This window comes from Coffea arabica, chromosome 3e, assembly GCF_036785885.1.
Source record: "Coffea arabica cultivar ET-39 chromosome 3e, Coffea Arabica ET-39 HiFi, whole genome shotgun sequence".
NCBI classification, from domain to species: Eukaryota; Viridiplantae; Streptophyta; class Magnoliopsida; order Gentianales; family Rubiaceae; genus Coffea; species Coffea arabica.
In genome coordinates, this window is record NC_092315.1 from 14099137 (window position 1) to 14243315 (window position 144179).

A 144179-nucleotide genomic window follows, 5' to 3' on the forward strand; every position below is an offset into this window, starting at 1 on the left:
TCGAGCCAACTTGTCCATGGAATCCTTCATATTCATATGTAAGAAATGGGTCGATTTGGTTAACCGATCAACGATCATCCAAACGGCATCATGTTCTTTCTGAGTCTTTGGTAATTCAGAGACAAAATCCATCGTAATATTTTCCCACTTCCATTCAGGTATCTCCAGAGGTTGTAACAGTCCAGAGAATTTTTGGTGTTCAGTCTTGACTTGCTGGCAAACCAGACATGTTTGTATCTATTGAGCAATCTCCCTCTTCATCTTATCCCACCAGTACAACCGTCGTAAGTCATGATACATCTTATTATTACCAGGATAGATCGTGTGTTTCAATCGATGGATTTCATCTAGAATCTCCCTTTTCAAATTTTCATCATTAGGCACCACTACCCGATTCCGATACTTCAAAATTCCTTTAAGACTTACACTGAATCAGGCAGTTCTCCTTTTTCCCCCTTATCCCTTCACTTTTGCAACATTGGATCCTCAGTCTGGGCCTCTTTGATTCTGTCTAATATAGTGGATGTCACTCGGATATTTTCAAAAGTTACTTTTTGACGTCCCAATTTAGGGTTCCACTCACTAACTGCTCCTAACATCTCCCATTCCTTGACCATCAACCCCGCTACTTGAGCCTTCCGACTTAGAGCGTCGGCTACTACATTAGCCTTATCCGGGTGGTAGTTGATCGTACAGTCATAATCTTCTAAGAGTTTCATCCACCGGCGTTGCCTCATATTCAACTCTTTTTAGGAAAAGAGGTACTTAAAACTCTTATGGTCTGAATAAATCTCAAAGATAATCCCGTATAAATAGTGTCTTCACTTTTTCAGAGCAAAGACCACTACAGCTAGCTTCAAGTCATGGGTGGGATAGTTTTGTTCATGAATTTTCAATTTCCTAGAGGCAAAACAATCACGTTTTTATTTTGCATTAACACACACCCCAATTTTTCTCTCGAAACATAAGTATAGACAGTCAAACTATCCTTACCATCAGGCAAGGTTAGAATAGGAGTCATGGTTAACTTTCGCTTCAACTCTTGAAAACTTTTCTCACACTTAGCATCCCACAGAAAACGGCCATTTTTATTTGTTAAATCAGTTAAAGGACCGACAAGTTTCGAGAAATCCTGAATGAACCGACGGTAGTAACCTGCCAACCCTAAGAAACTTCAAATTTCAATGGGACTTTCAGGTCTTTTCCAATTAGTTACTACCTCTACCTTCGTAGGATCCATAGTGATACCCTCTTTCGAAATCACATGTCCCAAGAAAAAAATTTTCTCCACCCAAAATTCACATTTACTAAATTTAACATATAGTTGGTGATCTCTTAAGATTTATAAAACTAATTTTAAATGCTGCTCATGTTCCTCACGAATTTTTGAATAGACCAAAATGTCATCAATAAATACTACAATAAATGGTCCAGGTAGGGTTTGAAAACCCGATGCATCAAATTCATAAAGGCGGCAGGGACATTGGTCAACTCAAAAGGCATGACCGCAAATTCAAAATGCTCATATTTAGAATTAAAGGCAGTTTTGGGTACATTTTCCTTCTTAATTAGCAACTGATAATACCCCTGTCGGAGACCTAACTTTGAAAAAACCACTGCACCTTACAACTGGTCAAACAACTCATCGATATGGGGTAGTGGGTATTTATTCTTAATGGTCATATTGTTTAATCCCCGATAGTCGATACACAATCTCAAAATTCCATCTTTCTTCTTAACAAATAGCATAGGTGCCCCCCAAGAAGATCAACTCTCACGAATAAACCCACGCTTCAACAGGTCTTGCAACTGTAACTTCAATTCCTTGAATTCGGCAGGTGCCATTCGATAGGGGGTCTTAGAGATAGGTGATCTCCCCGGTAATAAGTCAATTTTAAACTCTATCTCTCTCTCCGAAAGTAAAGTTACTAATTTATCAGAAAATACATCCGGATATTCACTCACTATCGATACATCTTTTACCTTCAACTTATCAGTGAGGGTGTTTATAAGAAAAGTTAGGAACCCTTGTACCCCTTTATTCAGTAGTTTCCTAACCCGAATACCCGAAATTAATGCAAATGAGGCTAAATTACCCCTTACATCTAGTCTTAAAGTCGCCTTTCCCGATATACGAAATTTCACTACTTTCTTCTTACAGTCAAGTTGTGCATCGTATTTAGCTAATCAGTCCATACCCAATATAACGTCGTACCCTTTAATAGTTAGGTTTATAAAATTTTCCAAAAGTTTCCTCTCTCCTACCCAAATTTCACAATTAGCATACATTATACCAGTAATCAAACATTGATCCCCCATAGGAATACTAACTTCCAAGTCATAAGGCAAGCTATCAGGTTTTATATCACTTCCGCACAAAAAATCGGGATTAACAAAGGAATGGGTAGAACCAGGGTCAATCAAAATCCTTGCTAGACAATGGAAGACATGAATCGTACCTTCTACGACCCCAGATGAATCAGGGACTTGATGTTGCTCAAGGGAGTATACCCGAATTGGTACCTTCGGCTTGTCCCTTCCACCTTGGACTGCCCCGAGTTGGTCTTCGATGATTGGGTAGTCACTCTTGCCTCCCGAGGTAACACCGGGCAGTTGGCTATTTGATGCTCTATACTCCCACAGCATAAACATTTTCTTTCCTTCCTCCAACAGTTGTCCTCGATGTGGTTTAGTTTCCAACAAAATCCACAAGGTCCACGAGAAATCGAGGCCGAACTTCCTTGTGAGGCATTTCTCTGTAGCCCCCGTCCATTTTGATCACCTCTAGGCGGAGTCTCTCGTGCCATTTCCGGTAGCCTTCCTCCTCTGGTTCCCCTTCCAAATTTGAGAGGGGTACTTTTATCCCATTGAGTCGAACTACTCGCAGAAAATTTTCATTTTTTCACCTGAAAATTCCTAACTTAAAACCTTGCAATTTCAACTAGCAAAGTTTTCTCCACGATTTCACTAAGGTATTGATTTGGACTACCACCAGATCCTTTTGAATTTTCACATTTAGCCCCTGAATAAAAGTGTCGAACTCTCATTTGCTCTGTCAGAATGAGTTCAGGGGTGAATGTGGATAATCGAGTAAATTGGCTCTTGTACTCAACCACCATTTGAGTCCCCTGACGAAGCTAATGAACTCGTCCTCCTTCTTTTCCTGGACTAGAGGTGGAAAGTATTTCGCGTTGAAATCCCTCATGAAGGTTACCCAAATTCTTGGTATTTGCTCCCGGTCGCACTTCATCCGTATCACGTTCCACTAAGAATGGGCGGCCCCTTCCAACTGGAAGACAGCGAAAGTAACCTGTCTTTCCTCTGAATAGTGTAGGGCGGCAAAAATGTCTATCATTTTCTCCAACCACCTTTCGGCCACGTTTGGATCTGGCCCTCCCAGAAATTTTGGTGGAGAGAACTTTTGAAATCTCTCGAGGGCCCGATCTTCACCCTCTACTGGATTGCCAGGGTTCCCAGGTTGCTGGACAGGATGTTGGTCCTGGTGTTGCACTATGTGGGCTAACAAGTCAGTCATTTGTTACATAGTAGCAGCTATTTGGACATTAAGATCAATCCTAGGTTCAGGGTTTGGTTCAGACGTGGTTTCCCTAATACCCCCTTCAGTTGTGGGTTGCCTAATACCGCGCCCACGGTCTCGTCCACTACAAGTGCCCTCCCTTGATTTAAGTCAATCTAAAGTCGAGACACAAATATAATATTAAAGGGGCATATAAACATAGTCATGTAAGCATGAACAAATAATCAAGAGTAAACACCACATAAGGCATGTATACACATATAACATTTATACATAGAACACATAACTATTTCAAACAGTCATACAAGAGCGGTCAAGCAAGTATATACAAAAGTAATTCCATGAAACTAAAAGAGGATCTTCCAAAATACAATATACAACTTAGGTCCCAAAAGTGTAAAACAACTAACCAAAAACTTTTTCTAGGTATCCCTCACACGGGATCAAAACATGGCCCAAAAAATTCTAACCTAGTTCTCAACTGAGTCAACCGACTCCTCCTCAGAGCTAAAGCTAGGGGCGCCTCCCTCGCCTGGAGCTCCGTCACCCAAAACTCCCCCCGGCACATTAGTGCCAATCACACCCTAGATTAATGCCTCACACTCGTTTATAATACCTCCGGACCGGTCCCTAACCTCCCGGACCACCCTAGTGAAACGGCCGTTGACTACATGTAACTGCTCTCTAAGACCGTTCGTCCGCTCTTGCTCCATGGCTATGTCCCCCTGGAGCTCCCGAACTCGATCCGCCTACATCCTCATAATACTCCTCATACGTTGCAGCTCAGTGTGATATCTGGCGACGGCACATTTGAGTCTCCTCCTCTCATCTAACACGGCCACGACTATATGGTCAGCGTAGAAGTAATGCTGGCAACGATCACAACGCCTAATCCGACTGGCCGTGCTCCAGGGTCGAATCAGTCCTCCGGATCTCTCCTCGTAATCGACGACGCGAAAACGCCTCCGAGGTGGCCCACCTCCGCTCCCACTAGTTCCGTCCATGACCTATAAGGATAGCCACAGTTTACAACTTAGACAGAGTAATCATACTTAAACACACCCAACACAATGCCCAAATGTTCTAAGATTCAGGTTTCGGGTTCGCCCAACTTATTTCTAACCTAGACCCTGATACCACCTTTGACAGTCCCATCTTCCTCTAAAGCGTACCAAAGGGGTTATCGAACTGCCTGTCCAACTCTCGCCAAGACTACTAAGACGGTAATACACAAATTAAAACGTTATGAAATATAGATATTAGTGCTCCTAAACGATTCAACAATCACAAAGCAGAAAAATGCAAATCGAAACTGAAAGTGAATAGTGACTGTCACGTCACAATCCAGTCGGAACCCAATCGAAGACAGATAACGTTATATAACTCTAGAGAATGAACATTTGTAAACCAAATATAATGCATGAACATGATTAAATAGTTTTATATACATACGTTGGTAATTTACAAATCAAAAGAAAAATATTGGGATCAAGGTACATTTGAGGTTTTCTAACTCCTGATGAGCTATACAAAAGAGTATTTATACTAGCTCTATTCATTCTTCAAAATGGTCATTGGTCCAAAAGATGGGTTCCTGTAAGGAAAATAAAGTTAACGGGGTGAGTTTTCGTCCAATAAAGTACCGTCACTCAAGCATTCAAGGATCACCAAAATACAATGCTACTTATGTCAAATACATTCATCAAATAAGCAGGAACAACCATCATACATCATTTAGAGAGTAAAAGGATACGGACGGCTCTCAAGAACCCTCTTGCTCTTTTGTCGTACTTGAGCTCACCCCGTTAACTTTGTTTTTCTTACAGGAACCCATCTTTTGGACCAATGACCATTTTGAAGAATGAATAGAACTAGTATAAATACTTTTTTGTATAGCTCATCGGGAGTTGGAAAATCCCAAATGTACCTTGATCCCAATATTTACCTTTTGATTTGTAAATTACCAACGTATGTATATAAAACTGTTTAATCATGTCCATGCATTATATTTGGTTTGGAAATATTCATTCTTTAGAGTTATATAACGTTATCTGTCTTCGATTGGGTTCCGACTAGATTGTGACGTGGCAGTCACTATTCACTTTCAGTTTCGATTTGCGTTTTTCTGCTTTGTGATTGTTGAATCGTTTAGGAGCACTAATATCTATATTTCAGAACGTTTTAGTTTGTGTATTACCGTCTTAGTAGTTGTGGCAAGAGTTGGGCAAGCAGTTCGCTAACCCCTTTGGTACGCCTTAGGGGAAGGTGGGACTATCACAACTTTGATGAGTGAGTGCATGCGCCGTTTTTTCTATTTGAGATTTGGTGTGCCTTTTTATTTTCTTTTACTCAGAAAATAGTATTTAAAGTTGAGATTTTGTGGTTATTTTTCAGGGCATATTTAGAAAAATGTTTATTATTGTAATATTTTTAATCAATGCATATGTGCGGGGAAAAAGTGATTTGAGAATGTTATTTGAATTTTGGAGTTTTGTTTTTTATGGAATATTGGTTAAAGTTGGGATTGCATAGTTATTTTTTTGGGTGGGATGATTTTAGAAAAATATTTATTATTGTAATATTTTTAATCAATGTGCTTGTGTGAGGAAAAATGATTTTTTAAATTTTTTGATGAAAAAATAATTCGAGAATGTGTTTGAATTTTTTTCAGAAAAAACATCCAAACACATTCTCAAATCATTTTTTTCAATTTGAAAAAACGTTTGAAATGTGCTAGCAAGGTTAGTATAACTAAAAATTTCCAAAAATTTGGTCAAAAAATTCAGTATATGGTTGTGACAAGACATTTTGTTAATTCTGATTGGATATATTGCAAATACATGTGTTGACTTTTGTAATATTCCATCTCCTCATATAGAGATAATTATTCCTGATACTATAAATAAATGTTTTATAGATTGGGTTATTGAGAATAAAATTTCTATATATAACTGTAGATAATACTTTTTACAATGATATTTGTATTAAGAGGTTCAGAGAGAATTTTTCCCCAAGGAAAAGATTAAATATTGGTATAAAAATTTTGCATGTAAGATTTTGTGCACATACACTTAATCTTTTAGTGTAAGATGATCTTAATCAACTTGGTGATGTGATTGATATTATTAGAGATGAAATCAATTACTTGAACAATTCAGAATCTCACCTCGTTCAATTTGCCAAAATTGCAAAACAACTGCAATTGCCCTGTAAAGAATTGATTCTAGTTTGTCCAACTAGGTGGAAATAGCACATATCTTATGTTGGTTTTGGCATTAGAGTTTAGGCATGTTTTTTTAGAATGCAAGGACATTGACCCCGGGTTTCACCATATTCCAAATGAATATTAGTGATTAAAAGTGGAAAAAGTATACAAATTTTTGGGTATCTTTCATGAAATCACTAATATGATTTTTGGATCCAACTATTCAACTTCTAATATTTTTCTTGTGGAGTTTTATAGAATTCAAAAGCTTTTAAATGAAAAAACTCTTGATATTTCTGATCATATCAAGTCTATGGTTTCAAATATGACAGCAAAATTTGACAAATGTTGAGGAGAAAGTAATGTACTACTATCATTAAGTACCATTCTTGATCCGAAATATAAAATGATTCTCGTTCATCATGTTTTTTCAATTATTTACAGTGAGGATGAACCTCTTAGGTTTATTGTTGAGATTAAAGAGTTTTCTTTACGAACTTTACAATGAATATGTTAATGTTTATATCTCATCTCATGCTAAAAAACCAACAACGCATCCAGTAAAATGGAAACATAAGGGAATTTATAGTTATTCCACTTAAAAGAATGTTAAGAAACTTGGAGTTAATATTTTTACTAGTAAGGAAAAATTTTAGATGCATGTTAGTGAAATTGATAAGGCTCTACTGAAAAATCAGATTTAGATGTTAATATAGTAAAAAGTAGGTATGCTTGTGATACATCTACCAATTTTGATGTTTTGGCTTCGTGGAAAGGGGAAAGGTAGAGGTTTCCCATATTGTCAAAGTTGGCAAGTAATATACTTTCCATTCTGGTTATAACTGTAACCTCCAATTCTATCTTCAGTGCTGGTAGTAAAGTAATGGGTAAACAACAAAAAAGTCCCCTGTGGTATAGTTATCATACAAAAAAACTCTCTCTAGTTTCATATCATACGCGTCGATACCCCATGATTTGAATTATTGTGAAAATTCGACGAAAATCGTCAAATGTACCGCGTTTGACTTAAACGCACTGGAAATGGGCGTGCTTCTTGCGGAAAAGAGATTTCTACCACAAACTTTCAGCTGATATGCCTTCTTTACCCTTCAGTGACTTTAATAAAAAAAGGGAGACATCAAAATTGAAGGCTCGGCCTTCATTGACTTGAATACTTTCAGCTGATATGCTCGGCTTCAGCCAAAATTGAACAATTTCCATACATCGAGAGTAATCAATCAAGCAGAGGTTGCAAACCAGCAAAGGAATTGCTGGAAAGTGGAGAATCGGTGTCTTCCTCAAGCTCTCGAATAACCAGCGGCGGAAACGGAGCTAGAGGTCTGCGATACCAGTACAAGATATGTAATTGTGGAAGGAAGACGAAGCTAAAGATTGTTGAGTCGGAAAAGCCATCGAAAGGAATGTTGTATTTTGTGTGTGAAAAAGATGAATGTCGGTTCTTTTCATGGTGTAGTCCAATCTACAGAGACGAGCCAGATCGAGATGCACATGTCCCCATAGTGAGCCAGCATGTTCAAGAAAATTCGTATTTGGGTGGTGTGCTCTCAAAACTGGAAAATTTGGACAATGAAATGAAGAACTTGAAATTGTTAGTTGGAGGTTGTGTTATGGTATCTATTTTTTTCTATTTTATTGTTGTTGATGTCTACCAGATAAGATAATGGTAGGCTGTTGTTGATGATGTAGTTCTTCATCTATCGAATTGCTAGTTGGTAGGCTGTTGTTGATGTATGGCGTTTTGTTGCAGGAAAAAGGAACGAAATTGGTAATCTGTATTTTGGAGTTTTGTTCTGGCAATCTGCATTTTGAAAACCCCCAAAAATGAACGAAATAAGCAATTTGGAGTTTTGTTTGGTAATCTGCATTTGAGCAAGTGTTTTGAAAATGAATGGAATTGCAGCAAGTACTAGTTGGAGTTTTGCGTTATGGTATCTTTCCCTGTGGTGTTTTGTTTGATGTTTACCAACCGAATAATGGTCAGTATTGGACAGCAAGTTATATAGATGACAAAAAAAGAAGACAAAAATAAATGTAGTCTATTTCCAGAAGAGATATACTGTGAGAACCCGTAAATTTCTCATTTTCTAGGGTTTATTCTCTTTACTGGCATGTTTTCTGCATTTTCTTTATTAGAAAAATTTTTTCGATAATTTTTATGACTAAAAATAGGTTTTAGATGATTTTTCTAGTATCGATTAATTTTTGAGAAATTAAGAGCGTACACCGGACGTGGGACCCGCTAGTGCGAAAAGTTCAGAAAAATTCGGCCAACTAGGTTAAGTTTTGGATACTGGGTTTAAAGTATCGGGTGTTAAGAGATAAGTAGAGATTACCAAGTGGATTGGTGTGAGAGGAAACAAAGTGATATGCATGCATTAAATAGGGTGACAAGTGTCACAATATGATTAAACCTTACATTTTGACTACTATTCACTTTTTTACCAATTGACCAAATAAACCAAAAAATTACCAAAATCATCTCCATTTCAAGCACCTTGAAGCCGGCTCTCTCCAAGGAAGAAAGAAAGGAAAACTCTCCACTTCAACTATCAATGAAGTCCGATCAAGAGTACGAGCGAGGAAAGGGGATCTTGAGAGCCGTCCGTATCCTTTTACCCATCTTGTTAATGTGTGATCTTGGTTTTTTTCTTTCTTGACCGCTTTATGCCTATATAACTTGGTTGCTTGAGTGATAGTATACCACTGGGCGTAAGCTCACTCTGTCCCTTTTGTTTTCCTTATAGGAAAATAAATACTTTTGGACTGGATTTGATAGTTGGTTGCCGAATTGAGCTAGATTGACATATCTTTTGTATAGCTCATTGATTGAAACCCTAAATGTAGTTTTGGGTCCGTTTTCTCTTTCGATTTGACAAACCGTACATGTATCAACTTTTGAATAACTTTTGTATGCCATTTTGGATTGTATATGCTTAATTTCAACGTATAAATGTTTGATTGATGTTGGGTGAGAATTCGGACAGATTCGGATTTCAAACGACGAAACAAAATTATTTTTTTTTTGCTGCCGGATTCTGACGTGGCAGTTACTGTCCATGACCGGCTCCGATTTCGTTTTTTTTTATTTTGTGATTTTGACTTGTTTACGCGCGTTTGTATGTTCGAGAACGTATTAGATCGCTCTAAACTGAACCGTTAGTCCTGACGAGAGTTGGGCAGACAGTCCGCTAACCCCTTTGGTTCACCTTAGGGGAAGGTGGGGCTATCATATATACAACAAATGTTTCCAGATTCATTCAGCAACTACAACCTATATAGATGACAGAAAAATAAGACAAAAATAAATGTAGTTGCCATTTCACATAACAGACACCAAAATTTGTTCACAGAATCTGTTCCCAGAAGAGATATACAACAAATGATTCCAGATTCATTCAGCAACTACAACATCACATCAGCCATATCACATAACATTAATTTAGTGGTTGCCAAGAACTTCAACCCAAAATCTGTTCCCAGAACATAGATTCACCAAATGTTCAATTTCATTCAGCAACTACAAATATTCCAAAAGCTATTCTAACTACGGCTAGGCCACTATTCTGGCAGGTAATTAAGCCTTCATAGGCTTTTGATCTCTTTGGCCTTAACTTTCGCAGGACATCAGTAACAGTTGGAGCTCTGGCTCTTTTTACTGTTGCAGTGGGGCCATCAGCCCTGTTACCTCCATTCATATTTGTACCATCCACAGGCTGCAATTAAAATAAAAAGAGAACTTAGATGTATACCAGTACAATTATGTTTTTATGTAACTCATGAAATGTAAAAGCTTGGTTGAGTGTACACCTTCATATCCTTTTTGCTGGACTTTGTAGTACTTCAAGTACCAACAGCTCCTTCACTAATTGGCTGTGGTTGAATGGACGACTCAGCAATTGGTTGTGATTGAATGGATTCAGCTGTGCTTGCTTCAGGTGCCTATAAATGCCATTTAACATTGTTAAAACATACAGATCCTATAACAATGAAATTTAAGCGTATAAGGAAAATTACCTTATAAAATTTGGAGTTAGGGTGAATGGGATTCTTGCACGTCCGTGAGTTATGCCGTGGCTGAAAACATCTCTTGCAATGTACCACAAAACCCTTTCTAGTTGATACTTGACCCTTCTTAGGCTCATCTTGCGCTTCGGTGCAGTTTCTTTGGTCTATTAGGCATTCTCCTAACCACAGAGGGGTTTATGGTCTCTTCTTCGCAAGTTCTCCAATAAATATCACTTGGAACAGGTGTGATAGTATGTGCATATGTTTTCAGATATTCAGCTCTAGTGTAGCAAGTATGCACATAATTTTTTATAGGTAATCTACACACTCCTATCGCAGTACATGCATGGGCACAAGGATAACCTGTTAATTGAAAATACCCACAGGTACATGTCCAATTTTTCAAGTTTACTGCTACACATTTTCTCACACCACAGTCAACCTCATACTTGTGACCCCCGTCCCAGGTCGCAACAAATGTCCTACTCAACCTCTGATTCTTGTCAATTTTTTCTGCTATATTAGGACAGATTTCTCCTTGAAACTTTTGCATTCCAGATCTCTTTGTTTGAATTCTCTGCATCAATCTCCTCCTTATCCATTCAAGCATCCCAATGATAGGTAACTCTCTTGCTTCTAATATGTAGTTGTTGAATGACTCATTTAGATTGTTTACCAGAATGTCATATTTACTACTTCTAGTAAAATGTGATCTACTCCAAAGAGTTGATGGAATTCTGCTCAACCAGTCAGCAGCTTCTTTGTTTGCATTTTCTAGTTCAATCATTGCCACTTTCCATTCCTTTTCATTGCCAGCACTTGCAGAAGCGCAAAACATGTCTTTCATTTCCTTTCCTTTGAACATTTGGTTAAAATTCTGGTACATATGTCTCAAACAAAATCTATGTTTTGAATATGGAAACACTTCATTGACGGCATGCACAAGCCCTTTCTGTCTATCTGAGATAAAGGTCTAAGGAATGTTATCTCTTCCCATGCCTAAATCAGCCATTAGCAACTCCAAAAATCATTTCCAGGAGTCATACCGCTCTACCTCTACCACTGTAATTGCTATTAGCACCATGTTATCGTTGCCATCTCTGCCAAGTGCTGACAATAATTGTCCACCAAATGTTGTCTTAAGAAAACAGCCATCTAGACCAATTATTGGTCTACAACCATCAAGAAAACCCTTCTTGCAGGCATGCAAGCAATAATATAACCTTTGAAATATACCCGTTGAACCATCAGGTGGTTTGTCAATCTGAATTTTTATAGTACTTCCAACATTTGTGTCTCGAACGGTGATGGCATAACTCCAGAGTTTTTGATACTGCTCCATTTCTGTGCCAAGCATCATATCCTTTGCCTTACGCTTAGCTCTACCAACCTTAGCAATTGACACATTGATCATTAAATTTCTTCTTATGTCATTCTTCAACCCCATCAAATCAACTTTTGGATTATCCCTGATCTTATCTTGATATTTGCTGCTCAGATATGTGGCTGTTGCATGCTTATTTTGATATTCTCGAGCACACACATGCTCACCCTTCAGTGACTTTATTTTGAAGGTTGATTCATCTTGAATTGGTGTTGCCCGAATCCTCCAACTACAACCTTTTGCACAGTTGACAATAATTTTCTTGGAATAGTTTTTCACCCAAGTAACTTCATAACTCTCTTTTACGAGCCATTCACACAACACAGATCTAAACACTCTAAAATTAGTAAACTTCTGCCCCACTTTTAGCTCAAAGTGTGGCTTCCTAAACTCAACTTCAAGATTAAGGCCAAGGCAGTCATCTTCTTCTCCACTACCAGATCTAAATTTGTCCAGCAACTCTTCATCCGGAACCACAGGTTCTTGCTAATCCTCTTCAGTCACCTCAACATTCCCTAACATTTCGTCTTCTTCTCTCCAATCTGATTCTCTAAATATTGCAGGTGATTTTTCAATGTTTATAGCTTCATCTTCTGATGGCCCTTGAGATGAAACTGGTCCCTTTTCAATGCTTACATCTTCAACTTCTGATGGCCTTTGAAATGAAACAAGTGGTGTAATTTCCTGAATCACATCAGACCCTCTATATTGTGAAGTTTTATTAGCTCTTTTCTTTCTCACAGAACCCCTTTTAGGAGAACTTTTTTCATCTGACTTTCCAGCAAATGAGAATACATGCACTGGCAATTTTGAAAAAGCACTGGTGCCATCACCTTTTTTTATGTCTCCATCTGCCCCTGCCCCACCTTTTTTGTTGTAGTTGCTGTCTCCAACAGCATCTTTCTTCGGGCTAAAGATGTCTCCAATATGATTAAACCTTACATTTTGACTACTATTCACTTTTTTACCAATTGACCAAATAAACCAAAAAATTACCAAAATCATCTCCATTTCAAGCACCTTGAAGCCGGCTCTCTCCAAGGAAGAAAGAAAGGAAAACTCTCCACTTCAACTATCAATGAAGTCCGATCAAGAGTACGAGCGAGGAAAGGGGATCTTGAGAGCCGTCCGTATCCTTTTACCCATCTTGTTAATGTGTGATCTTGGTTTTTTTCTTTCTTGACCGCTTTATGCCTATATAACTTGGTTGCTTGAGTGATAGTATACCACTGGGCGTAAGCTCACTCTGTCCCTTTTGTTTTCCTTATAGGAAAATAAATACTTTTGGACTGGATTTGATAGTTGGTTGCCGAATTGAGCTAGATTGACATATCTTTTGTATAGCTCATTGATTGAAACCCTAAATGTAGTTTTGGGTCCGTTTTCTCTTTCGATTTGACAAACCGTACATGTATCAACTTTTGAATAACTTTTGTATGCCATTTTGGATTGTATATGCTTAATTTCAACGTATAAATGTTTGATTGATGTTGGGTGAGAATTCGGACAGATTCGGATTTCAAACGACGAAACAAAATTATTTTTTTTTTGCTGCCGGATTCTGACGTGGCAGTTACTGTCCATGACCGGCTCCGATTTCGTTTTTTTTTATTTTGTGATTTTGACTTGTTTACGCGCGTTTGTATGTTCGAGAACGTATTAGATCGCTCTAAACTGAACCGTTAGTCCTGACGAGAGTTGGGCAGACAGTCCGCTAACCCCTTTGGTTCACCTTAGGGGAAGGTGGGGCTATCATATATACAACAAATGTTTCCAGATTCATTCAGCAACTACAACCTATATAGATGACAGAAAAATAAGACAAAAATAAATGTAGTTGCCATTTCACATAACAGACACCAAAATTTGTTCACAGAATCTGTTCCCAGAAGAGATATACAACAAATGATTCCAGATTCATTCAGCAACTACAACATCACATCAGCCATATCACATAACATTAATTTAGTGGTTGCCAAGAACTTCAACCCAAAATCTGTTCCCAGAACATAGATTCACCAAATGTTCAATTTCATTCAGCAACTACAAATATTCCAAAAGCTATTCTAACTACGGCTAGGCCACTATTCTGGCAGGTAATTAAGCCTTCATAGGCTTTTGATCTCTTTGGCCTTAACTTTCGCAGGACATCAGTAACAGTTGGAGCTCTGGCTCTTTTTACTGTTGCAGTGGGGCCATCAGCCCTGTTACCTCCATTCATATTTGTACCATCCACAGGCTGCAATTAAAATAAAAAGAGAACTTAGATGTATACCAGTACAATTATGTTTTTATGTAACTCATGAAATGTAAAAGCTTGGTTGAGTGTACACCTTCATATCCTTTTTGCTGGACTTTGTAGTACTTCAAGTACCAACAGCTCCTTCACTAATTGGCTGTGGTTGAATGGACGACTCAGCAATTGGTTGTGATTGAATGGATTCAGCTGTGCTTGCTTCAGGTGCCTATAAATGCCATTTAACATTGTTAAAACATACAGATCCTATAACAATGAAATTTAAGCGTATAAGGAAAATTACCTTATAAAATTTGGAGTTAGGGTGAATGGGATTCTTGCACGTCCGTGAGTTATGCCGTGGCTGAAAACATCTCTTGCAATGTACCACAAAACCCTTTCTAGTTGATACTTGACCCTTCTTAGGCTCATCTTGCGCTTCGGTGCAGTTTCTTTGGTCTATTAGGCATTCTCCTAACCACAGAGGGGTTTATGGTCTCTTCTTCGCAAGTTCTCCAATAAATATCACTTGGAACAGGTGTGATAGTATGTGCATATGTTTTCAGATATTCAGCTCTAGTGTAGCAAGTATGCACATAATTTTTTATAGGTAATCTACACACTCCTATCGCAGTACATGCATGGGCACAAGGATAACCTGTTAATTGAAAATACCCACAGGTACATGTCCAATTTTTCAAGTTTACTGCTACACATTTTCTCACACCACAGTCAACCTCATACTTGTGACCCCCGTCCCAGGTCGCAACAAATGTCCTACTCAACCTCTGATTCTTGTCAATTTTTTCTGCTATATTAGGACAGATTTCTCCTTGAAACTTTTGCATTCCAGATCTCTTTGTTTGAATTCTCTGCATCAATCTCCTCCTTATCCATTCAAGCATCCCAATGATAGGTAACTCTCTTGCTTCTAATATGTAGTTGTTGAATGACTCATTTAGATTGTTTACCAGAATGTCATATTTACTACTTCTAGTAAAATGTGATCTACTCCAAAGAGTTGATGGAATTCTGCTCAACCAGTCAGCAGCTTCTTTGTTTGCATTTTCTAGTTCAATCATTGCCACTTTCCATTCCTTTTCATTGCCAGCACTTGCAGAAGCGCAAAACATGTCTTTCATTTCCTTTCCTTTGAACATTTGGTTAAAATTCTGGTACATATGTCTCAAACAAAATCTATGTTTTGAATATGGAAACACTTCATTGACGGCATGCACAAGCCCTTTCTGTCTATCTGAGATAAAGGTCTAAGGAATGTTATCTCTTCCCATGCCTAAATCAGCCATTAGCAACTCCAAAAATCATTTCCAGGAGTCATACCGCTCTACCTCTACCACTGTAATTGCTATTAGCACCATGTTATCGTTGCCATCTCTGCCAAGTGCTGACAATAATTGTCCACCAAATGTTGTCTTAAGAAAACAGCCATCTAGACCAATTATTGGTCTACAACCATCAAGAAAACCCTTCTTGCAGGCATGCAAGCAATAATATAACCTTTGAAATATACCCGTTGAACCATCAGGTGGTTTGTCAATCTGAATTTTTATAGTACTTCCAACATTTGTGTCTCGAACGGTGATGGCATAACTCCAGAGTTTTTGATACTGCTCCATTTCTGTGCCAAGCATCATATCCTTTGCCTTACGCTTAGCTCTACCAACCTTAGCAATTGACACATTGATCATTAAATTTCTTCTTATGTCATTCTTCAACCCCATCAAATCAACTTTTGGATTATCCCTGATCTTATCTTGATATTTGCTGCTCAGATATGTGGCTGTTGCATGCTTATTTTGATATTCTCGAGCACACACATGCTCACCCTTCAGTGACTTTATTTTGAAGGTTGATTCATCTTGAATTGGTGTTGCCCGAATCCTCCAACTACAACCTTTTGCACAGTTGACAATAATTTTCTTGGAATAGTTTTTCACCCAAGTAACTTCATAACTCTCTTTTACGAGCCATTCACACAACACAGATCTAAACACTCTAAAATTAGTAAACTTCTGCCCCACTTTTAGCTCAAAGTGTGGCTTCCTAAACTCAACTTCAAGATTAAGGCCAAGGCAGTCATCTTCTTCTCCACTACCAGATCTAAATTTGTCCAGCAACTCTTCATCCGGAACCACAGGTTCTTGCTAATCCTCTTCAGTCACCTCAACATTCCCTAACATTTCGTCTTCTTCTCTCCAATCTGATTCTCTAAATATTGCAGGTGATTTTTCAATGTTTATAGCTTCATCTTCTGATGGCCCTTGAGATGAAACTGGTCCCTTTTCAATGCTTACATCTTCAACTTCTGATGGCCTTTGAAATGAAACAAGTGGTGTAATTTCCTGAATCACATCAGACCCTCTATATTGTGAAGTTTTATTAGCTCTTTTCTTTCTCACAGAACCCCTTTTAGGAGAACTTTTTTCATCTGACTTTCCAGCAAATGAGAATACATGCACTGGCAATTTTGAAAAAGCACTGGTGCCATCACCTTTTTTTATGTCTCCATCTGCCCCTGCCCCACCTTTTTTGTTGTAGTTGCTGTCTCCAACAGCATCTTTCTTCGGGCTAAAGATGTCTCCAATATGATTAAACCTTACATTTTGACTACTATTCACTTTTTTACCAATTGACCAAATAAACCAAAAAATTACCAAAATCATCTCCATTTCAAGCACCTTGAAGCCGGCTCTCTCCAAGGAAGAAAGAAAGGAAAACTCTCCACTTCAACTATCAATGAAGTCCGATCAAGAGTACGAGCGAGGAAAGGGGATCTTGAGAGCCGTCCGTATCCTTTTACCCATCTTGTTAATGTGTGATCTTGGTTTTTTTCTTTCTTGACCGCTTTATGCCTATATAACTTGGTTGCTTGAGTGATAGTATACCACTGGGCGTAAGCTCACTCTGTCCCTTTTGTTTTCCTTATAGGAAAATAAATACTTTTGGACTGGATTTGATAGTTGGTTGCCGAATTGAGCTAGATTGACATATCTTTTGTATAGCTCATTGATTGAAACCCTAAATGTAGTTTTGGGTCCGTTTTCTCTTTCGATTTGACAAACCGTACATGTATCAACTTTTGAATAACTTTTGTATGCCATTTTGGATTGTATATGCTTAATTTCAACGTATAAATGTTTGATTGATGTTGGGTGAGAATTCGGACAGATTCGGATTTCAAACGACGAAACAAAATTATTTTTTTTTTGCTGCCGGATTCTGACGTGGCAGTTACTGTCCATGACCGGCTCCGATTTCGTTTTTTTTTATTTTGTGATTTTGACTTGTTTACGCGCGTTTGTATGTTCGAGAACGTATTAGATCGCTCTAAACTGAACCGTTAGTCCTGACGAGAGTTGGGCAGACAGTCCGCTAACCCCTTTGGTTCACCTTAGGGGAAGGTGGGGCTATCATATATACAACAAATGTTTCCAGATTCATTCAGCAACTACAACCTATATAGATGACAGAAAAATAAGACAAAAATAAATGTAGTTGCCATTTCACATAACAGACACCAAAATTTGTTCACAGAATCTGTTCCCAGAAGAGATATACAACAAATGATTCCAGATTCATTCAGCAACTACAACATCACATCAGCCATATCACATAACATTAATTTAGTGGTTGCCAAGAACTTCAACCCAAAATCTGTTCCCAGAACATAGATTCACCAAATGTTCAATTTCATTCAGCAACTACAAATATTCCAAAAGCTATTCTAACTACGGCTAGGCCACTATTCTGGCAGGTAATTAAGCCTTCATAGGCTTTTGATCTCTTTGGCCTTAACTTTCGCAGGACATCAGTAACAGTTGGAGCTCTGGCTCTTTTTACTGTTGCAGTGGGGCCATCAGCCCTGTTACCTCCATTCATATTTGTACCATCCACAGGCTGCAATTAAAATAAAAAGAGAACTTAGATGTATACCAGTACAATTATGTTTTTATGTAACTCATGAAATGTAAAAGCTTGGTTGAGTGTACACCTTCATATCCTTTTTGCTGGACTTTGTAGTACTTCAAGTACCAACAGCTCCTTCACTAATTGGCTGTGGTTGAATGGACGACTCAGCAATTGGTTGTGATTGAATGGATTCAGCTGTGCTTGCTTCAGGTGCCTATAAATGCCATTTAACATTGTTAAAACATACAGATCCTATAACAATGAAATTTAAGCGTATAAGGAAAATTACCTTATAAAATTTGGAGTTAGGGTGAATGGGATTCTTGCACGTCCGTGAGTTATGCCGTGGCTGAAAACATCTCTTGCAATGTACCACAAAACCCTTTCTAGTTGATACTTGACCCTTCTTAGGCTCATCTTGCGCTTCGGTGCAGTTTCTTTGGTCTATTAGGCATTCTCCTAACCACAGAGGGGTTTATGGTCTCTTCTTCGCAAGTTCTCCAATAAATATCACTTGGAACAGGTGTGATAGTATGTGCATATGTTTTCAGATATTCAGCTCTAGTGTAGCAAGTATGCACATAATTTTTTATAGGTAATCTACACACTCCTATCGCAGTACATGCATGGGCACAAGGATAACCTGTTAATTGAAAATACCCACAGGTACATGTCCAATTTTTCAAGTTTACTGCTACACATTTTCTCACACCACAGTCAACCTCATACTTGTGACCCCCGTCCCAGGTCGCAACAAATGTCCTACTCAACCTCTGATTCTTGTCAATTTTTTCTGCTATATTAGGACAGATTTCTCCTTGAAACTTTTGCATTCCAGATCTCTTTGTTTGAATTCTCTGCATCAATCTCCTCCTTATCCATTCAAGCATCCCAATGATAGGTAACTCTCTTGCTTCTAATATGTAGTTGTTGAATGACTCATTTAGATTGTTTACCAGAATGTCATATTTACTACTTCTAGTAAAATGTGATCTACTCCAAAGAGTTGATGGAATTCTGCTCAACCAGTCAGCAGCTTCTTTGTTTGCATTTTCTAGTTCAATCATTGCCACTTTCCATTCCTTTTCATTGCCAGCACTTGCAGAAGCGCAAAACATGTCTTTCATTTCCTTTCCTTTGAACATTTGGTTAAAATTCTGGTACATATGTCTCAAACAAAATCTATGTTTTGAATATGGAAACACTTCATTGACGGCATGCACAAGCCCTTTCTGTCTATCTGAGATAAAGGTCTAAGGAATGTTATCTCTTCCCATGCCTAAATCAGCCATTAGCAACTCCAAAAATCATTTCCAGGAGTCATACCGCTCTACCTCTACCACTGTAATTGCTATTAGCACCATGTTATCGTTGCCATCTCTGCCAAGTGCTGACAATAATTGTCCACCAAATGTTGTCTTAAGAAAACAGCCATCTAGACCAATTATTGGTCTACAACCATCAAGAAAACCCTTCTTGCAGGCATGCAAGCAATAATATAACCTTTGAAATATACCCGTTGAACCATCAGGTGGTTTGTCAATCTGAATTTTTATAGTACTTCCAACATTTGTGTCTCGAACGGTGATGGCATAACTCCAGAGTTTTTGATACTGCTCCATTTCTGTGCCAAGCATCATATCCTTTGCCTTACGCTTAGCTCTACCAACCTTAGCAATTGACACATTGATCATTAAATTTCTTCTTATGTCATTCTTCAACCCCATCAAATCAACTTTTGGATTATCCCTGATCTTATCTTGATATTTGCTGCTCAGATATGTGGCTGTTGCATGCTTATTTTGATATTCTCGAGCACACACATGCTCACCCTTCAGTGACTTTATTTTGAAGGTTGATTCATCTTGAATTGGTGTTGCCCGAATCCTCCAACTACAACCTTTTGCACAGTTGACAATAATTTTCTTGGAATAGTTTTTCACCCAAGTAACTTCATAACTCTCTTTTACGAGCCATTCACACAACACAGATCTAAACACTCTAAAATTAGTAAACTTCTGCCCCACTTTTAGCTCAAAGTGTGGCTTCCTAAACTCAACTTCAAGATTAAGGCCAAGGCAGTCATCTTCTTCTCCACTACCAGATCTAAATTTGTCCAGCAACTCTTCATCCGGAACCACAGGTTCTTGCTAATCCTCTTCAGTCACCTCAACATTCCCTAACATTTCGTCTTCTTCTCTCCAATCTGATTCTCTAAATATTGCAGGTGATTTTTCAATGTTTATAGCTTCATCTTCTGATGGCCCTTGAGATGAAACTGGTCCCTTTTCAATGCTTACATCTTCAACTTCTGATGGCCTTTGAAATGAAACAAGTGGTGTAATTTCCTGAATCACATCAGACCCTCTATATTGTGAAGTTTTATTAGCTCTTTTCTTTCTCACAGAACCCCTTTTAGGAGAACTTTTTTCATCTGACTTTCCAGCAAATGAGAATACATGCACTGGCAATTTTGAAAAAGCACTGGTGCCATCACCTTTTTTTATGTCTCCATCTGCCCCTGCCCCACCTTTTTTGTTGTAGTTGCTGTCTCCAACAGCATCTTTCTTCGGGCTAAAGATGTCTCCAATATGATTAAACCTTACATTTTGACTACTATTCACTTTTTTACCAATTGACCAAATAAACCAAAAAATTACCAAAATCATCTCCATTTCAAGCACCTTGAAGCCGGCTCTCTCCAAGGAAGAAAGAAAGGAAAACTCTCCACTTCAACTATCAATGAAGTCCGATCAAGAGTACGAGCGAGGAAAGGGGATCTTGAGAGCCGTCCGTATCCTTTTACCCATCTTGTTAATGTGTGATCTTGGTTTTTTTCTTTCTTGACCGCTTTATGCCTATATAACTTGGTTGCTTGAGTGATAGTATACCACTGGGCGTAAGCTCACTCTGTCCCTTTTGTTTTCCTTATAGGAAAATAAATACTTTTGGACTGGATTTGATAGTTGGTTGCCGAATTGAGCTAGATTGACATATCTTTTGTATAGCTCATTGATTGAAACCCTAAATGTAGTTTTGGGTCCGTTTTCTCTTTCGATTTGACAAACCGTACATGTATCAACTTTTGAATAACTTTTGTATGCCATTTTGGATTGTATATGCTTAATTTCAACGTATAAATGTTTGATTGATGTTGGGTGAGAATTCGGACAGATTCGGATTTCAAACGACGAAACAAAATTATTTTTTTTTTGCTGCCGGATTCTGACGTGGCAGTTACTGTCCATGACCGGCTCCGATTTCGTTTTTTTTTATTTTGTGATTTTGACTTGTTTACGCGCGTTTGTATGTTCGAGAACGTATTAGATCGCTCTAAACTGAACCGTTAGTCCTGACGAGAGTTGGGCAGACAGTCCGCTAACCCCTTTGGTTCACCTTAGGGGAAGGTGGGGCTATCATATATACAACAAATGTTTCCAGATTCATTCAGCAACTACAACCTATATAGATGACAGAAAAATAAGACAAAAATAAATGTAGTTGCCATTTCACATAACAGACACCAAAATTTGTTCACAGAATCTGTTCCCAGAAGAGATATACAACAAATGATTCCAGATTCATTCAGCAACTACAACATCACATCAGCCATATCACATAACATTAATTTAGTGGTTGCCAAGAACTTCAACCCAAAATCTGTTCCCAGAACATAGATTCACCAAATGTTCAATTTCATTCAGCAACTACAAATATTCCAAAAGCTATTCTAACTACGGCTAGGCCACTATTCTGGCAGGTAATTAAGCCTTCATAGGCTTTTGATCTCTTTGGCCTTAACTTTCGCAGGACATCAGTAACAGTTGGAGCTCTGGCTCTTTTTACTGTTGCAGTGGGGCCATCAGCCCTGTTACCTCCATTCATATTTGTACCATCCACAGGCTGCAATTAAAATAAAAAGAGAACTTAGATGTATACCAGTACAATTATGTTTTTATGTAACTCATGAAATGTAAAAGCTTGGTTGAGTGTACACCTTCATATCCTTTTTGCTGGACTTTGTAGTACTTCAAGTACCAACAGCTCCTTCACTAATTGGCTGTGGTTGAATGGACGACTCAGCAATTGGTTGTGATTGAATGGATTCAGCTGTGCTTGCTTCAGGTGCCTATAAATGCCATTTAACATTGTTAAAACATACAGATCCTATAACAATGAAATTTAAGCGTATAAGGAAAATTACCTTATAAAATTTGGAGTTAGGGTGAATGGGATTCTTGCACGTCCGTGAGTTATGCCGTGGCTGAAAACATCTCTTGCAATGTACCACAAAACCCTTTCTAGTTGATACTTGACCCTTCTTAGGCTCATCTTGCGCTTCGGTGCAGTTTCTTTGGTCTATTAGGCATTCTCCTAACCACAGAGGGGTTTATGGTCTCTTCTTCGCAAGTTCTCCAATAAATATCACTTGGAACAGGTGTGATAGTATGTGCATATGTTTTCAGATATTCAGCTCTAGTGTAGCAAGTATGCACATAATTTTTTATAGGTAATCTACACACTCCTATCGCAGTACATGCATGGGCACAAGGATAACCTGTTAATTGAAAATACCCACAGGTACATGTCCAATTTTTCAAGTTTACTGCTACACATTTTCTCACACCACAGTCAACCTCATACTTGTGACCCCCGTCCCAGGTCGCAACAAATGTCCTACTCAACCTCTGATTCTTGTCAATTTTTTCTGCTATATTAGGACAGATTTCTCCTTGAAACTTTTGCATTCCAGATCTCTTTGTTTGAATTCTCTGCATCAATCTCCTCCTTATCCATTCAAGCATCCCAATGATAGGTAACTCTCTTGCTTCTAATATGTAGTTGTTGAATGACTCATTTAGATTGTTTACCAGAATGTCATATTTACTACTTCTAGTAAAATGTGATCTACTCCAAAGAGTTGATGGAATTCTGCTCAACCAGTCAGCAGCTTCTTTGTTTGCATTTTCTAGTTCAATCATTGCCACTTTCCATTCCTTTTCATTGCCAGCACTTGCAGAAGCGCAAAACATGTCTTTCATTTCCTTTCCTTTGAACATTTGGTTAAAATTCTGGTACATATGTCTCAAACAAAATCTATGTTTTGAATATGGAAACACTTCATTGACGGCATGCACAAGCCCTTTCTGTCTATCTGAGATAAAGGTCTAAGGAATGTTATCTCTTCCCATGCCTAAATCAGCCATTAGCAACTCCAAAAATCATTTCCAGGAGTCATACCGCTCTACCTCTACCACTGTAATTGCTATTAGCACCATGTTATCGTTGCCATCTCTGCCAAGTGCTGACAATAATTGTCCACCAAATGTTGTCTTAAGAAAACAGCCATCTAGACCAATTATTGGTCTACAACCATCAAGAAAACCCTTCTTGCAGGCATGCAAGCAATAATATAACCTTTGAAATATACCCGTTGAACCATCAGGTGGTTTGTCAATCTGAATTTTTATAGTACTTCCAACATTTGTGTCTCGAACGGTGATGGCATAACTCCAGAGTTTTTGATACTGCTCCATTTCTGTGCCAAGCATCATATCCTTTGCCTTACGCTTAGCTCTACCAACCTTAGCAATTGACACATTGATCATTAAATTTCTTCTTATGTCATTCTTCAACCCCATCAAATCAACTTTTGGATTATCCCTGATCTTATCTTGATATTTGCTGCTCAGATATGTGGCTGTTGCATGCTTATTTTGATATTCTCGAGCACACACATGCTCACCCTTCAGTGACTTTATTTTGAAGGTTGATTCATCTTGAATTGGTGTTGCCCGAATCCTCCAACTACAACCTTTTGCACAGTTGACAATAATTTTCTTGGAATAGTTTTTCACCCAAGTAACTTCATAACTCTCTTTTACGAGCCATTCACACAACACAGATCTAAACACTCTAAAATTAGTAAACTTCTGCCCCACTTTTAGCTCAAAGTGTGGCTTCCTAAACTCAACTTCAAGATTAAGGCCAAGGCAGTCATCTTCTTCTCCACTACCAGATCTAAATTTGTCCAGCAACTCTTCATCCGGAACCACAGGTTCTTGCTAATCCTCTTCAGTCACCTCAACATTCCCTAACATTTCGTCTTCTTCTCTCCAATCTGATTCTCTAAATATTGCAGGTGATTTTTCAATGTTTATAGCTTCATCTTCTGATGGCCCTTGAGATGAAACTGGTCCCTTTTCAATGCTTACATCTTCAACTTCTGATGGCCTTTGAAATGAAACAAGTGGTGTAATTTCCTGAATCACATCAGACCCTCTATATTGTGAAGTTTTATTAGCTCTTTTCTTTCTCACAGAACCCCTTTTAGGAGAACTTTTTTCATCTGACTTTCCAGCAAATGAGAATACATGCACTGGCAATTTTGAAAAAGCACTGGTGCCATCACCTTTTTTTATGTCTCCATCTGCCCCTGCCCCACCTTTTTTGTTGTAGTTGCTGTCTCCAACAGCATCTTTCTTCGGGCTAAAGATGTCTCCAATATGATTAAACCTTACATTTTGACTACTATTCACTTTTTTACCAATTGACCAAATAAACCAAAAAATTACCAAAATCATCTCCATTTCAAGCACCTTGAAGCCGGCTCTCTCCAAGGAAGAAAGAAAGGAAAACTCTCCACTTCAACTATCAATGAAGTCCGATCAAGAGTACGAGCGAGGAAAGGGGATCTTGAGAGCCGTCCGTATCCTTTTACCCATCTTGTTAATGTGTGATCTTGGTTTTTTTCTTTCTTGACCGCTTTATGCCTATATAACTTGGTTGCTTGAGTGATAGTATACCACTGGGCGTAAGCTCACTCTGTCCCTTTTGTTTTCCTTATAGGAAAATAAATACTTTTGGACTGGATTTGATAGTTGGTTGCCGAATTGAGCTAGATTGACATATCTTTTGTATAGCTCATTGATTGAAACCCTAAATGTAGTTTTGGGTCCGTTTTCTCTTTCGATTTGACAAACCGTACATGTATCAACTTTTGAATAACTTTTGTATGCCATTTTGGATTGTATATGCTTAATTTCAACGTATAAATGTTTGATTGATGTTGGGTGAGAATTCGGACAGATTCGGATTTCAAACGACGAAACAAAATTATTTTTTTTTTGCTGCCGGATTCTGACGTGGCAGTTACTGTCCATGACCGGCTCCGATTTCGTTTTTTTTTATTTTGTGATTTTGACTTGTTTACGCGCGTTTGTATGTTCGAGAACGTATTAGATCGCTCTAAACTGAACCGTTAGTCCTGACGAGAGTTGGGCAGACAGTCCGCTAACCCCTTTGGTTCACCTTAGGGGAAGGTGGGGCTATCATATATACAACAAATGTTTCCAGATTCATTCAGCAACTACAACCTATATAGATGACAGAAAAATAAGACAAAAATAAATGTAGTTGCCATTTCACATAACAGACACCAAAATTTGTTCACAGAATCTGTTCCCAGAAGAGATATACAACAAATGATTCCAGATTCATTCAGCAACTACAACATCACATCAGCCATATCACATAACATTAATTTAGTGGTTGCCAAGAACTTCAACCCAAAATCTGTTCCCAGAACATAGATTCACCAAATGTTCAATTTCATTCAGCAACTACAAATATTCCAAAAGCTATTCTAACTACGGCTAGGCCACTATTCTGGCAGGTAATTAAGCCTTCATAGGCTTTTGATCTCTTTGGCCTTAACTTTCGCAGGACATCAGTAACAGTTGGAGCTCTGGCTCTTTTTACTGTTGCAGTGGGGCCATCAGCCCTGTTACCTCCATTCATATTTGTACCATCCACAGGCTGCAATTAAAATAAAAAGAGAACTTAGATGTATACCAGTACAATTATGTTTTTATGTAACTCATGAAATGTAAAAGCTTGGTTGAGTGTACACCTTCATATCCTTTTTGCTGGACTTTGTAGTACTTCAAGTACCAACAGCTCCTTCACTAATTGGCTGTGGTTGAATGGACGACTCAGCAATTGGTTGTGATTGAATGGATTCAGCTGTGCTTGCTTCAGGTGCCTATAAATGCCATTTAACATTGTTAAAACATACAGATCCTATAACAATGAAATTTAAGCGTATAAGGAAAATTACCTTATAAAATTTGGAGTTAGGGTGAATGGGATTCTTGCACGTCCGTGAGTTATGCCGTGGCTGAAAACATCTCTTGCAATGTACCACAAAACCCTTTCTAGTTGATACTTGACCCTTCTTAGGCTCATCTTGCGCTTCGGTGCAGTTTCTTTGGTCTATTAGGCATTCTCCTAACCACAGAGGGGTTTATGGTCTCTTCTTCGCAAGTTCTCCAATAAATATCACTTGGAACAGGTGTGATAGTATGTGCATATGTTTTCAGATATTCAGCTCTAGTGTAGCAAGTATGCACATAATTTTTTATAGGTAATCTACACACTCCTATCGCAGTACATGCATGGGCACAAGGATAACCTGTTAATTGAAAATACCCACAGGTACATGTCCAATTTTTCAAGTTTACTGCTACACATTTTCTCACACCACAGTCAACCTCATACTTGTGACCCCCGTCCCAGGTCGCAACAAATGTCCTACTCAACCTCTGATTCTTGTCAATTTTTTCTGCTATATTAGGACAGATTTCTCCTTGAAACTTTTGCATTCCAGATCTCTTTGTTTGAATTCTCTGCATCAATCTCCTCCTTATCCATTCAAGCATCCCAATGATAGGTAACTCTCTTGCTTCTAATATGTAGTTGTTGAATGACTCATTTAGATTGTTTACCAGAATGTCATATTTACTACTTCTAGTAAAATGTGATCTACTCCAAAGAGTTGATGGAATTCTGCTCAACCAGTCAGCAGCTTCTTTGTTTGCATTTTCTAGTTCAATCATTGCCACTTTCCATTCCTTTTCATTGCCAGCACTTGCAGAAGCGCAAAACATGTCTTTCATTTCCTTTCCTTTGAACATTTGGTTAAAATTCTGGTACATATGTCTCAAACAAAATCTATGTTTTGAATATGGAAACACTTCATTGACGGCATGCACAAGCCCTTTCTGTCTATCTGAGATAAAGGTCTAAGGAATGTTATCTCTTCCCATGCCTAAATCAGCCATTAGCAACTCCAAAAATCATTTCCAGGAGTCATACCGCTCTACCTCTACCACTGTAATTGCTATTAGCACCATGTTATCGTTGCCATCTCTGCCAAGTGCTGACAATAATTGTCCACCAAATGTTGTCTTAAGAAAACAGCCATCTAGACCAATTATTGGTCTACAACCATCAAGAAAACCCTTCTTGCAGGCATGCAAGCAATAATATAACCTTTGAAATATACCCGTTGAACCATCAGGTGGTTTGTCAATCTGAATTTTTATAGTACTTCCAACATTTGTGTCTCGAACGGTGATGGCATAACTCCAGAGTTTTTGATACTGCTCCATTTCTGTGCCAAGCATCATATCCTTTGCCTTACGCTTAGCTCTACCAACCTTAGCAATTGACACATTGATCATTAAATTTCTTCTTATGTCATTCTTCAACCCCATCAAATCAACTTTTGGATTATCCCTGATCTTATCTTGATATTTGCTGCTCAGATATGTGGCTGTTGCATGCTTATTTTGATATTCTCGAGCACACACATGCTCACCCTTCAGTGACTTTATTTTGAAGGTTGATTCATCTTGAATTGGTGTTGCCCGAATCCTCCAACTACAACCTTTTGCACAGTTGACAATAATTTTCTTGGAATAGTTTTTCACCCAAGTAACTTCATAACTCTCTTTTACGAGCCATTCACACAACACAGATCTAAACACTCTAAAATTAGTAAACTTCTGCCCCACTTTTAGCTCAAAGTGTGGCTTCCTAAACTCAACTTCAAGATTAAGGCCAAGGCAGTCATCTTCTTCTCCACTACCAGATCTAAATTTGTCCAGCAACTCTTCATCCGGAACCACAGGTTCTTGCTAATCCTCTTCAGTCACCTCAACATTCCCTAACATTTCGTCTTCTTCTCTCCAATCTGATTCTCTAAATATTGCAGGTGATTTTTCAATGTTTATAGCTTCATCTTCTGATGGCCCTTGAGATGAAACTGGTCCCTTTTCAATGCTTACATCTTCAACTTCTGATGGCCTTTGAAATGAAACAAGTGGTGTAATTTCCTGAATCACATCAGACCCTCTATATTGTGAAGTTTTATTAGCTCTTTTCTTTCTCACAGAACCCCTTTTAGGAGAACTTTTTTCATCTGACTTTCCAGCAAATGAGAATACATGCACTGGCAATTTTGAAAAAGCACTGGTGCCATCACCTTTTTTTATGTCTCCATCTGCCCCTGCCCCACCTTTTTTGTTGTAGTTGCTGTCTCCAACAGCATCTTTCTTCGGGCTAAAGATGTCTCCAATATGATTAAACCTTACATTTTGACTACTATTCACTTTTTTACCAATTGACCAAATAAACCAAAAAATTACCAAAATCATCTCCATTTCAAGCACCTTGAAGCCGGCTCTCTCCAAGGAAGAAAGAAAGGAAAACTCTCCACTTCAACTATCAATGAAGTCCGATCAAGAGTACGAGCGAGGAAAGGGGATCTTGAGAGCCGTCCGTATCCTTTTACCCATCTTGTTAATGTGTGATCTTGGTTTTTTTCTTTCTTGACCGCTTTATGCCTATATAACTTGGTTGCTTGAGTGATAGTATACCACTGGGCGTAAGCTCACTCTGTCCCTTTTGTTTTCCTTATAGGAAAATAAATACTTTTGGACTGGATTTGATAGTTGGTTGCCGAATTGAGCTAGATTGACATATCTTTTGTATAGCTCATTGATTGAAACCCTAAATGTAGTTTTGGGTCCGTTTTCTCTTTCGATTTGACAAACCGTACATGTATCAACTTTTGAATAACTTTTGTATGCCATTTTGGATTGTATATGCTTAATTTCAACGTATAAATGTTTGATTGATGTTGGGTGAGAATTCGGACAGATTCGGATTTCAAACGACGAAACAAAATTATTTTTTTTTTGCTGCCGGATTCTGACGTGGCAGTTACTGTCCATGACCGGCTCCGATTTCGTTTTTTTTTATTTTGTGATTTTGACTTGTTTACGCGCGTTTGTATGTTCGAGAACGTATTAGATCGCTCTAAACTGAATCGTTAGTCCTGACGAGAGTTGGGCAGACAGTCCGCTAACCCCTTTGGTTCACCTTAGGGGAAGGTGGGGCTATCATATATACAACAAATGTTTCCAGATTCATTCAGCAACTACAACCTATATAGATGACAGAAAAATAAGACAAAAATAAATGTAGTTGCCATTTCACATAACAGACACCAAAATTTGTTCACAGAATCTGTTCCCAGAAGAGATATACAACAAATGATTCCAGATTCATTCAGCAACTACAACATCACATCAGCCATATCACATAACATTAATTTAGTGGTTGCCAAGAACTTCAACCCAAAATCTGTTCCCAGAACATAGATTCACCAAATGTTCAATTTCATTCAGCAACTACAAATATTCCAAAAGCTATTCTAACTACGGCTAGGCCACTATTCTGGCAGGTAATTAAGCCTTCATAGGCTTTTGATCTCTTTGGCCTTAACTTTCGCAGGACATCAGTAACAGTTGGAGCTCTGGCTCTTTTTACTGTTGCAGTGGGGCCATCAGCCCTGTTACCTCCATTCATATTTGTACCATCCACAGGCTGCAATTAAAATAAAAAGAGAACTTAGATGTATACCAGTACAATTATGTTTTTATGTAACTCATGAAATGTAAAAGCTTGGTTGAGTGTACACCTTCATATCCTTTTTGCTGGACTTTGTAGTACTTCAAGTACCAACAGCTCCTTCACTAATTGGCTGTGGTTGAATGGACGACTCAGCAATTGGTTGTGATTGAATGGATTCAGCTGTGCTTGCTTCAGGTGCCTATAAATGCCATTTAACATTGTTAAAACATACAGATCCTATAACAATGAAATTTAAGCGTATAAGGAAAATTACCTTATAAAATTTGGAGTTAGGGTGAATGGGATTCTTGCACGTCCGTGAGTTATGCCGTGGCTGAAAACATCTCTTGCAATGTACCACAAAACCCTTTCTAGTTGATACTTGACCCTTCTTAGGCTCATCTTGCGCTTCGGTGCAGTTTCTTTGGTCTATTAGGCATTCTCCTAACCACAGAGGGGTTTATGGTCTCTTCTTCGCAAGTTCTCCAATAAATATCACTTGGAACAGGTGTGATAGTATGTGCATATGTTTTCAGATATTCAGCTCTAGTGTAGCAAGTATGCACATAATTTTTTATAGGTAATCTACACACTCCTATCGCAGTACATGCATGGGCACAAGGATAACCTGTTAATTGAAAATACCCACAGGTACATGTCCAATTTTTCAAGTTTACTGCTACACATTTTCTCACACCACAGTCAACCTCATACTTGTGACCCCCGTCCCAGGTCGCAACAAATGTCCTACTCAACCTCTGATTCTTGTCAATTTTTTCTGCTATATTAGGACAGATTTCTCCTTGAAACTTTTGCATTCCAGATCTCTTTGTTTGAATTCTCTGCATCAATCTCCTCCTTATCCATTCAAGCATCCCAATGATAGGTAACTCTCTTGCTTCTAATATGTAGTTGTTGAATGACTCATTTAGATTGTTTACCAGAATGTCATATTTACTACTTCTAGTAAAATGTGATCTACTCCAAAGAGTTGATGGAATTCTGCTCAACCAGTCAGCAGCTTCTTTGTTTGCATTTTCTAGTTCAATCATTGCCACTTTCCATTCCTTTTCATTGCCAGCACTTGCAGAAGCGCAAAACATGTCTTTCATTTCCTTTCCTTTGAACATTTGGTTAAAATTCTGGTACATATGTCTCAAACAAAATCTATGTTTTGAATATGGAAACACTTCATTGACGGCATGCACAAGCCCTTTCTGTCTATCTGAGATAAAGGTCTAAGGAATGTTATCTCTTCCCATGCCTAAATCAGCCATTAGCAACTCCAAAAATCATTTCCAGGAGTCATACCGCTCTACCTCTACCACTGTAATTGCTATTAGCACCATGTTATCGTTGCCATCTCTGCCAAGTGCTGACAATAATTGTCCACCAAATGTTGTCTTAAGAAAACAGCCATCTAGACCAATTATTGGTCTACAACCATCAAGAAAACCCTTCTTGCAGGCATGCAAGCAATAATATAACCTTTGAAATATACCCGTTGAACCATCAGGTGGTTTGTCAATCTGAATTTTTATAGTACTTCCAACATTTGTGTCTCGAACGGTGATGGCATAACTCCAGAGTTTTTGATACTGCTCCATTTCTGTGCCAAGCATCATATCCTTTGCCTTACGCTTAGCTCTACCAACCTTAGCAATTGACACATTGATCATTAAATTTCTTCTTATGTCATTCTTCAACCCCATCAAATCAACTTTTGGATTATCCCTGATCTTATCTTGATATTTGCTGCTCAGATATGTGGCTGTTGCATGCTTATTTTGATATTCTCGAGCACACACATGCTCACCCTTCAGTGACTTTATTTTGAAGGTTGATTCATCTTGAATTGGTGTTGCCCGAATCCTCCAACTACAACCTTTTGCACAGTTGACAATAATTTTCTTGGAATAGTTTTTCACCCAAGTAACTTCATAACTCTCTTTTACGAGCCATTCACACAACACAGATCTAAACACTCTAAAATTAGTAAACTTCTGCCCCACTTTTAGCTCAAAGTGTGGCTTCCTAAACTCAACTTCAAGATTAAGGCCAAGGCAGTCATCTTCTTCTCCACTACCAGATCTAAATTTGTCCAGCAACTCTTCATCCGGAACCACAGGTTCTTGCTAATCCTCTTCAGTCACCTCAACATTCCCTAACATTTCGTCTTCTTCTCTCCAATCTGATTCTCTAAATATTGCAGGTGATTTTTCAATGTTTATAGCTTCATCTTCTGATGGCCCTTGAGATGAAACTGGTCCCTTTTCAATGCTTACATCTTCAACTTCTGATGGCCTTTGAAATGAAACAAGTGGTGTAATTTCCTGAATCACATCAGACCCTCTATATTGTGAAGTTTTATTAGCTCTTTTCTTTCTCACAGAACCCCTTTTAGGAGAACTTTTTTCATCTGACTTTCCAGCAAATGAGAATACATGCACTGGCAATTTTGAAAAAGCACTGGTGCCATCACCTTTTTTTATGTCTCCATCTGCCCCTGCCCCACCTTTTTTGTTGTAGTTGCTGTCTCCAACAGCATCTTTCTTCGGGCTAAAGATGTCTAGATTAGCACATAAAACGCGTAGCCTTATCTTTGCCAAACAATTGAGGATTTGGAACCAAAGCAAGTAAACGAGGGACCTCTTCTATAAAGCTATCCCTTTTTAAGCTTTCAATAATTATCACAACTTTAGCAATTTGAAAGGGACGCTTAAGCTGTCTATCTATGCAGCTAGGTTTGCTAGGCATACATGAACAACCTTCATCTTCATTACGTAAATATATCAAAAATATTATCTTTGTTAAATAATGGCCTCCCAATTTAATCTGAAATCAGTACATAACATTTTTCCTTCCACATCATACCCTAAAACCCGAATGGAAATAGATGAGAGATGATATACTAACCCATTTTTCTTCGATTTTTCAACGCAATCTTCACTTCCTCCTATTTTCCGTCGATCTTGATATTTGATTGAAATATTTTGCTGAAAATTGGCTACAAAAGGGGCTGCTTTTTCTTCGATTTTTCACCGCAGATCTTCACTTCCTCGTATTTTCTGTCGATCTTGATATTTGATTGAAATAACAATCGAAATTTTTGCTGAAATTTGGCTACAAAAGGGGCTGCTCCATCTTCTCTCTAGGGTTTTTTATTTCTTTCTCTCTCTCTTCGTTGGTTTTGATAGAATGAAGAGCAAAATTGCTTCTGCAATTGTCGCTTATATCAAAAGGGTATTTTCATCTTTTCACTCAACTCCGTCTGTTTTAACGATTTTCGTCGAATTTTCACAATAATTCAAACCATGGGGTATCGACGCGTATGATATGAAACCAGATGGGGCTTTTTTTGTATGATAGCTATACCACAGGGGGCTTTTTTGTTGTTTACCCTAAAGTAATTGATGATCAGTAAGTTTCTATGACAATTGAAACAGTGCAAATGTTATTTTGTGGCAATGATTAGATCCGCAATCTTCATAACTTAAACATTAAGTCACATGTAACTGTAATACACCTTTTAGTACTAGTTTATTTGGTTAGATATTTTACTTCATTTGTAAGTTCAATAGGTTTTATTTTTAGAGAATACAATGACTTTGTTGTTTTTATTTTCTAGGAACCATTGGATGTTGCTGCATTATCTATATATCATGAAATCGAACCACTTGAAAATTGAATGAAAGCTGAATTTTGGTGGCTGATACTACTGTCATTTGATGGTTGCTATCATTTAATGGCTAGTGCTACTTATTTGGAGGTTGGAACTTGGAGGCTAATTTGTCATTTAGGGCTAGAATTTGGAGACTAATTTGCCTAATTTGCTGCAATGTTCTTGTTTTAGAATTACATTAAGACTTGTTTCAGATTCGTACTTAAATTGAAGTTTACACTTTGTATGAACTAATCTAATCACTTGAATGCTTTGTTTTCTTTCAAACTTCTACATTTACTTTGGAGGCTTGGATTGACTGTTTAACATTTAGAATTGTTGAAATTTCTTGGAGTTTCATGTTTGTGAATTGAAATGTTGGCATTTATTTGGTAGGCATTTTGGTTATTACTTGTAAACTGGCCTGTGAAAATTGATCATAAGATTTTCAAGCTCGAGCTTGAGCTCTAATGAGCTTGACTTGTTAATGTTAAATGAGTCAAGCTGAAGTTTGACATCAAATTTGACGAATCGATCTTGGACCTAGTTCTCAGCTGATTAATGTTATCAAGCGAAGGCAAGCCTAACTCGAAATATGCACAAATCGAGTTTGAACTTCAAGTACTCGAACTCAACTCGACTCAAGTAATAGTACTATAAAAATGACAAGTAAGAGGTTATATGTTGCTACCAAATCATATAAAAGAAATACTTTGTCTTTAATCATAATACTAGTGAAGGTGGTCACTATTTTCTTAATAAGTAGAACTAGAACAACTACTAAGTAGTAGGATAAAGTAAATTTATAATATATTGCCTCTTCATATATGCTGGAAGTTTGGTAAGTGCAACGACTAAAATATCCATTGCTCTTAAGCATTTTCTATTTAAAATGTCAAGTTTCATAAAACTTTGCAAGTTACTTGGATCAAATGCTAGTTCTTTTTTAGTCTTTATCGGTCATAGTTTTAGCTTTGTTAGCAAAATGAGAATAAATTACATCAATCAAAATAACAAATTTATTTGTTATCATTTCAAATTATGCTTCCACATGTAAGGATGTTAGGAAGAAACATTTTAAGAGAACCCACTAAAGAACCCAATATGTAAGTCAAGAACCCAACTCTGACTTAAGCTATTAGGTCTCGAGTCCTTACTTACATATTAACCGCTCTTTCTCTATCTCTCGAACCAATGTGAGACATAAATCTTTACTCATGAACCTAACAAATCTCCCCCTTTGTGAGTAAGCCCTCACATTAAACCCAAGTTTACAAGTTCTTCTTCGAATCCACTTTAATACTCAATGCAAGCTCACCTTAATGCCTAAGGTCATCTATTCTTCCAATCATGGATTCACTCTTCTTCAACATCCAAACTGAATTTTTGGACCCTTGCCAACCCTTGGCGTCTAACACCAACTGGACTCTCTGCCAAATCCATGGTGCACCTGATCCAACACTAGCTAAACTTCTTAGCAATTTGTCACTTTGGTCTACTATCAAGAAGAGAATTTTTACCGGTCCAATTTTAAGAAAAATTCACTTGCCCGTGATTAATCTAGTCTCGTAACCTAAAACTCTGATACCACCTGTTAGAGAAGAAACACCTCAAGAAAGCTCACAAAAGAGTCCAACTGTGACTTAAACTATTAGGCCTCAGGCTCTTATTTATATATTAACCACTCTTTCTTTATTTCTCGGACCAATATGGGAGATAATTCTTTAGTCATGAATCTAACAAAGGATATAGATGTTTTCAACTTCTTGGCTTTCTTTCTTACATTAAGTCCATGTTTCTTTCACTTTTTTAATGTCACATTAATTTTTTATCATTTTCAATGTTGACATAATTAGTTTTAGATTTTTTTCTCAACTTTCAAATTATTAATAACATCTACAAAGTCCTCCAATGCTTCTCCAATTACTTTACCTATTTTCATAAATATTTTTCAAATCATCGAAATAGGGAAACCTCATGTTCCAAAACCCCGTTGCTTCCTTCATCTTTATAACAATTGCAGTTAAAAACAATCAGTAACTCAACAAAATCTGATTTGAAGATCAAAGAAAATTAAGTATTAGTATCTTGATCTAACTGCCATACCATTGCCTCTCACATCTAATTGTTTTTTTATGTCTTAGCATTTCCAATTACATTCTCTAAATATTTCATAGATTGTGTGGTACTTACTTTTTGTTCATTTTAATTTTGAATCAATGTGAGGATCAACTTATTTTGTGAAGTTAAAAATCTTTTGTTGAATAATCTTTGTGCAACTCAATCATGTACTCATTCTTAAAGCCACCATTAGTCTTATACAAAGGGTTTGAAGCCATCTTTTATAGCACTTGAATAAGGGCACGAGCTCGTCGTTAGTTCAAAAATACTTATTTTTATTTTCACCACTTGTGTTGCACTTAATTCATCATTCTATCCATCTTCAAACACAAATTAATAATTGCTTGCATAATTAGATTCTAGAATTGATCAAGCATAATCATATGAAATTAAGCACTTTTGATACACTAAAATTAGATGTAGTCTCCAATTATTGCAAAATGTTAGATGTAACGAAAATAATATAGATTAATGTATCATAGGAGAGCACTTTCAATGGAAATTAAACCACGGAAGAATCAGTAAGTCTTAACAACGCAAATAAATTGACATATAAATACATACATTCATATACATATGCATGTATATATATAACACGTACTGAACAGACATCAAAGAAACACCACTTAAGCTGTAAAAAGTGTATGAACCAAGTAGGCTTATCCATAAACTAGTCTCCAATAAAAATTAGTCATTGCAAGATCTTGAAAATCTAAATAGAAATTACTCTATTTGGAATCAAAGTTATCCAAAGTTGATAGCGAATACTGAACTATTAACAAACTTTCAAATAGCCTTAAGTAAACTAGATTTCCAGCAAAAATGACCAAAAAATATGAGCAAAATAAGTTCATTTTAGTCTAATTTTCTGAAAACAGGAAACTCTCAATTTATAACTAGTAAAAGGGGTTCCTTAGGGCACCCATTAGACAGACCGTTTAATTTTTTATTTCGTATACATCATATTATAAAAAAATGATTTAATGATTATTCCAAATAATATTTCAAATAATCTCCTATCCAAACACACTCATTATTAATGACACTCATTGTCCCCTAAATCCACTAAACCAAACATCTCCATAGTTTACCTATAAAAGTTGGATTATACCTTTAATGAGCTGATTAGACTAAATATAGGTTTTGAGTTACATTTCTTATAACATCTATAGTTTTGTGGACTACAATTGCCATCTGATTCCTAACCAATTTCTCTTTGACATGATTATTTAGTGAAAATTCAAGCAAATATGCCTATTATTTCTAACTAATTAAGAATTTATCTTTATAGAAATAAGAGTAAATCAAAAACTTGCAGTGTAATTAAAATTAAGCAAGGCAAACAGTTATTTTACTTTAGATTTCTTTCTTCCAATTGCGCCTTTTTTGTTTTTTTTATGACTACTATGGGATTTCCTTTTTCGGTCATTAAATAGCTTATAATAATTACATTTAAGAATATATAATAGGGTTAATTACATTTATCTCCCCTCAAGTTTGTCCATATTACCAAACAAACCTTGTGATTTTACCAAATAACATTTACCCCCAATTAATGACGATTTTTAAACTCCGTTAGTGGATGTGGTGAAATGATGAAAATATTCTGGGTTCAAAAGATTTGAAAAGTCAATTATACATGTTATAAAAAAGCTTTTTTAAACAAAGAATTAAAAAAGGAGAATTTTTTAAACAAAAAAATTAAAAAAAGATAATGGAGTGAGACCAAGTACAAAGGATATAACAAATATAAAGTCAAAATGAGAAGAAATATTAAGAGACAAAGAAAAAAGAAACAAATGTTGAAAGGCACAGAATATACACTAAAGAAAGAAAAGAAAAAATCAAGCAAACTAGTTTTACCATTATAGAAGAATAAAGGAAAGGAACAGGTCAAACAAAATGATAAAAAAAAAAAAAGAGAACAGAGAAAAGAGTGAACGAAACTTACTATTTCCATAGCCTCAAACCAGTCTCCTACTTCACCATGACCACTATCAATTCCTCTTGTACTTCTCTTTACCATCGGTCAGTCAACAATTCCATTCCATACAAGATACAAGTAACCGCATGCATGTTTAAAAAAGAAAAAGAAGAAGAAGATAGAAAGCCCAACAACTTTTTGTTTTCTGGCTATGGTTTCTCTGCCTCACCAACCGCCGTCACCATTCCTCACCTCTGCAATTTTCTTTAGTTTTCTTTGCTAGAGACCTTATAACGGTGATCAGAATAGGAATATAACTTCCTGCAAGTTCGTCATGTTCTATCATCTTTGTTTCTCCAACTATTTTGTTGTCTCTCATAGTCATATGGTACAAAAAGATGGACAGGCCTAATAAAATTTTCTATTGGAATTTGACAGACCATGAGATTGGGGAAGTCATCACCGGGAAGTACTGACTTTTTACAAAATTGGGTGTGTTTATTTTTTTTGAGATTTCTTCATAATCAAATCTAGCCTAAGGTTGTGGGCATTTGTTTCGAGGAATTGGTATTTGTGGAAGAAGAAAGAAGAGGGATAGGGTTTTGGTGGGCATATTAGGACTTTCATTCTAATTTTGTGTTGACATCAAGGAAAGTTATGCAGTGAACGTTAGTTGGCTAACGCCAGGGATGGTTTTGTTATGTAGTTTTGGTTTTGAGGGACCTTTTCATAGTTTGGTCAAATTTGAGGGACTGATTAGTAATTTGGCACAATCTTAGGGGAGGTAAATGTAATTAACCCTATATAATATATTGCCTCATACTAACCAGTGAGGTCAACCAAATGGTCGGGGGAGAACTCTTAGCGTCTTTTTTGCTGTCAAATTTAAAATTCAAATCTTGTGCCTGACAGTTGGGTGTGGAGAGAGGTGGGGGGTATATATGTGCAAGTGTATCTATGTGTGTGTATTGCCTTATACTACATTCATAGGTGTCTCATTTTACTCAAGCCTTCACATATTTATTCTTTTGTTGAATTCAAATGACAATATCTCTCTAAACCATACCTTTTGTTTAGGGGAACTTTAGCAATATGGTAGTTAGGGATTCCAAATTACACCCAATGTTAAAGTTACCAATTTTTTCGTTGATATTTTATAGTATAAGTAATATCACAATCTTTAACTTCACATTCTGATCCACTAGCATAAAGCACGGTGCACCTAGGGATGGCAATGGGGGTGGGTGCCCGCGGGCAATGGGGACGGGTGACCACGGGCACCCGCCCCGCGGGGGGCTAATGGGGAACACTCCCCCATCCCCCGCCCCGCCACCCGCTTTAAAAAAATAAATATATAAAATATATATGTATATAATTATATATATAATATATAATTTAATTAATTACAAACTTATGATAATGATATTATTAGTTATTATATGCATTATATAATGTCTATTAGTATATATAATATAATTGATATTATTAATTATACTAATAATTATATATGGGTACTAATACAAATTATTAATTGGTTATACTAAATTTACTAATACATTTATACTAAATCCCTAATTACACTTAATACAATAACATTTTTTTCTTAAAAAAAGCACAAGCACAATAATGAATTAGTGATTGTATTTGTGCCAAAAGTGAAAACTTGACTACTTTAGTTATATTTATTTTATCATGTTGGATTGTATTCAAATAATTTTTATTTGATTATTTTTATAAGTTTCAATTGTAAAATTACAATAAATAATAATTTGATGATGTGTTGATATTTTAGTACTTAATTATTTGCTAAAATTTAACCATAATAAAATTATATAACAAATTTTTATCAGCCCCGCGCGGGGGAAGCGGGGCGGGCAGGCACTGGGCGGGGGGAGCGGGGGACGGGGGATGGGGCGGGAGGAGTTTGTAGGCAGTGAGGCGGGGGATGGGGGAGGGGTCCCCCGCCCCAACCCCGCCCCGTTGTCATCCCTAGGTGCACCTCCTACTAGTATTAATAATTTTGTTTTACTTATTTTTACTAATAAGTCCTACTTTGTTTTATAATCGCATCCTTTTTTAAATCTTTTCTAGAGTCTATGTTATATAACAAAACTTAGACTGAGTTTTTCCCAAAGATACCTTATAGAATTGTTAAAAAATCTTACTTGTAATGTGATCATTTATAAATATAATAGGAAAATATAACCTATAGATGAATTGGATCTTGCAAAGCCATTTATGAGTACTTAATTTTTTTACAATGCTTTCTAAATTTTTATTGAGTGCAAGATTTTACGATCATCTAAAATAGCTTCCTCAATATTATATTAGGATATTTGATTTTGAATTTGTTATATATGCTTACAGTGTTTTCTGTTTCTAACATGAGATATTTTTTCACTTGTGACCTCTATTAAACTTAACCACTAGTTGTGGAGGTAAGTGGTCAGAGAGTTGAATTCCCACCTAATAGACCGGAGTTCAAATCCTAACTGGTAAGTTTGGGGCAAGAAAGGAACTGGGGAGTGGGAGAGGTAAAAAAAAAAGTAAAAAAAGGACCTCTATTAAACTCTGTACCCAAAAGACAAGGTATTGTTAAAGAAATAATCGAATAACAATAGCTTGCTAACAAACTCAAAAAATAAAATAGAAATTACCATTCGCATACAAGCCAACAGAATCCACAGCATGTGTCTTAGAAACTTATTGAGCATTTTGGATAGGCACTCAAAGTAGAACATCAAACTATCTTTTTTATTGCTCTCAACACCGTCAATTTCAATTTCCAAGTCCAATCAAATCTGCTACAGCTTTCGATCCTTCAAATTCAATAATTCCAATTTATTTCCTTTCTCTAAATCTGTCCCTTTTCTTCGTCTTCATTGTGATCGCGGGAGAGTGGAGTAGGGTAGAAGAGCAAGGGAAGAGATGGGACAAGAGAATAAGATAAAAGAAGTGGGAAGAGAAGAGAGAAGGATGAGGTGGTAGGCAAGGAAAGGTGGTAGGGAAAGCGGCTAGCATTTGGCGAAAAGGAGAGGATGGTAGGGGTGAGAGGTGATGGTGGAGGGAGAAGGTGGCAAGTGGGCGATGGGCGGTGGAGAAAGAAAATTTTTAAATATTTTTTGGTTAGATTATTTTGATAATTTTGATTTATTTATAAGGTGTAATTGGAGTGTTTTTTGATGTGCCTTTTTTTGGGATGTGTTACTCTAAACTTGAATTTGATATATTGATATTTTTGGAAACCTTCTTTGAAGTTTATGATAGTATCATTGGGTTCCCCTGAAATTTAAAAATATCATTTACCTCCCATATTAACTAAGTGGAATCTAATAGTGGACATATAAGTGATTAATTGACAATTCTATCCTCATTTTTCATGGTTGTCATTAAAATATTTTTAGAAAAAGTATTACCTTATTTTTACAATTTGAAAATAAAAAAAATCTAGCACCATTATTAAGAAACACACTTCATCACAAATTTAGTGCTATTTAAGCACCGAGTATTATCAAAATACTTTACAAAAGTTATATTTGACCTTATTTTTACAATCTAAAAACAAAAAAGATAATTCTAGCATCATTGTGAACAAAACTGCCATACAAATTTGGTGCCAATTTAGACAAAAATTTCTAACCATGATATGTGAGAAACAAAGATGATATAGATAATTCTCTGATCATTATATATGTAGTTTTCTAATCAAGATATGTAAGAATTTTAAGTTTTCTCCTTTTTCACTGCAAATATATGCTTACACACCTTGTTGAGGAAGTTTTGGTTTTAATGACTAAGGTTGATCCTCCAAGAACTAGAAGTCTTAGGCTCAAATCTCCCTTTCCCCTTCTCGCTTCTTAAATCTCACACTGCCTCTCTGCTAAAAAAAAAAATGCTTAAACACCTTGAAATAAAAATAGTTTTGCAACTTGATAAAACAAGAATTGATATTCTTATTGAATAAATTAATATTTTAGCAGCAATATTTTGGGAGCATTTAGTAGTAGCTTGTCTTTGTTTTTCAACCTTTTTATTTTTACACAAATTTGCAATAAATTGACAATTAGGACTATAGAAGGGCACTGTGGGATGATTTTTTCCCTCATTTTGAACTCATCTTCTAATCTTACTTTTTGTTAGACGAATATAAATGTTACAAAAAATAGAATTAGGGGAGGTAGGTGATATATTTAAAAGTTTAGGGGAGTTCAGTGATACAATAAAAAAATAGGGGAGATTTATGAAATTATCTCATTGAAAAACTATTTTTAAAAAACTTGAATCCATACAAAGTTGTATATTTTAAGTACACATCTACAATAATACTCCTCAAAACATCGAAAATATCTTGTAAATACACTAAAAAATAACTCCAAAACAACCCAATACTACATATCTCTTTTCCTTCCACTATTGGCCTCCACCGTTCTTATCTCTATCTCAACCACCTACTGCCTCATTCCTCTAAATCCTGACCATCCCTTCCATTGTCTTCTTTTAACTCTTTCCTAGCTATCTCCTCTCTATTCCATATCCTTCCTCCTCTCTTCCCACTTCTTTTCACTCAATAGGCCGACACCTTTTTCCTTCTCTTCCCACCCTTCCCTCCTACCATTCTTTCTCCCTCTCTATGTTTTCTTCATCTTCTAGATTAGAAGCAGAGAGGGGAGGGAGCGAAATAAATGGGAAATGATGAAAAAGTGAGGGAAGTGAAAAGGAGAGATAACACAAATAAGGCGAAATGGCAAGTAAAATATGTATCAAGGGGATAGTTTGGAAGGAAGAAGATGGTAGGGAGATGTTAGGCATTGTGAAGAAAGGTAGAGATAAGGGTAAAAATTTAAAAAATATCCCAAAATAAGTCTACAATAAAATTTGTACCATTACTCCTAATCTCCCAATTGTTATCTATCCAAGATTGCATGGGGTATAAAAACAAAACAGCAAAACTATAAAGCAAGTTGTTTTAACATTCAAAATTGATAGTCTATGTTGGATTAACATTTGGAATAGTCATTTTTAAAGGTTCACCCTATAAAAATACCACTACAAGCCCTTAATAGTTAAAGAATTACTTTCTCAATCTTTACCCAATAAAGCCATAACGACTTTAATGCTAACTTCTATTGGGGTTGATAACCTTATATCTAATAATATGATTTTTGGGTTTGCTTGGATGCCATGTTTTTTGCTTATTTTTAATAGACAAACTTTTTTTTACCACTTTATCTATAGGGGTCCCTTAAAAACACTACAAAGGTTTTAAAATACACACCCATTTCTCTTATTTACCACTACCTTCCTGCCGCCACTACCACCCCTCACTCCTCCTATTGTCGTCAGTGCTACCTCTGGTACTAGCACATCTTCCCCTTTTCTCCCATTTTTTTTCCTTGTATTCCCTCTTTCCTTCTCTCTTTCTCTTTCTCCTCTATCCCTTCCTCTTCCTTCTCTCCTCTCCCGCCTCCTCCTTTTTCCGGGCACCCCATCCCCCCTCTCTCTTCACCGACTCCTCCCCCTTCTCTCTCTCACTGATCACCCAATCAAAACTATCACCTGTTTTAGACAAATCATATAGTTGTACGATCTCATCTATTGAAAAAAAACTTTCTATTCTGAATTTTAGAAAAGAGGTAAAAATAATTGGACGTATTGTGTCATTAGGTCCGAAGCATAAACTCAACAAGTTTGACTCTTAGTGAAATTTTTAATTAAGAAGTCCCACTTTGGTAGCTCTATTCTTAGGGTCTAACAAGACTAGTCATTTCGAAATTTGGGTCAAAAGAAAATGTCATTTTAAAATCTTGCTCAAGTATCTTTCAATTGTGAAAAGGGACCAGCATTGTTGTTGAGAACTTCCTTGATTCTAAGCCGCATAGCATCGTAGAAGCAGATCTTTCAAAAATCATCATAAAAAATCTAGAAATTGCCCTATTATCTGGATATTTCAAGAAAAATAGAAAAACTCACACTGAATTTAAGGATAGTTAGGCTCGAACTGATGACTTCCACATCGAGTCAAATTTGGTTGCTCGACTAGCAAGAGAGGGGAAGGGGGAGGGGTAAGGAGGGTTGGCAGGGGGAAGGGAGAATAGAAGGAAGGGGAGGGGAGAGGAGAGGAGAGGGTGGAGAGAAAGGAAGGGAATGACAAAAAAAGGTGGGAAGGGAGGTTTTTTAAAACTACACAAAAGTTTTTTTTTTTTCAAATTTTACAATAAATTACATAAAATTTTATAAAAAGTTCCCAAAGAACACATAGGCTTTAGGAGCCGAACAAAGACATCATATTGTCACCTGGTAAAGTCTATCCCAACTAAAATTGCCTAAAGGAGTTTTTTTTTTCCTTTTTTGCATACCTAAAGAGGGATCATGTCATTTCTTGCATTAAATTAATTTCCAAGCAAATATTCCTATTTCCTTACTTTCCTCTTGGGGCAATTTTTCAAAGATATCATCGTCTCTTGCTAAAGTCTCTACCAACTAAAATTGTTTGAAGAGAGTTTTTTCTTTTCTTTTTCTTTTTTTAGGTTGTCGCTAAAATCACTACATCCATTCGACTACATAAAGGAAATTTCTTGCCTCAATATTTCTTATTTTGCCAAAATATCAGATATGGTATGTCTAAAACCTCTTGGAAAAACAGAGAGATGCATTCAACTCCTATTTGTTTTATTTATTTATATATTTATGCATAATTTTATTGCAAGGTGAAGTGTTGACTGCTCGGGCGCTCCACATCAGATCCTCTAACTTTTACTTACACGGGGCGGGAAATCCCCAAAACCCTCCCTCCAAATTTCATCCTTTTTCTCTTTATTTCTCTTAAAACCCTAATAATCTCCTCATTTCCCCCAAATTCCCCAAATTCCATTCATCGATAGACGAACAGACGACGAACAACGTAAAACCCGAAAGGAATTCCGATATCTTCACCGGAATTTCCTTTCTTTCTCTGATAAATTCTTCAATTTCTATGGCATTTCCGTCCACCGCCTTAATTAGGTTCGATAACAACGAGGCAGGCAAAGAGGAAGGGAAAGAATTAGAGACAGAAAACGAGCCTGTGGAATTATTGAATTTGGGCGATCACGAGCCGCTGCAGGGTAGAAAGGGCTCGGAAATTGAAATCGCCGGGGCCGAGGAAGAAGAGGATGGGGGGAATACTCCGCTGCGGTATGTTCCATTGTGCGATGTGTACTCTGCCACTTCTCCGTGCGTAAGTTCAGCTAGTGGGGGGTCAAAGAAAGTGAAACCCCCGCGGAAATCAATGAGTCATTTCAACGGACATGATCCTGCGGCTAAACCACCTCATCAGATTTTGTCGTCGATGGAAGGAGTGAGGGGTGGTGATGGTAGTGATAACAGTAGGGTTAATGTGGCTGGTGATGGAAAGGGGAAGCCGCCAATAACTAAGGTTTATACGCGACGAAATAAGGGCAAGCGAAAGGAAAGAGAAGACGGGTGGCAGAATTCGCGATCAAGGGGTGTAAATTTGGGAAATTCGAAGGAAAAGGGAGAAGAAAATGAGGGGATTGATGTGGAGAATGGTGAATTGATTCCAAAGAAGGGGAAAAGGAGGAAAGTTGGTGGGTATGAGCTGGCAAATTTGGGGTTGGATTCGATTGCATTAAGTACTTTAGATAGGTTGCAACTTAGAGAATCTAGACATGGTAATGATGTTAATAGTGGTAATAGGAGTAGGAATCCTAGTGTTCAGGTTAGTCCTAATAAAATTAGGAAGCGGAAGCCTAAGGGTGAGATGGGGGACGAGATTAGGGATTTTGGAGCTCTTCGAACAAAGAGATGGGTTTGGTAACTTTTCCAATTTTGACTTTCCCTGTATTGGTTATGTTGAATCCCTTGCTATTTTATGATCTTTTATAATTGATATTGTGAATGCAGGTTGAGTTTTGATGGAACAGACCCATATAAATTTGTTGGTTTATTATGCAAGGTTGGAACTTCTACCGAACTATGCCTTTTCATGTGATTATTAACTGGAATTGGGATAAAAACTAGCTGCCTTGTTGTGTATGTGCGTATGTGTTTGCACACATTGCTTTTATGCTGTTAAAGTAATTGGAATAAAAGGGAACCATCTCGGCGAAATGTATGTGCTTTTTGGGTTGTAATGTGGCTCAACATAACATGGGATCCCATGTGAACAGGTGTTTTGGCCCTTGGATGCTGATTGGTACAAGGGTCGTGTTGTTGCATATGACTTGGAGATGGGGCGGCACAGTGTAATTTCCTTTTCCTCCTCTTACACGCGAATTCTAACACGTGTGCGGTCCACTTGTTGTTATGATCTTTTCTTTTTCTTACGGCATTAAGGTCGTAAAAGGCATATCTTTAAGCTTGTACCACGAAAAGATATAAAAAATAGAGAAAAAAGGAAACACTGCACTTTCGCATGTGACATTTATGTATTGAACGTCGGTCTAAAATGGAAGATAATATAGTGACATAACGGTCAAATTTTAGGTTGAGTATGAGGACGGTGATGAAGAGAAATTGATTTTATCAAATGAAAGAATCAAATTTCACATTTCTCCTGAGGAGATGCAACGTCTAAAGTTGAGGGCCAGTGATAAGTGCCCAGAGGGTGATGCAATTGATGTCAATGAGATGGTGGTGTTGGCTGCTAGTTTGGATGACTGTGAAGAGCTGGAGCCAGCAGATATAATTTGGGCCAAGCTTACTGGTATCTGTCCTCGTGTTTTACATCACATTTTACTTTACCCTGTTACTCATTTGATCTGCACAGTAGGTTCTTTTAGCATTAATCTGTCTTTTGTCATTAGTATTCTGTGATGGAGCTCATGACATAAGTGTATGAGATTGTCAACAAGAACGATGTGAATGAATGAAAGGAAACTTGTACATTGTTTCTATGTTGGAAAAAGATACACTGTGAAAATCAAGTTTGTCTGAAGCAAGCATATCAGCCATTATCACTGTCTTATTATGCGATTATATCCTTTTTTGTGCAATTATATCCTTGTTAAGTTAATCGCCTTAAAAATGTACTTGTAGTGGCTTGTTCCAGCATTAGGTCTGAAGCACATATTAGTTGTATACTAGAACACAGAGTAGGATTTTGTAGTTGATGATATTTGGTTGTCCTTTATCGTCTGAACTAAATTAAGGAGGAAGCTGAAGATTTATGAAATTGGAATCGGTTCTATATCGTTACTGATGTTATTTGAAAGGGAAAAAAATGGATTATTGGACGTTGAGGCTTTCGTTCCTACTGGATCTTCTGTTCTATGATATGATTTTGTTGTCTATAGCCATCCATGGGAACAAAAAATTCTATGATCATTTCAATCTGGAGGATGTTGAAATCAGTTTCCTTTTTAGCTCTTTTAAAACTTATTTGTTTCTTGCTTGCAGGTCATGCCATGTGGCCTGCGTTAGTTTTGGACGGCTCTCTTTTTGGTGAGCATAAGGGCCTGAACAGAAATTCAGGAGAAAAATCAGTACTTGTTCAGTTTTTCGGCACTCATGATTTTGCAAGGTGTGATATTAGGATGTGTGATAATTGACTTTTTTTTGGGTAGTCTAACCGTCATCATCTTCTCAAATTGTTGCATTCCCTTTTTCTCAGGGTTAAGAGAAAACAAGTTATGTCATTTCTTAGAGGGCTTCTTTCTTCTTTCCACCTAAAGTGCAAGAAACCAAATTTTGTACGGAGCTTGGAGGAAGCTAAAATGTGAGTCTCCTTATCCTCATTTCCTTTTTGTGGAAAACCCCTGCAACTATACGAAAGTGGTGAAGGGTTCTCCATCCAGGCATGTTGTTGGTCTTGGTAGACTTTTTATCATGATAGAGGAGCTGGGAAACATAGGGAAAGCACCTTTAGTTAAAGAAAAAAAAATGGTGTTGCATGGAACTGAAAGGTGATGATTTTTGCCTTTTCCCTATCAGGATAAGAATGGTGCTGACAGATGGACAACCTCTTCCTTATGCTGAAAACTTTCTTATGGGACAGTCTAGTTTTTTACACAACTTGTCTTTATTCGGACAGTTTTGTCCTTAACTTCCTTGAAGTGATATCTATGTCACTAATATAGACTCTCCAGGAACAATGGTGTTTATTTTTCCCCCCTTTGGTTTCACTGATCCAAGCATTATCACATTGAGTTGCTTTTTGCATAAGTTTGTTGTGTTGTGGCTTAATTAAGCTCTTTCTGTTTGTTCATACATAATAAAATTTGCTAGATTTATAAGATAAAAAATGAAACTGGAAACTGCTGAGTTGGTTTACTAAAAGTCAAATCGAAGTGTTTGGATAGCTACTGGCCTAATTTCTTCAGGATATGGCCCAAATATCACACTTCATATTGCCCTGGGATTGCAATTGCTTGCGTTGCGAATTCCTTTTCTCGTTAAACAGCTTTAGCATTTTGAAGTAAAGATACAATTTTCTTGTAATGCTCTCTGGGGCATTATTAAGTAGGTACCTTGAGCATATTGCTGTTTTTTAGTTTTAACACCCTAACTATTAATCTTTGTGGTAAGACTGAACAAGAATTTTGGCCAGGAGATGCTAGTGTTAATTTGTTGTTTGGAAAATGTGCTGTGGAATTGAAGTAATAATAAGGTTTGTGTCCCTGTGCTTTTTTGGCAACTCTTTTTATGATTTACTGCTGTTGTTTGCTTGTCTACTTCACTCCCTATGGGAGAACAACCATATTTTTGTGGGTTCGTATATGGCATCTGTGAATTATTGCTCCCGGTGATTGGGTGCGGAACAAAATTTATCTGTGAACAGTATGAATTTGATAAACTTTACAGACAGCTACTTATTAATTGTAGATTTGGAATGTGATACTTATGTTGGTAGTTACCTTTTCCATCAGGTATCTTAGTGCACAAAAGCTTCCAAAGAGAATGGTACGGCTGAGGAATGGCTTTGAGGCTAATGCTTACAATGTTGAAAGTGGGGAGGATGAAGGCAGTGATGATTCAGGTAAGGAGGGCATGGCGGATGAAGACATACAGAGAAGAATTGAAGCAGTCAAAAGCTTTCCGTTTGAAGTTGGGGACCTGCAAATAATAACTCTTGGTAATTTTCCATGCGGGTCCAAACTGCCTTGCAAGCTAGATAAGTGGTTCACATGATGAAAATGCATTTTGATTATGGGGATTGATGAAGAGATGCCACCTTTCTAAATTGAATGTTGTTAAACTAGATGTACTCAATAAATTGTTATTCTTCTAGTCAGGGCTATATTAAATCTAGGTTTGCAGTTTAATACTATGCTATATATCTAATTCAGGAAAGGTTGTCAGAGACTCGGAAAATTTTCAGGATGAGAGATACATCTGGCCGGAAGGATATACTGCTTTGAGGAGGTTTCCTTCTATAACAGGTTGATTATTTTAGACTCTTTCATTGAAGTTTTTGTAATATAATTCCATTGGAACTACATGGGCTTTTTCTTGATTTCAGCTGTATTCTTGTGGAGAAATTTCACCCTTAGTAGCATCTTATGTGTTTTTGCCTTTTGTATTGATGACTTCAGAGCCAAATGTTCATACAACATATAAGATGGAAGTACTCAGAGATGATGGATTAAGGAATCGACCACTTTTCAGAGTTACATCGGAGAATGGAGAGCAGGTAAGTCATAGTGTGACATTCGTTAGTCGACAAACAGTTGCTAGCTTTGATTAATGTGAGCTTTTGTATGCTTATTCAGTTATTCCTTTTGGTTTGCCTCTTGGCTTTCACATCCTGTCTCTCCTTGTCCTTGTCTTCTCCTTCCTATTACCTTTTTGAATGGCTGCGTTATTAGATTTTACGTCTGAAATCAGGATTAAGCAACAAATCCCAGCTTGTAATTTTTCTGTTTCTGAAGAATCTTTTAAATTGAATGTGCTCAACCAATGAAGTTATTCTCTGCTTTAACTATTGCTGCATATAGGCACATCAATTCCATGCGATTTCTCTTTAATGCTACTCTTCCTTTACAGTTTAGTGGAACCACTCCATCTGCCTGTTGGAACAAAATTTACAGAAGAATGAGGAAAATTCAGTCAGAAGGTTTACAACCAAGTGTATCTGAGAAGTTTTGCGAATCTGGTGCAGACATGTTTGGTTTTTCCCATCCTGAAATTTCAAAACTGATACAGGTAATAACTTCAGTTTTCTCCTCTATGATTTCAGTAGTACTAAGCTCGCCTTTCTATTTAACATATGATGTAGCACCAGACTGGTCTTGTTGTTGATCGACTTGTTTGATAGCTTTTTGAGGCTTTTGGTATGTAATCAAGGGCAGGAGTTAGGTAAATTTGCAGTAGACTTGAGAAAAGAGGAAAAGAATGAAGCCAAAATTATAGAATGAAAACCTTCAATTAGACAAAAAAGTGCGTGGGTAATTTGGTTAACCAATATCTGCGTCTTTGGTGAGAAAGATTAATGCTTACGTATTGAAGCGATGTTCTCTCGCTTCTGAAAATGTTCCATATCCTTGAGTTGCTTGATTGTCAAATTCAGTGAAACTTGCATTAAATTTTTTGTTGAACTTGCTGATTTCTGTCAAATTCTGTTGTATTGGAATTGGATGGTATGTTTTTGACTTTGCTCATGATTCTTCATATACTTTCACTGTGGAACTATGAATTCTTGGGGCTGTTTGGTAACATTTATGTTTCTTGTTTTCCTGTTTAAGTTGTAGTATTTAATGAACTGGAACAAAAAAAAAATTGTTTGACTAAATTGTTTATGCTTTTAAAAAAGAATAATGTCTATAAAATTGAGCCCGTTCCAAAACACCTAAAAAGATGTTTTGTACTTGTTTAAAGAACATGAAAATTGGCAATCACACATGAATAGTGATTTTTAACAAGACCAAAATTCGATTTTCCCCGTTCCTTCTTTTCTTAATCTCCTCTCTTTTATGTGAATCTCTTTACCCCTAGATTTGCATGGCTTCCAGCTTCTATCGGTACCCACCATCTCCTCATCCTACTAGCCCCAACCTCTCTCTCCTCCTCGTTAAGGCAGCCGCCTCAGCCTGCCAGCCCACCAAGATGTCTCGTCATTCTCCGCCAATCTAGCTGAGAATTTATCTGCCACCCCTAGCCACCAAACTTTTCCTTTCAAGGTAGCCAATTTCCCCCAGCCCTCAATCTCGCTATCAGCCCATCATCATCTCACCCCAACCTTTGATCTCCTCCATCACAGCCACCTCCTTCCTCCCCTGGTTCTCCTACTCTCCATTTCCTTTGGTTCTTTGGTTGTGCTCTTCCTCTCTGCTTATAACAGTTTGAAAGCTTCAGGCCTTTAGCAATTGGGTTTATTGGAGTAATTTCGGTAATAGTTGAATTTTGGGTAACTTCTGTATGATTTTTGATAATTTTATTAATCATATAGCTCTTGGTTATTTTGAACCTAATTTGCTAAATTTGGGGTTGATTTAATAAAATAAATTTGTTAGTAACTTGGAGCTCATCTTAACGTATATTAACTCTGATTTGGTGGATTCAAAGAAGAGCATAGTAATTTGTTGCCTTTATTTAGAAAAAGTAACAACAATTAATCAACATATTCAAACAACAAAGAAAGAAATTATTTTACTAAGAAAACAATTTTTTTGGGGCTTAATCCTTTTGATAACAAGCTAAATTCCTTTGAGGTGGCTCTACTGATCTGGTGTTGGTGATTAATTATATTTTCAAGGTTGGTTTATTATTAGTAGTTTTTTGGGAAGGCAATTTTGGATTGATTAAACTGATTGACGTAGGTAAACTTTTTGGAGGTATCAGCCTTAATCATTATTTATATATTTAATTAATATATTTTACTGGAATATAATATATGGAAAAGGAAGTGGTCAGTGTTTGGATAAATTGGAATAAATAAGAAGGATATCCAACCAACATTTTTTTCTCCAAACAGTTTTGCCAACCAAACATGTTTGCGTTCTATCTTTACTTAAAACAACAAAAAGAACAGGTGTTCTGTTCTGTTCTTATGAAAGAACACAAACAGAAACACAGGAACATTATGAGACGGTCCCTAACTGGCTGTAGTTATTGCATTTGAATAGACATGCATTATTTACAATCACTTTCTTACAGTGTGATTCAGATGATTTTGCCATATGTTTATACAATATATGCTTGTTGTGACATGTTGAAGGGGTGGGAAGAAAGAAAATCCTATTTTTGACTGGCAAGCCATGACCTATATATCTCACCAGTAGTCTAAGTAGCTCAAGCAACCTTCTGATGCTCTTTATGGAACAGTGGTTTGAGAAGGTTGGTTCATTAAAAAGTGCAAAAGCTAGGAATAATACACGTGCAATTTGTTACATTAATTGTCTCTAGGGAATAGTGAAGCGAGCTGTTCCGGCTGTCAAGTCCATAATTTTAGAACCAGTATACTTGACATACTGGTCAAATTTGTCTATCAATCTTTTAATGGTTGAGTTAGTCATGATCTGGTTCTTTTGGAAAGTTATAAATATTTCTTTATTAGTGGTTGCACTTTATGGGCATAGCAACCACCAAAAACTTTTCAAGTTTACTTCATGAAATTAGGGGTGATTACTATTTTGTTGGTTTTACTGGCTGTTAGTTGGTCCACTTAAATTCTTAGTTTCCTTGGTTGCTGAGCTAGTGCTGTAGTTGGCTGACTTATCGGATGTATGTGCATATGATTAGGATAAAACAATGAACTAATTTGAGACCTTTTACTGCTTGGGCTGTTTTCTCCAAGTATCTTTTATCTCAGCTAGCACATCTAGGTCCTCGTCATCTGCTGTTTCATTTTCCAAATCTATTGCATTAATGGGCCAGATACCAGAGCGATTGTTCCTGTGGACTGTAGAACGGTCTTGAGAGGTGTCTGCAAGAACTTGTATCCTGGTCTGTATCCTTTTGCCGCTTGTAGTACTAGTTAAAACTGTAGATAGGTTAAAGAAATCCAAATGGAGTTGTGCATCTAATCGAATACCTGCTTTTGAAGGCTGGTAAAGTTTTCGAATTTAACTTTCGGGGTGTGTTGCTATTTCAGATGTTAGTATTGTATATAGGGATCTACAGGCTTAAGTTCCTTCCCTTTCATTTTTTCTTCAAGATAAAGGTGGACATATAATCTTTGGGACAATTGCTAGGCACTTAAAAAAGTTGTACATTTGGTTGAAATTCCCTCATCTGACAGTCTCTTAATAACTTGCTCTAAGTTGGTTGCATTTTTGTGACACTGTCAATTGACTTCTTGTTCTGGGAGATTCTATAAGAAGAATTACTTCACTAATTGTAGGCAGCAATTGTTGTTGTCATTGTTTATTATTCTTAGGGATGCTAAATTTTGTCACATCTCTACAAATAGTGCTGTGGTATAGCCTTTTTAGTACTGTGGCAAAATTCTGATTGTTAATGCTGTAGAAGTGTGTTAGCTCTCTTCAAAAATTTTAAAGGAAATTTTGTCTTATTAATTGCGGGTCAGGCCCACATCTTCTCTCTCTGCATGCATGAGGATAAGGAAATGGAGATGAACATTAAAATAATATGGTGAGTGGAAGACTGTTAAATGGGTATGACTTCACAATTGGAGAGAAATAAGGCACATTTGGATGGCATGGTCCATGCAGCCTAATAAGTAATTGATCCACCTCAAAGATGGATTACAATATCAATTTTCGATGTCCTTTAGTGTTTTAAAAACTGAAGCTTTTGTTTAGGCGATTCATGTCTGATGGCCAAGAACCTACCCTGTGATCAAATTATTTTTGATAAATGAAAAGAGAATAATACTTCAAATGTCTTAAGCTGGGGTAGAAATATTGATTACCTAGCTACGTGCTTTATGGATGCTAGATTAGATGGAAGGCTAAAATTAGAAGATTACATCATTATTATATATTGAGTGTGTTTGAATAGTAGATTATTTGGGAGATTTTTTTTGAAAAAATATTGTAGCATTTTTTTAATGTGATGTATGTGAGATAAAAAGGTGGTTGAAAAATATGTTGGTGATGATGCAAATAAATTTTGACAAATAATCTACTACCCAAACAAACCAATTATTTGGCACATCTGATGGTAGCTTCAACACATCATATTCCGACACTAGATAGGAGTCGCATGCAATTTAAGGAAGATTTTTCTTTCTTAAAATTTCTAAGTTAAATGCCATACCTTTGAAGCTAACTGCAATGGGACCTAAAGTATTTCAGTTCAGAAGTGATTATACTTGCTTGCTTTCCCCCCATCCCAATTTCCCAATGTCTGCCCCTGCTGACATTGAGAATTAATAAAAAACCCTCTGTCCTTGAAAGTCTTCATACCATTCTGTTAGTCGTTGATACAGATCTGGATATTCAACCGGTTGATTTACTTGAAGGGATTAAGTTCTGTTTTTGTTTCCATTCTGATGTTACCTTTCTTAGCTTCCATTGCCATTGTTTCCCTGTTTGTTATCACTTACAACCAGTAATTTTTGTTTGATTTGTTACATTAAATCTTGTGTTAGTCCTATTGCAACATTAATCGAACTGTGTTTAATGATGGTAGGAACTGCAACTGCCAATGCCCTGCTTCTCCCTTGCTATATCCTACCTCAAGGGAGGAGATACTCCCTTTGAGGCACTGTTGCTTCATGAGGCATTTCTTTCTTAAAGGATTTGGGGCTGGATGATGGGTTAGATAATAGGACGCTTTCTTACTCTGGGAAAGGAGAAAGGAGAATAGTTTTTTTTTGAACTAGGCAACTTGAGACCCCTTTAATCTTTTCAGGGGTTAGTTTTAGGGGGTAAAAGATCCATTCAAGCTGACTTTATTAACTTTTCTTCTCTAATGTAGTTATTTTTCTTTAACTTTCATGGATATCTTTGCTTTTAGTTTCTATGAACTATAATTCGTCTTGTTATTTAATTTGCTTAATCAATGTTGCTCTTATTTTATACTTCTTGATATCTTTCTTTAACTAGCTTAAGTTGTTGATTGTGCTATTGACAGGAGCTATCAACTTCGTCTTCCAGGATGCCCTCAAAAGCCTCCAAGATCGCACGTGCAAGATATCAAGACTTTCCTGTTGGTTACAGACCTGTTGATGTGAAGTGGAAGGACCTTGATAAGTGCAATGTCTGCCATATGGATGAGGTGAAAATCTGGATTCTTCTTTTAACATTCTTCCTATTAATTTTCACACCTGTTGCCAAGTTTTATAGTTTTCTTTTGCATGCACAAAATTATTCTTTTCCTGCTTCATCTGTGGGGATGCCTATGGACATTGTTGCTGAAATAGGGAAATTTCTTTGACAAATTGCTGTGCTTTTTTTCTCAATTTATTTTATGTTCTTGATCATGCCAACAGCATTCTCGATTATGATTTTCTCATTGATCTTGTCATTTACTTTTGTGGTGTACTACAGATTAGAGAGGTTGCATCAAGTGGCTTGACAGTTCTTTTTTTCCCCTACCCCCTTTGATTTTCAGGAATATGAGAACAATCTGTTCTTGCAGTGTGACAAATGCCGAATTATGGTAAGTCATCATGCAGCTCCTCAGTCTCCACTATTACTGGACATTCATTATCTGTGATTCGTCAACCTGGGATTATGTTACACTTCAGCAGAGATATTAGGAGTATACCAAGGACAGTATAGAGTTGTATTATTTCAAGTGTTTTTCGCACTGATAGCAAAAGTAAAGCATTTCCTGCACTTCTTCTAAAAGTTACGTCAGCATCCTGAATTTCAATTTTGTTGGACTAGTTTTGTAGTTGTAAATTACTTAATTGAGGTTAGATTTACATTTTATGGGCTTCACATATTTGCAGTTATAATTTGCTAATCATGCGTATAATATCAAGACCATGTTTATGGTCTATTTCTTTTACATTCTGTTTACCATTTGAAAGGTGGGAGTGAAAAGGATGAAGTTTGAACCCTGTGCCATAGTTGTGGCAACCAGAGCCTGTAACTTGAGCTACACAGTTGTTTCTACGTTAAAGGGCTTTCTTTCTCTTTTAAACTTGTTTAGCTTGTCAACCATACCTTTCAACCTTATAGTTACCTTATCTATCAGCTGGTTTGTTACCTTAACAATGAGTGAGGTGATCATGTATGAATTTGTCTGGACAAAATAACTTAAATCATTCAAGAGGTGCAGCTTACTTAACAGATGATTTTTTTTTTTTTAATTAGAGAGAGGATAGAAGTCAATCTCACGCTGTGCTATGAAATTCAGTGTTGTCACATCAACAACCACATTGATGAAGGATCCAACTGGGGAAACTTACAATCTTATTATCTGATTGATTGCCTGTATATGTTTCTTGAGATATCAAATATTTTTGGACCCATTGGTTAAGTATTTATCGGTCTTTGTTTTTCCATTACCTGTCTTTGTTACATCCAATGTTAGCTATTGCTTAGGTTTTATTGAAAAGATTTTATGTATCTTTCTACTCCCCAAGTCACCTGAATGATTTTAGCTTCACAAATTTTTCTTCTTCAGGTTCATGCTAGGTGCTACGGAGAATTAGAGCCTCTGGATGGTGTTCTTTGGTTATGCAACTTGTGTCGTCCAGGGGCTCCTGAACAACCTCCTCCTTGCTGTCTATGTCCTGTTACAGGTGCTTTTTTTCTGTATTTTATTACTGGTTAGTGCTTTAGCATGTTTAGTATTAGAAGAATGTTTGGTCACTATTATGACCATTATTGACCTTTTCTTTTAGGAGGTGCCATGAAGCCTACAACAGATGGCCGGTGGGCTCATCTGGCTTGTGCCATCTGGATACCAGGTGTTCTGCTGTGTATGGATGTCACTCTGTTTTTTGCATCATCAACTTAATTAAATGGTCATGTTTATGAGTTTGCTTTTTCCTCCAGAAACTTGCTTATCTGACATCACAAAAATGGAACCCATTGATGGGCTGAGTAGAATCAACAAGGTATGCTAACTCTAACGTGTTTCTGTTGTTTAGTCGAAGAACTATTTTCTGCTTATTTCTGAGTTTTCTTCTATTTTCAAGAGGTAACTCCCATGAATTGAATGACATTCCTAAAGAAAACTTATACACCAGGCAAAATGCTCACTTATTTTTAGGCAATTCATAATCTGCAATCTATTCTACTTATGTACTGATTCATATATACTTTCATGTTGCTTGTTCATGAAGGACCGCTGGAAACTTTTATGTAGCATATGTGGTGTTTCTTATGGAGCTTGTATACAGGTTAGACTGTCCTTGATTATATTTAACTTTTTCATTTTTTCCCTATTTCTTGATGTTGTCTTTACACTTGTATTTTAGTCCTGAGTATTTTATAAATTGTTTTATGTAAGTACTTGTTTCTGAAATGAATACAAAATTGGAGAAAGGTTTTATCTGAAATTCAGCTGTAATGGATGAGTAATATATACTTAACCAAAAAAAAAAAAAAGAAAAGAGAGGGGGGAGGTTGGGTGGGTAGAGCGAGAGAGAGAGAGAGGTGTTATGTGCTTGTGCTTTGTCTCTTACAAAGGCTTGTATCGCAAAATTAGCCTATACCATCAATTTTCATGTTTTGAACTTCTCTGTCTGATAAAAAACGAAGTGTAAGTACCAATTTCTGCTTAATCATCAATGCTTTGGGCTTTCTACTTTAGTATTTCATATCCTTCTTTATCTTAAGTAGTATCTAGATGAATAAAGTTGTTTTCCTTAAGCTTTTTGATGAGGTGTTGATTCAACTATTAAATGCATTAGTTTCGGTTAATATTAAGTTCAATTTGGATATTTTATCTTACAATTTTTAGCCTTTCATGGTAATCTATCACAAAGAATGGTTAGCCTCTGGGATAAGTAACAAGCAATTACTGTCTGCCATATTTGTCAATCAAAATGAGGGAAAAGGGAAGGGGGTTTATTGGAAATAGCATGGTATTGCTAAAGAAGACATGGTTTTAAGCGCCTCAACATTAGTCACCTTGCCTGCAATTTACAAGGTGCAATAGATGATTGGGGAGTCCTTTATGAATCTATCTTCCTTTGAAATGAATACCCTCACATTTCAATAAAATTTTAACTGTTTTTGGCATTATCAAATATTGGGTATAGCAGCTCAATTTAGAGACCGACTTTTGATGGTTTTTTGCTCTTCACCAAAAAATGCAGTTTTCTTTCTCCATCTTGCAAGCTAAGTTTGAGGCTGTGTACTGCAGAGGGGTAGAGGCAACCTGAATGGTTTTGTGGAAGGTGTTTGAACCCCCTGAAACCTAAGTTCTGGAACTCTCTAATGCCCCTCTTAGCTTTGGAGATTTTTATACAGAAATCCCTCTTTTGCCCTGCCTGAACCTATTCAAAATTTTTAGGACAGTTATTAACATTTTCTTTGAGGAGAGCAACTGTTAGCTCTACTGTGGCTGGCTGCACTTCAGTTATTTTAGTTGTGTGGTTCTCCAATTCTCTTTTTTGCATTCCTTTCAGAGTTGTTTTAAGCATGAAAGATGCACCTCATACTTTGATTTCTGGAGCGTGAGAATACAATTTAAATTGTACCTAGAATGTCAAATTCATTGCTAAATTGTTAGCCTTCTTTCTGCCCAAAATGTTAAAGAGTTTGGATCTGGTCTCTGGGGAAATGCAATTATAATTGGAGGTTTGACAGCTGAAAGTGATTTGAGTTGTCTGGTCCATGTAGTGCTGCTCCTTTAGGCACGCTTGTTTCTTAATGTTTTGGCCAATTGTAAAATGCCTTTTAAGGAAAAAAAATTCCTATTGGGAGTTTGATAAGTAAAAGTGTTCATCTCATCCATGTGTTGCTCCTCTAGACACGCCTCTTCAGGTTTTGGCTACTACTAATGTGCTTTGGTTTTTGTGTTTCTTTTTACTTTTCAGTCTTGGACTGTTTGAAATGCTTCCTGTAGTTTCGTCATAGTTAAAACTTCTCAGAAAATATTTTGTCATTTGGTTTCTCTTTTATTCACGATTAGGTGTCAAGTATATATTGCTTGTAGCATAGTTAAAGAAAAGTTCCATTAGATACTTAAGTTACTTATTCAGTAGACAATCTTGAAAAATCATTGCTGTAGTAAATTTGGTATTTTATACTTTGGCTGTCATATGCAGTACTACATACATGTAATTTGTTATGTCATAGCTAGTTTGTGAAACTAAATGGTTTTAAGTCTATATTTGCAGTGCTCAAATCATAATTGCCGTGTAGCATATCATCCTCTTTGTGCACGTGCTGCAGGATTTTGCCTAGAGGTATTCTTCTCATTCTTCATCTATGTATAATTTGTACTTTAATATCTCAAGAATTTAAGTTTTTGTTCATTCTTGTTTCCTGAATATGGAGAAGAGAAATATGTAATCGCTTAAGCTTAATATTTTTTCCCTGCTAGATGACAAGTACAAATGATTTTTAGTTTCATATTTTACAGCTTGAGGATGAGGACAGACTAAATTTGGCTCCTCCAGATGAAGAGGAGGACGATCAATGTATACGTCTGTTATCCTTCTGCAAGAGGCATAGCCCCCTATCTAGTGAGCGCTTAGCTACAGAAGATCGAACTGCACAAAAACCCTTTAAGTTCTCGGATTACACTCCCCCATTGAATCCTTCTGGTTGTGCTCGTACAGGTGCGATATGTTCCATATTTTCTGTTATGGTAATTACATCTTAACTCAAGTAGTTTGTAGTAATCTTGCATGTGTTGTAACTCTGAGCATAGTTCATCATTGTAAGAACTTCAGTATTGTTTGTCATGCATATCTAATATGCCATTTTGTCAACCCTATTCATATGAGAGCATAATATGGTCGACTTTATTGGCAGAAGCAAAATGTTCCAAATGTTTCTGGAAATTATTGCTCCCTTTGTATCTACGTGCATGAGGATCCTGATTCATGGATCTCCCTATTCGAGAAATTAAAATAAGAGCTCAAGTTTGGGTGCTATGTTATGGGTGGTCTAACTAGGTTCATTCTTGATATTTCGCATCTTTCTATGGGATTCAAATAGTTGTTCTTGGCACTGCAAAGTTTCTGATTGGTTTGATATTTTATTCGTTTTCTCTTTCTTTTGAATTTGTACTTGAAATTTCCACCTAAATTATTTCTGTAGTTGCGTTTTGGTACTTCAAATATAGAAAAAATAGTTTCCCTTGTGTCTTTATCAAATTTGATGTTGAGTGCTTTCAATATCTACATGCTGGAAGTTCCAGAAAATATAGGTCCATGGATTTAAGAGTCATTTTCTTCAAATGCATCTCCAATCCACACTGTGAGAAAGAAATTGCATTAGCTTGGATATTTGGAGTAGTAATCTTTTGTTGGAATCATTACCTCAGAGCCTTATAATTATTTTGGAAGAAGAGGACGGAAAGAACCTGAAGCTCTTGCTGCTGCATCCTTGAAACGCTTATATGTGGAGAACAGGCCACATTTAGTTGGTGGATTCAGCCAACATACATTCTTTGGGAATGATGTTTCCTCCAGTTCAGCTGCTGGTTCTCGATTTTCACTTGACCTGTTAAACTTGAAATCATCTCAGCTTGATGCATCTGGGAGCATCCTCTCAATGGCTGAAAAGTACACATACATGAGGGAAACCTTTCGAAAGCGGCTTGTGTTTGGTAAGCAAGAATTTTTAAACCTTACTTTTCTTAGTACTTTAAACTTTGAAGCTGTTCTTCCTACATGAAAGATGAGCAGAATGTGGACCTGCCAATATTTTGAGATGTTGAGGAGTTTTATTGAGCTTTAATTATTTTTTTTTCCTTAAGTTTTTTTTTTTTTAGTTGTGTACAATTAAAGTAACTTCATTTGTAGCAAATATTGCAAACAAGAAGTTTTGTTTTCCTGGAAGTCCTTTCTATTGTTTGTGCAAGAAGGGAGATTAAACTTGTACCTTATTTCCTAACGAGGTTCGCTAATTTGCAGTGGTGTCAACTTTCATGATTTCTTGTCCCCGTTGACTCTGCCTCTATGTCTTCAGCACAATTATATACCTAGGGATCTCTCTGCATAACGTTCTCAGTTCATTTTGAAAAAACCATATTGGGATGCTCACACAATGCAAATTCAGACTGTTTCTTCTTGAGCTTCATTGAATATAGAACACTGACAGGTCCAATATCTCCTACCAAATGCAACTGCTTTGAGCACAGCATCTGTATCGACACTTCAAACAAATAATGAACTCATTTGGGTGTCGGATTCTCCAGTACAATTCTTTTTCTTTCTAATAATGTTTTCATTGTCTTCGCTAGTTGCTGCATCACAGAAATTTTAATGGCTTCAAGGATTGCGTGGTCAATCTCCCACTGTCAATAGATTTTTTAAGTTTTAAACATGGGATGCTGCCCAGTGAATGTGAAGGCATAGGAAGAGAACTCCTTTGGAAATGTAATCCTTTTACTCCTAATTGTTGCTCTTTAGGTCTGACAAGGCAACTTTCTATGTGACAATATGAAGATAGCAAAAAGGTTCAATTCAGATTGAACTGTTGAATTAAATAACACTTGGTATTTGACCAATCTGATGCAATTAAAAGTTTTTATGCTTTATCTATTTGCCTTTTTCTGTTATGCAGATATTTGACTTTTAAGACTGCTATCATATGCAGGAAAATCTAGAATACATGGGTTTGGCATCTTTGCAAAACAACCCTATAGAGCTGGGGACATGGTGAGTTGATGTGATTGCTACCTGTTCTCAAGCTTTTTCTAAGGAACTTGAAACAACTGATATTTTGAATGTTCTAATCTTAGGTGATTGAATATATTGGTGAACTTGTTAGACCTTCGATAGCTGATCGAAGAGAACATCTAATCTACAATTCATTGGTGGTACGGACGTTAATCAATTCTTATCAGTTCAATAATGTAGTTGCTTGGTAATGTTTTTACTAGGGTAGATATGATGCTGATAAAATAAGGAATATTTCACTGAAATTTTCTGTGTGCTTTTTTTTTTTTTTTTTTTATGTAGCTTCATGTGGCGCCTGTTTTGGTGACTGTTCTGCTGAGAATTCCTTGTTTTAGTTATTCACTTTGTCCATCTGAGCTTGACTTATTGGGTTTGATAACGTGGTATTCAAACATCCGTAGCAGCAGAATGAATGATTTTACTATTCATTTGTCCTGCTTTTTTAGTTGTGAATGGTTGTACCCTTGGTATAACGGACCAGAATAAACTTTTTATCACTGCATTATCTTTCCAATTACATATATAGTTTGTGTGGCCCATACCCATTTTAATAATTTGTCTAATCGTCAGTCGTAATTTAGAAGCTGCTTGCAATCATCCGAATGGTAATTATGATTGTTTTATGCGCTAATATTGTCATGATAGTGGAAATATGAAGGGCTGTTTTGATTAACATTTTCTACATTCAGGGTGCTGGAACCTACATGTTTAGAATTGACGATGAACGTGTTATTGATGCCACAAGAGCAGGGAGCATTGCACATTTGATTAATCATTCATGTGAAGTATGTACTTTACATTTTGTTTTTGCTTTATCTGTTAATTCACCTGATATATTATTTTCTTATCATGGGAGTATTGTCCTGTCATTGTACAGAATTATGTTTTAGGGTAAATTTACCTTTTACACCCTGTGGTTTAGTGCTTTTCCATTGAACCTTCTTGTGGTTTGAAAATTTTGTATATAAGCCCCCTTTTCTGTTTATCTTAAGAGTAGTTGGGTAAATTCGTAAATTAGTAGTTTTGCTCATTTATTTTTTATTTCTTTTATATCCTCATTTTTTCCCATTTATTTCTTCTTCTTTTCCTGGGTTAAACTAAGATTGGCCCAAAAGGTTGTGTTCAAATCAAAGTTTTGGAAACTATCTTCTTTCCCAACGATCTTCCCGAAATGATGGGTCTTCCTTCCTGAACCACTACCACCAACCACTCCTCCTACTTCCTCTTGCAACTACCACTACCTCCTGCTCCTCCTGCAAAATCCACCAGGACTCTTTCTTCCAAGCCAAGAAATCCCGCAACCACCATCTACTCCTGCTGCTTAATCCACAACTCTTCTTCGGAGCCAAGAACTCCCACAACCACCACTACCAGACATTCCTGCTGCTTCTTTCAAATCCACCACAGCTTTTATTCGTCGTCCTCCTCGCCACCATCAGCAAACCCATTTTCTCCTCCTCTTCCATAACCTGTCTTTATCTATACAGAAAGCTAAGGTTTTCTTCTAGTGAAGTGAGTCATTGATACTGAGTGATTCCATTTTGAACATGTTGCTTTCTGAACTTGGACTTGTATGTTTACCCTTATGAAGGTGATCCTTGAGGTTCTTTTTATGCTTTGGCTTATGTCATTTAAATCTATTGTTCTTTTGGAATATTTCATCTATTTTAATGGTATCTTAAGTGCACCTTATAGGTACCTGTTATGCTGTCTAACTTATGATTCTTTGCAGCCGAATTGCTATTCAAGAGTGATAAGCGTAAATGGTGATGAGCACATAATCATCTTCGCCAAAAGAGATATTAAACAATGGGAAGAATTGACTTATGATTACAGGTCCAGTTACAACTCATACTCTGGAATTAACAACCCCTCCTCTTCTCTATAGTGATGATATTACCAGATTTTGCTAACTGGATTTGATTGCATACCAGATTCTTTGCTAAAGATGAACAACTTGCTTGTTATTGTGGCTTCCCAAGATGCCGTGGTGTAGTAAATGATACTGAAGCCGAGGAACGAGCATCGAAACTGTATGCGCCTCGTGGTGAATTAGTTGACTGGAAAGGAGAATGAGAGGTTGGCAATGGCTCTTTTTCTTTTGTGCCTTCTGATAACTATACCTTTTTTAGCATCATTCTGGATTTATAGATATATTCCTCAGTAGGGGAAAATGCTTTAAGACAACTTCCATAGCTAAAGTAAAAGCATAATCAGTTGATGTTGTATGCAGACATAAGCAGTTGTCTTACTTATATGAAGGTATGTTTTAATATTAGGGTAATTATGTTTTTTAAATGGACTAATCTACCTCCTACATGTCCCTGATAATGAGATTTGATAGGTTTGTTCCACTGTTGCCCCTTCGTCCATACAAAAAACCCATTAGGCGTTGGTATTGTAGTGACAAACGAATCCTGGGTCCCACATCATTCAAACCTTGCAGTTGGCTGTAAGATTCATGTGACAAGGTTCGCCACAAATATATTTGTGGTGCCACTTATGCACCACCTCTTCAGATAAGGATACTTTTTTGGGTCCCATAAAATTTTTAGATCACCTCTTGTCAAGGGTAAGAGTGGAACGTTATGTGAAAGAATTGTAGTGTGACTCAAATTTTGGGACAATAAAAAAGGTGAAACATGACAATAACAATGGGACAGAGGGAGTAATTAGTTGTAGATATTTCTATATTTTTTTATGTTCTTCTGGCTTCAATCTCATAGGATCTTGAGGATGCAGTTTTATGAAAATTTATTAAGTCTACCTACACTATCAATGGAGAGGAACTCATTGAGTTTGTTTGGATAAGAGTTTATTTGGATGATTTATTTGAGATATTTACTGTAGCACTTTTTGTGATGTGATGTATGTGAGATAAAAAGGTGATTGGGAAGATAAAAAGGTGATTGGGATTTGTGAAAACAAATTTTGCAAACCAAATTTGGCTTGTCCAAACAAACTCATTATTTTTTAAATCGAAGACAATCTACAATATCAGCACTAAAACTAATTAGTAAATTAAACATTTTGGCAATTAATCCACATATTAATAAGAATTAAGCCTTTTAAATGCTTGATTCTGAAAGTGGGTAGATGTGTCTTTGAATTTCATTTCCATATGCTCTACATCTCATGACTACACAATATCGAATGATGATTAAGGCTTCATGAGGGGTGTTTGATGTTTTTAATATAGCCATATAACCTTTCATTTTAAGCAGGTTATGCATTGAGTTGCTTCGATCTTTTCTAAGTCATGACTGCTAAAATTTCAGTTCTTACTGTATATGTTTCACTAGTTCTATTCATATTTAGGTATTTCACAGATAAAGTCACAAACCTATATTGCATGTTCTCAATCCTTTTGTTATCCACTCATTATAGATTAGGTTTACCATTCAATAAATGAATAATGTATAAACAAATCAGACCTACACTACACTAAATTGTTGTGAATGGTCAAGATTTCAAATCTTCCTGCTATTTTGTTGTTCTTCAAAATTTGCTATTGGTTTTTCAACAAGTTAATGAAATTTTAGAAAGTTTATTCTGAACTTAGCGGAAATTGTTGTTACACCATTATAACACAATGGAGAGTGTTTGGCAAGAGGAGGTTAGAATATTTTGTAGACAAAAATAAAATATTTTTCTCCGCTACAAACCCTCATAACACTCTTCAGCGGCCACGTTGTAAAATTTTTCAATCTTTACCAGATCAAGAATTGAAGCTGATAATAAAAGGGGAGAAATATCTTAAAGGCTGGATTACAAAACTCGCTAAAGAGCTTGTGAATGCAATACCATTTTCTCTTTAGTGATATTGCTCAATTAGGTAATGGTCGATCGATAATGTTTTGAATTTTCTAATGGTGTTTGCTTTTTAACATAAACATACAATATCCAAGCGACTCGCGAAATTCCGTTAAGGCATGCAACGGTAGAGCAATCTGCTGTGTACCAGAAAGGGATCTTAGTTCACTATTAAATATGCCTAATATTTTAGGGAGTAATTCTCAGTCACTCGCATGATTGCTTATCTGATCCTGCGGGGTACTTTTTGGGAACAATGACAACCAAAAAGGTTGGGGCTGTTTGCTGAAAGAGTTTGGCTTTCACTATACCTTGCACGGCAGTTGGGTATGGGAAGAGGATGGCAGTGAAGGGGGATTGGTGGTTTAGGGTTTGGTTTGTATTTGGTTGGGCTGCAGTGGAAGGTTCTGTGAAGGTAGGGAAGTTGGTTACTGATGTAGAAGCCACAAGGAAAAAGGAGTTGGGAGTTGTGCTGAGATTTAAATCTAATTTTTGCCTTCTGGATTGAGTATGTAATACGAGGAGAAAGTTGGAAGGTGAAGCTATGGTGTATCAGGCTCCATTTGCCCTGTTATCTATTATGATTTACTTTAGGGCCCTCTGCATCTGTTGCAAGTTATAAAAGTGTTTAAAAGGGTCTCTCAGAATTTTTTGAAGCACTTTCCCAGGCATCATATATAAGCATCAGGTGAACTGACCTAGGATTGTTGTTCACCATAGAGACTAATAAGAAAAAGGAGGATAAGAGTAGAAAAGACATCACCTGTTAAACTGGAAAGTTTTTCAGGGTTACTGCCTTCATCAAGCATCTCCGACCTTGTTCCTTCTTGCACAAACTGTTGTCTCTGTGGTTCAAGCTCTGAGAAATCCAGTTTGTTCCCAGTTGGCATAGAAAAGTATGTTTCTAAGATTCACCTACTGATGAGATATGAGTTCGAAGGTTTTACAAGTGGACACGGGAATCTTCTAAAGATGTAAAAGATTATGAATGGAATCACTAATGCACCTTTTATTGTATTTTCTATCAAATTCATGATTGAATTTTTCAGAGAAAATTCTCTAATTTTTATAGGTGAGATGATTGTGTCAAAGGAAGAACCCTCAGGACGTTAATGTGATAGTCGCGATTTAGAGTACATGGATAGCATTTACCTTCTTTAATGTACGCAATGAACAAATTATTCTCTTGAAGCAATTGTGCTGAGCTGAACCTGGTCCTCTTTTCTCTTCCATTTTAGCCATGAAGTTTAACGAAATTGCACTCAAGGAAAATGTCTATGCTAGAAACAAAAAGGGAACAAATGTTATAAACTTCCCTTACATGATGCTTCCAACATCATTTGAAAGTTTGGGAAAGTGATGATTACATGTTTTGATATATTCGATATGAGGTGTGTTTCATTGCCGTCCTCATAGTTCCATATCAAACTCAATTCTTGGTCAATAATTTTCAATTTTGGGTCTATTAAGGTTTTGATTATTGGCACTACTCCCTGAAATCTGCTCCCTTCAGCTAACTAGAGTTAAGAAGTCCCAGTTCTAGGAATTGCAATTGGTTATTGAAAATTTACTGTTGCATTTTGAGGGATAGTAAAAATAACTTCTTCTGCTTTTGAAGTTAGATTGTCTTTCCAAATTTATTTGCTTCCAAATTTTTGCAAATGGCCCATGCATCTCCTCCTAAATGATAAAGAGGCAGTTGAGGGGAGAAAATTTTCTACAAAAAATTGAGTGATTTTAATTTTCATGGCAAATAATTCTTGAACAAGGCTCTATGTTCTCTACTAAGCATTTTCAGTATGTGAATCAGAATATAAACAGTTTAGTGTCTTTTTTTTTTCCTCAAAAAAGGAAAATGAAAACTCAATGTCTTACATCTAGGATAGATACTAATGAAGATACTGAAAGGAACAAAGAAAAATGAAATAGACAGAGACACAATGTGGACTTCTCTGTTTTCGAGCTGGGTAAGCTACCACGAGTGCCGAATGATAGTAGTTAATTTTTTGTTTGTTTCAACTATAGATGGTTCTGCTCATTTTGATGTAAGGATTTCTTCTCTTTTTTTCTTTTGGGGTTCCTTTTGAGAAGGGAATAATATTATTAAGATGCAGCAAGAAGGCACAGCAACACATAGATAAGTATTTAGCTTCTTATACAACAATGGGTCCTATAAAAAAAAGCAACAGATAGATTGTTAGCTGAGTAGTGGGCATTTATCCAAAAGAAAAGGGTGGCCCAAATTTGATACAAGTCTTGTGTTGCTATAGGTTTTTCGATTTGTTTGGGTTGTAGTTTATTTGTAAATTTTTTTTTGCTTACATCATCAATACATTTTTCAACCATCTTTTTATCTCACATATGTGACATCAAAAAAGTGCTACAGTAATTTTTTTTCAAAAAAATTATCTCAAATAATCGACTATCCAAACACAGTCGTTGAAAAGGCTAGTGAAAGTCAATGGATGATGATGAGCATAATTGTGTGTCCATATGGATTATGTCCTTTAGGGGTGTTTTTAAAAAGCTTTACCACAGCTTTGTAGGTTAAAAGCTTTTACTATAGATTTTTTTTTGGGGGGGGGGGGGTTTAAATTTAATGTTTTTTTTTCCAGTGTTTTAAAAACTTTGAAAATCTATTTCTCCTTCCCTCTCAATCTGCCATCACCACCTGCCTCCTTCGCCCGTTCCTGCCTGCCACCTCCCTTCGTCTTCCCCCACTCCCTCCTCCTCTCCCCCTCCCCTCCTTCACTGTGACTAAGATCTGGTTGTGGAGGAGGAGGGCAGGGGTGGGGAGGGGAGATGGTTTTTTTGTTTTTTTTTGGGGGGTTGGGGGGGTTTGGAAGGAGAAGGGAAGGGGGAAGAGGAGGGGAGGGAAGTTGGAGGAAGAAAAGGGTGGTTTTTTTTTTTTTTTATGCAGCATTGTACTTGAAAAACTAGTGTTTGGAAAAATTCCAAATCCAAACAGACTCTGTTGTACAAAATTTAGCCCTTACTATCAGTGTTGGCAATGTAGCATCACAAACCTTATTGTTTCCATACTGGTTATTTATCATTTTTGAGGACTTGTGTGCATGGGAAAATGTTTCATGTGAGTGTCACTGCTGGTGTATTGTCCTCAATCAGTTGAGATGAGGACATTTTTACTCCTTTACACTTATACACCAATTATTTGACTATTTGGCTAGCAACACACACTCAAACTTCTCACTCATCAAGTCTTCAATTGCTGTTATCTTCTACATTAACATGGGTCTTGGGAGAATAGCTTCTGCTTCTTCTGTGTGTCTACTTCCAAAGCTTTATGTTCTGCTTTTTCCTTCCCACATTTTCTTTTTTTGCTCTTTTCTAAAAATGTTCTTTCGCAAGAGTTTCCTCAGAACTTCAGCTTTGGTTTAACTGTTCAATCATAAGCCCTTCCCGTCTTTCTCCTTGTACTGATTACTCCTTTGCCTCTTGTGCAGAGCAGTTTTATCCATGATGTTATGCCGTGTGGGACCCCCCTGAAGACCTTTATTCTCTCTGGTGGAAGTTCACCTTTCTGCCTATCTTTTTTTTCAGGCAGATACCATTGTATTTTTTCAATTTCTGTAATCTCTCTAGATTCTTTTTAAGATAGGGCTCAAAGAATTTTTATTGAGATCATCCCTCTGAATGTTTTGCACCTTGTGTCCTCATTGCACAGGGTCTTCAGGGATGTTGTACACTAATATACCTGTAATTATTGTCTTGTATAGAAATATTCACCTTTCCCTTATGTCTTTGTTCGTTGTTATAGCAGCCATAGTGCTTACTTTTGTCAGATAAGCTTTAGTAAGCCTCTAACGTGCCTTAAATGGAAAGCTGTTACCACAACTGAAATATTAACCCAGTATATTGATGTTTAGCAAAGTATTAATGTGGAAGGATAAGAATAATGATGACTATATTTTTATAGTAAGAAAGTGCATTATCTCAGTTAATTGAATACTTCCAAAAGGAAGCAAATACATGTATGGATTGCTATTTTCTTTGCTGTACATTGACCATTTTGGTATCCAATCATTAGGCATAGTTTTGGAGGGGATGTTTTACTGACACTTTTTCATCGATCTAGTGGGGTTTCAGATATTCAGCTCCCTTAACTGTAGCAAATTAAAGTTTCTCGAAAACTCATGGGCTTAATAGCCATAAAATGTCAGCAAGTTTATCTTTCCAAAGAATTTTGGAATTATTGACTAGTAGGGTGTGTATAACTGATTAAGTGGTTTTCCAATTGCATTAGATCTATTGTGCTAAGCTTGCCTTATCCTAAAAGCTTAATTCGTGTAAACTGAACTGTGGATTAGCATATTTAGAGTTTTGTGTTACATGCACAATTTTAGTTTATTAGTGACACTTAGCATACTTTGTGATTATAGGAAGTGCTCTTCGAATTGCTTTTTGGTTTATGCTCCACTTGTCAAACGTACATGTAAAGAGTACAAAGTGAATTGTGTATAAGCTTATTGAGTATTGCTTCACATGTATATTTTTTATACTAATCGACTCATGAATGGCTTTGTTACCATTGAGCAGTATTTTGAAATTATGTGGCTTAATGATGCAGCTTAAGGGATGATGGGCTGTTTCAGTTCTGTCAAATTAATTTTTGTTAAGTTTTGCCATACATGGGCATTTTCACTTAGCTTGTACTTTTCGATCCTTTATTTTGGTGGGACTGTCATGGATTTTGCAGTTTTAGTTTGACCTTTAACAAATTAAGCAAAGTAGTAACTAGTTCAATCAATAGAGCCTTCAGAAAAAGGGAAAAAGGTGCACCCAGAAAAGGGTACCTTTGCTTTGAATATTTGGAAAGGCAAAAGACATTGATCAAGAGCTTCTGGAGGGAAATTTCTCAGAAGGAACTGTTTTCAACTTGAACTAAGGTTGGAGCCAGGGGTGTTAAGCAAATAGAACATATTAATTTAGTATTTAACTCTATGATGGTTAAAATTTGCTTATTTTAGCTGTTTAGGTTTCAGGTTTGAATTTTTTTTCCCAATATGAATGTGAAGTACCAATCAGATAACTGGATTGAGTGTCCATAAAGGGGACTCGTGGCAAAATATGTCCTCGACCTATAGGATGTGCCTGGGGGCTGTTGAAGGCCAAGCCTTCTTTTTCTTGCCTCTGTTAGAAGTGACAAGAGAGCTTATGGATATGGAATAAAATAACTTAGGAATTTACTTTGCTGGATGCTAATTTCTTCCAGAACACATTGGTGTTGAGTGCAAAAGTGATGGTGCCCCATGTTGCTTATCCTAGGGAAGAAAAAATTCACCAATAAGAAAACTGCATTAGCGGATTACTCAAGCATGATCTTACCATTACATGCTTTAGTAATTAGATATTGATAATATAGTGGAAGGGTTTTGTTTACAGTGCATGACATTCCTACGGAGGGTTCTCAAATCTTAATATCAATTGGATGAAAGTCCTAACTGTGGTCAGACTAATTTATGATTATGGAAAAATTGTGCATAGCATGATTTATGTAACCACATATACTAGGAAGAAATGGATAGATGTTTACAATAAGATGGATGGATCTAAACAGAGTGACTAATTTCAAAATCTGTTTGAGTTGCATTCACAATTCCCTCGAGAAAATTTTTGGTGCTATAGCACCTAAGAACTTTGTAGGCATATAAATAGAGTTTGTCAAATTGTAATCGATGAATGGACACTTTGTTGGATATTCGCTTTTTAGATGTCGGCAAAGCAATAGCAGGTGCCATGATTATCCTTGGAGAGAGAAACTAGAAGTGAAAGCTGAAAGCAGGTTTTAGTATATGATTTTCATATAAGAGAATGTGAGAACGGATATTTGTACAAGCCAAGTTTTACTTCAAAGCCTTCCAGTAGACTTAGGGCCTCTTAACTTTTTAGGACTATTGAATGAGTATCTCATTCCATTCTATTCTTATTTCAGGTTGGACTACCTGCTCTGATGATATCAACATACCAACCAGCCATCCACTTCTCTAGTGTTTGGTTTCCTAGTAAGCTGTCTTTTTTTTCCCCTTTCTAACATAACACTTCATGGCTAAGAATTCTTAGTATAGAAAATGAGGTGTACATTTTTATGATCGTATTTTATATATTGCAAACATATTTTTAGGTTTCTTCTAGCACCAAATTTAATGATTAGGTAAGATTTCTATAAAGGGTTGCCAGAGTTTCAAAAGCAGGCGTTAATTTTGCTTAATTTCTAGTAAGGTTGCACTCACTACAAATGTCTGTACCATTGCCCTTGATAGTTGGGATGGAAAGAATTAATATATTGATGATACAATAGCCTATATTTATGTGTAAAGCACAATAATATTAACATTCCAGATACTATAACACAAAGTCAAGGTGTTGAAAATCAAGGTGATAAGTTAGAAATCAACTTTGAGATTGGAAGAGCATGAAAGTTTCCTGGTGAGTGAGTCTTGTTAAAAAAGATTGGCAACATGATCAGCAGATAAAGTAGAGGCAAAGAGGGTATGCTGTAGAAAATGATGTGTTGAACAAAATGGCAGTCAATATGCTGCATGCGTTAGTGGAAGATGTATTATGTGTGATTTGGATGGCACTGTGGCTATCAGACTAAACAAGTGTGCTGGTTTGAATAGATACCCATGTCATGAAGAAGCTAGCACAACCATAGGAGCTTAGTAGTAATGTCAAGCCAAGGTACAATACTCGATTCTAAACTAGGGGGAAACACTATTGATTGTATTAGTAATGTCAAAGGATACCTTGTTCTAAAACGATGATTTGTAGGATCACTGAACCAATCAGAATTAGAAAAGGCTCTCTACTCCAGGGAAGAAGAGAATGAGAAGTGAAATTCATGAGAAGTGGTCACTTTTGCATGTACAGCATCAATGTGAGTGGAGTGTCGGGCAGACATGAATTGGCTTACCCAGTATACAACTTCCAACTAGCGAGTGCTATCCATGAGAAGTTCCCCATCAGCAGGACGCAACTTGACATTACTCTGAAGTGGACTGTCAGTAGTTTTGGTTTCTATTAGGCTGATCTAAGGTAGAAGATTTAATTCACACTCGACTAGATGTAAGTCATAGCCTGTAGAGCACTTAGAGACCTCTAAACCAAGAAAATTGGAAACATACCCATGATCCTTCATTTAAAATGATGTGCTAAGAATTACTTTTAACTTTTTGGATACCCAAAATGTCATTACTCATCGATTATGATGTCATCCACATTGATGAAGAAGAATGATTCGCTGTGATGACCTTTTGATGAATAATGTTGAATCACATGAGCTGGTGGTATCCAAGGCTTCCCAAGGAGCTTGGCGAGCTTGTTTGGGGCCATAAAGCGCAATATGGGGATTACAAACTTTGTTTGGCAGATGATCATAGCCATATGTGCTTATATACAAACTGCATCAGTTACTTGTGTTCCTGACCAAATTTGATGTTTGGAATATTTTTCTGATATCAATTGGTGAAGAAGGTGGTGAATTTTCATGGCGGCTTAGTGGTGGAGCTGCTTGCTTTTGGCTCTGTTTCAAAGGTTTTAGGACACATAAAATGCAGATATTACTGGAAAAAATGGTTTGTAACGTGGTTGGTGAAGTGAAAAGGATGACGACAGTGTCTGGTGTTGGCGGCGGAAGTGGTGGCACTGGCGGCTGATGGTGGAGTGGTGACTATAGTGTCAGGGTATTGGTGAAGGCAGAGAAGGGGAAGAGAAAGCGAGGAGGGGGAAAAAAAGGAAAAAAGAAAACAATAAATTCAAAACCTATTACTGGATAACTTTAGCAAACACTCTGGGTTTTGATTAAAAGCCATACCCATTCACCAGTTTATCATACCTATAGTGATAGTGATTTTAGAATTCAAACCAAATGCCTCCTTAGTAAGGGCCTATAATTTCTCCTCTATTGCTTTTCGCCAAAAGGGGTCAGAACAATGCTCATAAAAGGATTGAGGCTCATATAAAGCAGCTACAGCAGGATAACAATGGTAGTCATCGAGATAGGAATGTGAAACTCTTGCCCTAGCTGAATGACGAGGAGAGCAAGGTACAAGTTGTGAAGCAGAGGGTTTGGGATCCACAATATGAGCAGGTTTACAAGAGGCCAAACAGAAGTGACGAGAAGAGTTTCTAGGACCCGCATTACAGGACATTTCATCTGGGAATATACTGAAAAGATTACTAATAAAAAGCTGCAAAGAACTGGAGGAAGACAAATGAAACATAGACATGCTAGACTAATACCCCTTTCTAACAGAGGAGACTTGGTCAGCATTAGGAATTTTCTTGAGCTCAGGTAAGGGTGACTCAGTCACAGCGTGCAAGCATTCTGTATCCCGCACCACCCACTTGGCAAAGGGTGGATAACCTCTTAATCAGATGATGGGAGACTCCAATATGTTTAGCTACCTGAGTATAACAACAATAAGAAAGCAATAGAGTTGAGATGAGGGATCAACTTTGTTCATAAGGTTAAAGCAAGATAAAAGCACATTTGTAAACTTTACAAGCATGGTTCGAAACGTGTGCCATAGAGACACTCATAGAGAGATTGATTGTAAACGATAGAAGAAGAAACTCGGTTAATGGTGTAAATGGCTGTGAGGTAAGGTTCTCTCCAAAGATTTACTAACATTAGTGGAGAGTGAAAGTGCCTGAGTAATATCTAAAATGCGGCGATGCTTTCCAGCAGCATGACCATTCTGTCATATGTACTGTTAATGGGTCATCACTGAATGTTAATCACAGAAGAATACTGATTGGTCTGGCATGTGATCTAAATGGAGAATAAATTAGCGGAAGATTAGGATGAGACCATAAGGTGGCTCTTGATACCATGAAAATTGGAGTGGAAAGAGTTAATATATCAATGATGGAATTGCCCATACTTACAGGCTTTTCTTCCTCTTTTAAGAAGAATAGCCATTGTCGAATCAGTTACAAGTGGTAAAGATACAAAAAATCGAGACCCTAATAATACAATATATTAACAATCCTAGCTAGTAATTAAGCAAAAGTTTTGTGGTCCTTGTGATTTAGCAAAGCACCATTTACCTAATGAAATGTTTTAGTACTGATTAAAGCCAATTTGTAACCGGTGTAACTTGCCAAGGCTTTAACAGTGTTGATCATACATAGTTACTGTTAATAGTATGTTAATTTATATTGAAATGTAAAGCATCCAAACTTTTTTTCTGTTTCTGTGCTAATGATGAAACTGACTCAGTGCCTTTCCTTTTTCCCCTAGGACACGTACTGTTTTTTAATTTTCTATCTTGGATTCGCAGTTTCCTTTTGAAATGAGAAGACTGTAAGTTTAATTATAGATGATATTTACGTCATTTCCGCAAAATTGAGATAAGGTTCCTTGTACAGAATCGTGTTCTTGTTAGTGCTTCATGCTTTGATATGTAAGTTATATAATGTGCTAGATGTGCACACCATATAGTAGATTGATGCTAGATGAGATCGAGGGAGAGTTGATAATTCAATAAGTGAGACACATTTTTTTATGCTTATGAAATTCTCAAGTTTAAGTTGCATCATGCTGGTTTTGTCTGGAAATTTGCCCGATTAGTTTCATTATAGGTTCCATCTTAATAGCTTAACCATACATTGCACAAAAACAAATTAGATTATTGTAATTTAGCTTACAATTAAACTTTAATATATTTCTGAACGTTTTGAAGAGAAATACAATATATCTCAGCCCAAAGTTGCTTAAGGTGCCTTAGATATTGCTCTCTGTCTGTAGTACAGAAGAATAATGTACAGGACATAATTCCCCAAACATTGCATTCTACAGTGATCCCTGAAAAATATTTGCAGTTTAATAGAGAACTATCTTGGAACTTAAAAGGGCTATTATTTGAGTAAAGGCCTCAAGTAGTGACGTTTTAAGAAAGTAAACTTCTATCTGAAAATGACCTTAATTTGACGTATATTTTGCATTAGAATGTCATCAGAATGTCATTAACGCATGCAATAGGCACTCCAGTTATTCATTTATTTATTTTGTTGAGTACAATTAATCATAGTGGATGTTTGCAAATTTCCGGGGGCCCCCTTTTTTCCCAAAACAAAAAAAAAAAAAAAAAAAGAAAAGGAAAGGAGGGAAAAAAGAGATGCAAATGTGAGTTCACAACAGGTAAAGTTGTTACCAGAAGAATCTAATGATAACTTCGTTTCACTGAATAAGCTTTAAGCTTTAGTTTGATCTTACCTTTGACAGTTACGGAGTCCAACCAAGTGGAAGGGAAGAAACTACTGGAGCCAAATTAATGATGTGCTTGTTGCCTATATTTTGAGGTTTTGGTGTTCTTGGCCATTTATTTAGAAAATGTTGGCAGGAGTAACCCCTTTAAAAACTTACTTTATTTCTCTCGAGTCTTTTTTGGTGACTCGTTTTCTGTGTTGAATGTCAAAATCTACATACACGAGTAAGTGCATAATTAACAAATGAAAAATAAAAAATAAAACTAAATAAATTGGCATATTTTTCCTAGTGGACTACTGACAATGAGATTCTTACAGCTGAAAACTTGGGTAAGAGAAACAGGAATCATCTGAGCTGGAAAAGATGTCGAGGATGACAGATAATGATGAGCTAATCACTATAGTTCTCTGTTTCAATTCCTCTTTTCTATGTTCATGTTTTGTTTTTCAAAATGACGATGTTATGTTTTTCATCCATTTTCTTTGAATACAATGGAAGGTGGCTCCATTTGCGATGAAACCTTTTTAGAGAGATGATTGTTCTTAACAGAGTTAACACCAGTGACCATTAGGGTAGAAGACCTTAGTCTAGTAGTCTGCTCTATGTTTATGTCCTGCAATGAGACACATATATTCCTTTATTCTAAAATAAATAGGAAGGTTTGTGAGAGTTCAGTCATCTTTCTGGTGAAAAGTGGGTTTTTCCAACCATGTTTGTAGTTAAAAAGTTGTGGCTTTGGCAAGTGTAAACACAGGAAATTCTACCTCGTACTCTAGCTATGCAGATTTTGTATGGGTTGTTTGCAAGGAAGCTAATAGCTTAAACTTTTGCCTTTTTCTTTCCATAACTTAGACATGTATTTATACTGATTAGATAACTTGGTATTTATAAGATCCACCTGGAACGGCACAGTGGGTCTCTGGAGTTTTCTTCCTCCGAGTTCTCTTTCTTTTGTTCGAGTATTACATATATTAGTTTCCACTCTCCAATACTATGGCCAATAGGTGCCTATTTATGCAATGCCTTGGGAACTGACGCTCTTTTGGTTATGACTTTTGAAGACCAAGGCTGTGAACGTATAAACCAAAAGTGAAATTTCATATATATGATTGGTGACCAAGTATATAATTAAAATTTAAACTGGTGCATTTTACAATTGGGGGAAAAAAGAAAAAAGGCATTATGTTGTTGAAGCACCTAAAGTGAAAACTATATTTTTAGTTGACAGAAGCCCAACCATTGTGTCCTTTCAACCAATCTATAAGGGTAATTGAGATAGTGGAGGAGAAGAGTGTTTAGATTCTAGAGGTTTGAGGAAGAATCAAGGGAAAGAACTGTGTTAAAATATGGTGAAGTTCATTGTTAAAAAGAACGAAGAATGCAAGGGAGGATGAACTTGGAAAGAAAACAACAGTACCATGAAAGACAAATTACTTTCTGAAGAGGAAATTGCTGGGTAAAAAAGCCTGAATAATTGGAACCGCCTGAAATTCTGCAATTATGAAATCAGCCATTCTTACTGATGGCAACCTGAATGAATTGATTGTACAGCTCCTACATGTGCTAATGTCTAATCTGTTGAATTACTCGATCAGGATGTTGTTCGAAATTGAAGTTTATAGCAGTTAGCAAGCAAGTTGACCTTATATTACCTTAAATGCCGAGTTTGTACTACATGACTAGTACAAACTTTTGACAGCATTTCCTACACTCTCTCTGTCTCTCTATATATCTCTGTGTGTCTGTCTGTCTGTCTGTCATCTTTCTGGTAGCATCATTCTCCTGCTCCTGGTGAGTATTATTGCCTTTGACTTCTGGCACTAAAATGATCACTGTTTGTAAATTTCGTTCTTTTTTCCTTTTTTTATATTAATGCAAATATTGTTGGCAAAGAAGTTTAGCATATATATGATTCTGCATAGCAATTAAAAGATAGCTGCAAATGCAGGTACTATCCTTGCACTTTTGTTTTTGCCACTTTTATTTTTGGGGAAGGGGAATGGGAGGTAATGCAGTTTTAATTTCATGAATAACATAAGAATATATTCATCTGTAAGCACGTAGAAGTCTGTAACTATAACCTTTACAGCAGGATGGATGTAATATAAGGCTCTAAGCTTCTAGTTAAAATCTGTTTGCAGAGATATTGGATGGTTTAAAAGCTCGTTCTCGATTTCTTCTGCAGTTTGAAAGTTGATTATGAAAAAGTGCTTACTGAAAATCTGTTGATGCACTTGTTTTTAAATGTTTTGAAAAGCTAAAAGCTGATTTTAAAAGAACCTCAAGGGCTGCCTTTCATAATCGCATTTTTATTAGCGGGCAGTAAGCTAAAAGCAGAAGCCAAAAGCAATGACAACTCAATAAGAAAAGAGGGAAGAAAAGGTTAAAGATAAAACTATAATCAGCTGATTGCAGAAACCCAAGAACAGTCCCTAAATAGTATGCTTTACTATTGAAATAAATCAGCTTTAGAGTTATTCAGTCTCAGAAACACACTCTTTTCTCAAAGGAAAAATAGCAGTATCCCTTTTTTCTTCATATATCAGCGCTGAAACTATTGGAACAGTTAAATCATCCTTTGAAATGAGTTATGTTCTAGAATACCTGGAACTTATATCAGATTACCTCCAAATGTAGCTATGTGCATTTTTCTTAGTTTATTCTCTCTTTTAAGCTAGAAATTCAAATGTCATGAAATCATGTCCAGAATGCTCTCAAGGATTGGATTTCTTCTGTTTTATCAACGACTTTGTTGGATCAGATGGCTGTTAATAAATTATCATTACTCTGTAGGCAGTATGATCATCTTGGAAGAGCGCAGAAGTAATACAGGAGGAGGGTTTAGAGAGCACTCTCTTGTCTGTCAAGAAGTTAGCATAAGCTCCAGGTTTTTGTCTTCCATATCACTGACAAATATTGATGCATTTTATACTACTCTTTGATATCTAAGCTACATTAATTATTTCCAAATTCAGATTTTGAAAGATAAACTTCTGACATTTCTTCATCAATGAAAAAACCAATCACATGCTACAAAAATGCAGGAAAAATAGATAGAAAGAATGCAGTTCTATGGAAAGATGTTTCATAGCCATTGAACAGCTACAGGAGTGAATATGCCAAAAAAAGAAAGGGCAGCTGCTTATGACTTGTAAAAATACTTATTGCAAATTTCTGCCACTAAATTTCATGTATCGCAGTAAAACCATGAAAGACAAACTGTATTCTTTGGGTATACCTTCTGTTCTTGATTGAAGCATAATGTCCCTTTTTTTATGTGTGGTTAGAATTTATACTTTGGCTATTAGTTCAAACAGCTCCAGCGAGATCCTTCCTCCATTTTTAGCAATTTAACTCTGGATGCTAAGATTCTAAACAGTTGCTTTCTTTGTGGGGCCAAGAGATCTTTTTTTTTTTTTTTTTTGGAGGATACAATAGACCTACACTATTCTATACTAGGGGGGAGGGGGACCTAAAGAGGCCAGGGATAACTCGGACGGAACTGTGACCCATATGGATTTTTGTTCAGCAAGCCCACATATTGTGGCAATTGGTGGGAGGTAAGGTTTGAATCCTTGACCTCCCACCCCACCAAGCCTTAATGCTTTGGTTGTGGTCACCAGCTCAAAGTCTGGTGGTTATTTTATTGGTGGGAGGCAAGGTTTGAACCCTTGACCAGCCCATCGGATCTTATTGTATCTTAGTTTTTGCCAAAGGATTCAGATTAAGTGTTTATATCACCTGTTTCATTTATATATTTTGTGCAGTTACATGCTGATTGGACAAAAATAGACCATCGTTTATGGACAGCTTTCATTCAAATAAACAGAATCACTTGTTTCATCTAAATAGTTTGTGCAGTATTTTACATGCTGAGTGGACAAAAATAGACTACCGTTTATTGTCGGCTTTCATTCACATAAGCAGAAGTATAAAACTATTATGTAATTAGTTTCTTATAATTTTTTATGTTCTATAATTTTATTTTATTTTTGTACAAAAATTGTTATGAAAGAACTTAAAATGCTATTTTATAAAATTTAATATACTAATTGGTAAACTTATTAAAAATGGTTAATTTATAATAATTAATAATTAGTTTCAATCACATCTTATCTTGTAATTCAATTGTGTTTAATTAATGGTGACAAGTTAACATATGAGTGAAGGAGATACATTAGGAAATAAGTGCAACTAAATATTTGGTATTTGCAGGACTAAAAAGAATTTTAAAAGCAAACTAATGGACAACGAAGTTAATTATTTGCTCAAATTATTAAAAATTGAGAAAAGAAATTAGGAGTACTTTTACAATCCAGTGTTTATATGGATACAATGGCAACAAGATAAAATTTTCATTTGACAAAATACAGCTAACTCAATAACCTATCAAAACAGGATACGAAGATATGCACATTTTGCCCAAATTTTAGTAATAACGATAAATAATCAAATCAATATTAGGACCAGTGCGTGTGATTGAAGATGCTTAGAAAAGGAAAGAAATGAATTGATCGAAAAAAGAAAAATATAGAAGGTACAATTAATATAAATTTATATAAGGTAGGTCATTAATCGATTTGTTGAATTATACAAATTTAATACATAACAAACCATGCTATAAATAAGGAAGCAAAAAAGGAAGGGAATTAATTGTTACAAAAAATAGAAAAAGAATTAAAAAAAGCCCACTTGGGAAAAAGATAGATAGTCCACTTAACAAAAAGTTAGAGTAGCCAATTTAGAACCTAACAAAATCGGAACCGAACGTTATTTTATTTTATACATATATACACACACACACACATATATATATATATATATATCTATATATATATGTAGAAAGTTTTCTAAAACAAATATCCCCTTATAAGATAACAAATTTTGGATTACAAATTAATTACAATGATAATATCATAATTTTTCTATTCTTTTCATCGTTTCCTGCCCATAATGTATTATAGTTTTTTTTTGTATTTCTTCCAAATCATTTTCTAATTTAAGTCCTTTTGAATTTACTATCTTGTATTTTTTCCATTAGGTTATCTTTTATAGTGATCTTATTACTCTAGATAAAGGTCTATCTGCTCCTGTTCACAAAATTGAAATTGTTTATAGGCTTCTTCTTTACATTTTCTCACGGCCTGTATAGTTGTACTAACTACCCCTGCAATAAACACTTTAACATATCTATTTTCCCAATATTTTGTCTCTTCTTATAGGTTTTTTTTTTATTTTCTTATCTATTTCGGGAATTTTGTCAATTAAAAAATCACAATAACTACATTCCATATTAATCTGTTTCTGCGTAATAATCACTATCTAATAAATTTGATAATGTATCCAAATATTTTTTATTTATTATCTAATTATCTTAAAAATTTATTTGAATAGTGGCTCTGATACCACCGTACTGTCCGAGGCTAAGAAGAAAATTTCTTTGCCGGTTTAGATCGGTAGTTAAAATAATTGTATTATCTATGTTTATTTTTGGCAGCGGAATATCCTAATGTAAGATTATTTCTATTGTTATCATTAATGGGTTGGGAGAAAGAAGTATACTATGTTCAACAATTAATTCTTAATATTAAAAGAATATGGCTCCAATACGTTTCGTACCTCAATACGTATCATCGGGTGTCTGACGAGACTTTTATCGTGCATTTCAGCACCAACCTGTGGCCTGCCAATTGATATTAACAGATCGTAGGTAACTTCGCTTGTCGTCCTTTCAGCAATAGCCAACGCAGTCTCGTTTCATTTCCTACCTCGAGGTGTAGTCTAAAATGTAGAAGTATAAAGATAGTTGGATAGATGAGCTTTCAAGAAAAAGAAGTAAGAGTTGAACAAGGCTCTTCCTTCAGAAACTAACTTTTATTTCATATCTATTTTACAAAGGGATATTACATAGGAGGCTGGCTAGTAGAGACAAATTGTTTTTCTCGTAAGGGCTCGATTGCCCTTCTAGTTGGAGTTACCTCCTTATTTTAAACTCCCTCCGTCCCACTTTAATAGTCCTGTTTTCCTTTTTCGTCTGTCTCAAATTGTAGTTCACTTTCTAATTGAAGAATGTAGTTGTATTTTAATTTTTCTAAAATACCCTTATTCAATGTAAGCTGTTGTTACTATAAACCTACCCCATTTAATGAGAGTTGATTCTTGTTTTACCATCAATTCAAGTTCCCATAAAGTTGTACCATATTTAATGTGAGGGTATTTTAGGAAAATAGCAATCTAAATTTACTTTTCTAATAAAATTAACTACTTTTTTTTAAACTGTGTAAAAAAGAAACATAACTATCAAAGTGGGACGGAGGGAGTAGTAGTAAGTTGACTTGAAGTCTAGATCTAAAACATAATCTATAATGGAACTAAAATCTTTGAAATCCCATGCCACTTTCGGATTTGAAATCTTTCATTTGGAATCAGATGTCATCTTTAAACTTGAAATCTCTTATTTGAAATTCGATGTTATTTTTTAACATAAAAATTTTCATTTAGAGTCCACTGAAACTTTATTAGTCTTTATTAAAGGTGATTCTACCATCAGTCGTAGATTCTTTGTCCATATCTTCTTTACATTTGGGACAGATATCTTTGTCATGTTGTCTAAACTGGCAAAACTTTTTCATCACTTGAGGACTACTTTTGAGGTGTCCTCCATCAATATACTGAATCTTTGCTTTAAGAAAATTTTCATTAGCCATCAGAGTGTTCTTTACTGGGGCAATCATTACTGATGAATTTACACGAGAACTTGAATAAGTCTTGAATTCTTTTTTGGATGCTTCTTCCATTCCAGAAATAATTGTACTTAATCCAATTGCTCTTCTGTAATAAACATCTTTTTTTCGAAAATTTGAAAATCTTTTCTAGTGGTTGGAACCTTGATCATGAAATTTTCTGCTTTACCAATAGTGATAAAATGCTAAGCATCATATCTTGCATCTTGATGGAAATTTGGTCCTGCCGATAAAAATTTTAATAGCAATATATCTCTTGGAGGGATTGTTGGATCATTTCTGTAACAATCTTTGACATCTTCCTGAATCCATTTTGGTAATAGAGAAATCTCTGGAAAATAAGGACTAGTCATGTAGATAGAATTGATAGCTCCAAAATTATACAAATCTTTAATATCTTTTGCATAGGGTCCTTGAACAAAGTTAAACCGTGGATAAACTTTTGAAAAATCAATGTAACATGTATTTGTATTGTTGAGAGAATATAACTCCCTCATAATCTGTGCTTGTTCCGCCCCCCGGGCTAGAGCGGGTGGTTGTAGCCCAGTTGGGTGAAAGCCTCCGCAAGCGTTCGAATCCCGGGTAAACATTGGTCGGATGATGCTGGGCAGCCTCTCTCTCGATCCGCAGTGGGATTAGTTGGGGTCGTCAGGTATTACCAGTCCCAGGGCCCAGATACCCACTGTGAAGAAAAAAAAAAAAAAAAAACTGTGCTTGTTCCATAATAGCTGGATGACAATTAGATGAGGAATCTATACTATTATTTCTAGTAGGAATCGTAGTCCAGGTAATATCTTGCCTAAGAAAAATAGAATCATAAGCAGTTTTAATTCCACCTTGCTTAGGCTGTTGCTTATCAGTTTCCTTCGTCTGCAGTCGAATTTGCCATTATTTTTACCCGTCTGAATACGGTAAATAATTTGTCTTTGATTTATCCATAATCATTGATTTTGATCTGAATATTCTTGCAATAGAAGGCAAGTAATTCAGAATCTTCTTTGGGTATACTTGCAAAATTTGCAATTTCAAGAATATCACGCACAGAGTCTTGAAGGTTATCAATCTTTTCTGACATTCGAGCAATGAGCTCATGAACATGCTCTTTCAAGTTTATCTCTGCCATTGCGAGTTGAAAACTTTGGAAGATAGTTTTTGTTAGATCTAATAATTTCAATATCAAAAGTATACTAAGATAATAATGCTTGCCATTTGATGAATCATTTATATTCAGGTTTTGATGGTAAATTATTCTAAATAAATGCTTTTACTTGAGTATTATCTGTTCTTAATAAAAATTTCTTTGGTAATAGAAAATAGTAAAATTTTTGACAACTTTTTACTACTGCTAATAAATTCCTGAAGCATATCTACAAAGAGTTTCTCCTATCTTATATTCATATGGTGATTATTATCATAATCTATCTTCTTTAAAATACTACTCCAAATTTTGTTAGAAAAATCAGTTTCTAGTATTAAATCATCTTTATCATTTGGTAAAGATAAATTTAGTAAATATTTACAAAGTGATTGAATAAGGAGAAAAATCAAACATTTGATCTTTTCTCAACAACTTTTGAAAAGGTTTTCTTATCTCTGCCAGATTTTCTATAAAATCTGATGCATAATTTAGAATCCTAAGAAAACTTTGTACTTGCTTTTTATCTACAAGTTTATTAGGAAATTGATTAATCTTTTCAAGTATTTGAGATTGAAGTTTTACTCCTCCTCCATCCATCTCCATTTCAAGAAATTCTATTTCTTGTAATCCTATTTTTGCCTTCTTTTAAAAAAGAGCTAATCCATGTTGTATGCATAAAAGTATCTACAAAAGTACTTAAATGTATAATATGCTGAGCAATATTGTTGCTGGTAGTAATTAATATATCATCGATATAAACATGTATGAAAGGAGATAATTTTACTTGGAAATAATTTTCTTCAATTATTTCATAAAGTTGCTTTTCATACTTTTAAACAACAAATACATTTTAAAACACCATGTGGTCATTGGATTATTGTCAATAGACTCAAACTGCTTATACTAGTAAAACACTAATTTGCTTTCAACCTCGCACAATCCACGCGTGGTGATACAGGATACAAAGAAAAATCATTATTTTCAAGAGAAAAACCCATGTTAAAGATAGAAAGTACGATAGATAAAATTTCAAAACAAATAAAAACTATAGTTGAAGGATTAGGAACATTTAAGACAAAAATTAAACAATGCTATTCAGATAATCCTTTATAGATCAGGGATAAGAATAAAGAAGAGACTAGATTAGAAATGATAGATAAAAATAAGATAATAAGAGTTAATGCAGTGAGATATGGTCTTCGGGATCAAGAAGAATTTAAAAAACAATCAGATGAGTTAGAAAAATTAAAGATAATTCGGCAAAATAGATCTCCACATTCTTTACTAGCATTTATGGTTAGAAACCATGCCAAGATTATAAGAGGTAAACCTAAAATGGTAGTTAATTATAAGAAACTTGATTTTTTTTTTTCAGATTGCAATAGCTAGCCTAACTTACTGCTACTCCTACTCTAGCCTACACTAGGAGGAGAGAGAGGCCCAACGGGGTCTAGAGAAACTGACAGGAACTAAGCCAACAACGGACTCAGATGGGTACACAATGCACCCGTATAAATTTAGAAAAAATCACGTATAGTGACACAATGATGGGAGGTAAGGTCCCACTCCCACCAAGACTTAAAGTCTTTTGTGGTAGCCAACAGCTCATAGGATCGTTGCTTAATTATAAGAAGTTTGATGATAATACTATTTTGGGTTAATTCCACTTTGTCCCCCCAAACTTTGGACGATTACCCACTTCAGTCCCTAAACTTCAAAATGGGACACTTAAATCCCTGAACTTATAAATACCTCCCACTTAAGGAATATTAAAAATTAGATAAATTGAAAGAAAAATAAAAAAGAAGAAATTATTTTAATTCCTGAAGTATGGTTCACATTGAGGAAAACATGTCTTGTGCTCTCCGCAACATGCCTTGAACCACAAATTCGAACCATACTTGAGGATTTAAAATAATTGCTTCTTTTTTATTTTTCTTTCAATTTACCTAATTTTTAATATTCATTTTTAAGATTTAAAATAATTATTGATTCAAAACTATTTATGGAAGCAAAGATATGATTTTTATAAAATAATAAGCAAAAACTTTTTTCTATTTTTTTGGATTACTTGAAGGTTAATAAATAAAAATATGTTCTTTTTTTAATGTAATGTGGCCTCAAAAAGGGCATTTTCGGCATTAAGGGGGTTTTTGTTAAATGTTTGATCATTCAAAGGGTGAGACCGTTATTTGGACAAATTACAGGGATTGATTGGTAATATGGTCAAACCTCAGGGGAGATAAATGTAATTAACCCAAAGTATAATTAATGCTGCTAGAGGAAAAAAGATATTTTCCAAATTTGGCTGCAAAAGTGGATTTTGACAAATAATATTCAATATACAACATTTGCTTCCCCTCAAAGATGGTATGAATGGCTTGTAATGCCTTTTGGGTTTAAAACATGTACACACACATATCTATATATATATATATATATATATATATACATACACATACATATGTATATATATATATCTTTATACATATATATATAAATGTATATACATACATACATACATATAGATATATGTATATCCACACACACACATAAGTATATATATACTTTTCAAAGTATATCCATATGTAAACTATATATGTTGAGCTAAATTGGAACTACAAATAAAAATTAAAACTATAAAACAAAAAATTAGAACTCTTCATGTTGCTATCATTTACAACTCAGTATTCAGCACTGGAGTCTTGAAAACAACTAAAAAAGGAGAAACAGTCATTTTGCAAATAGATTTAACCAGATCTAGGATATCTATTCCTAGAACAATCACCAGGGATGAAGTATCCCTTTTAGAAGGCTGGCATTGGATGTTGCCAGATATATATATATATATATATATATATATATATATATATATATATATATATATATATATATATATGTACACACACACACATATATATTTATGTAGATATGTATGTATATATGTATGTGTGTGTGTGTATGGAAGATGAAATGTGTAGATGGGAATTGGAGGTTGAAGAAATTTGAATTCTCTGTGTGAAGCTTGCCTACAAATTGAAGTAGGCAGTGGAGATGAAGAAATCCACCAAGATGGGTTTCCTAAACAACCTTGATATAAACAGGAGAGATGGGGAACTAGAGGTTCCTAATTGAATCTAAGACTTGATTTTTGGCAATAACACATCTACGATAAGTGAGGAAGAACATCTACGATAAGTGAGGAAGATGTTCTTGACATTGATGAGGAGGGAAGAAGGTTGTTTAGACAGAGCGATACTTAACCCAACCTAATGACGTCACCCAAGGACAAATAAGGTTGTCTAGGAGGACCACCACAAGGATGAATAAGGCCACCAAAACAAGCCCATGTCTACAGAATATACAGTTTATCAGGGAACATGTACACTTGGTAGATCAGATCTCAAGGTTGTGTAGTATGAAAAAACCAGTGCCAGTTTCTATAAGAATAATTATTCAACTATGCCAAGTGCAAATTCATTCAGTTTCTGTATTGGCAACTTTAGAATCCAAGAATCTTTAATATCATAATCGTTCATCACCCAATATCAACTAGGATACTGGGGCATTGAAACCTGCAAAAAGCTGCTCTGTTGAGAGATTAAAAGCAGCAATGAAAGGAATTATTGGATTTCCTATCTATCATCCAGTGCAAGAATTACCAACAAAAACATGGCGAAGGCTGAAATGAACTTTCCATGAGCTTCCTCCATGAACTTTATTTTAGGATATAAGCCATAACTTTGGGAGAAGGTTTAGTTAAGAGCACCAGTTTGAAGTTATCATAAAATGGCTAAGGCTCGGTTTGGATTTCTCATTTTTGGAAAAACAAGTTATTCATATATAATGTTACAATAATATACAAAAACAACTCCAAAAACACTAACATTCATACAATATATTAAAAACAACTTCAAATATACAAAAAAAAAAAAAAAAAATCTACATTATTTTCTTTTTCTATCTATCACCATCACTACCACCACCCCTACCCACCACCGCCACCATCCCCTTCATTTTCCTCTCCCTCCATCTTCCTTGTCCTCTTTCCTCCTCTTTTCTCTCCCTCCTCTTCCTCTTCCCCTCCTCCTTTCTCCTTTCCCTCCCCTTTCCTACCATACCCCACCCCTCCCTTTTCCTCCCAAATCTAGCCTCGACCAAAGGCTATAATTTGGCTGTGATGTCGTGACTAGAGGCCTTGATCTGGCCTTGGCTAGATCGTGGGAGGGAGGAGGAAGGTGGGGGGGGGGGTGAGGTGTGGTGGGGAAAGGGAGGGGAAGGGGAAGGGAGGAGGGGAGGAAAGAAGGGAGGAGGAAGATGGGAGGAGGAGGGGAAGAGGATGAAGAAAGAGAGGGAGGGGGAGATGGGAGGAGGAGGAAGAAAGAGGGGGAGGAGAAAGGAGGTGGTGGTGAGTGGTGGTGGTAATTTTTAAAAAATACCACAAAAAATTTTAAACTTTAAAAATACCTCAAAATATATCTGAAAAAACACCTCCAAAAAATCACCAAAAACGTCTATAATAAAAAAATTTTCACACTTCTATCAAATATTTGAAACATATCATAAAAAAATAACTAATTCAAACGGAGCCTAAAATTTTGCAGAAGAATAAGAAGCGATAGGGAGCAAATACCATGTAGCTTTTCTGTGTAGGCAATAGGATAATATGCATTACTACTGAAGTTAAATGATACAGGGAAAACTTGAAAATAGGTAATGGGAAGCCAAGGAGGATTCAATTTTAAGGTAATTTGATTTTCAGGTATGGGTTACTGCTCATAAATAATAAAAAAGTTTATTTTTGTAGGTGAAATTACGAAATTATCTTTAGTGCATATGTAGCACTTGTAAGTGCATCTGCATTTGAGTCTACATAAAAGTACACATCTCAATTAAATGTGTATATCCGAATGTATGTATCTAACTTTAAACAAATAAGTCGATTGCATGAGCCGAGACCAAGAATTTGACAATCATTTCGATAGGGCTTCTGACTCATCTCTGGAGAGAGTTAGGGCGATTTTTGCATTTTTGTCTTGAATCTTGTCTATATACGCGAATGCTACTCTTTCAATGTCTATACCGGTAACTGATCACCACTCACCACAAGGAGAAGGGGCTGCTAGATTTTGGTCTTCCCAATTGTTTTTTTCCCCATTTTAAATGGTGACAAACCTTACACTTTTATACTACATTGAACTACATGGACATATTTTGCATCTTGGTTCTTAATTAAGGACTCATTCAATTAATGCGCTTCACTATCAACAAACTTAATTCAAGCACCATAAGTGAGAACGTATATACATATGCAGGAAGTAGTGATGAGAATCATACAATTTCAAATCAAAGATAAAATCATCTACAAATGGTATGAAACCATTCAAAAACCATCCACTGAAGAACCAAAGCATTTTCTCGATATGTAATTTTTTTCCCTTCTATGTGAGAAAATGTTGTTCGCTTGTTTTTAAAAGTAAAGGAGCTATAGCCACCCCATTAAATCTTGGTGAAACACGACAACAATAGTGCTGAGGCCATGGTGATTCAATTGAATTCACGAGAAGCACGTTGCATTGGCTGAATGACTGAGCCACAAAATTAGACTGCAACTCGGTTTGATAATTCAATTCAGCATTTAAACTTAATGGATTCAAATTTTAACATATTTAGATGCATTTGATAACCAAAAATTGAACATTTGAATTAATTAAGTGGCATTAAATTTTTCAGGCAAAACTTTGAAAAATAAGTGATAAGTTATTCATTTATCATTTAATGTGATATATATTCAAATGTATCAAATTTAGTACTTAACGATTTAATAACTTAGTGGATTCAAATTTCAAATTTCATATTTCAGTTTTCAGACTTTAGTTGTATCAAACGCACTCTACGACTCCAAGAGTAAGGGCATAGACAGTTGTAAGTGACATCTGTTTGGGAAGGTTTAAGATCGAAATTTTGCCAGTAAAGTAAAAATTCAAAATATACGATCAGATAATGCCACATAATTTTGACATAACTAACATGTACTGGTCATATTAAGACTAGATGATTGTAACATCTCTATTATGAAAGTGTGTCGCAACCCGTTGAAGTATTCTTACACTGTTCAAAAATGGTTTCATTGATAATCATTGTTGCCCCAATCGTGGCCTCTTACTAACATTAAATTCCACTTAGTACTAAACAAGTCCATGCTGCAAAATGAACAACGAAAAGAAGCTCCATATGACGCTTCAAAATGAAGAACGACGAAAAGAAGATCCATAGTACACTCCAGTGTACAACTCCAGTAATAACGGTTTGGGCGTTTTGCTTCAGCTCGTGGTCTAGTTTAGGGTTGCAAACGAGTCGAGTCGAGTCGAGTTTTGCTCTAATCGAATCGAGTCTTGACTTAGTTTTATTGAACTCGAGCTCGACGAGCTAACAATTTAAATCGAAAAAATAAAAAATAAATAAAATAATATTTTTTTAATAAATAATAAAATATTAAGGATATATATGTAATTTTACTATTAAAATAAAAAATAAAAAAATATATGTATATATATACTCGAGCTCGCGAGTTGGGGTTAATATTTTGAGCTCGAGTTCAAACTCGAATTTGACTCGAGCCAGCTCGGGTTCGAGTCGAGCTTGACTCGAGTCCCTCGTGAGCGGTTCGGTTCGTTTGCAGCCCTAGTCTAGCTAGTTGCAGACATGAAAAGTATTTTGCAAAAGGAAGGAAAAGAGGCCACTTGCTGGCATTTTTGTGATTCAAGATAAAAATTTTGACTTGTTTCTCTCATGTCCTTTTGGAGGAATTTTGTACACTATATGTAGGACAAATTCCAATTTTTGGTTTTATATTATGAAATAATTAAATAATTGAGGATGTCTATCACCTTTATCTTATCTTCTAGACAATGACAAATCTTTCACGATTTTCGAAATGATAAACTTATCATGACTTTTGAAGTGATAAAGCTAACACAATTTACGGGAAGGTCTTACCACTATTTTGAAGAAATTAGTTGATATACTTTAAATTCAATAGGGGTTAATTCTCCTTGTATCAAAGTGATAGAGAGCTGAAGTTTCATTTGAACAAATGAAAGAATAATTCTTATTTCTTGTTTACCTTTACCGTTTTTCTATATTGTTCTATTACTTTATAATTCGATATACTACCACTACAAACTACTATCAACTTAATATAGATTGGCATTAGATTAACGTTAGTTTCATAACATGCTATCAGCTTGAATCTCTACTTTTGAACAAAAGTGAAACACAAGTCTCTATCTCGAGCAAAGGTCAAGCATGAATCTCTACTTCGAGTGATGGTTGAACACGTGTTTCGATTCTTAAACGCTCCTTGAGTACAAAAATACTTTTCGGTACTTTGAGATAATATTTCTTCTTTCAATTATGCTCACTTATCTTATCAAAAGAATTATTTATTATGAATACTAGATGTTAAAATACATCCTGATGCAATAAATTTTGGAGACAATATTGTAGAAAATCAATTATACTTAAGGATCCACTTGTCCTTTGAAATAATTAGAAGAAAAAGATTTGACCGTGTAAAGATAATTGTTCTTTCAAAAGTCTATATGATTAATTTACCTATAGTTGTAAGAACATAATTCTATAATATTAAGAATTCTCAGTTATGTAGATAAAATATTATTCAAAAGATATGTTGAAAATATATTTTCGACACTTGATTCTTCGATAATGCTCCTGTAGCAGCAATATTGAGAGAAAAATTTGAGAACTATTTTGTGCTTATTGTAAATGAATACAACAATGAAACCCAACAAATGAATTCTAGTCCATTCCCAAAAGTGAATGCGACTCAAATTCAACTTGTTAGTTATGATTGTGGCTATGACTATGATTTTAGTAAATATACATCTCATCATAGAAAGATAAAAAAAAAAATTACTTGAAATAGGATAATAATGATAAGGACAAGAAAATAAGGATTCTGAAGACAAATGCTTCGAAGTACATTTGACCAATCAAAATTATAATAGCATCTTGATATGGCCAATTTTTTAAAATACTCTGAAGGTATATGATGATCGATTTGATTTATGATAGTAATAATTGAATTTTCTTCCTGAAGAAGAAATTGATACTAAACATTTGGTATCAAAAGATTATGGCAATGATATTTGTCTCATAAGAATTATGGTGACACTGATATGTGCGTCAAAATTCTCAATAAATCCATTTAATTTGGGTTTAAATAGTGTGTTGGTCCAAATAGTCCATTGTGAATTAATAAATCAATTAATCAACTTCAATTTAAATGGACATCACAAATTTAATTTGATTTAATAACCCATATAATATTGGCCCAATTTACCAGTCCAAAACATAATGAAGTTCTATTATTTAATTTAATTTATTTAGTCTTGATTAAATAAATTTTTTTGTCTATAAATGCCCCACTTCAAGACTTGACAAGGCATTGCTTGACAACTGCCAAAGACAAGGCTTGAAGTATTAACCTTGATTTGCGAGACTTTTCACTAATGAAATCCATTAGAATCACAATTTTGTAGAATACTTGGTCCATTGAAAAACCCAAACTTTGCATTCTAGCTTCACACCGCCATTGAACCAAGTTGATTTGTGCATAGAATCATAATTCCTGTGGCTTCAACTCTTTAAGAAATCATGAGACCACTCACCTTTTGACTTGCGGTTGGCTTCAAAACAGCCAATACATATTCGGAGAAGATTATTAGTTGCCTTAGTTGTCAAATACCAATGCTTCCAAAACAAATACCATACGCGACACGTAACTAGGCTGCAGGCAAAAACTTAGCTCAAGACATTAACAAATTGGCAAATTCACCTCACAAGCTTAAGCTACAAATAAAGCCTACCGTGACTTATTAAAGTTCACATGGAATATTTTCCTCCAAACAAAACTGGCAACTACCAATCGTCATGCTGATGGGTGTAATAAACGATAATTGTTGATACCCCAAACAATATTTGACCCCAAAAGGGTCAAAACTCGGGTTCAATGAACTAAATTGTATGGTTGCGAACACCATATACTAAGCCTTTCGAACACCAAATAAAAAGTCCAAAACTTTCCCAATTAAAAGTTGTGGTGTGTTGTGGACTTTTTCTCACTTCAGCCCACCTCTAAATGATCCTGTGTGGCCCAATAAGTTTTAGCAACCAAGGTGAGGAATATTAGTGGTTTTGTGATAATCATTCCAAGTCATGTACTGACAGGTGCCGAACCTGTATAATAATAAATACCTACTCGAGAAAAATACAGATTTTGTATATAGCGGTGAGTAGGGTCGAATCCACAGGGACTGGTGATAATTTGTTTCTTCTAGAATCCAAAGTATGGGGGGTTTTGGATTAAATGCTAACTAAATAAATTAACTGCAGAAAATAATTGATTAAGAGAAATAATTAAGGGAAAACTCTAGCCAAGGGTACACTTCAGAAATGGTTCATGCACTGATCATCGATTCACAGATAATTTCACATCTATTAATAGATTGGTTATAGTTGTCATACACGCGATAAACAACCAACCCTTCCTTAATTTATCGATAGTCAAGGTACGACCGTTAACTATTTCCCTAATCCAAAAACAATCCTAGGTACGACCGTAGGATTTAATTTCTAGATTGCATTAAAAATTAGAAAGGCCCAATCCTAACTAACAAACACGCTAAGAGGGTTTGTTTAAATTAGATCGTATGTTTCCCTGACATAAACCCAATTACGCCAGTTGCTACTGGGATAGAGGTAACGAACAATTACGGATTCAATTACCCCTATTTAGCAAAATAGCCTATATGAATAATTAATTATTGCGCACTAATCAATCATACACAAGAGCTATAACAATTAAAAGCAGGAATCATATAAATACCAATAAATGAGAAAGTGATTAAAATAAATTCGATCTCACAGTAATTACAGAACCAAATCTTCAGTTGTCCATTGATGAGAAATAAGAACTTAGTTCTCCGTTAATGGAGAACAAGCCGTGCAAAGCAATTGAGAAAAGGTTGACCGAAGCTTTTTCATTCTTTTTTCTCCTCTCCCAAAAGCCGGCTAAGGAGTCCGAATAAAAAGATAGGAATTGTCCTCTTAAAAGAAGACGTCTGACCGCTAGAAAAAGGAAACTCAAGCTAGTCTAATTCATACGTGATTCTGGCGTTGTTCCTATTGGCCGCTGAAAAGAAAAGTAAGCTTCCAAGTCCTCGACGTTTTGTAGGATTAGAGTTTTTATCATCTACACCTCTGCGGCTCACGAGTCTTGTGATTTCCTAGTTTGAAGCCAGCTATTCCACTCATTCTAGGAAGCCTTCCACGTGCACATAATCCCGAAGGTCCGGCCAAGAAGGCTGGAGTTAGGCGTGGGCACACCTACTCATCAAGAAGTTCTCTGAAATTTGATTTTAAGCACTTTTCATTCTTTCTCCTGAAATAAACACAAAATACCAAATATAAGTAGAATCCGACGATTAAAATAATATTTGGCTAAAATCAGGGGGAGAATAATTATAAATTTAACAACAAATTATGACCTATCATGTACTTTCATAGTTAGGAGTTTATTCTCGTTGCCCATATGTTGATTGTAGCACTTCAAAGTTGACTATAAGTAGGGATAATTTCATAAACCTCCTCTAAGGTTTTCAATAGTTTCACTGAGCTCTCTTGGACTTTTAAAATTTGTATTTATCTCCCTTGATTTGACACATTTGGCAATCAAACCTTAGACTTGGTCAAAAATTTAAACAAACATCCTAAAATGTCCTTGGTTTATATCGTTTATATTGCTTTCCAAAACAATTGTAAAATGTATAGCATCAAATATAAAGAAAAAGCATCAAATTTTCAATACATGTATTTATTATTTAATAAACAATTATTGCAATGGTTTTATCACTATGACAGGCTACTGTACATAGTGCTTTACTGGGGATACATATTCCCTGAAGGTTGGAGAAGAAAGTATTATCATAATTGTTTTAGAGTTTGTAGATTTTTGAAATGTTAGAGGTATCAATAATTTAGTAGTAGTTTTGGATAGTTTCTTTTTAAAACACTGTTATTTTTGGTGCAAAGAAAAAAAAAAGATCAACAAAAAATTAGACCAGATTCAAAGTTGTCAAAAAAAGGTCACTAATTCAACATTTGGTAATGATAATGACTAGAAGCAATATTTATAGTTTATAGTTCTGTAGTTTTCCTTGTAAAATATGAAAAAAAGAGGAATAAGAAGAGAAAAGAAAAAGAAAAAATAATTATAAATATCATTCTTTCTATATGCATACCCAACAATGGAGTTTTATTAAAATGGTAAGACTAATATTGTCATTTTAAATGGGCAAGGAAGGTAAGTGTAATTTTTAAAATCTCAAGGAATCTCACTGAAATTGTTAGAAACCTCAGGGAAGGTTTTTGAAATTATTCCTTAAATTTAATCAAAAGAGAATATGAAAATATTCATGGGACATATCAATCGGCCAAGAAGAAATAGATGGATTGGGTGGTTTAGAGAAAAAGTATAAATAAGAAATTTTGAATTCGAATTCTCTCCCACTGTATCATTTGAGTCTGCAAAAACTTGAGTAGAGTTGCTCACATATAAAAAATGGAGCAAGTAAGAATCACAAGGCTAGAGATCGGTTACACATTGTGAATGATATCTTCACCCATCTAAAACATTGCTCCTTAATTGAAGGCCGAAACTTGAATTAAAGAACAAGAAAAGGGATCGTCCGCGAGCCATGCTTGACCAGAACACTATCCGGTCTTCACCAATCTATCGAATTCTCCACGTGGACTCCAAAACACTTTTTTGATGTGATATATATGAAATAAAAATATGATTGAAAAATGTATTTATGAAATAAGTAGATAATTTTGTACAAATAATTAGCGTGCATTTAAGTCCTGACTCTTGAAAAGAAGTACTACTACTAATTAGTAGCAATTTTCACTTCTTTAATCCAATCATTTTCTTTGACCATTGTATATTGGTAACATTAATTTTGCAAGTTATCGTTTTACTGTTTATATTTATTATCTTAGAGTTTACATTTATTATTGTAATTCCCTCAATTTAGGGTTGAAGAAGCCCTCAATTTTTTTCTCATACTTTTTACTTTGTTGGTCATGGTTATTAATCTCCAAAATCAATGGTCATGATTATTAATACAAGAGAATTAGAAGAGAAAGTGATCAAATTTAGTGGTTTGCTCAAGAAAGAAAACAATTGAAGAAAATTAGAGAGCTAGCTTGAAGGCTCATTATATTTTGATGTCTCTTGGATCATTTATATTTTGATGTTTCTTTATTTTCTCTTCTTCCTAATTATAAAGTTTAACATATTAAACAGTGGATGCTTGAAGCAAAAACAAAAATATTAAACTGATTGCCTCGTGACAAGATGGTGGAATTATTGCAAAAACAGGGACGCTCAATAAAAACCGAGACCCCATCTTGTGGGAATGGAACACAATAATTCCCAATAATTCTATGAAACCGGACCCGCTACTTGTGAAAGGTCCACAAGCACTTGAATGTGTCTGCAAGTGGTTTTTCCTTTTTTGCTTTATTGAGCCAATATAAAGCTGATCCGTCTGGACCACTCTTGCTTTGGACAATAAAATCATCAAAGTGCCTTAATTCCTAACCACTGCTGTTATTGTCTTAAAACATAGACTTTTATGTTACCCCTAATATCAAATTTCCCTAATAAAATGTTGATGACAGAGTCAACTAATCTTGTTTATCAATTTCCTCCATTTGTAATTAGTTCAAGATAAATTTGGATTTTGGGTGCCTAGCTCCAATCCCACCTAGTTGAATAATTGATTATCATTGCCTGGAGTCCACCTTCATGCCAATTCCACCTTGTTGAATAGTTGATTATCTCAATACTCTTCTTCACCTTCTCACCAGAAACAAATAAGAAAAGCAAAGAAGTAGTAATTTTCAGGAAAGAAATACTTTGCTAGCTCTGCAGTTAGTGAGCTTTGTTTCTCTCTTAGAATTTGAGAGTGAAACTGACGAAAATCCCTCCATAAGAGATGGAGATGGCCTCCACTTGCAGCATCGATCGTGTCTTGCTTGTTCTAGAGTTGCTTCTGAACAGCTTACGAGACCCGTACGTTCCTTTCGATGTTACTTTCGATGCAATCAAACACATGAAATTTCTCAAAACATTTGTTATGTGTGCAAGAAAGTGGAGCCTTGTTCATTTGTACTTGCAATCTGACAATGTTGTGAAGAAGGTGAGTCTTCCATCTTTCTTATCTTGTATCGAAGATACCTTTCACAAATATGAGGAGGATATTCACTCTCTTTCCCTTAGATCAGAAATTGAGAACTATACTATTGGTAGTTATAATAGCATGTTCAGGGAACTTGAGAAACAGATCAAATCACTGAAGCAAGAAATCATCCAAATTTACTTTGCTTTGGCAAGCAGCAGGTCATTTCAATCAAATTCTTGTATGACAGATGATGAACTGTTGGAATTCATAGACCTCATCCTACAAAATCTAGCAGATTTGAAGCCCTTGAAGTTGGATTGGGCACTTGGTGAATCGTCTATTTCTGCTACTTTGAGTGCTCAAGTCCAAGCCCTTGAAGCAAAGCTGACATTCTTGAAAAGCTTCATTCCCTTTGCCAAAATGCGAGGAACTGCAGATATTCCTGCTTTGCTATTGGCGCACTTTGAAGTGGTGGCTTTGAACGCAGCAGGCCTCTCTTGCATGTGTTCTTATTGCGATGATGCTGAGGAAATGCAGATATATGAACAACAACAGAAGATCAGAGCTGTTGATTTTCATGTCTACGAGACTTATATGGAAGTACTTAGAGCTTTATACTGCTCAGCATCGTTACATACACCAAGGATGCAGGATAAGCAGATACTGAGCAACTTCAATGATTCTCTTATAAGTTGTCTCTGGGAGCTGTTATGCTACAGTTCAAGTTTTATGGATTCTATGAATGATGAAATGCACATACTCTATGCACGACTGAGATTCTTGAGAAGGATTTTAAGGGAGCATCATGAGATGATGGATGAACAAAATGAAAAAATTGGAGCTCTCCTTAGTGAGGTAGGGATTATACTATTCTCGCCCACTCTGAGCAGAGTGATAGAAGGAGAAGTTAGCTTCTCAGAATCCACCCAGGTTCTTGATTTTTGTGATATGCTGGCCAATACCAACATCCATATCAAGCATTTTAAGGATCAGATCAGTGGCTCAAGTACTATAGAGAGTCTTCCTGATTCCTCTCATAGCTTAAGAGCACCAGAAGTTAGCCAGACTTCCAGCCGCATGCTATCAAAATGTAAAATGCCAATAGCCCATGAAGTCATGGTTGGTCTTGATGATGAGGCAGCAAAAGTAATTGAACGACTTATGTGGGGACCAGAACAGGTGGAAATTGTTCCCATTGTGGGAATGGCTGGGCTTGGTAAGACGACTTTAGCCAAAAAAGTTTACAATGATAGTTCAGTAATCTGTAACTTCCACATTCGTCTTTGGTGCACTGTTTCTCAAGAATTTAACATGAAAAGCTTGTTAATACAAATTTTGTGCCCTGATGCCAAACATTCCAGGGTGGATGATGAGTTTCAAAATCTGGATGAACATGCATTGCTTGAAATGCTCCGCAAAAAGCTAATGAAGAATCGTTATCTAGTTGTTTTTGATGATGTCTGGGACATTGGGGCATGGAATGAGCTGGGAATTGCATTCCCGAATGACAAGAATGGAAGTAGAATCATCTTCACGAGTCGATCTTCTAATGTAGCTTCACAGGTTCAATATGGTGGAGAACCTCACTATCTTCGCCCACTCAGTGAGAAAGAAAGTTTTGAATTACTTCAGAAGAAGGTATTTGGAAAAGAAGATTGTCCTCAAGCATTGCATGGATTGGGAATGGAGATTGCCAAAAAGTGCAGGGGATTGCCACTTGCACTTGTTGTTGTAGCTGGAGTCCTAGCAACTATAGAGCATGATATTTGTGTTTGGGAAGAATTTGCTGAAAGTTTAACTTCGACCATGGTGTCTGGTACAGACCAGTGCAAGAAGTCATTGGAGCTCAGTTATGAGCATTTACCATATCACTTGAAGGCATGCTTGCTGTATTTTGCTGCATTTCGAGAAGATGAAAAAATTGGTGCCAAGAATTTGATGCGTCTATGGATTGCAGAAGGCTTTGTGGAAAAAGTTGAAGGAAAGAGGTCAGAGGACACTGCAGAAGAATATCTGATGGACCTAATTGGTCGAAATTTAGTTATGGCAAGTGAAAGCAGGTCCATTGGTGGAGTCAAAACTTGTTACATTCACGATTTGATATTTGAGTTCTGTAAGACAGAGGCAAAGGCAAAGAATTTTCTTCAGGTCCTGCGAGGATATGATGAGCTTTCTACCTTTAATGTACCTCCCTACCTACATCGATTGTCCATTTGCTCCAGTGGAGAAGATTTTATAAAGTCAAAGCTATTTTGTCCACATTTAGGTACTCTGCTATTCTTTGATGCTACTCCAGGAGATGAGTTTGAGTTGCGAGACATCTCATTCCATTTTTGCATCTACAAACATCTTGAAGTTTTGAATTTAGAGGACATTAACCTGAGGCTGAAGGAGCTTCCAACTGAAGTCGAATCACTTCTTTGTTTGAGGTACTTAGCCCTTAAAGGTCGGACCATGGAATTCATTCCACCATCTATAGCCAAGCTCTCACATTTGGAAACCTTCATTCTAAATTCTTGCATGACGGTTTCATTGCCAGATAGCATCTGGAACATGAAGAATTTGAGGCATGTATATGTAAGGGGTGACGTTGCTATTGGTCTTTCTTCCAATGACAATAATGTTGTTGAAAACCTCTCCAATTTAGACACACTCTCTACTCTGTGTATTTATTTTGATCAAGGGGGAGAGAACATATTGAGAAGGATTCCCAACGTTCGCCGACTTAAAATTTTCTGTTTGGCACTAAATGCACTAAATAGAGCATGCCGCAACATGAGTCAGCTAGAATGCCTAGAATCACTCACCTTGGGGAGCTTCAACTTCTCAGGTTCACGAGAACATGTCGAGCTTTCTTTTCCCATGAATTTGAAAAAGTTGTGTCTTTCCTTCCTGGGCCTTCCCTGTAGGAAAATGTCATTGATTGAACAACTACCCAATCTTGAAGTCCTCAAATTAAGAGTCCAGTCAATGAAGGGCCAAAAATGGGAGCTGATGGAAGGAGGATTCCCTAAACTCAGGGTCTTGACTTTGTCTGAATTAGACTTTGTGGAGTGGACAGAGACAGACCCTCACAGTGATGATTACTTCCCGTGCCTTCAGCAATTAAAACTCCTCAAAAATTCTAATTTGGAAATGGTGCCTGCTTGTTTAGGGCGTATATCTACTCTTGAAACAATTAAGGTCAGATTTTGCAGAGATGGTGTCGACTCTTTAATACGGAAAATTGAAGAAGCACAGAAAAATTATGGAAATGAGAATCTGAAGGTCATCATCATAGGTTGAAGGGCATCAAGCTGGTTGCAATATCTGGTAATTTTTTTTTGTCGTTACCATTAATTGGCTTGTAGAAATAAACATGCTTTTTTCATTTAAGGAAGTTTAATTTATATGTACCTTTCGGTGGCTTTTTTGTACTTCAGTTGCCTATACTGCATGCATGAGCACATTGAAATTGATGAACAAACAAATAATTCTTGCTTTTTTTTTTCTCTTTTAATGATATTGATGAGCAAACAACTAATCATTGCTCTATTTTTTCTTAATGATATCATCAGGGAGTTTTTCCTTTTGAGATTGTAGTTGGTCATCTGTGCGGTCTGGCTTTCTTTGGTGCATTTGTGGAAGATGGAGGTAAAAGTTGGAAAGGATGGAAACAATGAATGAGGTTCGTACACTGTGCAGCATAAAGGTTATTCGGATATTTTGCTGTTGGTATATTTTGTGTAATTTCGTTTTGGTGAATTTAGTGATGGTTGTGTGGTATTTCTTTTCAAACATGTGTCTATTTGCTGAATTGGGACTTGGAAAATAGGGACAATGTACGAAGGTACTACCGCAAAATGATTGGTTTTTTGCCATCAAGAAACTCGGTTTGCCCTCAGGGCATATGACGCAGTGGTTGAGGGGTCGGCCTTGTGTTGCTGGCTTTCCCACTGACCAGGGTTCGATTCGTGCCCGTTGCATCGCATATCCTGACTCGCCCGGGTAACCTGTATGGGGCTGTCGGCTTCCCTCCGATTTGGTATGCCGGCTTGGATCCAAAGAGCTCGGGTCGGGGCATGTTTCGGGTTACAAAAAAAAAAAAAAAAAAAAGAAACTCGGTTATCTTTTTTCTTTTCCTTTTTTTTTTTCTATTTGAGGTTGAAAATCCATCATTTTGACAGAATTGATTAACAATTTATGTCTGAGCTCATGATTCTTGGGAGAATAACACAGCGCAATTTGGAAATTAACAGCAGACTTTTGATCTACAAATTCATGTCAAAAGGAAACCTCAATGATCTTCTCTTTTCTGCTCAATCCTAATTTTGAGGTTTGTGGTAAAAATTGCAATTGGATTGCAAAAGGCATTACGTGGCTTCATCAGGATAGAGTAGTACTTCATCGTAGAATTGGTTGACCAGAAATTGGCCTATTAGATCGCTTGAAGACTTTTAATGTTTCCAACAATCTTGTATCTGGCCCAGTCCCTAATTTTATTAGCGCAACTATACTTTCTGAAAGCTGTGCAAATAATTTGGGACTTTGTGATGATCCTTTAGAGCCTTGTAAGTCTAATTCAGAAACAAAGAAACATGACAAAATCCTCTTCACAAGTGGTTTTGTGGTTGGATGGGTGCTTTCTACCATCTTGGCTCTAGTTCTTAACTTGTTTATTGTGCCTATCCTGAGTGCAAGAAAACTAAAGAGCAAGAATGCGAAAAAAACAAGAGACTGCAGCTTCTCAAGGACCACGACTTTTAACTTCGAATTGGAGAATCCAAGACTCTAAGGTAACTTCATTCCCTATAACCAAATTGAGTACATAAGCTTGTGGAAAGATCCGTACTATTTCCAATTCTACCGCACTCCTTGTTCCAAGAAATAAAATATTCTTTGATCAAGAAAGAAGATTCCTTTTTTTGTTTTGTGGGTAAAACTTAAAAGGTTTGATCAATTAATTCATTCAAGTTTTAGTATAAACTTGCTAGCACACAGTTTTGTTTTACTATAGACAGACAATGAACGTTAAGTTACACGGGCGTATATATGAATTAAATTGAACATCCTATAACTAGTTTTGTTTTCCTTTTTTGGTTATGATTAAGCAGCTAACTGTTTTCTTTCTTTTACCACTTCATGAGTGCTCTCCATTTTTCAGATCATATTTACAACCAAAATTTTTTTGGCATAAGTGAAGCTCCTTAAGGAGTATATATTTTGCAGTAATACTTTTGCTCTAATGATAGATTATGGCACTGGAAAAACATGTACCAAGAATGAGTTTCGAAGAACTCAGCAAGGCAACTGATGGGTTCCAGTGTATGAATATAATTGGAACGGGGAAATTGGGGACAATGTACAAGGCAATACTCCAAAATGGTTGGTTTCATGCTTTCAAGAAACTCCATAACTCATATGATTTCGATCAAGAATTTATGTCTGAGCTCATGACTGTTGGGAGGATGAGACATTGCAATTTCGTACCACTCATAGGCTTCTGCTATGAAATTAACAGCAGACTTTTAGTCTATAAATACATGTCGAATGGAAACCTCCATGATCTCCTCTTTTCTGCCCAAAACGGCAAGGTCAAGTGCATAGAATGGCCTATGAGTGTGAAAATAGCAGTTGGGATTGCGAGAGGACTTGCATGGCTTCATCAGGTTGGAGTAGTCCATAGCAGCATTTGTTCAAGATGCATACTGCTTGATCATAGTTGTGAACCCAAGATATCCAACTTTGGAAGTGCAAAACTTATGCCAAAAAATTGGACTACAAGGAGGAAGAGAAATTCTGGAGTTAACTACAGAAATTCTGGAGATGGAGTGGTAGACCAACAAGGAGACTTCAAACGTTGGTGGACTCAAATCTCAGAGGCAAGGAAGAGGCCAAGGGGGATGGAGCATATTGGACTAACTGCGACCATCTTATGGCAAGTGTGGAAAGAAAGGAATAAGAAGGAATTTGAAAACATAAGCAGCTGCTCACCAGCTAGGACAATTGGGAAAGCTCAAAAGGAATGGCTGGAGCAAGTGGAAATCATAAACATTAAACCCAGTCTGAGCACAGGAGAAACAACTTCCAACCAAGAAGAGCATCATCAGGATCATGCAGAAGAGGGTACCATTAATCTGGACGTGGCTACAATAAGTCATTATGGCCAGGTCTCACTGGGGATTGGAGTTACAGCTAGGATGCACCCAAACATCAGGATTGCGGAATGGGCGCTTATAGAGAGAAGCCTGGGGGATAAAGTCATAAATGAAGCAGTGGCCATCAAGCTGGTTTTGTGCAAAGCTCTAGAGCTGAATTGGAGTGGGATCACGATTCACTCCCATAACCAGGAACTTTTGAGACAGATAAAGTACAAGAGGCCGTCCAACAGCAGCTTAGCTACCTTGATAGATGACATACTAAACATGCAGAAGATGTTTCGCATGTGCCTTGTTTTGCTTGGTTAATGAACAAAGTATAGAAAGAAGTAAAAAATTAAGTTCTCATGCCTTAGGCATTCTTGTGGATAAGGAAAGGAATTTCCTCGGTGCTACTGAGCATTGGATGTACAGTCTCTTCGAGCCTTTGCTCGCACTTGTAATTTTCTCGTTACAATGAATGAAATGATCCTAACGTTTCGAAAAAAACATAGAGTTAACCAGACTAATGACAGAGAATGTGATGGGTACTGAGATGAGACAGTCAAGTGATTTGTGCAATAATGTCATCAACAACGTTGTCACGTAAAAAGGTTGCGCATATTTCTACCTTGCAAGCCTTATTTTTCTTCATTTCTTTAAGCTTTATGAACACGTTATAGACTTTGAAATCCGTGTGTAAAGTAATTTGAAGGACTTGTTCAAACTAGATTAACGGGCATCCATACTTCTCGTGGCATCAAGATACATTGAAATTAAATTGGAAGTACAATAATTACTATCTATCTATACGAAAGCATGCTATGTGGGGATTGGGATAGTTACGTTAACTTGCATCTTCCTTTCATACAGTGGAAATGCTAGTGAAATATGCAATTAATGTTGCCATGAATACATAAGAATGAGGCTATAAATCTTATTTTGGACCCTTACACTATAAACACATTCCTATTTTGGTCCTTAAATTTAAATTTTATATACTTTACTTCCTTTAAGTATGAAATTTATCCACTTTAATTCATAAACTTCATTTTTAGACACTGTATCCCCTCAAATATCAACTCCTTTCCATAGAATTGTCAAAACTAATGAAAAAGTAGGTAAGTGATGCTCAAAATTCTAGAACTAAAATGAAAAGTAGTCTGCATTTTAGGGGGGGGGGGGGGGGGGAACTATCCAGAAATAAAGTTTAAGGAATAAAGTGGGATGAATTTTATACTTTAAAGCGTGAAGTGTCAAAAAATGAAGTTTAAGGTATAATAAGAAATGACATCTAAAGTTCAACGGATCAAAACAAAATTTTACCTAAGAATTGCCTCACAATGTATAAAAGTATTGGCTATATACAAAACTTAGGCCTGTTTTCTTACACCGATCAAATATTTTCCGTTACTTCCGGTGTTTGGTTAGAAATAATTCATGAGTTTAAGATTGAATTATATTGTTCCTCCATCTGGAGAAACATGCATCAACACATGTATAATAGTATGACCATATTCTTTTATGTAAATAATGCCCAAATAGATGTCAAACTTTAAATGTACGTATTACTCGTTAAATTAAACCAGTATTAAAGAGCTTGAAAAGAGACCATTCTATGGCCGACTTGACCGGAACAAATGGACCCTCGTTGAATGTGGAAGAAAGATTAATTATTAGACATTTCAATAGCCCAAGTAAGACTATAAGGGCATAGACTTTGTCAGTCATGACACTTGAAAAAGTACTATTATTAATTAGGAGACTTCTCTCTGTTTCTCTAATCCCGGGCTTTTCTGCAAAAATTGAGATTCCGTTTGATAAAATTGAATCTGAATTCTGAAGTCTGAATTCTGAAATCTGAATACTGAAACAATTAATTTGCTGAATTTTAAATACTGAAAAAAATATATAAATGTCTGAATTTTAATGCTAAACCTATTTATACTGTTTGATAAATATTTATAACTGAATGCTTAATAAGTTTAATTTGACAATTTTGCCCTTATATCCTTTCATTCAAAAAAGAAATAGAATTTATGATTTAATTAGTTTAAAATTGTTAGGTATGAAAATGACAATATTTATTTTTAAATCAAATTAATATAAAAGATGAAATATATTACATGAGGAGTATGGAGAAGATGTGAAAGTCATTAAAAAAAGGATAAAAGAGAAACTAAAAATCGTTAGATAGAGAATATTATGTTATTTAATCAGATAAGAATTTTGAACATAATTAACAAATAATGGTAGATTTGGTAGATAAGATAAGGTAGTTGAAGTAATTCTATTGATTCTTATCAGAATTAAGCATTCAGTTAGGATTCTTGTGCTGAAAAAAATACACACAGGTTCAGCACTGCTTAACAAGATCAGCAAATAGATTTTCATTTATCAAACACTCAAAACATCTGAATGTCTGAAAAAATTCAGATTCAGCACTTTTTTATGTTATCAAACAGACCCTGAATATCATTCTCCTTATTTGCAAGAGTAACTGGATGACACTAGTTAAATTTGTTTCTTTTTTGTAGGACTGCAGGTTGGGGTTCTATGCAATTGGCACATGAATGATTAAAAAAAAACTGATGGTTAGAATAAGTTTAATTTGAGGATGAACAATATTATTGTGGGACAACTTTCGACCGATAACAAAATTTGTTGCGTTTTATCATGTTAGTATCTTTGTACCTATATTTTTGTATGGTGCTTACATTGCAGAAGCCAATTATCCATCTAATTAGACTACTTCAACGGTTGAAGCCCTGATTCTATTTTCTTTTTCGCGTGCGTTTACTTTAACACTCATGGTCATTAACGTTGGAGAATAATAGTCATGATTATTAACCTCGTTGGTCAAATTTTGGTGGTTTGGGACTTCAATGTGAATAAGAAAGAAAACAACTGAAGAAAATTGGAGAGCCAACCTAAACATGTTCTTGCTGAAGAAAAAAAAAATCCAAAACTAACCAACTAAACATGAATGCTAAGAGTACTGCCCAACGGAGAACCAGAGAAGAGATTTTAGTGTTTTTTTTTGCTCAAAATTAATTTGTTTTCTCTCTAAATTTCAAAGAAAACACAAACGGAAAACCTATGACTGATGCTTTTTCTTCTATTTCTTTCTATTGTTACTTATTATTATTATTTTTCCCTTTTGTTCTTTCTGCTTATCTCGGTAACTAGATACCAGAAAACTTCGATAACCAAGCCAACATGCAAATATTGCTTTCGATTTTTATGAGCTGAAAGTTTTATAGGCCCTATTTGATAGCTCAATTCAACACCTAAAGTTAATCGGTTTAGACCTTAACGTGTTCATATATGTTTGATAAAAAAAAAATAGAACATGTGAATTAATTAAGTGGTACTGAATTTTTGGTAAAATTTGTTTCAAAAAATAAGTGATAAATTATTTACTTTATCACTCAATGTGATATATATACTTAAATGTGTCAAATTTAGTATTTAACAATTGAGTCACTTAAAGAATTCAAACTTCATATTTCCCAATATGACCCTCCTCAACTACACAATGAGTATGAATGAGTCCAAATCAACAAAATTACTTTAAAATGTTGGCTAAATCTAACATGAACCAACCAAAATGAAGAAAACAAACAAATTTTCTCGGCTCACTTTAGAACGAAATTTAGTTGAATTGAACTAGCATAATGTTCTAACAACATGTAGCTGAAATATCACGGTATAAGAACCCGGAACAAACCCCTTTCTCAACAATAAGAAAACAAATAAATGTAAGGAAACTAGCATGCAAAGTTACCAACAAGATAGGATAACCAATCCAGCTTTACTCGAATTGGCCAAGGAGGACTTCACAAAGTCTCTCTCTCTCGTGCATCAAGTTGAGGGTCCAAACCTCGCTGGGTGCATATACAAGTAAACTTGGCTCCCATTCTCTTAGAAATCTAAAGGGCGCGGTACTATACTATCCACCACCAACCCCTTCACACAACTCACTTGGGCACTCTCCTTCCCACAGCATAGAAGTAGGGTAAGATAAATCTCGATGCTTAACCCGAAAAAAAATATATGAAAACAAGAAAGAGTCTTGAAGGTATCCTAAGGGCATTTACAATGGATTACACTCTAATCCACTCTTTAGAGTGTAATTTATATGCTATATCATCACTTTATTATCTCCTTTTTCATTATATTATCACTCACTGTAGATTACACTCTACACAGTATAATAGCATGGACCTATAATCAAATCACATAGTTATTTTAATAGTTCTCAACACATATCTCGTAAATAAATAAATCTATTTTTAGAAAAGTAATTTCATTTATTTTTGAAAAAAAATTATTAATTTTTTGTTGAAATTGTTGCATTCTAAAAATTTTTTATTTTATAAAAAATAATATTGTTAATTTTTCAAAACTAATAGTATATATTTTTATGGATTTCAAAAAAATACATTGTTATTTTCTAAAAATAATTAGGTAATTATTAAACAAATACCCAACACTTTAAAAAATTAGATAAGAGGTTAAAGAGAACAAATGATTCAGTAGGAGAAATGATGGAGTGGGAGAGTAAGAAATTGAGAAAATGTTAACAATATTTATAGACAAAATTTTGAGAATTGAAAGTGAAAAAAAAAATTACTATTGCAAACTGGTGAAATTGAAACAATGCTACCATTATTTTACCATTGCAAACATGTTGAAAATTGGATTGAAGGGACCACTACAAAAGTTTTGAATAATTCGATAAAATGAAACTTTTGCAAAGCTTTGAATAATTGGACAAATGAGACCCACTCTTTCAGCTTTTTTTTGCTTCAATTATGCATGTAGTGACTGTTATGCGTGTAATAGGCATTATATTCTTACTATGGGAGAGTTTACAATGCATGGGTCACTCATGCATTACGAACTTCAACAATTTCCATATTGGTTTCAAATTTTCAAAACTTGTAGCTTTCTAAAGAGAATCATCCAACTTCCTCTTTACAACCCCACAATCATTATTTAAAAAGGATGCTTGCAACTCAGCTCGATTGACATCTGATTGAGAGGAGTTAGTAGCGCACCCACGAACACATCACCAAGGCTTTACATTCCTCAGGTAATTCTAAATTTTTTTTTTGTTTAACATTACCTAACTCATGAACTTCCCTTGCCCAACTTGGTCGGCAAATCTACTTGCTCCCACTTTGAATTCCTGAATACGTGTGATAATTATCGTGTTTGTGGGACAAAAATCCTCAAACCGGTCTTTGTCCGTATCTCTGAGTTGCTGAAGATTGCATGCTTTCTTCACGTCCTTTTGCTGCTAGTCAAATTAGCTCAATGCATATGTGACACATATAAATGTATTAAAGCACATGCCAATTCCCACTTCACTGAATGTGTCAATCCAACAAATTCATGTAGCATAGTCATGTGACTTTGTAGCAACTAGAAATCCAGAAAGACTTCAATGATTAACATGCCCTCTTCGCATGACGAAATCGGTGAATTTTGCTTGACTTGGATTTAATTGATCCATTTTGTTGACCATTTGCATTGTCTTCACCACAGTGATTAAGTAATACTACACTTGACATTAGAGACGAATATAGCCCACCAGAAAAGCTTTTCCCACCAATGCATGCGACACGTCACTTTTTTCTTTTTGTTCTTGAATTTTCTCTTTTACAAAACAGCGATCACCCAAAAAGAAAAAAAGAAAAAAATATTTCTTTTCTTGGATTGCACCTTGTGTTGGCATCTGTTATTCAAGGCAAATTGATACTCTTTCCCTCTTTTTTGTTTTTATTGTTTGCAAACAAAGCTACATGTTCGACTCATCGTGCCCGTGATTCTACAATCGAGGATTTATCACTCGGAATACTTAGGTAATTCACCTATTCCATGGCTTTTACTTCTTGTCAATGCCAGTGACTCCTTTTTTCTTTTTCTTTTTTTTTTTTTTTGTGTAACAACAAAGGAAGATTACTCGTCTCAACAAACATGGTGGATACTTAATTTGAAGAAGGTGCAACTGCAAACTTCCACGAGAGTCTTGTTATGGCTTGAGGAGTACAATGAAGAAGGTGCAACCGAAAACTCCCATGATAGTTTTATCATGGCATGAGGAGTAAAATGAATAAGGTGCCACCAAGAAGTTAAAGAAGGTGCAACTGCAAATTCCCACGAGAGCCTTATCATGGCTTGAGAAGTACAATGAAGAAGGTGCAATCAAGAAGTTAAAGAAAGTGCAACCGCAAACTCCCATACAAATCTTGTCATGGCTTGAGGAGTACAATGAAAAAAGTGCAACCAACCACTTCAATGAGAACTTACCAAAACTCGAGAAATCTATTGAAAAAGACGCAACTACCCACTTCAATGAGGGCTTATCAAAACTTGAGAAGTCTGTTCACCTATCTTTAATGATGATGGCAATGAAGAAGACTCCAAGTTGGAGGTACGGCAAACTCATCAACACTTATGGTTGAATGATAGACTCTTTCAAGATCAGATGTCGATGAGTAGTTCTACTAAGATGAAGATGTGACAAACCTGTCCAAGACTACGGTGATGGAGGGAAGTTCTACCCAGTTGGAAGAATGGTGCAAACTTTACATTCCTGTCAATGGGGAAATACTTCACCAAGATAGAGACATGATGGTTCCATCCAAAACCATGACGATGGAAAGAAACTCAAACAGGATGGAAGCATAATGAACCTATCCAAATTCTTGTAAAAGCAACAACGTTTTTTTCAAGAAACAAAAGCAATCCAATCAATGGTCCACCACTCTGAAGTGAATGCCAATGAGCAAGGAGAGAATTTTTTCTTTTAGGGTTGTGACTGGATTTAGAAGTTACCCCCTAAGTTGCCTACGTATCCGAAAAGAGAATCAAGTCACACGTAGTTCCTACCATTCCCAGTTTAAATTCATGCTGGTCAGGAGCAACATGCAATTTAAACTCTTGCTTCATGGAGTAGTTGGAACAACTTTTGATTTGAAGACATTTTTTTTTTTTACTCGTGTTAAGGAGATTTGATATAATTTGCAACATGGAGCAGTTTATACTCTTGTCGAGGAGGTTTCGAGTAACTTCAGATTTGAAAACAATTTATACTCATGTCAGGAAACATGTACAATTTAGAGATATTTTATACTCATGTCTAGGAGATCTGCAACTTGGAGACAATTTATACTAGTCCCAAGGAGATTTGTAACTTAGAGATAGTTTAGACTTGTATCAGGGACCACATACAACAGACTGTTTATGCTTTATCAAGGAGATCTCCAATTTGAAAACAGTTTAGAATCGTATCAAGGAGATTTGGAGAGACTTATGATTTGGAAACAGTTTAAACTCGTGTCAAGGAGGTTTGAAGAGATTTACAATTTGGAGACAATTTATACTTGTATCAAGGAGAATACTTTAACTTGGAGCAATTTAAATTTGAAGATGGTTTATACTTGTGTCAAAGAGATTTGCAAACAGTTTATACTCGTACAAAGAAGCACTTCAACTTAGAGACAGTTTAGACTCGTGTCAAGGAGGTTGGAAGCAATCTCATACTTGAAAATAATTTATCCTTATGTCTAGGAGATTTACAGACAATTTAGACTCTTATCAAGAAGTGCTTGACATGTTTTTAGTTTGACAACTAATTTGTTTGACACACAAAATTAATATGATTGGCACTTGCACTTTCATTTTTGAGTATAATTTGTCCCTGTTAAGCCAATTTCATGACTTTATCTTTGAAGGCAAAACAAATTTTTGTAGGATGACTAGCCAAGCAACGATACCTAGTAATTTGGATTATCGACTTGCTTAAACTCTTCAGGGTGCCTTGACCTTGGTAACTCAATAAGTTCCGCTTGTAAGAGATCATGAAGTATTTTTGGGACATCAGAGTTACTAAATGGATACCGTTTTTTGTGCATATCTTTAAAGGTTTCTCTTTTGCCCCCACTTTCTTGTAAATAACTGGATTTTCGAGTCACTTTTGTTCTTTTCTTTGAAGAGGCTTTGACTTGTGTAATACTTGTCATCATGGATTCTTCAAAATTTGTAGAAGTCTTGCCCCCATGTTTTGATTGTGACTTCACCATGGCTTTGTGAGGATCAGCAACAAATGCTCTTGTCCTTCAAGGTTAATCACCATCTTGTGAGCTTTTGTTGATAACTTATCAAAAGTCTCAAGTTGTATCCCTTGTAAAATGTAACTGAGTCTTCAATGCATACCTTGGATATACATCTCGATCGTGGATGATTGAGAGATTCAATCTTTGCAATTTAGATTTAGAGTCCTCCAACGCTCAATGAAATCGACAATTAGTTCATCCTTCCATTGGCATGCATTCGAGAGTTCATTCATGCTAACAATCAGGCTCGTACTATAAAAGCGATTCAAAAATTCTTATTCTAACTACTTCCAACTATCGATGGAACTAGGTTCAAGATCAGTGTACCAATTAAAGCATTACCCTTTAATGAACGAATGAATTGCTTGACAAGCAAATTGCCATCAGTGCTTGCATTATTACACGTCTATACAAAGTGTGCAATGTGTTGCTTAGGATTGCCTTGCCATCAAATTGTTGGAACTTTGGAGATTGGTAACCATCAAGCATTTTTAGACCATAAACTCTTGCAGTGTATGGTTTGGCATAAGTGTTAAATATCTTAGTGGCCCCAACAACTTTTTCTCTGATTGTGCCTTCAATGAACTCCTTAAGAGTGTTAACATGAACTGTGCCATCAGGAGAGACTGAAATTTCCTTCATCAAGTGGGACTTTGAAACATCCTTTTTCTCAACTTTTGAAGATATTTCAGCCTCATCATTCATCTTGAATTGCTACTTAGGCGTGTTTGAACCATTCTTACTTATGCGCTCCAACATGTCCATTAACTTGGCAATCCTAACATCTTGGTTTTGCACATGAATTGCTAGCCCTTCAACAATTTTGGTCAAATTAGAAATTTGGTTTTCAACAGTTGTAGTGCTCGTCATCATCATAGGCATCACCACAAAACTAGTTGAGTCATCGAAATTTGAGTCATGGTCATCCTCGTCACTAGGTAATACTTCAAGATTCTCCTCTTGGATGGCAGCAACAACTTTTTTAGTTTTTTGTGCAAAGGCCTTTGTCTTGGTCATTGTCATGGGACCAACGTCTTATGCCTCTTTATTTCTAGAAGTAAAAAATATTGAATCTTCAAGGCCGATAACTATCTTCTTTGAATCCATTAGTCATGTCTTAAAATAAGAACTCGTAGGAAGAGAAGAGATGAGAGGTAGAGATTGTTCCACCGGTCGTGTTAGAAATTTGTAAACACAAATTTCATTGCCTAAAATAAGAGACAAGAACATTTGTAGAAAAGATCAAATATATTAAATCAAATAATAAGAGAGTTGCAATTTCTGAAAATTCTAAAATCAAAGAAATTAATCCCCTGAGTCTTCCCTTCAAATGACTTCAATTGAAGGGTCGAAAGACTTGTTCTCCGACCAAGTAGGTGTTTCCTATGATTTAGGCGTAGAAAACGGATGATATGATTATGATGTTAAATACTTGAATTTTTAAGTTTTTAACACGAATAAAAGGAGGATTTATTTAACTTGATTATGATTTACATTTGAGGGAAAAAGCTCTTGAGAATTTGACAAAGTTTTTTCAAAATTTAGGGATTTCATTGTGTCCTGATTTGAGAGATGACCTCGATTTATAACCAAAACATATAGGTTGTGTCTTCAAGAAAACCCTTCAAATCTTTCTGCATTTTGGATAACTTGCAATTCAAGAACCCCATTTAATTGGGCTTAAATAGTGGGCCGACCCAAATAGTCCCTGGTAAATTAATAAATCAATTAATCTACTTTAGTTTAAGTGAGTCACAAATTTAATTTAGTTTAATTTAATAGCCCATATAATATTGGTTCAATTTGTCAATCCAAAACATAATGAACTTCTATGATTTAATTTAATTTAATCAAGATCAATTTAATTTATTTAATCTTGATTAAATAAAATTTCTTTGTCTACAATGTTGTGTGCTAAATTAGGAAAACATATACAAGTTGCTCTTAGGGGTTACCAGTGAACCACGAATACCACTCTTTCAACATCGATTCTGGTAACTAATCACCACTTGCTAAAAGGAGAAGAGGCTGCTAGATTTGGGCCTCCACAATTGTGTTTATTTCCCATTTTAAGTGGGCCTCCACAAATCTTACACTTTTATAATACACTGAAATATATATTCATATTTTTCATCTTGGTTCTTAATTAACTAAACATTCAATGGTATGAAACCGTTAAGAAATTAACCACTAAAGTACAAAACCATTTTCTCGAATGCAATTTTTTCCCCTTTTTATGTGAGAAAATGTTTTTTGCTCGATTTTAAAAGTAAAAAAGCAATAGCCACCCCGGTTGTGATTTAATTAGTTCATTCCTCATGAAACACGACAACAATAGTATTGAGGCCATGGTGGTTCAATTGAATTCACGAGAAGCAAGGTTGCATTGGCTGAATGTTTGAGCCACAAATTCAGACCAGGTTTCCTAGAGCAAGGGCATAGGCGGTTTAGTGGCAATAGAATTTTGCTAGCATAGCAAAAATTCGAAATGTAAGGTTCAAATAATGTTACATAATTCTAACATAACTAGTATATACGATCCATATGAACAATGAATTATTATAACATCTCTATTATGAAAGCATACCAACAGTTGATAAAGAGTTACAACTTGTTGAAGCATTTTTATATCGTTCAAAAATAGTTTTACTAATAGTTGTTCTTGCCCCATTCCTGGTCTACTAACATCAACAAAATCCACATAGTACCTAAACAAGTCCACGCTTCAAAATGAACAACAATGAAAAGAAGCTCCATAGTACACTTCAGGATACAACGCTAATAAAAACGTTTTTTTGCAAAAGGAACCAAGGAAAGGAGGCTACTTGCTAATCAAATTCTCTCATGTTCCTTGAGGGACTTTTGTACACTATATATAGAACAAATTCTTTCCAAATTTTGGTTTCAAGGATTCGCAGTTTCCACCATCAAAATTTGTTTTGGACTCAATACACCCCAACAGTATCAATTACTCTATATTGTAACTCAAACTTTTCTTTTAGACACTTTGACCTGAACTCTACAATTACTAATTAAGTCCAATTAGTATATATTGTACCACTTGTTATGTGTGGTTTTGTCCCACATTAGTTGTTTTATTAAGGAGTTTTCCTCTTTGTTGGTTATAAATGGAGCGCGTCTTTGGTGAGAAGTTCACCAAATCAAGGGAGTTTTTAGTGGGTTATTTAGGCTTTTGGATCATTAAACCTTTTGTAGTAAAATATTTTGGGCTCTATTGAGTTTTAAAGTTTTTGTACTCTCTTTTTTATAGTGAAATTCTGCTTCTCCTCCACCCGTGGATGTAGTTCAATTTCACCGCGAATCACAACCCTTTCATCAATTTTTTGGGACTGGACCTAACACCTCTAGGGACCGGACCTAATACCTCCTACTCGTATGTTGGTAGTGTATTGCGCAAGTTGGGTATGTGTTGGAGCATAAATTTGCTCGTGTGTTGGTAGTGTATTGTGCAAGTCGAGTGTGTTTTAGAGATTAAGCTATGTGTTCAAGTTAGGACTGCCAATGAGGTTGGACCAACTCAAGTTCAGCTTGTTTAGTCCAAGAAAAAGTCCATGAGTCTAATCTTTTATTGACTTGAGCTAATATTGGGCTTAAATATCATGCCTGAATTAAATATGAGTTGAATTTGGACCTCATTAGGCTCCAACCCAATATAGGCTCGACCTTTTAACGAGAGGGTGAAATTCTGCTTCTCCTCCACCCGTGGATGTAGTTCAATTTGATCGAATCACAATCCTTTCATCAATTTTTTGGGACTGGACCTAACACCTCTCGGGACCGGACCTAATACCTCCTACTCGTATGTTGGTAGTGTATTGCGCAAGTTGGGTATGTGCTGGAGCATAAATTTGCTCGTATGTTGGTAGTGTATTGTGCAAGTCGAGTGATTTTTAGAGATTAAGCTATGTGTTGAAGTTAGGACTGTCAATGAGGTTGGACCAACTTAAGTTCGGCTTGTTTGGTCCGAGAAAAAGTCCACGAGTCTAATCTTTTATGGACTTGAGCTAATATTGGGCTTAAATATTAGGTCTGAATTAAATATGAGTAGAATTTGGACCTCATTAGGTTCCAACCCAATATAGGTCCGACCCTTTAATTTGCATATATATATATATATAATTATGTATAATATATTCATATTTTGATATATGTATATATAATTATATATCTAAATATAAAATGCTAATACTTTATACTTATGATATATTAATATATATAAGAAATATTAAATATAAAAAATTATGTCAAAAGATTCAGAAAAACAAAGTTTAGTATGAGCAAATTGAGAACCTTTGAAGATGTATTAATTGTTGATTATGTTTTATTACTATTTTCCATGTACTTTGAACCAATTGGATATATTATTGTTGAAAAATTCTTGGTTTATATACTTTGTAATTAATTGTTATTGGTTCGCATATAGTTTTAATGTTGTGATCTTGTGGATGTTAAATTAGCTTTAGAACATAATAGTTATAGTAATTATATTAAAAAACTTAAGAAGTAATAAGTGAATTTAAACTAAATCCGAATTAGATTCACAACTCAAATATTTTGTGACCCAAGTATGAGCTTTATATTTATCGACCCAAAACTGAAAGTAGTAGACCTGTTGTTTGGCTACAAAACTGTTCTTTGGTTCCACTAGTTGGGTATATCATAAGGTAACCCTTCCCAGGTACTTGCAATAGTCCTTATATTTCCTCCAAGGTCGGTGTTAGGTAACTTGGTATAACATATAGTACTTGCAATAGAATGAAACATGCCTAAGGCCTCTGGCCAACCTATGGCCAGGATGTATAGTGGATGGGTAACTGGTGACACATAACTATTCACAACTAGGCTCCTCTCAATTGTATCGGAGAGAATTTCTCTCCATCATACTCTCATAAATTTAATTTTAAATTTATTTTTAAAATCAACACCATTCATAATATATTTCATCATTTGTGTTAGTTATATATAAAATTTTGTGTTAGCAATTTATAAAATTTCATTAAAAATTTGACTAAGTTTTACCCTCTAATTAATCATTTCAATTTTGTTACAATTTTGACTCATGTTTTACAGTTTAAAAGTTTCCTATAAATTGAATATCAAAATATTCTTAAAAGAATATCATTTTTTAGTATGTTGATTTAGATATTAAAAGAAAAACAATGACATAATCAGATGATTTTATGGAGTTATAAAATTTTAGATATAGATAATGGTAGGATCAATAGAGAAAAATTCAATGGAAAGCCTTCAATTAGGAAGTGTTGATCAAAGGTTTTGTAAGGGAGTAGTACTTCTCATTTTTGGGTTTAATTTTGCTATGTATTTTGGAGACATGGTTTATGTTCCACTCCTTTTTTTTCCAGTATTTTAATAATAAATTTGGGGTGGCATCCCTTTAAAAATAAAAAAAAGAGAGAAATTCAATGGAAATGATCCTACTTTAATTTTTCTATAAGATGTTTCTATAAGATGATTATATAAGCGTAGTTATAGCATCAGGGTCAGTTAAAAAGGGCATGCCTCTTTTAATTGTAACAAGTTTCCCTTCCTCACCAGAATTTGTCAATTTTTAACTTTTTCAACCAAAACAAGTCAGAGCCTGAGCAGACATTGAACATATATGTTCTACCCCGGCTTGTTACGATAAGAGTTTTTTGGAATAGAAACTTGTAGAGATTTCAAAACACTTTTTCTTCTAATATTTTATTTATTTGAATTAATTTTTAATTTCAGATACATCACATCTCAAGAGTTCTACATTGAATTTTAAAATTTTTCAAATAATCTTCAATCCATTACTTTCTTATTTTTCTTATTTTATCATTTCATGTGCCTTAAGACACCTTCACGTGTACAATTCAAGAAATATAAATATTGACACTAATTGTAACACTTCAATTCAGGGATCTAAAATAATTAACTCGTGTAAGGTTATTGATTGAAGGATTAAATACTCACTTAAAATATTTACATGAGAGAGGAGAAAATAAATCTATTATTGAAATTTCAAATAATGAAATAAAACCACAACAGACACATTTAAAAAAAAATACTTCAATCAATGCTCTATTTATAACTTACAAAGACTTTTAAAATAAGAAACTACTCGTACAAAAAATTACTAAATAAAACACAAACTCCTAAATAACACAAATATTTAGAACTTGACTCCAATAATAAAACTAGTAAATAAATAAATATAAACTTCTGGAGCTGGTTTCTTTTGCCAACAAAGATGACGTACGTTCTTCAGCAAACAATTTTTCTTTCCAATTCTTATTCCTTTTATTGGTTATTTAATTTATTGTACGTTCAATCTTTGTTTTGCTCCTAAAGCAAAATATGACTTATAGATCCAATCCGGATCCATGGAATTTCTGTGCAGTGATCTGATCTAGCCGTTCTGCCATCTCACTTGTAAGATAATTTTTCCAATCTCCAACCTTACCATTACGAAAAAATACCTGATTCCTAAGAATCCGCCAGGTCCCGCTCTTGTTCACCTCCAAATTTCTCAAGTGATCAAAACTACAGAGCCCTAAAATCTCATCAACCACTCCTGCTGTCTCTTCCTCTTGAGAAATTGGACAACCCAAGAACTCGGCAAGATGTTTCAAGTAAAATGCAGGTTCTTGTGTCATCTGTTCATACTTCAGAAAAAGTACTTTTCAGGACCTATCCAAGCTTGCTTTCCAGTAATCTAAAACATGATCCCAAACAGGTCCAGACATGCTCACTCCCTTACAAAACAAGTAAAAAATTCTTCAAAAGAAGTCTCAGTACTCCCCAGCTTATTAGTGAAGTGCCAATACGAGACCAAAACATCCTTAATGTTTAGATAGACAATCCTGCAACCCGAATTCATCACTGACTCAGGCAGTAGCGCAAGGGGCAGTGGTTTCCAAGCAGTCTTCTTGAATCTTGGAAATATTGTCGGAAAGAATATTCAGGGTCCTGTTTATCATGAGAGAGAGCATAAAATTCCAGTTGTGGCACAAGAACATAAGGATTTTGGTTGAGCAAAGGGTGGCTTGGGTTGATGGGATGAATATTTCGGTTCATCAAGGTGAATGCGAGGGCCTTCAGCCATGCGGTGGCCGACTTGGGAGTGGTGATTAGCAGGACATCACTGTCTCGAGCCTGGAAGTGCTTTTGGACTTCAACGAGCCCTGGCAACTGGTTAGTAGTAAACCAAAAGCCATTGTACTTGTACAGATAAGAAGAACCTTGCCATCTCTCTCTGGGGAGAGTAGAATACAGGTTCTTGCACTGCTCTTGCATTAGTTCCTGTACTTCTGAATCTTCTGAGAAAGGAACTTTGAAGGAGGATGGAGTTGTAGACATATTGGTGCCTTTAGGATTGTTATTGAATATACTTTTGTTGCTCAGCTCTCAAGTCCCCCACTCGTTCTTTTATAGACATGGTGTGGGGGCACTTGGGATCCTCGGTGACAAGTTTCCAGTGCCAATTCAATGTCACCTATAGGATTTCGCCAAGTGCCCTATTATTATTTGTACTTTAATTTTCTAATAATTCAAATTAATTTGATTTAACAAAATTTTTCTCTACCTCTACAACTTTGAATCAAAATTAACTGACGGGTCTAATTTCACTTGGATTTCTTACATATATATCCTTAATATTTTATTATTTATTAAGAAAAAATATTATTTTATTTATTTTTTAAAAAATAAAATAATTATTTTTTATTTTTTCGAATTCGAGATCGAGTTCGAGTTGGAAATTGTCAGCTCGTCGAGCTCGAGTTCAAGTTCAATGAAATTATGCCGAGACTCGATTTGATTAGGTCAAAACTCGACACGATCCGACTCGTTTGCAGCCCTTGAGAGTGGAACAATAAACTTTAAATATGGGGACAAACTGATAAAATTATGGATATACATTATAAATTTCAGTGAGGTCAATAGCTCCCACTGCCTCCCACTATCTTCGGATCTAAAGCTAGGCTATATAAATGTCTACACAAGAACCGAGCAACAATCAAGTATACTCAACGCAAATCCTAAAGCCACCAATATGTCGACATCTCCATCCTCCTCCTCAGCTCCTTTATCAGAAGATTCAGATCTACAGGAACTAATGGAACAGCAGCGCAAGAACCTGCTTTCTACTCTCCCCAGACAGAGATGGCAAGGTTCTTACCTGTACAAGTACAATGGCTTTTGGTTCAGTACTATGCAGATGCCAGGGCTCGTTGAATTCCGAAAGCACTTCCAGGCTCGAGACAGTGATGTCCTAATAATCACCACTCCCAAGTCGGGCACCACATGGCTGAAGGCCCTCGCATTTGCCTTGATGAACCGAAATATTTATCCCATCAACCAGAACCACCCTTTGCTCAACCAAAATCCTCATACTCTTGTGCTAAACTTGGAATATCTTAGCCCTCATGATAAACAGCACCCTGATTATTCTTTCCAAGGATCAAGAAGACTGCTTGGAACCCACTGCCCGCTTGCGCTACTGCCCGAGTCAGTGATGAACTCGGGTTGCAAGATTGTCTATCTATGCAGAAACATTAAGGATATTTTTGTCTCGTATTGGCACTTCACTAATAAGTTGGGGAGTACTGAAACCTCTTTCGAGGAATTTTTTGACCTGTTTTGTAAGGGAGTGAGCTTATCTGGACCTGTTTGGGATCATGTTTTAGGTTACTGGAAAGCAAGCTTGGACAAGCCCCAAAAGGTACTTTGTCTGAAGTATGAAGAAATGACACAAGAACCAGCTTTTAACCTGAAACATCTTGCCGAGTTCTTGGGTTGTCCAATTTCTCAAGAGGAAGAGACAGCAGGAGCGGTTGATGAGATTTTAGGGCTTTGTAGCTTTGATCAGATGAGAAATTTAGAGGTGAACAAGAGCGGGACCTTGGGGAATCTTAGGAATCATGCATTTTTTCGAAATGGTAAGGTTGGAGATTGGAAAAATGATCTTCCAAGCGAGATGGCAGGACGGCTTGATCAGATCACTGCACAAAAATTCCATGGATCCGGATTGGATCTATAAGTCATATTTGCTTGAGTCTAGAAGTTTTTATTTATTTATTTACTAATTTTATTAGCGTCAATTTTTTAGTGGTTGTATTATTTCGAAGTTCATGTTTTATTTAGTAATTTCGTATGCAAGTGACCTCTTATTTTATAAGTCTTTGTAAGTTTTTAAATTGAGTATTAGCTGAAGTATTTTATTAGAAGTGTAAATTACTAGCTCTTTTGTCAATTTCAAATGTTATGAGTGATGAGTGTGTTTGAATTGCACATTATTTACATACACTAATTTACTTGTATTATTAACACATTTTTCAACACTTTTTTATCTCCTATCAAACACACTCGTGATGCAGGAAGAAAAAGAAAGGGCATTCTAGTATGCATAGGATTATTTTTTGTCCTAAACGTTCTTTGTTGAGATTGATTAGATTTTCACTTCTTCTTCAAAGAAGAAGCAAAGCAAAAAATTAGATAATCTAAAGCCCACTCCCAAGAAGACAGCTAGAGATTCGGATCATGATAAAATGATGACAAAGAAGAATAATACTAGTAAAAGGAATACAAACAAGAATGGTCATGGACAGGAAAATGGAAGGAGTGACGCACCACCATCAGCAGGAGGAGCTGGACGGAGGCCGGGAAAGAGGACTGGAGATGGTCTAGTTACATATGGTGAAAAGGATTTGGGGATAGGGAAGGCGGCTACTGAAGGTTACTCCTTTGTGCCCCTTCGATTGTGACTGTTGCTTTTGAAAGCAAGGCATCATCCACGAGAGTTTACCTTTTCTTTCTTTCTTTATTTGATTTTTTCTATATTTTGATTTACTAATTGTTGTGGTTTTAGATATTTTGATGATGAAAAATTGTGGGCTAACTAAGCTAGGACCTCTTTCCATATGTTGTAATACTAGTAAGGTTTGGCTGTGCAACACAGCCAATGCCTATCTTGAAGTGTTTTAAGGGTAGCAAAATTGGAAGGAATGTTTTTGAATTGAGTGTCATGTGTAAAAATATACGTAAAATATGTACATCCCTAAAATGGAACGAAATTGGATTATTAGCATTTAAACTTGTACAGATGAACTTACTTTGCCACTTAATATATTATATGATTTTCTTGTCAATTTTATTTTAATTCATTAATACATTATATTTAGCAGCATTTTAGAATATTCAGTCTGAAATTACTACCAAACATAATATGCACTTTTCCTATCAATTTTATTTTAATTCATTTATGAAGGCAGTGAGACAAGAACAACAGTGCATGATCTATACACTGAACTTTTGAAATTTTGGTCTTGGACTTGCATGTTACAGTTTGCTAATATTGATTGACATAAAAATCTATTATTACATCCTTTATCAGTTGAGTGAGGAATTATACTAACTTGTCTAATTGATTTTTTTTTCTTTGTTTTGATTGTCAAAATTTAGTTGATAATGAAATAGACATTCAATTAGCTTAGCTATCCATTAAAGAAATAAGCAAGCATCTTTAACATAAACAATCTAAAAATGTCACAAAAACAGAAAAACAAATCTAAATAGACTAAATAGTTTCAAAGTTCGTTGCTAAAGTTTACAATCATAAGTCACACAGTATATATAATTCAATACTCAGTAGCTACTAGTAGTTTACTTGTGAAACTTGTAAATATCAAGTAATCTTAATCAACATTTTATCAAACATTAGGCAGGCTAGTTATGAGTAATGTGACTAACTTGAAGTAAAGTGATGGACAAAGCAAAAGTCTTGAATGTTGAAGGCAATGCTGCAAAATCAAAACACAAAACATGTAAAAGAAACTATATCTTACTACAATAAGATATAAATGCATAGATATGGTGAAAAAAAAGCTAAGAAAAATTGTATTACCAAATGATGAGAAAGCAAGAAACTGAAGGACGTTTTCTTTTTGCTATGCGAGAACGAAAAGCAAATAAAACAGAATAACAGTTGGTAATGTATGTAGTAGTGTGCACTGTACTATTCAAGATTTGTTTGTTGATAATAATTTTATCTAAAAAGATAATCTATGAAAGCTGAACTAGTGTAGTGCTTTGTATTTCAATCTAATGGTTATGAAAAGATGAAGCACAACTAATAATTTATCAAAAGGTTGGCATTTTTGTGAAGGACAACCTAACTCTAAGGAACAAAGTAATTGTCTCATGATTAGGTAATTGTCAAAAAGTGGAGTAGGTGAAGAATGCTTGCATTATTTGACTTATTACAAGCAAACGAGAGAGTAAAATAATCTGTAAGCTGCCTTGTTGAATAATCTAATAATGCAATGGCTTAGAAAAATGTTTTTCGCTCCAAATTAGATAGAACTTATAATAAATAAGATTTATTGAATAATCTAATAATCTGATGGCAAAAAAATAGTGAAAAAAATATATGCAAATCTAACGGCTACCATTAAAACAAAAAAAAAAAAGAGAGAAGAGCATTTTAATGAAATATAATAAATATATATATATTTGTTATTTAGACATTAATGCATTCCTTTGTTTAACATAGGAAAAAAATTTATGGTAATAAAAAGCAAATATTAACGTATAAATCAATTAAAATAAAATTGATTAAAAAATAATATAATATCTTAAGTGGCAATGTCAGTTAAATGCTAATAGAAATACGAATAAACCTAAAGTCAAAAGTTATCAAATATTTTAATATGAACGAATTAAAATAAAATTGAAACAAAAAAATGCACATTGCATTAAGTAGCAGTAATAATCTGTTTCTTTATAATAAGATGGAATCAGTTTTAAATAATATTTTCCATTACATTTACAAAATAGCACAAAAAAATCAAAAAAATATAACATTTTGAAAAGATCAATGTAATTGTATAATTTTTAACAAGTGAAACTTATTTTGTCAAATATAATTATAAGAATACATTGAAATAAATATAAATTCAAATAATAATAATAATGTTGTAGTTCGATCACTTTTGACCAATACACAAGTTAATTTGTCAAATATAACTTCAAATGATGATGTAAATAGTAATAAATATAAATTCTAATTGAATTATATCTGTCCAAAGTCTAAAGATTGAAAAGTCTATTAAAAATAATTCAACCTTATAGAGGAATGCCAGATTTAGTCCAACTTAGGTCATTGAGCAATTAAAGTTGCTACAGTAACTTTAGACATTCAACACATCCAAAGAGAAAGAAACGATAAAAGCTCAAAATTCACCTATAGTGCCACGTGTTATTAAAGAAAGTTGTTAAAGTAACTTTGGATCTTTAGTCATCTTATGGTAAGATGTTTGATAGAAGAGGTATAGACTTGTGCTTGCAATTTTGATGATCACTCGCTCAAGAAAAACAAGAAATGATGGATTTTCTTGACATATTGAATACCGTTACTAGATCTTTTTTTCCTCTTAAATTTTGTGCTTTCAGCGATGGGATAATACGTGGCTTTTACTTGATAAATACTCCTGCATGGATTAGAATGCCCTTACTATTTGTTCGTGCATTGCACATGATGATGTTCACTGTTAGCCATAACAGCTGAAATAATAGACGGCCAACAATTTGTAATTTTGATACATCAAGAGCCAAAAGTTTTCTCTTAATTGTTGGAGGGCTAAAAGTTTACGTAGCTAAAAGTTCGAGAGTTACTTGGAACTTTTTGCCCTTTCTATCAAAATGTTTTATTAGAAATAAAACAAAGTAAAACAAAAAAATAATTTGAATGTGTTAATTTATTTTTCAATATTAGGTTAATTTTCCTTCTGTAGGCTTTATGATTACAATTGAAAAAGAAGAATGATATTAAAGTTAAGTTAATATGCTCGAACGAAATTTCGATCCACCAATATAAGTATGCAGTCTGCTTCAAAATGCATCTTGGCTTTTATTAGGAATAGCAGGCAATCATCCCACTAGTTAAGTTGAGAAAACCATAAAATGGACTGAAAAGTTGGTGTATAGTTGTTATGTATTCATGCAATTATCTCATAGCCATTTTAGAAAAATTCCTCATTTTCATTATATTATACACTTAAAAAATGTCAAATTGCTTGAACAACCAATGGAACTCAAATTATTTTTAGCAAAAAATGAGTTAAAACAGCGTGATTAAAAAATTAAAACTTATTTATTTGAAAACATCACGCAGTCAAACATTAACAATTTGCTTTTATATGCTTATGAGAAGCTCTGGGTGCTACTTGTACCTTATATGTATAAAAATAAAATAAATAAACATGTTTCTTCTCACCAAAAATCTACATTAACCTCTCGGAAAACATCTCAAAAGCACATTAAAGATCCAAAAATTCCCCAATCATGCTCTCGCCTTTCACCATTGATAAGGGTTTATTTTACGTATTTTTAAGTACATTTTATTAGTTAATTTTGGTTTTATTATATAGTTTTATAACTAAAATAACTAAGGTTTTGGTAAAAATCTACATTTTATGTTAAAGTGGCTAACATTACATTTCTATTGATTTTTATGGTAAAAACTTCATATTTTGTAGGTTTAATGATTCAATCATCAAATGAAGTGCATTGAGAAGATATTTGGATGATTGAAGATGGATTAAAGTGGTGAAAATAAAATATGAAGTGTAAAAGGAGAAATGCAATTTGAGAACAAAAGAATCAAGAAAAAGTCAGCTTTGACAACTCAGACACATTTTTGTATTTTGACTATATCTGGAGCTACACAGATCGGATCAAGGTGATCTTGGTACCATTTTGAAGCTAAGATATATATCTACATTTGGTATGTAGACATCAAAGTCCAATTCAGCTGTTTTCTTGGTCAAAAAGTCGAAACACAGAAACTTATCTGGATGGTCAAAAGCTGAAGCCCAGAATTGACCAGTCTATGGTATTTCGAGCATATCTCTGTCCACTGATCTCCAAATTAGATGATTCTTGAAGCATTGGAACGATATTTCAAAGGGATACAACTTTTTTGTTTTACATAATAGTTAGTTCAGTGGCTATCATAGACAAAATTGTAGTTGAAGTGAGGTCAAAAGTGAAAACGCGTATGGCAGCCGAATTTCTACAATTTACTGAATCATTTTTCTCATCTTCACACTACTTTCCAGCTAGAGTTGGAGAGAAAACGTAGGCTGAACATGTTTCTGATACACAAAGGAAGAAAAATAGCTTATTGTCAAGTCAAAAATAAACGGTAGAATCAAGAGGCTGGAACTTTGTTTTGTTGACTTTGTTAACACCAAATTTAGAGAATCAAAGGGGAGAAGAAAAATACGGTAGGGGAATGGAGGATATCAGAATTTTAGGATAAAAACTGAGGCTGGACATATTCTCAAGACTAGCAATTTTTGCAGGAAGCTTGAAGAGTGCAAAAATGTAGTTCTTCCATTTCCTTAGTGTAGGATAGTTTAGTTAGTTAGTTCATCCTTCTTGTATATTAGCTAGATTAAGATGAAGATGGAGATGAAGAAGGAGGAGTTGAAGCTCAAGTAACATGGGTTATCTCTTCTCCAACTCTTTATCTTTTGTATTGGATTCTTAAGTTTGATTAATATACAAGTTTTGGATTTTATGTTATTTATGTGTTTTTAAAGTTTATGCCTTGGATTTGGTTGAACTTTCTATAATTGTTAGTGTTTATTATTTGGTTATTTGATTGCTATGATTTGAGCAAGTTATTTAATACTTTAGCTCTTTAAATCATGATTAATCTGGTACCATTAATTGTGATTATCTAAGGTGTTATTTCTGCAATGAAAATTGAGATTTAACATTAGTTCAAGAAGTGCTAAACATAGGGAGTACACTCACGAAAGTAGAGGTGTACCTATGTGGTTTTTAGTGAACATTTTATGTAATTTCATTGAAAAAATGAACTTGTAGCTAATTTCATAACCATGAGAATAGGTATGGATTAGTTATGAGTATAATTGATTCACTACGAAAGTAGGATTCAAATATATAAGGAAATTACACCATAACTAACCTAGATGTAGTATTCAATGATCCAAATATAGCACTTGTATGAGTAGTTAGGGATACCACAACCTAAGGAGCTTTTATTTGTTATTTTGTACAATTTCAGTAGGTTAAATTTGTTATAATTCATTGATAGTCTAAATAATAGAGAAACTTTAGTAATACCGGTAATTGTTCACTTTTCCCTGTGGGATCGACCCGATATATACCCTAAACTACTAGTTGACCTGTATACTTGCAGTGAACCGGTGTAATTCGATTTTTTTTAACTTGTACGTATGTAAAATACCCGTCAAGTTTTTGGCGCCGTTGCCGGGGAAGATTTGGCAATATCGGTGTGAAGAGTAACTTTATTAGTTTATACGTTTTATTAGTTATTGTGTGAATGTTATTTTCTGTTATTTTAGTATTTTCTGTGTGTATACATTTTATCACCTATTCTTCTTACTAATTTTGCTCTTAAGTTGTTTAAAAGCAATTTTAGGTAATGAGGAGGGTAGGTCAATTTGGAGGACAATGCTTGAGAAGTGGAAGATTGGCAATGGATGGTTACCAAGTGCAAAGCTTCTTCAACAGAGGTAACCAAGAATTTACTGAATGTATATCTTTTGAAAATGGTTTAAGGTGTTTAAAGACTAAATTTGATATTATGATGGACACAATTATGCATGAAATTGAGTAAGGGAGGAATGTTAATACTTTAGTTCTTATCATGTGATTTGTGACTTGTGTGGACGTTATCATACTATTAATACATATATGTAAGCACAAAATGTGAATTATTATGATGAATTAGAGCAATACAATCCTTGTTTTGATCGATATATTGCTAATTGGAGTAATTTTCCTGCTTATGGTTGGGATAATCAATATACATATAGTGATTATCCATATTTTTATGATTACCAACCTGAAAGTGTCCAATATGAATCAAAACCATCTTGGGAGTTGGCAATAGAGAAGTTAGCTAATGCACCTCTACCTTGGGAATTAGAAAGTGAACTATTAGCTAATGATTCTAATGTATCTTGGGAGCTAGCTGTAGAAAATTTTTCTAATCAATTTGATTCAGCAATAGAAAAGCTAGCAAATGCAACTTCCGACCGATTTGATAGGATTGAGGAAAGAATAGATGAATTAGCTTCTCACTTTGGTAGAATACATGAGCAATTGAATGCGTTATGTGAAGTTATTTCCTCTAATAATTTGCAAAAGGATCCTAGCATGAATGGTGGGAATGTTGTATGTGAAAATGGGTTGCAGTTTGATGAAAATGATGAATTTCAAGTGTGTTTTAATGAGCAAATATCCATTTCACATGATAATATCTTTGGAGCTAACTTTGAATCTTAAAAGGTGAGATTTAATGACTCATTTTTCACCCCTCTTGAGGAGTGTATAAAAAGTACAGGTTTTAAAGGTATTCCTGTCCAAGATACTCTCATGGCATTTCCTTTGGTGAATTTTCAAATGGTATATATTCAAGGTAACATCTGTGAAACACTTGGGATAGGTAAGTTACTTCCATCTCTCATATCATTAGAACATGTGACTTATACTATAAAGTCACCATTTAATAATCCACCACGACCTAAAATGGTGGATTATTCATTAACAAAGCCTCCTTGAAAAATGAAGTTCAATAGTCGAGCCAACGACTATAAACAAAAGCGCTCATTGGGAGGCAACCCTATGTTTGTTTAAGTTTGTATTATTTTCGGGTGATTTCACGTTTAAAGTATGAAATTGAGTTATTTTGTTGTTTTTCTTTTGTAGGTATTGGGAATAGAAGCAAAAGTGACCAAACGAGGTGAAAAAGGTGAAGTTTGATCAAGGAACTCAATCTCTCGATTTGAGTAATTGTTGTTTTTGATTCGTTAGAAGGGGTTAAAATGCATGTTTTGATCATTTTACATGTGCATGCATTGAATATTTTAGCAAAGAAATGATCTATGATGCATTTTGGGAAATTGGGGTATCATTTACAATTATTCAAAAGTTGAATTTCTACTAAATTTCGCAGCAAAAAACGCGCCACTGAATCGCGTTTTCGTAGAAACGCGTTTTCAATTCTGCGCCCATAATAAAGAAAGCGCGCCTTCAAAACGCGACAGAAAGTCGCGTTTTCTACCAAGTCGCGTTTTCCAGCCTATTCAAAAACCAGAAACGCGTCTTCAAATATGCGACTTGAAGTCGCGTTTTCTCACGTAGTCGCATTTTCGATGCTGCAAATTTTGTGAAGAAACGCGACTTCACAAAACGCAGCTTGATGGCGCGTTTTGATGAGTCGCGTTTTCTGAGCACTTTTTTTTTTTTAAAAAAAAAACAGTTTCCTTGATTCTTTTTTTCTTCTTTTCCTCATATATTTTCTTGTACCTTGAGTTGCTTATTATGTATTTTTTATAGGTACATCACCAAAATAAGGGCGGAACTCATGAACTGTAGGAGCTAGGTGAACAACATATCTTGAAGTTTCATATTCAATCCCAATAATAGGGGAGTATTACTTTCCTTTATCTTGATTTTTCTTTTTACACATTGAGGACAATGTGTATGATACGTTCCTCGATCAACTTGTTTCGAGACACGTAGCACGTTTGCCCAAGGATCTAGCGAGATTGTCCTACGCTTGGTTTGCGGGACCTTAAATCAACACGGACGACACGAGTTGGTTTAAAGCGGTAGAACGACGACACCAATGAAGGTGATTACTCCAAAGAATAGATCGGACGAACAATCATGGACAAGGCGCAGGATTGCTCAATAACCCTTGTCAAAGCAAGTTAGAGGCTCGAACTCTCTCTTTAAGAGGAAATCGAAAATACTAAGAATTTTATTCATAAAACTTGTTCTTGAAACCTTACAAAGCAAGCTTATTTATAGGCTAAGGTAACAAGAAAAATCCTACGAAAACCCTAATGGAGCAATCGGCCATCTTGACTCCTAGGATGGGTTGGCCCATGCTTCTACTAAGCAACTAACCCAATCTAATAAGCATTAAAGGCAAAGGCCCTACTCGGCCGACTCACGTGGAGGCCCACTTGATTCTTCATGGGTTTGGATCAAGGTGTAGATTACTTGATTGTCTCTTTCCAAGTTTTTAATATCTCTATGGACCCCATGTTGGTCTTGGACAGTGCGAACAAGGGTTTGGAGGGATTCTTTGAATAGCTTGGTCCATGCACGTGTGACTGGGCCCAATGGAACTCGGATTGGGTCATTGCGTGGGCCAAGATCCGTGTACACATCAGTCCGCTCCTCTTGAGAAGGATTTGCCCTCAAATCAGGATCCTCCTCGTCAAGAAATGGGCTCAGGTCCACGACATTGAAGGTCGCACTAACATTGTATTCCCCAAGTAGCTCCAATTTGTAGGCGTTGTCATTGATTCGTTAGAACACTCGGAAGGGTCCATCACCTCTTGGGGATAGTTTGCTCTGACGCTGCTTGGGGAATCGCTCTTTTCTCAGGTGTAGCCAAACCCAATCTCCAAACTCAAAAATCATCTTACGATGGTGCTTGTTGGCTTGCTAGAGGTATTGCTGAATACGCTTCTCAATGTTTACTCGAATGGCTTCATGTAACCTGCGCACAAAATCAGCCTTCTTTTGCCCTTCTAAGCTTGTGTGCTCAGAGGAAGGTAAGGGTACCAAATCAAGAGGGATCAATGGGTTAAGGTCATAAACAATCACAAAAGCTGAGTAGTGTATAGCACTATGAATGGTGCGATTATAGGCAAATTCTACGTGGGGCAAGTACTCTTCCCAAGTTTTGAGATTCTTTTTAATCAGGGTTCGAAGTAGAGTACCCAGTGTGCGATTGACAACTTCAGTTTGTCTACAAAGTCTTCTAAAAGTAGCTCAAGAACTTTACATCTCTATCGCTAACAATGGTCTTAGGCACGCCATGCAGACGGACAATTTCTTTGAAGAACAAAGTACCAATATGAGATGCATCATCAGTTTTATGGCAAGGGATAAAATGAGCCATCTTAGAGAAGCGACCAACCACGACGAAGATGGAATCATTACCCCTTGGTGATCTAGACAGTCTTAAGACAAAATTCATAGACAGGTCTACCCAAGGATGATGAGGGATAGGTAATAGGGTATACAGGCCGTATGGATTTGTTTTAGACTTCGCCTTATGACAAGTGGCACATCTACCAACCATGCGTTCGACATCTCTACGCATATGAGGCCAGTAAAAGTGCTCTTGTAGCATGGCTAGGGTCTTAACAATGCTAAAGTGGCCCATGAGACCACAACTATGTGCCTCCCTAACCAAAAGATCATTTACGGAAGAATTAGGCACACACAGCTTATCCACATGGAATAGAAATCTGTCATGCAAAAAGTATTTTCCATGCGGGTTCTTAACACACACAACATATATATCACCGAAGTCATGATCATGTGTGTAAAGTTTCTTAATCATTTCGAAGCCTAACAACTTAGTATCAAGAAAGACAAGCAAAGAATATCTCCGTGATAAGGCATCGGCTACCACATTTGTTTTGCCAGTCTTGTACTTAATGACATAGGAGAAGGTGTCAATGAAACTTACCCATTTGGCATGTCTCTTACTTAACTTAAGTTGCCCTTTGAGATACTTCAATGACTCGTGATCGGTGTGTATCACGAACTCCCGAGGGCGAAGATAGTGTTGCCAGGTCTCTAAGTCCCTCACCAGTGCGTACAACTCCTTGTCGTATGTGGGATAATTTAAGACAGCTCTTCCCAGTTTCTCGCTAAAGAAGACACAAGGCCTTTTGTCTTGCATGAGGACGGCGCCAATACCTACACCAGAAACATCACATTCGATTTCAAAAGTTTTGTTGAAATTGGGTAATGCTAAAACAGGTGCGTGTGTGAGTTTGCTTTTGAGGGTAAGAAATGCTTGTTCTTGGGCTTCCCCCCAATGAAATTTGTCATTCTTCTTGGTCACGGCGGTCAATGGGGCGGCAATGGTGCTAAAGGTTTGGACAAAACGCCGATAGAAGCCTGCCAACCCGAGAAAGCTGCACACCTCAGGAACGGATGTAGGAGTTGGCCATTGCTTGATGGCCTCAATCTTGGACTCATCCACTTTAATGCCCTACGAACTTACTACATAGCTCAAAAACCCAAGTTCATTAGTACAAAAGGTGCACTTCTTAAGGTTATCGTATAGATGCGCCTGTCAAAGCGTCTCAAGAACTAGTCTCACATGCTCCAAATGCTCGCGTTCACTGAGGCTGTATATCAGATTGTCATCAAAGTAAACAATGACAAACTTGCCAATAAAATTTCCCAAAACAAGGTTCATTAGTTGCATGAAGATACTAGGGGTATTAGTCAATCCAAAAGGCATGACTAGCCACTCAAAGAGACCATGTTTGGTCTTGAAGGCTGTTTTCCATTCATCGTCTTCTTTCATCTTAATTTGATGATAGCCACTCCGTAAATCAATTTTGGTGAAAATAATAGCACCATCGAGTTCATCAAGCATATCATCAAATCTAGGAATGGGATGACGATATTTGACAGTAATAGCATTAGAAGCCCTACAGTCAGTGCACATGCGTCAAGTACCATCCTTTTTGGGGATAATTATCACAGGCACAGCACAAGGACTTAAACTCTCTTTTACCCAACCCTTACCTAAGAGGCCATCAACTTGCCTTTGAAATTCCTTTGTCTCCTCGGAACCTATACGGTAAGCAGGTTTGTTGGGTAGTGGTGCTCCAGGAATGAGGTCGATTTGGTGCTCAATCCCTCGAATAGATGGTAAGCCATCAGGGATCTCGTCAGGAAAAACATCCTCAAATTCCTGCAAGAGAGCAACCATACTCGCAAGCAATGCCTTATCGAGTTCAGCAACGTCTAAAGCACATGCTTGCAAATTATGAGAAATACAGGATGATCAGAATTGACAACTTTTCTAACATCCTTAGCCTTAATGATCATGTTTTGCTTCCTAGTGGTAGGTGTAGTAGGTGATTTGTCATGTGTGATACTAGGTGTACTCACTTGACCCGTGGTCAATGGCTCACTTGACCCGTGGTCAATGGCTCACTTGTAGGAGTGGAGGCTTTGTCCGGATCGACCGCCTTTTATTTCCTTCGTTGACGGTCTTGTTCATACTCTCTTTGTAACTTAAGTTGGTCCTCATACACTTGTGCAGGTGTGAGTGATGTGAGGACCTTGCGTTTGCCATCATGCAAGAGTGTGTACTTGTTTGCCCTTCCGTCGAATGTGACGTGTTTGTCAAATTGTCAGGATCTCCCCAGGATGACATGGGTAGCATGCATAGGCACGACGTCACAAATAACTTCATCAGTGTAAGTTCCAATGGAAAAAGGAACGCGTACCTGCTTGAAGACACGTATCTCTCCATTCTCCCTTAACCATTGGAGGCAATAAGGGTGTGGATGTTTAGTAGTTGGGAGTCCTAAACTCTCAACCATGAGTAAGCTCGCCACATTCGTGCAACTCCCACCGTCGATGATGAGGCTACACACCTTGTCACCTACTTTACAACGGGTGTAAAACAGGCTCTCCCGTTGTAGTTGCTCGTCCTCTTTAACTCGAGCGGTTAGCACTCGTCGTGCCACCAAGCACCCTATTTCTCCTTGTGTAGGCGAGCAGTCTTTCTCAGCTGAGTCTTCATCCAGGCAGTCGCCTTTGGTTAATTCGGATGTCCCCTCACAGTCGTCATCATCGGACACGATCTCGCCACTGTGAGTGATTTGCATGACCCGTTGGTTTGGACATTGAGAATGAATATGTCCAAACCCTTGGCACTTAAAGCATTTGATGTCCCTACTCCTAGTCTTAAGAGTCTCATATGGTGCTTTAGAAATAGACCTGGATGTATCGGCAATTTTATTAGGGGTGGAAGAGGGATTTCGTTTAGGAGCATTACCTTGAGTTCGGCTCGAAGAAGTTGGTATGGCCGAATACCCAGTTTCGTGGGTCGCCCTCCGTGGTTGGTTGCCCTTCCATGAGGTCGAGCTGGAAAACTGGTAGGTACGGGCTCCTCGCCTTAGTTTCTTTCCTCTCTCGGCCTTGATAGCGAGTTCAAGAAGGTCTTGCATGTCCACATAGTGTTGGAGTTCCAAGGCTTCCTGAAGGTCTGGATTGAGACCCCGAAGAAACCTAGCCATGGTTGCTTCACTATCTTCTTGAAGATTCACCCTCATCATGGCCATCTCAATTTCCTTGTAATAGTCCTCCACACTCATGTTGCCTTGAGTGAGGGTTTACAGTTTGGAGTGGAGATCTCGGTTGTAGTAGCTTGGAGCGAATCTCTTACGCATCAATGCCTTGAGATCTCGCCAAGTTCGGACCCGCGGTTCTCCCATTCTTCTCCTATGGGTCCTCACTTGGTCCCACCAAACTAGGGCGTAGTCGGTGAACTCAACGGTGGCAACTTTGACCTTTTGTTCCTCGTTATAATCGTAGCAGTCGAAGACCATTTCGATGTGGCCTTCCCACTCCAAGTAAGGCTCAGGGTCACTCTTGCCCTTGAACGCGGGCACTTGGATTTTAAACCCCTTTAGCTCGTTCTTCGACGTGTCCCTTCTAGGCTTCTCGGGTCGATCCTCATTCTCACTAGCGGAGTAGTCCTCGCTATGTGCCCCTCTGGTGCCATGGCTACTCCGGTTGTGTGACCTAGAACGAGAGTCTCGCGTGAGACTTTTGGAGAGTTCATCAAACCGGGTGTGCAACTCCTCCATTTGTTGCTCACTCCCTTAGTGTATCTCTCACACTCGTGTATGACACGCAAGCACTCTATTAGACTTACCAAGTACCTTTACCTGTTGGATTAGGTAGTTGAAAAATGTTGTTCAAGTCCAATAATCGTCACCAACGTATCCACAAGAGTTTTCAAGAGTGCAGGACACAATTGGGGTGAGATTTTGATATGGAGTGGACGGAATTTGAAGGGTTATGGGTGGCGGGTAGATTTGAAAACAACGCTAAGGAAGGAAACCCTAGATTTCCTAAGATGTAGGAGAGGTTTCCTAAAGTGGATGAGAAAATATAGGAGAGTGTCCTAGGATGGATGACAGAATATAGGGAAGTTTCCTAAAGTGGATGAGAAAATATAGGAAAGTTTCCTAGGATGGATGAGAGAATATAGGGAACTTTCGTAAAGTGGATCAGAAAATATAGGAGAGTTTCCTAGAATGGATGAGAGAATATAGGGAATGTGCCTAGGTGAGAACAAGAGTTATTCAAGTGTTGTACTTAGTTTTCTAAACTAATTGGGAAAACAAGTTAGTTTTGAAAACTCCCTTGAAGACCTCCCTTTGAACAACCTTTGGCAACTTCCAAACTCTTCTCCAAACAGATTCGGCCCTCCCTTGTTGTTGACCGAAAATTTCCAAAATTTTTTTTTCTTCTTAAACCCTTCCCCAAGGTCGGCTAACTCCCTACAAAACTCCCTCTCACAGCCGCACCCTCTACACCCCACACAAACTAGATTCGGCCCTCCTTTCTTGCGCAACAAGACAGCCAAGACAGATTTGACTATGGCTTCGCGGCAAGAAGATTCAAGCGACCTCACGCAAACTACACCCCCACGAGTTGCTCAAGATTCCTCCAAGAAGTTTATTCCTAAGCCAAGAAAGTCTCGTATGGATGCAAGAGCGTACAAAAAACTTTTTATTCGAAGGGACGTGCAAGTTTTCAAGGCTCAAGATGATCAAGAACCTCAAGAATCGTAAAGGGTGGTACAAGTGATCAAGGCTCAAGGTGATCAACAATTTCAAGAAGAGGTAGGGCAAAACTTTTGAGCACTTTTTTTTTTCCTTGGGGTTTAAGTTCTATTTTGGGTAGGAGCAAGATGTAACAAATCTGTTTTGGTAATAAAGAGCCGAGTTCTTCCTTTTCTTCCTTGTTCGGCCTTTGGTTCCACCCGAATAGTTTTTTTTCCTTTTTCGATTCTTCTTTTTTTTGACTTAAACAACAAACGCAATTACTCGGCTGAAGTAGTGAAAAATTCCAGAAACAATGTATGCCCCTCAACTCGCACCAACACACAATTTAACAGTCCAAACTCCAAGATTTCGTAAGATACTTTCAAGAATTCCAAGAACTTCTAGGGGGTAACCAAGAACTTCAAGAAACTCTAAAATCTGGTAGGTTCCCTTCAAGATTCCCAACCCAACAAGTTCTTAACCCAAAATCAATTTAGAAAAGTTAAGCAAACAACTTGGATAAAGCAAATAATACTTGGGTAGATTTGACACATCAAAGAAACCCTAGCCGCACTTTAGTAAACCTTAGCCGTTGCCTCCTTTTTTTTGTTTTGGTGTGGCTTTGGCTATGACCAAATACTTGGCAGAATTGGTGCCACAATAGGTTCAAAACTCGGTCAGACTAGAACCAATAACAATAGTGCGCGATTTGGACAGAATTGGAGTTGTATGACGAACAAATTCACGACTCAACAACACTAGGTAAGTTTCGGCCAGATTTGTAGCACTACTTGGACAGAATTTTGTCACCAAGTTATGGCACAAATCTAGGTCAGATTGGGTGTAACTTATGACCAGAAATTGGGTGCAACAACGAAGTATTAAACAGCGGACATGTTTGCAACACAAGAAAACACACGGACAAAATTTTTTTTTTTTTTGAATAAAACACAACAAGGCCGGACAGATTAAAGTAAGACCCAATGACAAGAACACAAACGACACAAACCGGATTTTTTTTTAGGACAAGGCAGCGGAAAACAAGGAAAACTAAGACAAACAACGGATATAACGGAAGATACCTCCACCAAAGCTCTGATACCAACTGATACGTTCCTCGATCAACTTGTTTCGAGACACGTAACATGTTTGCCCAAGGATCTAGCGAGATTGTCCTACGCTTGGTTTGCGGGACCTTAAATCAACACGGACGACACGAGTTGGTTTAAAGCGGTAGAACGACGACTCCAATGAAGGTGATTACTCCAAAGGATAGGTCGGACGAACAATCATGGACAAAACGCAGGATTGCTCAATAACCCTTGTCAAAGCAAGTTAGAGGCTCGAACTCTCTCTTTAAGAGGAAATCGAAAATACTAAGAATTTTATTCATAAAACTTGTTCCTGAAACCTTACAAAGCAAGCCTATTTATAGGCTAAGGTAACAAGAAAAACCCTACGAAAACCCTAATGGAGCAGTCGGCCATCTTGACTTCTAGGATGGGCCGGCCCATGCTTCTACTAAGCAACTAACCCAATCTAATAAGCATTAAAGGCTAAGGCCCTACTCGGCCGACTCACGTGGCGACCCACTTGATTCTTCATGGGTTTGGATCAAGGTGTAGATTACTTGATTGTCTCTTTCCAAGCCTTCAATATCTCTATGGACCCCATGTTGGTTTTGGACAGTGCGAACAAGGGCTTGGAGGGATTCTTTGAATAGCTTGACCCGTGCACGTATGACTGGGCCCAATGGAACTCGGACTGGGTCATTGCGTGGGCCAAGATCCGTGCACACATCAGTGTATGTTAAGTGTGGGGGGAGAATTGAAATTATATATATTGTATGTGATTGACTTATTAGTTACAAATATTGGACTTGTGTTAAAATTTAAAATTTTTCTAAAATCTTGTCCAAAATTTTTATTTTTTTTTGATTTTATCCAAGGGGTAACAAGTTTCATACCATTAATAGTTCAAACTCCTTCTACATTTGAGATAAATATATGTGGCTTAAGCACTTCTTTTCTCATTTAACTTGGAAATGACCATTATGTGATTATAATTTTTGCATTTGTAGGAAAGTATATCTTTTAAAGTGGAGAAAATTATGCCTATATTTTTTTGCATATTTGATGAAATTTCTTCGCTTTATTTGATTTTATAAGTTAAGTGATAAATATGGTCAGTAATTGCAACACTCCTCTCATGATTAATTATTTAAGGAAATATTTATTATTTTTACTTTTAAAAAAAGAGAGAAAAATGAAAAAAATGAAGAATAAAAAAAAAGAGAAAAGGAAAAAAGAAGAAAAAAAAGAATAAGATTTGTTCTACTCCAATGGTTCTTGCACTTAGTAACCGGGAGTCTTCATCTACAAATGTCGACTTTCGCATAAAATGGTACTCAGTTAAGAGTATGAAAAATAACTTGAGTATGTGAAATGTTGAGTAACTGGCGTTCTTCATATAAAAATGTCGATTTTCGCGTCAAAAGGCAATTTCACAACTTAAGTAATATTTAGCTATATTATATGAATAAATCCCTCTTTAAATTTGAATAAGAAATGATCATGAGTTTAGGAAGCATATTATTGACCATATGAGTTACTTGCATATGAAATTGGGTAAGGATGAGAAATTGACTTGAATTTGTTATAATAGTGGTATAATTGGCTCTCCTTTACTTGATATTATGAGTACTTGAGGATTAATGAAACATTGCATAATTGTTACTTACCTTGTTTTGAGAATATGAAGTTGATTGTGTTCATATATTTATTTTCAAATTTTGGATCAATGTTGGTTTGTATTTCTTATTGCTTGAGGACAAGCAATGGTTCAAGTGTGGGGGTATTTGATAAGGGTCTATTTTACGTATTTTTAAGTACATTTTATTAGTTAATTTTGGTTTTATTATATAGTTTTATAACTAAAATAGCTAAGGTTTTGGTAAAAATCTACATTTTATGTTAAAGTGGCTAACATTACATTTCTATTGATTTTTGTGGTAAAAACTTCATATTTTGTAGGTTTAATAATTCAATCATCAAATGAAGTGCATTGAGAAGATATTTGGATGATTGAAGATGGATTAAAGTGGTGAAAATAAAATATGAAGTGTAAAAGGAGAAATGCAATTTGAGAACAAAAAAATAAAAAAAAGTTAGCTTTGACAACTCAGACACATTTTCATATTTTGACTATATCTGGAGCTACACAGATCAGATCAAGGTGATCTTGGTACTATTTTGAAGCTAAGATATATATCTACATTTGGTATGAAGACATCAAAGTCCAATTCAGCTGTTTTCTTGGTCAAAAAGTCGAAACACAGAAACTTATCTGAATGGTCGAAAGCTGAAGCCCAGAATTGACTAGTCTATGGTATTTCAAGCATATCTCCGTCCACTGATCTCCAAATTAGATGATTCTTGAAGCATTGGAACGGTATTTCAAAGGGCTACAACTTTTGTGTTTTGCATAATAGCTAGTTCGGCAGCTATCATAGAGAAAATTGTAGTTGAAGTGAGGTCAAAAGTGAAAACGCGTATGGCAGCCGAATTTCTGTAATTTGCTCAATCATTTTTCTCATCTTCACACTACTTTTCAGCTAGAGTTGGAGAGAAAACGTAGGCTGAATATGTTTCTAATGCACAAAGGAAGAAAAATAGCTTATTGTCAAGTCAAAAATAAACGGTAGAATCAAGAGGCTGGAACTTTGTTTTGTTGACTTGGTTAACACCAGATTTAGAGAATCAAAGGGGAGAAGAAAAATACGGTAGGGGAATGGAGGATATCAGAATTTTATGATAAAAACTGAGGTTGGACATATTCTCAAGGCTAGCAATTTTTGCAGGAAGCTTGAAGAGTGCAAAAATGTAGTTCTTCCATTTCCTTAGTGTAGGATAGTTTAGCTAGTTAGTTCATCCTTCTTGTATATTAGCTAGATTAGGATGAAGATGGAGATGAAGAAGGAGGAGTTGAAGCTCAAGTGACATGAGTTATCTCTTCTCCAACTCTTTATCTTTTGTATTGGATTCTTAAGTTTGGTTAATATACAAGTTCTGGATTTTATGTTATTTATGTGTTTTTAAAGTTTATGCCTTGGGTTTGGTTGAATTTCTATAATTGTTAGTGTTTATTATTTGGTTATTTGATTGCTATGATTTGAGCAAGTTATTTAGTACTTTAGCTCTTTAAATCATGATTAATCTGGTACCATTAATTGTGATTATCTAAGGTGTTATTTCTGCAATGAAAATTGAGATTTAACATTAGTTCAAGAAGTGTTAAATATAGGAAGTACACTCACGAAAGTAGATGTGAACCTATGTGATTTTTAGTGATTCATTTCATGTAATTTCATTGAAAAAATGAACTTGTAACTAACTTCATAACCATGAGAATATGTATGGATTAGTTATGAGTATAATTGATTCACTACGAAAGTAGGATTCAAATATATAAGGAAATTACACCATAACTAACCTAGATGTAGTATTCAATTATCCAAATATAGCACTTGCATGAGTAGTTAGGGATACCACAATCTAAGAAGCTTTTATTTATTATTTTGTATAATTTCAGTAGGTTAAATTTGTTATAATTCATTGATAGTCTAAATAATAGAGAAGTTTTAGTAATACCAATAATTGTTCACTCTTCTCTGTGGGATCGACCTGATATATATACCATAAACTACTAGTTGACCTATATACTTGCAGTGAACGGGTGTAATTCGATTTTTTTTAACTTGTACGTATGTAAAATACCCGTCAACCATCATCCTATCACATCTCCCTATGGTAACCCATGTGAAGTCCTTTTTTTTTTGACGAAAACAATAGACCTATTCCTACTCTATATCATGGGGAGGGAGGTGACCCAACAAAGTCAAGGAGGAAATTTGGAGGAACTGAACTACCATCAGTTCAAGAGATTCGATCCCTTGATTTGCATTCAAATAGAATTTTAAAACTCTCTTGATGGCCAACTACTGTAGTTGATTACCCTATGTGAAGCCATATTCCGTTTCAGAAATGCTACCACACAGCGGGACATGAGAGAAATAATTCACAAATTTTACAGCCGCATATCTGCGACTCCTTCTGCAAAAGATCTTTTTAATGTCACGAGTCAGCAGGGCCACTAGTTGTACATTTGACTATTGGAGTATCAACACATGAAGCATTTTTTTTTCTTTTTTGTTCCTTTTTCAGTTTTTTCGTATTTATTTTGAGTGTGGAGTTGTTTAATAATTAATTAATACATAATCATTGTGCCCGTCGGTAATCGAGAAAGGACTCTTTGGGTCTTTTGAGTTCGGAGTTGTTTAATAATTAATTAATAAATAATCAATGGGACTGATCAATAGTCAAAAAGAACTCTTAGTGTTTTTTCTCACCGTCAGGTTTACGGTTCGAAACCTGTACCACCAATTGAGGGTGGGAAGAATGGGAGGTGTGGACATCTTGGCCTGTCTGGTCTTGGTCAATCCCATCCTCGCCCTTTCTTCAACAGACACCTCATCTTGGACATTCTCAATCGACTTAATTAGCGAAATCACCTTGAAGAGAAGTTTCATCTCATCACCTCTTCTGCCCAAAACAACCGACATCTCAGCTGTCTGGGTGACTTGTGATTGATGGAGTGATGTGACTGTCAGTCACCATACTGCTCAGACCTATAACTGGCACCGTCGCCTTAAGTGACCTCATGATGGCTGACAGTGGGTAGATCTCATCATTCTATCTATAAATTCATCTACTATAAATACCCATCTACCACTTCCAAATGACATATGCAATCTAATCCATACATTCAACTTCCGAACTACCTCTGACTTCAGCATCGGAATGAGATTGGGGGACAGAGCCCCGATCACTTAAAATTTTACAGGTGACATCGTTTTTTGGTGACCTTGACTCGTTCACCAAGAATTCACCTCTTCCGAGGAAGAGTAGGAGGGTAAAAGGTTAAAAAACACGAATTTCCTTGATGTCTGTAGAAGATCTGCTCTATTTTGTGGTTTAATCATTCCATTGATTTGAAGCACCACGAGCTCAAAATACGTTGTTGTGCACTAGGAAAGTTGGCAAGTCTACGATGTAGATTTTAGAATTAGCTCAGTATACGTTGTCGTGCACTAGCAAAGTTGGCGAATTTGTGATGTAGATTTTGGAGTTAGGTAGGGGTAGAGTTAGAAACTTAATTGTGGGGGCAAATTTAGGGTGATAATTAACACAATTTTTCCTCAATCCTAAATTAATAGATAAATCATCAAAATTAACCTTCACCTAATTTTTTTTTAATGATCTTTTCCATGATCATTATCATCAACTTCAACATTAAATGATTCTTCAATCATAATCTTCCTTTTGTAATATCTCTTCGTAATTGGTTAAAATTAAATATCGAACTAGATATTAATTCACAAACGAACTATGAAAAAAAATATAATTTCATCACATAAACAATCAAATGCAAGTGCGAACTACGAACTATAAATGATTTAAAAATTTCTTCCTAAAAACTACCCTATAAAACTATAACTCAACCATATGTTTGTGAATAAAAATCAACAATTTACAAAATTTTATTGAAGATATAACCAAGTAAATTTCTAAATAGTAGACAGAATTCTTGCTTGGAGATTTGGAGTGCTAATTGGGAAACAATAATAATATTCTTACTAATCAATCCTTTTTTGGGTTTCTCCATTTCTTCTCTAAAATCTCAATAAAGGTTTATTTCCTCAAATAGCTATAAAGTATTTTGTCACTTCTAATCTCGCGAGTCCCTAATAAGTTTTCTCTATCTTTAATGGTAAAATAATAAATAATAAAGTTGTGTCTTGATTGGTTTTAATCCAAGTGTAAAAGGTAAAACTAGTTATCTTTTTATTGACAAGTGTGTTGATTTAGTGAGGAAAAATTAGTAAAACAATAACATTAAAAAAATATTGGATTCAAGTGCATTGGTATGTGATTGATAATGTTATAGTTCGGGATTGGTGAATGTTTTACTTGTAAGCTAAGTTAATTAAGAAGGATTGATTTGTATAATAGCTGGACTCATATATATATATATATATATATTGTGTGAGACATGCCCACAAGTTTATAATCCAGTTTATGAATATATCTTCAGAGATCAAGGTCTAACCATTCAAAGAATATTAACTGTTGGTAATGAGATAATAAACTTTAAATACGGGGATAAACTTATAAAATTATGCATATGCATTATAAAGTTCAGTGGGGTCAATAGCTCCTACTGCCACCCCCACACCACTTGGGATCCTCGGTGACAAGTTTATTGTGCCAACCCAATGCCACCTATAGCATTGCACCAAATGTCCTGTTATTATTTGTACTTTAATTTTCTAATAATTCAAATTGGTTTAGTTTAACAAAATTTTTTTCTACCTCTACAACTTTGAACCAAAATTAATCGACCGGTCTAATTTCACTTGGGTTCCTTTTGTACGGCAACCACTCAAAATCGGTTGCTTTGGGGAAAAAGAAAAAGATAACCCTAAACAAATTTGCCTCCAAAGTCCAAACCTTTTCATCGTTGATTGCTTTGAACAAATTCAACAAGAGAAAAAGTGCCTGGAAGCTTATGGCACCGTTGCCTAATAAGCTAAAACTGTAGCCTTCGACTGTTGAAGCAAATAGTGAATTTTGAGAGAAACGACAACCTGGGAGGCTCAGATTCTTGGTCCTCATCTGGTCGGCCTCCACGGATATCTGAATGCCGGGAAGTGCAATCTGCATAACTAAAGGTACGGTTGTTGAATGAACTTGTGATAAAATCATGTTCATCTGCATAACTAACAAACTAGTGCAATCTCACTAATAATTTATTATTATTAGATTATATAATATATTACATTTATTTATAGTAATAAATTGAAGCGGGGATGGGGAGGGGGGAATTAGACGCCATTGGGGCTCAGAACCAAAAACAAAAAGAACCTACCTCTTTTTACGTTATGGGTAAGATTGTTGAAATCGAAATAGTGCAATAGCAGCCATCTCAAATCAATGGAATACTTCTGAATCAAAACTTGTGATAAAATCATGTTCATCTTCATAACTAACAAACTAGTGCCATCTCACTAATCAATCTCACTAATAATTTATTATTATTAGATTATATAATATATTACATTTATTTATATTAATAAATTGAAACGGGGGATGGGGCGAGGGTATCGTCTCCCACCCCTTGCTCCATTTAAAATTGGGGAAGAAAAATTCCCCCCGTCCCCAACCCATTACTCCCCCGACGGGGCGTGTACCCTTGTCATCCCTATCTGATGGTGAGAAAAACTCTAATAATCTTCTCTTAACTACTGATTGATTCCAGTAATGATGTATTCATTAATTATTAAACAATTCCAGACTCAAAAGACTCTAAGAATCATTCTTTCACTACTGATCGACTCTAATGATTATGTATTAATTAATTATTAAACAACTCCACACTAAAAAAAAAAAGCTCCATGTATTGATACTCCAATAGTCTAATGCCGACTCATGACATTAAAAAGATCTTTTGCAGATGGAGCCAAAGGTACGGTTGTTGAAAAATATGTGAATTATTTATTATTTCTTGTGGTGCAAATCCTTCTGAAGCGGAATACGACTTCACACGACTTTTGAGGTTCATAGCCTCGCTAAGCCATTTCTTAGTACTAGGAGGGGATCACCGCGCATGTTAATTTCATGTTGCCCAGAAAATGCCCAGATTTTCAAGTGGAAATATCATAAATCGTATGCATTGCATTTAAGTTATTTGGTTATAAAATGATTAAGCTTTTAAATAAGCATTGTTGTAAGAAAAAATTCGACCATTGCATTTAAGTTACTTGCTGCATGCTTAATTTCATTGCAATGTAGTCATATTTAGCAAGAATGTATAGTGCGTTTCAATGAAATAAAAAATTCGACCATGTCTGATGAAAAGCTTCAAGAGAAAAGCGAATTTAGTTTATAGAGAAAACCATACTGCAGAAGTTAGGCACAAGCAGGACAATTAGAATAAACTTTGAAGATGCAAGACCATGGAAAGACTCTCTCGACTTCATTATCATCAAAAATTAAAACTGTGAAGGTAGTTGATGATTCTGGAATGAAGACAAGGACTTCATTGTGCTGCAACTGATGCTGAAGAACGAAGTTTCTCCGATTTCTTTTTAGCTTTTTCCCTTTTACACCAATCTCTGTAAGTTTCTCTCCAGTCCTAATAAGAAGCGTTGGAGTTCTTTGTCCATTAACGAAGTGATCAACGAATCTTGGGATTTTCTAATGGAAATGAATAACAGTCAGATCAGAGAACATAATATATAGAGTTGGTTTAAAGGAATGCAGTAAGAAAGGGAGAAAGAAATAGTGTAAGGATAGGTTACCAATGTGTTTGGGGTTGTTGTATTAAAGGTTTGATAGAAGGAAACCGAATCAGTGAGATTTGGGTTAAATCTGGTTTTATTTATAAAGCAACCTACTGTTGAATTATCATAGAATCTGCACTATCCGAAGTTATTAAATAGATAATAAATTAGATAGAATTTTGCTACAAGTAACTGCATGATATAAAGCGAAGCATA

General features: G+C 35.9%; 4 protein-coding genes and 6 long non-coding RNA genes across 23 annotated transcripts; 3 read left to right on the top strand and 7 right to left on the bottom strand.

The window, feature by feature from the left end:
* Nucleotides 1-10066: 10066 nt before the first annotated feature.
* Nucleotides 10067-13051, bottom strand: LOC140038660 (uncharacterized). Its single transcript, XR_011842233.1, has 3 exons — nt 10779-13051; nt 10572-10703; nt 10067-10477 (listed from the first exon to the last, which is right to left on the bottom strand). It is a non-coding gene; the product is annotated as an uncharacterized lncRNA (long non-coding RNA).
* Nucleotides 13052-13981: 930 nt separating this feature from the next.
* Nucleotides 13982-16966, bottom strand: LOC140038661 (uncharacterized). Its single transcript, XR_011842234.1, has 3 exons — nt 14694-16966; nt 14487-14618; nt 13982-14392 (listed from the first exon to the last, which is right to left on the bottom strand). It is a non-coding gene; the product is annotated as an uncharacterized lncRNA (long non-coding RNA).
* Nucleotides 16967-17896: 930 nt separating this feature from the next.
* Nucleotides 17897-20881, bottom strand: LOC140038662 (uncharacterized). Its single transcript, XR_011842235.1, has 3 exons — nt 18609-20881; nt 18402-18533; nt 17897-18307 (listed from the first exon to the last, which is right to left on the bottom strand). It is a non-coding gene; the product is annotated as an uncharacterized lncRNA (long non-coding RNA).
* Nucleotides 20882-21811: 930 nt separating this feature from the next.
* LOC140038663 (uncharacterized) lies at nt 21812-24796 on the bottom strand. Its single transcript, XR_011842236.1, has 3 exons — nt 22524-24796; nt 22317-22448; nt 21812-22222 (listed from the first exon to the last, which is right to left on the bottom strand). It is a non-coding gene; the product is annotated as an uncharacterized lncRNA (long non-coding RNA).
* Nucleotides 24797-25726: 930 nt separating this feature from the next.
* Nucleotides 25727-28711, bottom strand: LOC140038664 (uncharacterized). The gene is made up of 3 exons (XR_011842237.1): nt 26439-28711; nt 26232-26363; nt 25727-26137 (listed from the first exon to the last, which is right to left on the bottom strand). It is a non-coding gene; the product is annotated as an uncharacterized lncRNA (long non-coding RNA).
* Nucleotides 28712-29641: 930 nt separating this feature from the next.
* LOC140004604 (uncharacterized) lies at nt 29642-32642 on the bottom strand. The gene is made up of 3 exons (XR_011812660.1): nt 30354-32642; nt 30147-30278; nt 29642-30052 (listed from the first exon to the last, which is right to left on the bottom strand). It is a non-coding gene; the product is annotated as an uncharacterized lncRNA (long non-coding RNA).
* Nucleotides 32643-44317: 11675 nt separating this feature from the next.
* Nucleotides 44318-78784, top strand: LOC113736544 (histone H3-lysine(4) N-trimethyltransferase ATX1). Of its 12 annotated transcripts, none has more exons than XR_003459748.2 (27): nt 44318-45597; nt 45688-45739; nt 45954-46028; nt 46270-46489; nt 47182-47305; nt 47396-47500; nt 48651-48856; nt 49071-49163; nt 49317-49414; nt 49768-49926; nt 54760-54903; nt 55240-55287; nt 56263-56380; nt 56483-56548; nt 56637-56698; nt 56927-56983; nt 58931-58999; nt 59176-59374; nt 60085-60369; nt 61362-61423; nt 61507-61584; nt 62134-62229; nt 63177-63280; nt 63379-63523; nt 71211-71280; nt 78285-78378; nt 78536-78784. XR_003459748.2 is itself a non-coding variant. In XM_072044689.1 (25 exons), exons 1-24 carry the CDS (start codon nt 44759-44761, stop codon nt 63518-63520), a joined length of 3501 nt encoding a protein of 1166 aa, XP_071900790.1. In that variant the 5' UTR covers nt 44318-44758; the 3' UTR covers nt 63521-63523; nt 78285-78379. The 12 variants fall into 12 exon arrangements, 5 of the variants coding, with proteins under 5 accessions (XP_071900790.1, XP_027119369.1, XP_027119370.1 ...); XR_011812661.1 differs by lacking the exons at nt 71211-71280; nt 78285-78378; nt 78536-78784 and adding exons at nt 60677-60863; nt 61006-61141; nt 68727-69014; XR_003459747.2 differs by lacking the exon at nt 71211-71280.
* A 17275-nt stretch (nt 78785-96059) lies between these two features.
* Nucleotides 96060-100878, top strand: LOC113736546 (putative late blight resistance protein homolog R1A-3). 3 transcript variants are annotated; one of them, XR_003459749.2, is made up of 3 exons: nt 96060-99955; nt 100201-100310; nt 100458-100878. XR_003459749.2 is itself a non-coding variant. In XM_027263573.2 (3 exons), the coding sequence occupies exon 2, from the start codon at nt 97064-97066 to the stop codon at nt 99926-99928; it is 2865 nt and encodes a 954-aa protein (XP_027119374.1). In that variant the 5' UTR covers nt 96533-96661; nt 96891-97063; the 3' UTR covers nt 99929-99955; nt 100201-100878. The 3 variants fall into 3 exon arrangements, 2 of the variants coding, with proteins under 2 accessions (XP_027119373.1, XP_027119374.1); XM_027263573.2 differs by having other exon boundaries at nt 96533-96661; nt 96891-99955; nt 100201-100878; XM_027263572.2 differs by having other exon boundaries at nt 100201-100878.
* A 16892-nt stretch (nt 100879-117770) lies between these two features.
* LOC113737395 (cytosolic sulfotransferase 13-like) lies at nt 117771-118250 on the bottom strand. The gene has a single exon (XM_072083742.1). The coding sequence runs from the start codon at nt 118248-118250 to the stop codon at nt 117771-117773; it is 480 nt and encodes a 159-aa protein (XP_071939843.1).
* A 694-nt stretch (nt 118251-118944) lies between these two features.
* On the top strand, nt 118945-119931 carry LOC113737396 (cytosolic sulfotransferase 5-like). Its single transcript, XM_027264636.1, has one exon. It carries the CDS (start codon nt 118945-118947, stop codon nt 119929-119931), a length of 987 nt encoding a protein of 328 aa, XP_027120437.1.
* The last annotated feature ends 24248 nt before the right edge of the window (nt 119932-144179 follow it).

Coding starts and splice junctions, on each gene's coding strand:
- LOC113736544 (XM_072044689.1), top strand. CDS start 44,759: ATGGCATTTCCGTCCACCGCCTTAATTAGGTTCGATAACAACGAGGCA. Junction 60,370..61,361: donor TCGAAAGCGGCTTGTGTTTG/GTAAGCAAGAAT, acceptor TATCATATGCAG/GAAAATCTAGAATACATGGG. Junction 62,230..63,176: donor TGATTAATCATTCATGTGAA/GTATGTACTTTA, acceptor GATTCTTTGCAG/CCGAATTGCTATTCAAGAGT.
- LOC113737395 (XM_072083742.1), bottom strand. CDS start 118,250: ATGTCTACAACTCCATCCTCCTTCAAAGTTCCTTTCTCAGAAGATTCA.
- LOC113737396 (XM_027264636.1), top strand. CDS start 118,945: ATGTCGACATCTCCATCCTCCTCCTCAGCTCCTTTATCAGAAGATTCA.
- LOC113736546 (XM_027263572.2), top strand. CDS start 96,458: ATGGAGATGGCCTCCACTTGCAGCATCGATCGTGTCTTGCTTGTTCTA.